At 38.5% G+C, this 144179-nt stretch overlaps 2 protein-coding genes and 1 long non-coding RNA gene across 5 annotated transcripts; 1 reads left to right on the top strand and 2 right to left on the bottom strand.

Annotated features, from left to right (window-relative positions):
- Positions 1-4727: 4727 nt before the first annotated feature.
- On the bottom strand, positions 4728-16096 carry LUM (lumican). The gene is made up of 3 exons (XM_005242658.3): positions 15681-16096; positions 11664-12560; positions 4728-5755 (listed from the first exon to the last, which is right to left on the bottom strand). The coding sequence occupies exons 2-3, from the start codon at positions 12538-12540 to the stop codon at positions 5601-5603; spliced, it is 1032 nt and encodes a 343-aa protein (XP_005242715.1). The 5' UTR covers positions 12541-12560; positions 15681-16096; the 3' UTR covers positions 4728-5600.
- Positions 16097-34110: 18014 nt separating this feature from the next.
- Positions 34111-74300, bottom strand: DCN (decorin). Its single transcript, XM_005242659.3, has 8 exons — positions 74089-74300; positions 69807-70039; positions 53330-53442; positions 43086-43299; positions 42779-42892; positions 41480-41573; positions 36742-36880; positions 34111-35650 (listed from the first exon to the last, which is right to left on the bottom strand). Exons 2-8 carry the CDS (start codon positions 70009-70011, stop codon positions 35456-35458), a joined length of 1074 nt encoding a protein of 357 aa, XP_005242716.1. The 5' UTR covers positions 70012-70039; positions 74089-74300; the 3' UTR covers positions 34111-35455.
- Positions 74301-76844: 2544 nt separating this feature from the next.
- Positions 76845-94640, top strand: LOC129784740 (uncharacterized). Of its 3 annotated transcripts, XR_008747799.1 has the most exons (4): positions 76845-77005; positions 78676-78908; positions 88444-88513; positions 93872-94640. It is a non-coding gene; the product is annotated as an uncharacterized LOC129784740 (long non-coding RNA). The 3 variants fall into 3 exon arrangements; XR_008747798.1 differs by lacking the exon at positions 78676-78908 and having other exon boundaries at positions 84948-88513; XR_008747797.1 differs by lacking the exons at positions 78676-78908; positions 88444-88513.
- The last annotated feature ends 49539 nt before the right edge of the window (positions 94641-144179 follow it).

Here is a 144179-nt window from a genome sequence, read left to right as displayed (position 1 = left end):
AGGTGGGTTTGATTTACCCTCTTTTGCCAGAATAGTATACTTTTTCTAAAGTAAAGCTTTCCTTTTGTTCAGAAATCAGGTGCATTTGACTGAATGTGCTTCCATTGTCTGCATTGTCATCTGGACTATAAATAGCATTTCCCCTTTTGTGTATTTGCCTCATTTCTTCACTGCCTTCTAATCAAGACTTATTTTTCTGCTATTTATTAACAATTTCAGAATAAAAAGATGCTGTACCACAGAGGCACTGTATAAGGGGAGTTATACTTACATAATAATTATTCAGGTAATCAAGACTTGTTATAAATGCTGTGTTTTCTGATCTGCAGATTAAGATTCCAGATTCTAAAAATAAAGATAACTCTCACCCCTAAACATGTAGATGGGGTTATGCACACAAAAGAATCATGGCTTATAACACTGAAGAGCAGCAATATGTATTTTTCCAGATATGATACTGCCCACTGAAATCCTCAGCTCCTGATTGTGTGCCTGCACCTTCATATACATTAACGGAGGGATATAAAGCAAAAAAACCCCAACCACCTAGAAGCTTTAGGGTCTGCAATAGCTATCAAACTGAGGACAACTTCTAAGTATCCAAAATGAATTATTTAGGGCAAGGATTTTATGTGGTTCAGTGAGCACAGACCTGAGCAATTCAGTCTCACCTCTGAACTCATTTGAGTTGGGTACTTCAGGCAGATCACCTCTCGGAGAGCGTTGGTGGGATGCTTCTTGTAATTGCAGCATGTGGATATATCGGCACAATTATATCCTGTCTAGCCCACAACCACAACTTTATCTCAGAAACTGCAGAACACAGTGTGATTAAAAGTATTTTGGCCTGTTCTTTTAAACAGTTTTCTTTGCCTCATGAAGCAATCATTTGCCCAGGCACTTGAACCTGACATTCCTACATTCAAGATGAATGTCCCAAAGTACAGAGTTAGCACTCTGTGCTAACTAATGTTGTACTGTTCATACCACGCAGAAAAGAATTAGGAGGTATTTATCCATTAAAGTTATATAGCCTTCCAATTATTTTCTTACAGAAACAGAGTCTACTTAAAAGACTCTAGAGAGGCTTTTATCCAGTCTCTAAATCTCAAAAAAAAGTTCAGAACCAAAATGTCCTCCTTAAGCACTCTGTTCACTGGGTTGGTAGCTTATAAACTGTTTCCCTTGTTTTGTGCAGACATCTAAGCATACTTGCCAGTGCAGTCCCACATGGGAGAGTTAGGTGAGATAGATCTCTGACTTCACTGCCAGCACTCAGTAGCTCACAAGTGTCAAAATGGGAGCAGATTTGCACAAGCCAGCTGCAGACATCTGGGCATTGAAGGAAAGTTTCCACAGTTTTTGTCTACAGATTCTATATCCAAATTTTAGTCGAGTTATGATTTTTTGAGTATCATGGGAGATGAATTACGGACTGGAACCTGAAACAATAAATGCTCCACATGGATTCAATGCAAAACTCTTCAGCTGTAGAGCTGGTTATTAAAATTTATATTGTCCCCCGTTGGCTACTCATATTCTTAGAACCACAGAATCAAAGAAATTATAAATAAGTTGGAAGGAACATTCGAAGATCAGTTCAACCTCCTTCTAAAAATAAGGCTTATTTCAAAGCCAGATCAGTTCCTGAGGGCACTGCCCATGCAAGTTCTGAAAAACTCCAAGGATGGAGAGTCCACAGCCTCATTGAGCAATCTGTATCAGTGCTTTATATGCTCATTGTGAAGTATTTCTTTGTATGTCCAGCTTGAATTCCTCTTTTTGGAACTTTTCCTTTGTCTTGTCCTTTCATTGTGCACCCCTGAATCTGGGCCCTTTTTCTATAGTGCACTTTTAGGCAGTGGAAGACTGCAATAAATCATGGGACCGAGGCATATGGTATATTCAGAAAGGCTAAGGGAAGTGTCTTGGCATAGCCTGGAAAGGAGAAGGTTGAGGGTGGTTTTTGCAACCTTCCATCTTAGTGGCTCTCCACTGAACTTCATTTTGCTTTATAACCTCCCCGTCTCTACCATCTTCAGTCTATGATTGTTGCACCTTTACATATAACAGTTCAGACTGCTTTTCTTAATGATTTGCTGCCTTGTTGCCAGATTTCACAAGGATTTGGTTTATGTTAAGCAACTCCCTATTTATTCCCTTTCAGTAAAACTGAAGGCTTGTGAGTAGGGATGGGACCCTGCCAAGTTCCTTGCACTAGAAGGAACCAGAAGGAACAACTGCTTGCTCCTTACTTGATCCATTTGACTATTCTGGACTCCATAAAGCAGTGGAAGGCGTGGAGAACTTATGTTTCCAGTATATGTCCAGAAATTCATAAGTTGCTGCCTGTTCCTTCTAAGGAACTTCTGTAATTTAATCCAATATGAAAAATGTTTTTTAAATCAGACAATACTTATTTATTTGAAAGGTGACTCTATCTTTCTGAATGGCTGTGGAGCATACTTGCAGAGCAGTTCCTGAAATTTCATGGGTAAAGGTTTTGTCTATTGACTTTGTATATTGTCATTGCAATACTGCTTTTCATTACATTAGTCACAAATGTTCCTTTTTATGTCTGCTTTCAGTTTCATGTCATTCCAAAAGGATTTGATTTTTGCATATTCTTCCATAAGAAACATAAAAACCATGAAAGTGCCATGACAGATTTGCCCATTTTGACCTGAAAGAAGGAGGGATGCATATTGTAAGTAAATCATATAGCTATACTATAGGCTGCATGTTATGTAGCCCCAAACAGTGTAGTTCAGGCTAATTTACCATCTCGCTGTCTCCATGTTACTGCAGCTTCATGTCTGCCTGCTTTTAAGTAACAAGTTTGCACCTGTACACATAAGTCTTTTATGATATCATCAGGTTAGGTGGGAACAGGGATGTATGCATCATGTCTTCTGGTATCCAGAATGCTGAGGGGTTTATAACCAAGATCCATCACCTTCCCTTCCAGGAAGGGCAGAAATTGCAAGATGCAGCCACTCATTTCCCAAGGCTCTAGCTCTGTTAAGTGTTCCCAAACACCTACATTTCTGCCTAGTGCCTAGAAAACAATTCATGTCACTTTTATAAACTGAGAACTAGGGTACACGTATATTTTTAATTATTAGTTTCTGTAAGATATGTAGAGATCAGGAACTTATACAGTCTTCATAGTGTGATTTAGATGAATTAGTTAATGCAGAAGCAGAAACTTGCTTCTGTGTCTTACAATGTGAAAGCAAAAAGGTACTGTGTTCCATTTCTCCTTTACCAGAATGACCTTCTGCTCCTGTTTTTTCACAGGTACTGTGAAGAACAAGCTGTGTAATGTTATCCCTCCCCAGCTAACTGGGGATTTCTGAACTGCAGGACAAAGGTGTTTAAGATAAAAACTTACTGCCAAATGCCATTTTTTTCTTAGTTGTCCAAGTGCTCTTTGCAAGGTTAAGGTTCTTCGGTTTCTGAGGAAGGTCATTGGTACTGTTTGCAATTTTGAGAGGGATTTCTCCGACTGTACCCCTTGAACAGACTTCAAAATAGCTTGTGGACATCTGTGGATGCTTTATTTGCAACATAAGGGTAGAAAGCACCATAAGCAACATATTTTGATCTATCCTGAGGTGGACTGTTCTCAGTGTCAGTGTGCACACTGTTTCATTTTGCATAAAGGTAACTGGTTTACTGAAACAAACTCAAAAGAAGGATATGTTTCTGTCCTGTTTGCTAGATCAAAGCTATGCGGTGACACATCTCAATATCAGTTTGTTCTCTAAAGGTCTTAGTCTTTAGTATATTTTCCTGTGAAGGGGACAGTTGTGTCAAAATCTCTCTGGAAATGGTTGAATGATGTTTCCTGTATCTTTTTCTATTCTTTGGGCTTTTTTGCATGCACATCTTTCTTCTTCTCCTATGTTATGATGCCTAGGTGCTATTCCATAGTGATTCCCACTTTGATGTGTTCAGAAAGCCCCAGCTTTAGCTTTTATTCTTCTATGAAAATTCTACCTTACTTTTAACAAAGGTTACTTTCAATCCTTCCTGTATGTGGGTAAAAAAAGCAGTAACACTTCTGAGTTCCAAAATGATGAAGATGAGTAGGGAAATATTTCTATTGTGTCTTGCATCTCCCCTTTTATTTTAGTCCCAGATTTCTTTGTGAATTGTGTATTGATTCTTAATATCTGGAATTGACAATGTGCCAACATCTGGAATTGACAATGTGCCAACTAAATGGTTTGGTGTGGGATGTTTTTTTTTCTGTTTTTTGGTTTTTGTTTTTGGGTTTTTTTTCCCCCAAAGCTGACCATTTCTGCTTTTGCTATAGAAACTAGAAGAGTTTCTGTGTGAGTGTTTAGTAGTTTAGTACTTGAAAGGAAAATAGTACCCGTGGGATGATCTGTGTTTGCAAGCAAGTCATTTATGGCTCTCAGTTACTAACACATTTATTTCCATGTGTGTTCCAAGATGCTGACAACATTTGGACTATTCATTCCCAGGTAGAATATCTACTATGTCTCTATCATGAGTAGCTGTGGCTGGATTTTACTCATTGCCCACAGTTTCTAAGAAATTTCATTGTCCTTTTGACAATACTGAGAATTTAATTTGCACTATTTCATAGTACACTGACTCCCATACGGCAGACTCCATAAGACATCGACCTAATGGCCAACACAAGTGCAGTGGCATATGTTAAATTATATGTTTACAAACATATTGAAGCTTGAAAGTAGAGAAAACAGTTTATTTAACCTTACAATAAATTTTAATAATAATGGAACAGCTTTGGTTATCTTGTCTTAACCTGATTATTTTTTTTCAATTTATAAAAGAGTGACAATGCTATGGACACAAAAATACTATTTGCTATGTTTTATTTCTACAATCTGGTTAAAAGTAGCATGCAAGTAATTGAATAAAAATATTTGCATATATGACTTATTTTGAAATAACATCTATACCAGCAATGGATAAAAAATCTTAACCATGAAAGTTTAAATGAAAATATGACCAAAAGAAGAGTAAACAATGTTTTAACCTGAAAAATGTTTGTTTCCCTGTTATCTTTCATATATTGAATTAATTTAATAATGTCATGGGCTCTGAAAACATATTTTCATACACTTTAAATTGTTCTTAGATTTTCAAATATTTTTTTCCTTTGTAATTGATAACAACATGAAAAAGGCATGAATGATGATTGGTTGGAGAGGAGTCTTGTATTTACACAGGCTAGCCTATACTGCTCAGCCCTCTGATGAAACCCACCTGGCTACCATGTATGTCTGGTATCAGCTGGCATGTATTGCATGCATGGCCATAGATTTATGTCAAATTGAACGTTTTTAATCAACATACCAGCCATATGAAGGCAGATTTTGCACCATGTTTGGTCATTCTTTCACTTTCTAAACACAACTGTTTGTAAAAATATGGGAACATTTCCTTAAAGTTGCCAAGTGCATGCTTAATATTAACAAACAGAATGGATAATATGCAGATTGACACTTTTTTTAAAAGGCTTTTCCTAATTTTAAAGAGCTATCATGATGTAATTCCTGTAGTTACTGCCCCTAGAGGGGAACTGGGTGCTCCTAGGTATCTCACTCCAGTGAAACCTCAGCCGCCACCCGAAGGCAGTTGTACATTTCCTGTGGCAGGTCAGCCCGAGTCAGATTGTTTCCATCCAGCCGCAAATGTGTGATCTTGGAATAGGTCATTGGCCCAACAACCTTACAGAAGCTGCTCAACGGGAACTCTGAAACAAAGGGAACATGAAGAAAAGAAAGTGTGAATAATTAGGGCAAATAGGGGAAAAACATTATTTTTCTGCTTTTTATAAATTTTATTTGGAAATTTTGACCTTCATTTATTCTACTATTTTTCAGTATTTTGCATATCCACTGATACAATTTGCCATGAGTTTAAATAAACTAGAGGGGCTTGTGTTAGGAAAGGTTCTTTCCATTAGTTGTGAGAGGTTCAGAATTTCAAGACTGAGTTTTTCAAGCGCTATGTGCTCCCACTTGATTTTTAAGACTTTAGATTTCATATAGAGGTCTAGTCTGGCATTTAGAAAAAAAGGTAAAAAATGAGTCTCCAGTTTTAGTGGGGATGCAGAGGGAAGAATCAATTGTGCTGGGTACATTACGATGGAAGCGTAAAACAGTGCTACATAAGATACTGAGGGAAGTAAAACATTTCTGGAGAAACTGAAACCATGATATGGCCCTACCCTTAAGAACAGGCAGTCCAATAGGTGTCTGTGTCAAATATTATTTTTCATGCGTCATTGTGTTTTACTAGCTTCAAAATGAAGTTTCGGGCTGGGGTTGGGGAGGAGTTTTACATTTAAATTTTATAGTTGAACCTTTCCAGAACAGTGGGATTAGAAGATTAGTAGAAATGTAAAAAAATATTTTAAAAAAATTTTATTGTAATGTATAGATCATGATATATATATTTTCTTTATTCAGTTGAAGTATTATTTGGTTCACATAACACCAAACAGGTCTTGAATGGAAAACTATGTCTTGTCTCTTATGAGTATATTAAACTTAGGCCAGAATTTTCATGAAGCAGAGTTCTGTGCTCAGTATACATAAGCATACACATACGTATGTTATACATCCCTGTCATGCCAAGATCTATCCTCAAGAGAGAATGTATGTGATTAAACCTGATGTTCCCTGCATATCACATTGTGAACTCTGCAAGGATGGTCCTTCACTCTCACCCATGTTTACTTTGAGTCAGACAAAGGATTAGTCCATTGAAAAACTAAATCACTATTAAAGCAGTCTGAAGAGGCTTGTTCTTCAGGCCATTGACATCAATTGAACTCACACAGAAAATACTTTAAAGGGACTCCTTTAAGAAACCCAGTCACTAGCATGCAGACAAATTTGGTATCTTCAGTTGCTTTTATGTTGCAAAGGACTAGCTCCCATAACTTCTGAGAAATCAAGGTAGTTTTATCAAAATCAGATACCATTTTAACTACCAATCATACGTCATTTATGAACTTTTGAAAACACCACCTTAGATATCTTTTCTGCATGATTATTTAAGATACGGTGATGGCCGAAAATATGTTGTAGTGTTAAAGGAAGTGGAGGAAATGTCTTTCATATCTCCACTTTAACTTCAATAGGATTCTTTCAGAACTGGCATTACAATAACCATCTATCATTGATGAAACATGGCTTGTGTTAACCAAGTGCAAATATGCACCCATCTGTGCACACAGCTCTTTAAAGCATGAGAACTTAGGTAATTTTTTGGACACAGAGAAGTGATGTTGGAGAATGGGTAAAGATTTGTGTGTCTTTCACAAAATAAGTTGTTTTGCATAGAGATTGAGGAAATGTACTTCAAACATTAGATGCTGATCACCAATTTGATTAAGAAAATCAAAAAAGTTTCGTAGATTTTGTATATTGTACAGCTTTCTTTTGGAAGGGTAAGAGATAAAATGTGTCCTTAATGGCACATTTATTAGGCAGTCCATATTGCAATACAGTATAATTTTAAGATTGCAGACAAATTGTAATACTCTTCCAATTCAGAATGTACCAGCTAAAGTGAACTGATGATTCCTGTGAAATTTAGAATCATATAATCTGAGAGATGTTTATAGGATTGGATCTGTGTGGAATTTTGCTGAATGAAAACATAAGTTCCTGAGACTTTGAATGTATTTGCTTGGCCTACAGACTATACCATTAACTATTTAGGTCCACTTTTCTGCAGATAGTTTGGGTGTAATTTTTAAAGATTAGGATAAACATGAATTCTAATACAGATATTTTTTATCCATTTTCTTGACATTCAGGAATGACATGGTAAGTATACTTTGTTGAAGCTAGACATTTAAAAACTTTATAAATTTGCTGATTTGTTTTCTTTCCATATTGTTACTTTTGAGCATAAATACTTCTGGTTGCAAAACAAGGTGTTCTTATACTTCAGTAGATGTCTGATTATTCAAAGGATGTAACTTCATGCATGTAAACCACAAAATTTATCTGTGTTACCAAAATACTTATCTGTGCTGACTATTTATGAGACTGAAAACACTTTGGAAGCGGATGCAGATCTAGTCCTCACAGAAGTCAAGGAAGCTCCATCTTGGGCTTCAGTGGGATTTGTCTCCAACATTTGGTGCGCACTACGTTTGTGTATTATTTTTTTATACAGTTAATATAATTGTCAGGTTTTAGAAGCATATTAAAAATGTTGGTTTTCTAATTGTATTCTCCACTAGCAGAAAATAATATAAGTGAGTCTTGTGAAAACACTTGATGTGTTGTTACCTATATGATCTATATGGGAACTCCAATTAGTTAGACTAGAGCAATGTTGCACAAAATGTGTCAGTGGCTTACTTCCTTCCTTATTATGCTTATTAATGTTTCAGGTGTTTAAATGTCTTCTTGAATTTACAGTATTCAGGTTCAAAGGCAGTGTACCTGGAATTTTGCCTCTAGTATGGCATTCATATTTTCCCAACACAGAATTCCTGAATGAGCCAGACATTAAGAATAAGAAGGTTTGGATGAAAGTTTGATTTTCATTTGAATTATTATTTTCTCACTAAAAATGTCTGTTGCCATAAGAAATTCTGATATTCTAACAAAGTACTTGAAAATTTAAAATACCTGGGGTAAAAAAATAAAAAAAAAAATCGGGAACAGGCATCCTCTCTCCTCTCCTATATCTATAGGGCAAAACAGGAGCCTAGAAACACTTATATTTTAGACAGAATTCATTTCTTATTATGTGCTAGGGGTGAGAGCATATGCCTTGTACCTCATGAGTGTAAGCAGCCTTTAGCTAATCTTTAGAGGAAGATTAACTGTGCAAATGTTCCTTATTCAGGTGTGCAATACTGGGGGTAGCCCTAATGGAATCTGAAATCCTATACTCATCCTTGGGGGTCTGTGGTCCCACAGTAATCATGTGTGAGTTGTATCTTCCTAGGCCATTGTAAAAAAATCCTTTTGAGATTGGTGCAGTGAGCCAGGTAACAGACCATAAAGCCCCTGCACAAATAACTTTGTTTAGAATAAGTACAATTATGGTACAGGTACTGATCCAGCTGATAGACTGGAGCAGATTATTTTCACATTCCCCCTTGTTATACTCCATTCACATTGTATGTTCCTGGTGGGGTTTCCTGTGGAAGCAACAACTCTCTCCTTAACCCTTTACAAGCACAAATTAAATATGGAGAAGTCTGCATTTGAACCCTCTTCTTGTGTCACTGAAACTTTTTGATTCCTTTTTCTATCCTGCAGTTTCTTTTTGCCTTGAGGAGTCTACAAAACAAGTATGTGTGTGTGTGTGTATACATATATGTCATCCTAATAGCATCTTAGAGCATGGTAGTGAGCCACTGTTGTTATTAAACAGAAAATTCCACCCTCTAAATTACTACTAATAAAAAATATTAAAAAAAAGAAGTTTCAGTTTAGAAGGTACTGTGTAGGTTTGAGCTTGGAGATCCAACAAGCATCAAGTACAGTAGATAGCGTATACAGTTGATACTTAACTTACATTTAATATAATGGATGTGCTTCATTTAATTAGAGATCAGAGGAGTTACTCTGAATTTGTCTTCACTCCAGATTGCTATCCACTTTGACCACTGCTCCACACACCACAGATGAAAACATAATGAACATAATGAAGCCAATTCTGCTATAATTTTTTTAATATATATGTTAATCAACTCTTGTTCAAAAAGTTTGAAGTCACTCAAATAGGGGTATTTCTCAAACATGTAATTTCTTTAATGAAACTCATGGACAATAACATAAAGAAATAGTTCCTTTCTTTCTGGTATTACCAGAGTTGGAATCAGACTACTCTTTCTTAGACAAATATAAATGTTTATTGCTCACCTAAAGGTACCTGAGAAAAAGGTACACTAACAAATTAAGAACTCTGGAGAAATATATTTAAGTTAAATTTCAGTATAAATGAAAACTTTAGATTATGTAAGCATAAGCTGGAAGATTATACCTTTTGTACATTTAAAGGCAAATCATTACCCCTAAAACAGAAGTCTCTATCTCACACTATTGTACCATGGGCCATAGTATGGAAGGGAAGCTTGCCTTGTTTACAGTCATCCTTACAAAAATCTCTGGCAAATTAAAAAAAACCCCAACATTAAAAAAAGAAACTGGTCCTTTGCTTGAGGCCCAAATGCTCAAAGAACAGTCAATTTTTACAAAGACTAAGCACTCACTGTATGGTCAGGTGTAATGAATAGTGAACTACAAAGGCTTTGGTCACAATGCTTATTCCTAACTAAATTTTGTCTCACATTGTCAGTTAGCATCCTAAGAAACACAATATTATACCTGTGAAATCAGATAGTCAAGAAAAGTTATTATTGAAGTCTGCTAGATTTTATGGTTAAGCAAAAACCAGTAGAGTGAGTTCTCTTGGGTCTGTTCATAGGGTAGCAATGACAGTGCAGCAGTAGCTGGTGCTCATCCACTCCTCACACCATCCCCTCTCATCAAAACAAGGAACTGAGATGTAATGGGGGTGGTGGGGGGTGGTGTGTGAATCATAACATTGAGGAAACTGTGAAGCATAGCAAATACAAAATGTTTCAAAAGGTCTTGTCCTCTGGTAAGTTCTGCACTCAAATATTTGACTTTAGAAGCTACATCTGTATGGACTTAGCTATGTATGGAAGAGTTAACACCTATATCCTAAACCCCTGATGGATACAAGCAGGCAAACAAAAGAGACATGTTTGTGGTTTACTTTATGCCAGCTGGCAACATGATGTCACACCAGGGACCACCACTGACATAGGTACGGCTGGAGAGCTTCTGACATGGTGGTAAGGCCCCTCCAGCTCTCCAACATCTCCTTCCCACCTGAGGATTAGGAGAGCTCTGTAAAAGCCCTGTCTCAGTAGAAACCTACATGATCTCATGCAAGGTGTGACATTTATTGACTTCAGAAGGAACATTTTTTCAAATCATGATTGAATGGAAAAAGCTTGCCACCTGATCATACAATGTGGGAAATGGGAATGAAAATTAAAATAGCTGTAGCTCTTTGGATTTCGAGATGGGTTTGGAGGGACACTGCATAGGAGGAGGGAGGAAAGAGAACAAAGCAGCTACTTTGTTGTATCTTTTTCATTGTGCTTTGTGGCTGATACCTTATGAATTTTTTGTCTTCTCCCTCTCTCCACCCTCTAGCACTTTTATAACCAGCATCCTGAAAGGTTACACATACCACAGTCAGATCCTCAGCTGCCATCTGTCTCATTTTTGCTGACATTTGGATCTTCCACACTGATCAAACTTTTCCCATTGTTTTTTCCTCAGTTGTGTAAGACAACTGCTCTTGCTTCTATGGAGTTACTCTAATTTACACAAGATGAGAATTTGACCAATAATACCCAAGTTAGTATAAAACCAGAGATTTCTCTCTTTAGGTAATTTGAGTAGCTATCAGATAAATATCTCTCTTTTAACATTAATGTGGACAACAGTCAGAGAAATGTCAGTGTGCTAACAGTCCAACCAATACCATTTCTTCAGGCTGGTTGATCTACCCTTTCAGACACTTGCATTGTCCATCAGTGTCTAGCCCATAGTAAATATTAATGAAAATACACAAATTTAACTCACTGTTAATTTTGTTGACTTGGAGGTAGAAGTTTTCGAGGTTCTCACTGACAGTTGGAATGCTCTTCAGCTGATTGAAGGAGAGATCCAACTCAACCAGTGACGTGATATTGAAAACATTGCCTGGTATTCCAGAATCTGTTAATTTATTGTGGGATAAACGTAAATATTGCAAGGCTTTAAAACCCTGGAAGTACTCATTGGGAACATTGGAGATCTGGTTATTATCAAAATACAGCATGAGTAAGGAATGAGGCAGTCCTGTTGGTAGCTTTGTAAGTTGATTGAAACTTAAGTCAAGATACAAAAGTGAATTCAGGCCTTTAAAAGCCCCAGAAATAGAATCTGCTTTCAGCTGGTTGTTCTGGAGGTGAATGACAGTCAGATTCACCAGCCCCTCAAGTGCACCAGGATTGACTTTTGTGATCTTGTTGTGACTTAATTGCAGGTCATCCAGAGTTTTGGGGAGTGGTCCAACTGCTTCCGTCAAATTGTTGTAGTTAATGTGAAGTTTCTTCAGATTCTTTAGTTTAGAGAAGACTCTTCCCTTAATTTTCGAATTTTCCAAATGGTTGTGATCTAGGATCAGCCACTGTAGGTCTGTTACGTTATCAAATGTGTTCTCTTCAATGCCCTCAATCATATTGTTTCGAAGATAAAGGTATTTTATTCCACTTGGCACAATTGGAATGGTTTTCAGTTTAAGATTGTCACAATACATGGCAGTAGGGTAGCTTAAAGGACAATTACATTCTGGGGCACAGACTGCTGAGGATGGCCCAAAAGGATCATAACCATAATCATCTCCAGGACCATAGTCATATTGACAAAAAATGCCACTAATCAATAACAGAAAGACGGGTAGGGAGTTTAAAGTCATCTTTGCAATGTGTCTTGTCCCTGTATGGTGAAAGGGAATAAAAAAGTTATAACTTTAATTTTTAATCTCGTTCAGCAATATTTGAAATTTTACCACATAAAGCTTATAATTAAAAGCTAATTAATTTAGGCTTCCTGTTCAAAGCTACTAAATATATAATTTTGTTAGTATTGCATTGTTACTACTGAAAACCTGTAGTCCCTGTCTTGTTATAATCAGCCTTTGTAATGTAAATTTGCAGGTCATTCTGCGGCTGTAAGTAAAACATTCTTTATATCTTCCTTCATTCATTCATTAAGTCACAAGAAGGATGATACAGCCCAAGTTTTTAAAATTTGACACAGAAGAGTTTTCAAATTCAGTTTTGCTGAAGGCCATGTTCAGAGGCAGTTCTGCCATTTAAACTCTATCAAGCAATCCTAATATACTGAATTGCCTCATATTTAATGTGGCAATTTGACTGAAGTTTGAAAAAGGCAAGGAAGTTACAAACTCAGATTAATGATCTGCTGTAGAGTGTGTTGTTAAGATTCTTGTAGTTTGAAATATCTTCTCCTCAAGGATCATGTCCATTAAAGCAAAAAGTACACTAACTGTCATACTCACCTAAAGAACAAACTAATAGAAATATAAAGCATATTCTCCTGGACATGTCAAGCAACAAAAAATGCATATGTGTGCATGAGTATGCTTTATCTAATATGGATCTACAGCAGATCTGAAACGAATGAAATTCAGATAGTGCAAATGTTCTTGCAAATTCTATATATAACAATTTTTTATTACATTGTATGATCATCTTAAATCAATAGAACAATCAAGTACTTGCTTCACATAGTTGGTCTTCCAGTTCACATACAGCAGAAGGGCGTTCAGTGTCAGTAAACACATCCTTGGGGATCTTTTGCTGTGATTCAGTATGACTGGTCTCACCTTTTTAAGGGCATACCTTGCTTGTCAGATACTCCACAAGATACTTATCTGTGAAGATTAGTGTCTTGCTTTTATTTCTTACTACCTAGATAGATGTGTTGGAAAAGTGAGTCTAGCATCACTGGAGTCAATGAGCTTACTTTGATTTTCACCAGTATGACAAGGCTTGGTGTACCCAACAACTGTTCAGAGATTGAGATGATTAAGAAATTCCTCTGAACCTTCTTTTAAAGTAATTTCAGAAAGCATGTGAAGCCTGTAAAGAGACCACCAGGCATTGGTCTCAGATCTGGGCAACCTTCCAGCAGAGTAAGTCAGTCTTGCTATTGGCATTGCTTAACATAGAGTACAGTTTTTAAAACAGGGCATAGTTAGAAAGTCTTCCCTAATTCTAAATTTTCTTGCTTTTATTGACTTGATAAAAGCCACATCACATTCTAGACAACTAATAATCTCAACTGAAGTACCTCTAGGCAGGGCCTATTGATCTGCTACAGTACAGCATGAATATTTTTTTTAATTATCTCCATTATCTCCATTATGTCTCATTATCTCCAGTCAATTACCCACAAAGTCACTCTGCTAGATATTAAGCTGCTGTCCCCTTAATAAGGACAACCGTATATCGTCTCCATGGCATCAGTCCCATCAGATTTAGCAATTACAAACCATAGGATAGAACAATCATTGAAATATGAGTAATCAGTGTGATTTCCTTTGTCTGTTCTTCATTACTGCATGAGAACACATAAACTCAACCTTCAGTCCCCTGCTGGTATAAATAAGTGCAGCTCCTCTGAAAGCAAAGTCACTAGTGACACAATTCAGCTCAAAATCAGGTCCTATTTAAGCACTAAACATTAAGGATGGGGGACTAAGTGCTTCTGTATTCTAAGTGTAAGACAGAGTGTAATGGAATCCTTGGACTACACTCTTTGGCTTTACAGTGGTATTTTTACACATCTGCATCATTTTATAGTCTTACTGATAAAGAATCATAAACATGCTATTTTAAATTCCAATTATATTGTTCTTCTATTTTCAAATTACATTTGTAATGCTAAATTTTATTCCTGATATCATAGGCTGACAGTTCTTCTAAATAGTATACAAAGTTTAACTATGCAGAACCCTGAAAATAATTTTTAAAATTAGATATCAAATGTTTTTAATTACTTTATCAACAACATTTTAAAATGTAGGTGACAATTCTGTAGTGCCAGAGCATATGAGCATGTTTGTGACAAAAAATAGCACAGTAAAGTACATATGTAGTATAGATAACTTGTTTTATTCATGGATTTTTCATTCACATATCTAAATGTTTCTCTGTCAGAAGTGTAAAAGGTAAATAGATTTTCTACATGTGCTTGTCTGTTGCACTGAACTGTATGAATCCAAAAGATAAAATCAGAATAGATTCCTAGATGCTCATCTTATAACATAAGCAAGCTTGAACTAATTGCCTTTTTGTTCTAACCAGTTACGTTGCAAAACAAGTGTGAAAATATTTGTGAAGTTCCTCAGGCTACTTGCCAAAACATACTAAATGGCATATCCACAAAATAATCATTGGAAAAATGATTACTACAGTAGAGTAGACAAACTATTCAAAGTATTTTGGAGCTAATCTATATTACCTTAATTTTAAAGTTGTGAAACAAGATAAATAGAAACTTATCATTCAATCAGCCTTAAACTAAATATAACTTAATTCTGCAACATAAGCACTTACACAGTTTGCAAAAGATCTAATTTTTTAAAATTTCAATATTATATTTAAAATTAGCAAAAAGAAAATCAAAATACCTACAATTTCCCTCTCATAGTTTACTTGATTAATTATTTAAATATCAAGATAACTTGTCTTTTTGTAAAATGAAGCAAAATTCTTTAAGAAATCGAGTCTGTGGAACTCTTACTAATAGATTATGAATGAATAAGTAAGCAGTGAGTAGTCTTACAAATTTCTTTGTACTGTACATCAACTCTTTGAAGTAGAACAAAAAAGACTAAAAAAGAGCAACACTGATGCACAAAATACGTGAGATTGTTTTAAGGAAACTGAGAAAGCAAATCCACCAAGCAACTGTTGATTTGTGTTCAATTTACAAATTGGCAAACTTATCCTGACATGTTTTCACATTCCCATTACAGCTACACTTAAATAGCTGAACATTACGGTTAAAACATGCAGCAGCACTTACCTTACTGCCTTGAAGCTGCTTTCCTTAATTCCCAGAGCAGATGCAATAAGGGACTGTATCGACCAATATATGCTGTAAACAGTGTCAGGAGGTAAAAGTCTGCCAGATCCTCTGTGTTACAAGAGAGAAAAAAAAAAAAAAAAAAAAAAAGAAAAAGAAAAAAAGCCCTAGTCACGCTGTTCTCTGAAGCTGCTATGTCATCATGGTGATCTTGTGGTGTGGCATGTACAAAAATGCAGCTCTTTAATGAAGTGCAGGTGGATAGCATATTGTGTACAAGGACAACCCATCTGTTATTCCTGTGGGATGAGAGTATGACCAGTGTTTCACAAACCTGAGAAAGTTTAGACCACTAGCCATAGCCTTATACAAGGAATTTTTGTATTTTAGAGGGAAAACATTTTAGGTTGTAAAACAAATTGCAAACAGACTTTTGTTTTCCAACTTATTTTATACTGTTAGACATGAGCTAACAAATAGCATTCAGACCTCAATGCTGCTGTGCTTCTTCAGCCAAGTGACTCATTCATTTTTCTGCCTTTTTCTTTAACTGTCTTATGTCCACAGTAAAATAAATATCCTTAATAAAAGTTTTAGCTTAAGGATAAGAATGAAACATGCAGGATTATCTTTGAATTATAACCTTTTCCACAACATTAAATACCGAGTACAAAGCTTCTTCTGCAAAGCATTGGAATTTATTTGGTCTGGGGATTTTCTTTGGTGACTGAATGTATGTTTGTTTAATAAAAACACATCCCAGGAACATTTTTTCAGCAGTTACTGTAAACTCACTTCATGCATTTGTTCATTTTTGCACTTAAAGCTTTCTCCTGCTTTTCAGAATCTGGAACTACTCAGCTTTACGTTGTCTGTTTCTTATTCCATGGATGTAGTTCAAGAATGCATCTTAAGGCTTGGATGAGATCTTATTTTCACCAGGCAATGCCAAAAAATAATGCACTAAGACAGTAACTGTTTAAAGTGAATCTTAATGTTTCCATAAGAACCTTCCCTTATCTCTAAATGGTGGATGTCTTCCCTTTTTATGGGATGCAACCTCTTTCTTATAAAGTTGGATGAGGACAAAAGTGAAATGTACATATAGAAAGCATGCACAAGCCATTTTAAAGTGTCCTGTGTGTTTAACTGTGTTTGACTGAAAATGTTGTGGGTAGAGATCAAGGGGGCTTTTGTTATCAACTGGCTATGTTTACAAAAAATCATGGTACAGGGACATGGCTGTGCTGGAGAACCCTAGACAGCTTCCTGAAGAAAAGGAGTCTGGATGTGGGCTTCCCCCAAAATCTGATGATGATGCATCTGGGCATCCATGCCAGCGTAAGTTACTGGGAGAAGGGAAAGGCCTGAAGTAATTCAATATCCTTCACCAAGAACAGGAAAGGTGCCAAATTGTTGCAGACCTCAGCTCCAACAGTGACAAGATTAGCAAACAAATTTGCTCAAGACAGCGTGCTAGGTGCCAGTGCAGCCCACAGAGAGTCAACATTACTGTGTTGATACCCTGACATCACGCCTGTCCCCCTGGCCTGGAAAAACGATTTACACATTAGGAAACACGCTGATGACAGACCATAACTACATTACTATTTGAATGATGCAAATAAGTGAATGTGAAGCAGTGGGATTACAACAGCGAGTTAAGCTAAGTAGGTGAAGAAGTGTGTGTGGTATCAGAACTACACATGAAGAAGTAGACAAAGCTGTTGTTGCTCTGCGTGTGGGTAAATGGAGACCAGATGGACTTTCTCATGCATAGTATGATACTTACCTGAAATTTACTTGATTAGTTTTAGCTGACCAAGGAAAACCTAAACTGTAGCCTTGACTGCAAATGGGGTAACAAGCAGAAGCATTCAGCAAAAGATCAATTGGAATATTTTTTTAATACAGAAAGTGATGCTTTTGAAGGCAATACTGAGGTTTGCTCTGTGGAAGAAGGTGCAGCAAGCTGAGCAATGGAGCATAATGTTTGTAAAGAGAATTCTAAAATTCATAGAAAAGACACAGGTTGCGTTTTCTCTGATTAAAGATTTGTTTTGAAGGACAAGCTCAATATTATAAAAAAATTAATACATCTTTTGATCTTTCAGTAATATATGTAGTTTTGCATTTGCTGTACAAATAGAATTTTATATTGGCTTCAAATACAAGGTAGTGCAGGCTTAACAAGTTTTTGGCACAATTATATTTATGCACCAGTTGTTCATTACATTGATTTCTGTAGGTCCAGTATACATCCTTTTTCTCTTTCTACTAACAGAAATAAAAAGCATGCGTATCTTTATAACTTGTAGAACAATCTTATTAAACAAACGTGATGACATTTTACAATTAACATACGGTAAAATTTTGGGTCACATAAAGTTCAGCTGAGGCTTTTTCATTCATATAGTTCCTGTCTTGCTGACTGTTTTTAATTAGCTATACAAATTGCACAGTCAAGATGATGAATCACATGCCTTCCAAGGATAAGATATAATACAATAGAATTTTCCTTTTCTTTAATAAGATTTTTGCCATTTCTCCACTCTGGTATTTAATACTGTCCCTTCAGCATGATTTTATATGCTTTCTTAAGCTTACTGTTCCACCTCAGGAAGCACTCATAAAACCATTTAGGAGAGCAGGTAGGGACTAAAGCCCAGAAAATGGAGGTATGGATTCTTCTGCAACAAGGGATGGGAGCGTGGGTGGGTGATTTCTTCTTTTTGGCCCTATTTTGTAGGGCTTTTTTTGTGCGGGTGGTAGCTGTCAGAAGTCATTTAATGGTATGTGAACATCAGCTAGCTAATTTCCAAGGAATACAGAAAATAATGTGTGAATTCTCCCATGGCATCTAAGTTGCATATGAATATGCTTCATACTTGATAATGTCAGAATGTATTGATATTTCACCTTTACATCAACTGTGCTTCTAATTAAGCCATCTCAGTTTGTTTTCTCCAAAATTAATGTTCTTCTTATTCCTTATTTATTTTTTTTTATTTGATGGGAAATGTGATCAAAACCTATTCTTATCTAGTATTCTTTGGCTAATACATGAGCAGAAATATTCCTTCTATTTGGTTCAAAGCTCCTTTCTTGATAATTCATATTTTCATGGTTGAAGATAGCCAAGAAGTCTGGTAGGTTGTAGTGAAAGAATCTGAAAACAGAGGTCACTGCAAGTATATTACTTTGCAGTGGGTGAGATCTAGCCTTCAAAAATTGTTGGGTTACAGTGACACTATTTTCTTTCTTCATTCACCAGTGATATCCTTTCAGCCTTTTCCCTCCTGTAAAACTACCTTCTTTATAACTGCTACACGGTTCTGCACAAATGGGAATTCCTCTCAATCTGTTTGCTTTTAAATTATTCCCCCCCAAAAAAAACCCACCAACCCTAAAGTTACTAAAACCTAATAGGCATTATCTAAACCAACTGTTTCTTTTTAATCTTAAACCTGTGTACACATCTGGTACACAGATGTGTACCCTAAAATCCAAGAGATGTGGGTGCCCAAAATTAAGAGTAGGGTATCTGGATTGTAGAAGCATATAGCCTCAGAAAAAGTGTTCCTTGAACTTTTCACATTGCCTCATAAAATAAGTAGTGAGTTTTTGCACTGATCACTCATAATTTAAATTAAATATTACTCTAAAGATTAAATGCAGGCTAGTTCATTTTAATTGGCTGCCTGCAGCAGAAGGTAAACAAATCTTCAGTAAGGGAAAAGGCCATTTCATTGGCACCATATAGCAAGCCACTTAATTATAAAGAGGTAGTGTAGTGTTTATGCATGGTGTTTTCCGTATCTCTAAATAGTGAATATATAGCCTGTTGTCCTGTAAATCGTAAATAAACAAAAACTTGACATTAGCTCAAATGTCCAGTAAAAATTAGCTAAATGTTTTTGTGAAGTCCTGCAGCATTTTGGAAATATTGTTAAAGGCTGACTCATGTCAAATGAGTTCCATTAAAAACAATTCTATTTCAGGTTCTGAAAGCTGTAGGTCCTTATTATTTTTTCATCTGAAAACTTCCATTCCTCCAAATTAAAATGTTATTTGTTCAGCCTCTACACTGTTCTTACATGTTAAATGGAAAGTGTTAGGTCACATACTATAAGCATTACAAAATTTGTGGTTATCCAAATCTTTTTTCCCCCTTTCTCCTAAAAAGGAAATAACAGCTTTGGAAATTTACAAAAATGGTAATAGTGGTACAACTTATTAGCAGACTGCAACAGATATTTTAGCTGAGCATAAATCTGTTTTTGTCATTCTGAAAAACTGCAAACTGTTTTGTTTCAAACTTGACAGTGTCTATATTCTAGTAGTTAGCCTCCTCTCCATTGCTTTTCAGGCTGTTTTTGTACTAGACTGCATTTAATTTGATTAAAATTGTCAATGGAAAAATTCCTTTGAGTTGATTCAAAGCTTTTCTGTTAAGAAAAGCACAGATAAAGGCAAGATGCTGTTTTTTAAACAGATTCTTGTATGTATACACTGTACTTTGTGTTACAGCATTTAAAATGTGGTGATCCATGTATCAAAGAAAGTCAGGTAACCCTAGAACATGAACCAATTCAAATGATTCCTAATGTAAAGAATGTAAGGAGACCCCACAATGTTGTTGAATTTATGGGAAAGTTGTAGTTACAGGTAAAAATTATAGCAGCAGCATCTTTGTATTTCCAACAGTACAGATAAAGTACAGGAAAAGAAAGAGGTAGACTTGGAAAACTTGGCTAGCTCACTGCCTATTATTTGTATATACAAATGCTGCATGAATGTAGACCTTTGAAAACCATTGGTTGCTAAACATCTTGCCCTAATCTAAGCATTAGCAGTGTCTATCTGCTTTCAGAGCACTACTGGTTAAGGTCAGAAGGGATATTGCATCATCTACCCTGACCCGCTGTATAACACAAACCATTACACTTCATCCTGTTGCTGTTGTACCGAGTTCAACAAAACACCTTTGCTCACTTATGCTTAGGACAACATATAACCTTGATGTAAGACATGAAAAGTTTGGGAGTTTTCTAATTTGGTGAAAAAATTTGTTGATTTTTGATGAGGCTGGTTTCAGGATCTGGCAGGTTATGGCAGGAGCTCAGCACTTTTCCATCTGTGGGCAGAGGGTTGTACCTTGGGGTAGCAGCTGAAATAATTAGTTTGCCAGTTGAGTGAGACTTAATTATTATGGTTTTCATCCTTGTGTCTGCTAATGTACACTTGCAGACAGCACTCAGAAGTAGAGGGCTGGTTCCCAGGCTGGTGGGCTGGTAGGAAGGAGAGTCTGCTCAGCTAGCACAGACCCAGGACATCCCCACTCAGTACGTTACTCTTCTCTTTCTCCTTGAAGCACAAACACCAGAAAACTTTAGGCTTACAAACAGAACAGGGTTGCCAGCTGGTACAGGAACAGTAGCTTCCACCTCACAGGGTGTATGGTGAGGTCCTGGGGTGCTGGCTGCTTCTGTTTCTGCATGCAGCTGCAGCGGGCAGCAGCTGCTAGGACAGTCTGCTCTCCCTCAGTGGGAGTGGGAACACGGCCTCCTGCAAAGCTGGTTTACTGCATCATGCTTCTCCTCCACAAGACTCTGTCTCACAGTGAATTCTATAAATGCAACCCTTTGCCTAAAGTAATACAGTAATATGGCGTTATATGATTTAGTTTTAGGTAGTCCTCAAGGAGCAGGGAGTTGGACTTTATGGTTCTTATGGGTTCCTTCCAACCTGAGATATTCTGTGTAGGAAATAGCAGCCTGGTGTACAGCCGGCTTTGAACATAATGTCCAGACAACCATCACACAGCATTTGGCCTTCTGGCAGTTGTTGTGACCCTCTACTGGAATATATCCACTTGGTAATAAATTGTGTTTGCTATGAAGATGGGAAAGTTTGGAAGACATTGAATGTGCAGGTTTTTAAAGTACTGCTCATTGTCATTTTTAAAATGAAACACCTTGGAAAAATCTACTGCTACTGCAGAAGACCCTGTTACCCACCAAGTCTGCAACCTCATAAGCAAGTAAAGGCTTGCTAGATAGTATCTATTATATCATTTGTTACCTATTAGTATCTATCCTGACATTAGTGGTCACTTAATTCATTATCAACTGGTTGCTATATCAGATTTTTACATTTCTTTTCCTGGGACTGATGGCAGGTTAACAGCCTTGGTGAGTAGTATCTAACTTTTCGTAGTCCATGAACAGTAACAATGCACTGGTGTTCCGGTATTCCCAGGCACATGAAAATGGGCTGTAAACGAACCAAAGATCTCTTATATGGCTGTTGTGGTTTACCCCAGCCAGCAACAAAGCCCCACGCAGCTGCACACTCAGTCCCCCCACAGTGGGATGGGGAGAGGATCTGAAAAGTTAAAAGGGAGAAACTCATGGGCTGAGATAAAGACAGTTTAAAAGACAGGTAAAGCAAAAGTCACACACACAAGCAAAGGAAAACAAGGAATTCATTCACCACTTCCCACGGGCAGGCAGGTGTTCAGCCATCCCAAGGAAAGCAGGGCTCCATCATGTGTAACAGCTACTTGGGAAGACAAACACCTTAATGCTGGATGTCCCCCCCCCCCGCCCTTCCTTCGTCCCCCAGTTTATATTCCCAGCATGATGCCATATGGTATGGAGCATCCCTTTGGCTAGTTAAGTCAGCTGCCCTGGCTGTGCCCCCTCCCAGTTTCCCGTGCCCCTCCAGCCCTCTCCCTGGCAGGGCTCGAGAAACTGAAAAGTCCTTGACTGAGTGTAAACATCACCCAGCAGCAACCAAACCCATCAGTGTGCCATCAGCACTGTTCTCACACCAAATTCTAAACACAGCACGGCACCAGCTAATAAGAAAAAAATTAACTTTATCCCAGCTGAAACCAGGACAACGGCTTTCTACGAGATTTAAGTACAAAATATTATGACAACCCAATTTAAAAGTATTTGTCATTAACAAATATTATTTCGTTTTTCCCCTTTAGAAACTATGTGATAGTTGTCATATGACAAGAGCATGTCATTCTGATGAAAGTACATCAGTCTACTCCTCTCCAAATGCAGAGAAATGGTGTTTACTGGGGTTTTTTTTACGTATTTAATTTCTACCCATTGTCTTGTGTCTGTTTAGTTGTGAGCCTATAACATTACTAGAATTTATTTGCCTCATCATAAACTTGAGCTTCTTACAAATCTCTTCAGCCACGCTGTGAATGTCACCGATATTTCCACTGCACCTCAGTTTTATTTTTACTTTTTACTAATATGTACAGAGACACTATTACATATATACTCTGTATTTCCTAATTCTTCATGTCTCATACTTCTCATGTTTTCACTTTAATTGCGTTTCACTTTTCTATTAAACGAGCAAGCTTATGGCTAAAACTGACCTTTTTTGGTTGTAAAATCGGGGGGGGGGGGGGGGGAAGGTATTTGAGGACAGTCTCTTAAATTCTTTTTAAGTATAGGTATTCTTGGGTTTGTTTGAATTTTTTCCTCCCAGACAAATTTGCTCATCCTTTTCCTGTTTGGGGACATTGAACTCCTCTGGAATACTGGCTGGAAATATGCTTTTGACCATATTAAATGGCCAGCTTTGGCAACCACCAGATTCCAATCCAGTGATTAACTTGTCTTTGTTTATCATAAGGAGGTCCAGAGTGGTTTTACTCATGTTGTATGCAATACCTTTTGTCTCAGGAATTGTGCAGTTTTGAGAAATTCTACTAATGCTTTATTATGGGCTGCATGGCACTGCCGGCAACATCTGACCAAAATAAAATTTCCCATTAGAAAATCTTTTTTATTTCATAAGTTTCTCCATCTTGTATTTCATTAAGATTCCCTCCACTTCTATGTGAGATGCAGACCACCTTTTTTATAAATGGTCTCAGGATGTTGTATCACACTCTCTGGTCCTGAAAGACAGCAGCCATAGGTGTCTACATGTGTGCTAGGAGTCCAAGCATTCCTCATGGTCAACGGGGCTCTGCTAAGTAGTTATGGAGCCTAGGGCATAATTCAGGTCTCTAACAGAGACCCAGAACAGTATTCAGTTACCTAAATGTAAACATCTAGCATCATGTGAGATGCTGTAAGGTATCCAGCTCATCTGTACCGGTTACAAGACAGGACCTAAAAACCTGTCCGATTTTCAAGTGGCAGCTGATAACAAAGCACATTATCCCACAGTGCCTAATAACAGGGCATCTGCATTTTAGAAATGGCATGCTGTCAAGCGACTTCAGTCAGCTGGTGATGGAAAGGCATCTGTCGCTGTCTGACATGTCCTTAACTGTACAGCACATACAAGTGAGGCTGGCTGCTACAGCTCAGAATCTTGAGGAGACCTGTTCTGTTCTGAAGTAGTGGCAGGAGATCAGGCACATCTAAGCAATCTAGAATGACATTAAACACTTTTGTTTTGTACCTGAATTGTGCCTTTGGAGCTGCAGCTCAGGAGACAGCCAGTCACATCAGTGAGGTAATATCCTCACTTTGTGTAAACTGTCTGCACAGTATTTTCTCCAACAATTTTTTTCTGTAGACTTCTCTTAGCTGAATATTCAGTGCAATGTCTGCAAAGAAATGTCACAGAAATAGAGCCAAGCAAAATGAGATGTACAAGCCTGGAGACAGTCCTGATCTATTCCCCCACAGGTATTTTCCATTTTCTTACTGACTCTAAAAACAATAATAGTAAAAAAGCCAAAATAGGGAATTTTTTTGAAAGGTCAAATAAAACTTTAGAAGGCAATCCTCTGCTTCTATTAGATCATCACCTGAGTCCTCACTGAACAGTTTTGTTTTAGTCAAGCAAAGCTTTTCAACAGATTTCATATATAATTGTGTAAGTTACGCACATTGGAAAGCACAGAAACAATTTAAGAGATTTTGCATTACAAGCTTTCATATGCTTACGTTGAATTGACACAAGAGTACTTAAAGTCTAATTTGCTCTCCATCCAACCCAAGAAGGGACAAACAGTACCAACATTCCCCTCATCCTGTGTTGACTAAGGAAAATACACCACTTTCCAAGTATTCTTGTTCACCTCCCATAGATTTTAGACCTCTGTCTACTTAGCCTGACTCTTTTTTCTTTACCTCTTTGTATTTTTTTGGACTTCAGTAAGTTCTTAGCAATTCTATTTGGATAATTATGTATCTGTATATTTATTTATACACGTCTCTGTCTGTTAAATGGCAAACTGATTTGGACCAAAACCTGGAATTAACGTCTACCCCTTTATCTTCCCAGTAGTCTTTTTCATGATTTCTTGATATTTAAAATTACTTTTGCTTATATAGATACATAATATTACAAAACAGAATAATGTTTTCAATGATGCTGCACCTTTTTGGAATAGCAATATGAAGCTAACCTAGAAGGAAGTTCTTTCCTTCTTTCTTCAAATGCTGGGTTGTAATTTCTTTTGGATCATAGGTATGGCAAGTAAAACATTGCAATCAGATATTTGACTTCTCCAAACTCTCAGACAGATCAGAACTCCATGTTACCAGCTGTTCAAAGATATAAAGACAGAGATAAACTTCATCATGAAGGGTTGAAGAAAGCATTACAACTGACTGAGGAGAAAAAATATGCAAAATATTAATGTCACCACACCACACAAAATTATTTTATATAAGCAAATGGATGACTTATCTCCCCTTTAGGACCTACCTACACTAGTAAATCACATAGTGCCCCTGGCACTGGCAAGTCATTTTTTTATAGTATTAATTTATTAGAAGGTGCTTTTTCATGATTCTAGCTTGAACTGAACAATTCCTAGCCACAGTTTGGGACTTACCACTCTTAACAGAGGGTTCAAGTGAAGCCACCTTGTTTTGTGGAGTAAGATAGCCTTACAATATGGATGAGGCCAAGTCATGCTATTTGGTTCAGAGCCGGAAAATTGCATGATTTTGCTTAATAATACAGATGCAGCTTTAGACTCTGGAACATAACCTAGGACATCAATAAGAAAATAGGCATTCAGGTCATAAAGTCTGCTGACATTAACTAACCCACAATCATCATTTTATCAAATTATGATTTTATTATTTTCACCATTTTCACAAAATTTATTGTGTGTTTGTATGTCCGTGTCTGTCACTCTTGCTTTACACTCAACTTTTGAAGAAAATACATGATTTGTAATTTTCAAAAGAGAAACAAATACCTTCCAGAAATATGATCTGATTCCAAGTTTTAGCAGAGCAATAATTTTTAAGTGGAAAAGCTGGTTTCGCATAGAATTGCTGACACAAACTTAGCTACAGCAGTACCAGTAAGCAACACTATAATTTAGGTTATGTTCCTATCCCATAGGTAACTTTGATACTATGGCTAGCCAGCTGCGGTATAGCCAGATCCACTGCTTCTGTTCCAATCTCATGAAAGCAGAATGAGACTTTCATATTTCCAGCGCTAAGCATCTCACATGAGTAACAATGGAAGGCATTTACACTGTGTTTCAGCAATTAAATCTTTGCATTTATTAGTACTTTTAGCACAACAATTGAATAACTCTTGGAGTACCTGCTATCATAAAATATTAACAGGCCAATCACATCAGAAAGACCCATACTTTCTGTAAAAGAGTTTTGGTGAGGCTTTCCTGCTTTTCTCCTCTCTTACTGAGATTTACTCTTCCCCCTTTCTGGGACTTAGTAAGAGTGTTCTTTGAGGCATGCAAGTGTTGATGAATGAGCAAGGCTGGTTCTGAGCATGTGTGTGAGTCTGCATCCTCATGTCCCCTGCACCCAGACCCATCAGAGATTTGTGTTGTCTCAGACTGGTGACGTCTCTAGCAAACCCGCAAGAGGTTTATTCTTGCAAGCCAATGGGGAATAGATGTGCAGATGATAGGTCATAACACTAGATTCAAAGCACGGTGCAGGGAAGAAGGTGTTTGCCTTACCAATGAGCATAATATCCTTCTGAAAGTCACTAATGACTTGTCACATATTCACATATCAAAACATTTTCAGAAACGTGCCTTCCAAGGTCTTGGAAAACAATGTTTGAGCTCCTAATTCACTCAGGTGATGCTGAACATTTTACTCCATGCCTGTGTGCCTTTCAGTCTAGTAAAGGTCATCTTGTCTATGTCTGAACTGCCTGTTAATCTTGGAGCCGAGAGTGTCCTCAGGGAAGGTGACATTTATTTTCTGCATTTCAAGCTTGTAAACAAGGCCATTAATGTGACTGGAGACTTCTGCAAGCTCTGTATGTGACAACACACCATGTTTCAGACCCTGAGCATACCAGTAGGCTCTGATTGTCCTGACCAGCCTCATCCACATACTCCAGCCATACTGCCTCCACCCATCGGCTCAGCAGTTGTATATAAGCTGAACCCCTAGTCCTAGCTGCGTTGTGGGTATGCTGTGCCTGGGTTTGTACCTGGTGTTATCTTATTGACATGATATCTGAGTTTGACCTTGGACCTGCCTCCACAGTGGACATCACTGGATGGTTGCCCAGTCCTGGTCACTGTCACCAGCTCTGCTCTTCTTCATTAAGTGCTGTGGGACTCTGCGCTTTGCTGCCCTGCCTTGTATGATGGCTGGCTCCCAGCTTGCCTTCCCTCACACAGCTGCCCTCCCTTGCTGAACCCTGGCTATAAATTCAGGGAAAGGACAAGGACCCGAGCTTAAATGTAGCTCCTGGGATAATGCATGGTAGATGTCTAGGTAGGCAGAGGCTCTGGAAGAATATGGTCATGGCAGCAAGAGCCTCCTGGTGTACTCAGGGCGCTGGTACTGCATATGGAATCACAGAATGGAGTTGGAAGGAATCATTAAAAGTCACCTAATCCACCCCCCCTGCCATGAGCAGGGACATCGTTCACCAGATCAGGTTACTCAAAACCACATCCAACTTGGCCTTGAACACTGCCAGGAATAAGGCATCTTCAGCTTCTCTGGGAAACCTGTGCCAGTGTCTCACCACCCTTCATGTAAAGAGTGTCTTCCTTATATCCAACCTAAATCTACCCTCTTTCAGTTTAAAACCATTGCCCCTTGCCCTGGTAAAAAGTCTCTTTCTTGTAAGCCATTTTTATATATTGAAAGGCTGCAATAAGATCTCCCCAGAGACTTCTCCAGGCTGAATAACCCCAAAACTCTCAGATTTTCTTTGTGGAAGAAGTGTCCCAGCAATCTCTGACTGTTCTCATGGTTGTCCTCTGGACCCACTCAAACAGGTCCATGTCTGTCTTGTGCTGGGTACCCCAGAGCTGGATAAAGCACTCCACAGTGGGGTCTCACAGGAGCTGAGTAGAGGGGCAGAATCACCCTTCTTGACCTGCTGACCAGGCTTCTTTTTATGCAGCCCAGGATGTGACTGGCTTTCTGGGTTGCAAGTGTGCATTGCTGGCTCATATCCAATTTTTCATGCACTAGTGTCCCAAAGTCCTTCTCTGCAGGGCTGATATCCATCCATTCATTACCCAGTCTGTATTGCCTTGACCTTCATGAGGCTCACGTATACGTTCTCATACAAACCAGAAGCTGTCCATGAGGTAGCCAAGCAGTTGGAAAGCTTTTATTTCCTCTGTATCATTTGAACTATGAGGGGTGGGATGGAGGGGGATGGGAGGCATCCTCAGCTTCCTCCTCTGTAGTCAGATCTTTGGTAAATGGGACATGTCTTCTCTAATCCTACTCCTGATGTCTTTTTCTATTTCTGCTCTGCAGAATAATCTAAAATCATTGTGCAGTTGTATTTTTCCATAGCATGAGCACATTCTCACTGCCTAAGACGCAGGGAAGACAACAATCCTGTGGGTCAGAATTCTGACCGGGAATTTCAAAGAAAATATTACCATTTCACAGTAATTTAGTTCTTTGACAGCAGTAAGGAGCCTAACTACTTAACTTTTTCGGTTACAATTCCATTATCTGCATCTGTTGAACAGAAATTCACACAATCTCTCTCCCTGTAACATATATATGCAGTGTCTCCTGCTAGGTATCAAAAATGATTGGCATGTCTTTAAAGATCTTGATGCTGAAAATGAGCAGTAAGGGATAGAAAAAAAAATATATCCAAAGGTTAATTTTTTTGTTCAATTTTGGTGATGGCATGATGAAATATTTAATCACCTGAGATTCAGGATCTCTCAATCACTGTCTGTTAGCCAACACTTCAAAGATAGCACTTTGTTTCAAGACTTCATTGAAACATATCTACTCTCTCCTTCCACATTAGAATGATGTGTATGGACAAACTCTGAAGGATTATTCTCAAAAGTGAATAAGGCTTTTGAAGCATTTCAGTTGTCTAGGGTTTCTAACATAGCCACGTAATATTTAGAATGATTCTGTCTGTCATGTCATGTTTATTTTATGCATTTTGGAATTCTTGGGGTTTTTTCCCCCTGCACTCTGGAATTTGGTTTATTCTTTATAATCTTTTGATTCCTGCAGAGATTCAATACCTTGAAATTAAAAGATGAAAGGATTCATCAGCGGAATACTATATGGTTAGCTTAATTGGTTCTGAGTTTTTTTCTGTTGAAAGGGTTTTCTAATATGCATTTAACAGCAGACACATGGTCCCTATTTTCCATGGCTTTTTATCTGGATTTGAGAACTTTCAAAAAGTTACTGTGTGGAGAAGCACTACCCCAATTCATCTCAAAGTCTTCATCTGGAAGCAATGACGTAACTTGTCCAAACCTGAAGTTTGCAAATGTAGTAGCAATATCCTTAAGGTTTTTTTTCATTCAAATATATTATGTAGTTCAATATATTAATTGAAAATAAGTGAAAGGTGTTAGCATGATGTATCACAAGTTATATACTTCAGTGCTGTTCAGTCAATAACATAAAGGTCGGGGAAAAAGCACCTTGGAATTTTGTTCAATTTCATGTTAGGTATGAAAATAGAAAGTTTTGTGAATTGTAACCATTTATGCAGAATAAATGTTCTTCTGTCCATTCTGCCAAATGCGAAGAACAACAAAATTTACCAATTAATATTTGTGTGTATAAGAAAAATGTCATGCCATTTATCACCAGAAATCATTATTTGCAGGTATTCATTTTCTCTCCATCTCGGTGTGAGCCAAAGACAGTACCTGGGGCAATTCCTTGGATGAAACTTTTCTGGGCAGAGGCAGTTTAGACAGCATTTTGTTTTTTAAAAAAAACCTGCCTTTTGTATTTAGGCAGTGGATGGCAACTTTTGTTTAATTTCCCTTCAAGTTTGAGTGCCCATCTGTAGCTTTCCATTCCCCTGACCAAAAACATTGGAACTATTAATGTGGGTAAATGTTTGCAGATGCAAAGCCTACAATGTTTGTTATTTTCCAAAACCTCTTCACTAAGTTGCTTGCTGCAGCCGTACACGTGGGTTCAGAAACATGAGTATAACTGCTTCTCGTCACACTGAAGATTCTCTGATTCTGTTATTAGTTCCTTTTTTTTCTATTTTTTAATATTATGTTATAATCTACAAAGATGTGTTCATATATATAAACATACACACACACACAATATGTATGATTTTTAAAATACTATTTTTCATAGTTTTGTCCCTTCTTTCCCCCACAGATTTACATTCCAGTTTAAGCAGGCAGTAACAAAGCATTAACATTCTTCTGGTCTGCTGGCTTAAGACACCCACACAGAGGCAATCTCCAAAACTTTTAAGAGGCATAATGTACACAATGAGTAAGAGAACTGCCTGACAAAGCAGTTTTGAAGACACCACATCTTTGTATCTTTGGAGTTTAACAGGCAGGGTAAGCAGCCCTCTGCAGTGCTTGCATCCAGGCGGATCCTCAGGCACTTTCGGCACGCCAACAGCCCTGAGCTTCCAGAACAGGAAGCAGGGCAGGAGACCAAGGGCTGTTCTATGTCACTTTGAATGTATCCATTGATGAGTGTAGCTGTTTGAGTGTTTGTGTTGAGTTTAATTCAAACGGTTTTGTGCTTTTTCAGGACTTGCACAGATACTTAGGTCTGTTGCAGCTGGAGCTGCTGGAGCACTTGTTAGAGTAATGTTTTATGCTAAAAATTATCAACTCTTTTTGGTTCCAGTATTTCAGTTTGAAGATTATGCATTTAATATTGAACATCTCACAGACCGCATTTCCTTTTCAGTGCTGTGCAAACTTGTCACTAACATGCTCCTTAATTTCTTTTTCTTTTATTGTATAAACTGCTTCCAGCTAAATTAGCACTGAATAAAGCCATTTGGTGGTTTAAAATTTGGAATGGAAAAACCCCAACCACCTAGCAACAGTTTGGTAATGACCGTGGAAAATAAGGCCACCTCTTCTGAAAAGAAATTTACAGAGATGTAGGCCAGTCCCTGTAGCAAAACTGACTTCAGAGCAACATGTACATTCAGAAAGGATGAGCAAAACCACGCCTGTGTACAAAGCAAGAACATTTGAATGTGGACATACAAAGAGGCTATTGATTTCAAAAATATGCACTCTGAAAAAAAAGAGAGCGAGAAACAGCAGAGTAAGTATGTGAATTTGTGTAGCCTCTGCTCCTAAAGCTTCATAAACACCTTTCCTCTTCACAATTACTGAACAGGAACTTTGTTACTGTCCCTCAGTGACACTAGATGGCACTTCAGAGTAGTGGTGGGATCAGAATATCTTGTAATCTTCTCTGGTTATTTTATATATGATATTATAGATGCATGAAATTAATGCTTGCATCAGACAAATTTCTCAGCTTTCTGCTAATTTGTATGTATGACAGTGAGATAGATAATACTATTGGTTTAAAAAAAAAAACAAACAAACATAAGCAGAAAGAGATTATAACAGAGTGGTTCACTAGTAGGTCAAGAAAGCAGGTTATGGGCCAAGGAGCTGTTGCAAGACATTGTGTTTAGACGATTTGAGAAGTACATTGTGGAGGGAACTGAGAAAAATCTATAGGCCTGGAAATCAAGCAACACATTGATGCCAGGGATTTGAAAGCTGATCCTTTCCTGGAAGTGAAATTGGATTTGATGCCACTTATCCATCAACAATCAAGTAAATGATGACTGTCCATAACCTGGTGCAGTGTAGCACAAACCAGCCAGCTCCCTTCTGACCTTAAAAGACAAGTATAGATGAAGGGGTTAATTGAATTGTAGTCAAGTTTTGAAAAACCACGTTATTTAGCAATGTGGTTTTGTTAACAAAAGATGTGCATGTACTTTTGAAAACCTAAACCTGAGAGACAGCATTAATTAAAAAAAAGAAAAAAAATGGTGGAAAGGATACTAAAAAAGCAAAAGAATAAGTTTACAGTATTGCCATCAAACTGCTGTAAAAAAGAAGCATCGCTTCTTCAAGTCATTATTTTCATATCCAACTTATTTAGTCAATTCTGTCGAAACCAGAAAGGACCACTTTCTTTAGTTAAAAACTTCTTACAGGGGTTTTAATTAACACTTTAGAAAGATTCATGACTAGGGGAAGAATTGTACATTTAGATATAAAAAAATAGCAGAAAATACTGGCCATAATTCTGAAAACTCTTTACATAAGGAAAAGGGAAGTTCAAACATTTACTCAGGCATGTTCCTAAGTAGTGTGATGAATCATAGGCATTATTAATTTAAGATGACTGAAAATATATTGGTGTATCTAATTTTATCATTCTGTCTTCTTCATCACAAAAAGATATAATTTTAAAAATATTATTAGAAAATTGGTTTTAAAAGCAAAGGCAAGCAAGGGCTACTATTTTAGTTTGGATTTTTTTATAATTCTATATTGAGTGAAGAAATAAGAAGCCTCTGCTTGTCCGTTAAATTCTTCCATTATTCTTGCAGCTGAGGATCTGTCACTATATCTTTTTATTCTCATATCTCTCGTTTCCACCAGCTTGACTTTCCCTATTATGAGGATATGTTTTGTTGCAGGCTCCCTAGGAGGGCCAGTTCTCACACCTGAGAGGTGGTCACACCCTTGCCTGCAGGGAGCCCTCTGTCCCCCAGGGATGCAGGAAGGGATAAGAGGCCTCAGGCTGCAGCAGGAAACAAGGGATTCATTTCTTAATGTGTTTTGAGTCCTACAGTTGTGACTGTTTAGCATCTTCATACTTTATGGATGGATCGCAGATACACTGTTAGGTCTAAATGCTTTCTACTTTAGCTCTTTTATTTCTTTCATCTCAACTGTTTATAGTTTGTTTGGATTTGTCTTATTTTTTCTTTTTTTCTTGTTTTTCAGTGTTTTTTGTTGTTGTTCTTGTGTTGTTTTTTTTTTTTTAATGGAAGAGCCATCTGTTCTGTATTTATATGAAAGCAGTTTTAAAAGTACTGGGCTTCCCACTGCTTTGAAGTCTTTGCAGATGCTTTATGTGTCTAGAGTCCCATCAGTCAGACATTGTAGGTATGGCTGCACAATTTATGGAAAACCAACAGTGTGTTTACCTTCTGAATTTGTCATGAGGTCTCATGTTATAGGATTTGCTTATTCTGTTTTATTGCACAGGACTAGGAATCAGGAAATTCCTGTTATGTTTGCAGCCCTTGCTTGTTAGCAGGGAATGTGTTTAATGAGGAATACCTTGTGCTTGAGCACAGAGGGCAGCAAGCCTGGTATGGGACATACCATGGGTATCACAGAAGAGGACGAGACTCAGATACTTTCTTCTGAACTTAAAGCTGCTTCTGGTTTGAAGGAAAAGCCTTAGTTTGAAGAGATTTTAAAGGCATGAAGGGAGAAATGGGAAACTTGTGAATATGTTTATATGAAGTATTATGTAATAAGTATTGCTATTATTTGTTGTAAAAATCTCTTCCTATAAATTGCATCTGTATCTGCTAATTTGAACTGTGTACATAGAAACCCTGTGGAGTTGTTCAGGCTAAGACAATGCCTTTGTTCTCTATTGAAATGCCAGTGCTTAGCTTTCTGCATGAAGTCTCTCTCTGAAAAATCGCAGATATCCAACCAAGAACCAAAAGGAAAAAAAAATGTAACTGTTGATGTTCTAGAGGGTTTTCTCTTCAGTGACACAAGGGTATCATGTACTGTCAGTTTTATTTAAAAATAAAACTCAGAAGATGTGAAACCCAGAAGAAATAATAGATGCAAATGAGGGAGATAATTGGCTACTATATGAAGGAGATAGCTAACAAAAGTGCAAACATGCTTTTTCTGTGTGATGTCTTTAGTGATTCATAATCATTTCCAATTATTTACTACTTGAATAAATGACAGCTATAAAAAGAATATATTATTTTTCTAGAAAAATTACCTGAGTGTTAGGCATGAAAAACTGTCTTGAGGCAAGAGAATTTCTGACAAATTGCTCTTACATTAGCTATCATCATACTAAAAACATTCAATTTTCAAGACTTAATCATAATTAAAGTTCTAACACACTAGGTTATGCTATCAAAACAGAAAATAAAGACAAACACTTTGGAGTTTGCCTGTATTACATTATTCTTTAATATAAATGACATACAAGTTTTACAAATTAGAGAGATTGACCTTGGAGTATTAGAGGCTGCAGAAAATTCTTTTAAGGTGACATTTTTATTGAGTATATGTTTAGCTTTGTAGATTGACAGTAGAAATGTGCAGCCTACCTTTGATGTGCTTGCTACCCACTGGTATGGGTTGAAGAATCCCAATTTGCAGAGGGCTTCAAATCACTCTAAGAAGATACAAATTATGTCCCAGCAATGTCCAGCTAGGCCTTGCAGTTATTTCACTTCATATTTTGCTATACTTATGATTTTTCTTATAATCTAAATTCCTCAAATGCATCAGATGGGAAGCCTGCATATCTCTACTTGACAATTAAAAACATTGTTTAGAAAACAAATACAGTAAAGGATGCTGACATGTACAATGCAGAACAGTGAACTGATATTATTTTTGGTTTAGATATATACATGGATTGATACCAATGACTAAATCCTAATACCATACCCTGCAAGGCAGTCTCACTGAAGTCATTAAAACCGCTTCTGTGACCAAGGTGAGAAGTATTTGCCCTAGAGAAATTTAGTCATTGAACTCCAGATATAGGTTACAGGTTTTGCACTGCAGACTACTCATTATTTTGTTCGATAGGATTATGTTAGGCTAATCCTGAATAGCATTGCTCTAGAAGAATGGCAAACTTTAAAGAACTATGTGTACAATATGAATTTATTTAATTATATGAATTTATTTAATTTTTCCCAAAATAATGACATTAGCAACAACTTTATTTGCCTCTGCTAAATAGATACATTCAGAATTAGCTTAGTGTTATAGTGGATATTTTTAAACCTCCAGGGCTTGAAATAAATTTAAAGGAGGTAACTCTCACCTTCTCAAGTCTCAAGATGATTTGAGAGTCTTTCTTCCCTCTTTTTTTTTTTTTTTTTTTTTTTTGTGTGTGTGTGTGTGGCTATAAAAATAACCTCAATCACTATCTTTTTTTTCTTTTTTAATATAGCTTGACAAATATTTACTCCGAATCTCATATACAGTGGAATGTGAAAACTTGTAGCATTCAGCAAACTGAAAAATGCCACAGAAAGCATGCTGGAAAAGAAGGCTGAAATAAGTCAGTTTAAAGCACAGTTTGCAATTCTTTTTGATGGTATGCTTGATCTTGCACATCTGTAATGATTCATTTATTCTACATCAATGGATCATCTCCACTTTGAAGTGAAGTTTCTGGTATTTGGCATTATTGTTAGCAATAATTTTTGGAACAGGCCTATTACAACAGGTACTTTTAGCTGAAACACAACCGAACCCCATCTTTAGACATCTATTTGTAATTTCCAATCTGTACTGCAGAGCGTTCATGGATACACCGGAAAGCAGAGGGCTGGATTTCCCAGTACTGCACAGGATTGCTGAAGAGACTCACACCAGAATAGCTAGCCTTTTTGGTGTTGTAACCAAGAGGGCAAAAATCGTTGATACCAATTGAAGCTATTTTGTTGTTATGAAGGTAGACCACCTGAAAAGCACAGAAGTACAGAAGTGAGAAATAGAGCTACTATGGCAAATAAGATAAATGATTCAATGTCAAATACTCAGTATGTATTGTGCAATGTTATACAGAGTAGCAATATATCCTTTTTTTCCTAATGAATGCTTGATTCTGTTTACCTTTTGAAATACCTAGAGTATACCAAATTAGAAATAATTTCCATACAAAAAGCAGAAACTGTGCAAGACAATCTAATAATATTACTATTATCTGATCATACTGTAACCAAAACAGGACTCAAACTTGTGGAGTTATTAATACAGTGCTGTGGTTCAGAAGCATGTGCTGTATATAAAGAATATATTTGGTACTAATTGGTTTCTCTCTAGCTCTAATGCTTTCACTCTCATGAGTGCAACTGTGCAGGACTCAGAGCCAAAGTAATCACTAACAAAGATTTAAAATAGCTGATGAATATGACTTTGCTCCAGAGTCACCATTTCAGATTAATTTTCCCAAGCTACATGCAAGTAGTGATTTTCATTTGGGAATCTTCATTCTTTGGGAGCTTTCTTTCCCATAAAAACCTAGTCCAGGTGAAGACAGATTTCAGTTGGTTCCAAGAGGCCATATTTCTAGCTATCCAACCACACAGGCCTCAAAAATACCGCTAATGTGAAACGTGTATTGAGTGTCTTTGCCCTCCTGAAGGCACAGCATTTTGAGATACCAAAGGGAATGTTCTTGTGAAAGGTTTCAAAATGTCACTGGGTAGAATTGAAAAAATCTCAGCAGATGAAATTTTCTTTGAAAGCACTTTTGAGTAAAGAGGAATTTAGAGTACATAATTCATCCCATATTTGTTGCTTCCCCTCAGACACAGAGATAACGAATGCACACCTCCAGATCTATACACCTACATAGCCACATTCACACAAAAATCAGAACAAGAATCTTCCTGTTGTATGTAAATTTTGCATGCCTATTCAGCACGAAACTTGCATCAAGTTACCTTTGCACAAATACTGTGTGCATTTCTGTTCAAGACTGAATAACCGCACAAATACTAGTAGGAATCTTTCAACTATTGCTCTCTGAGGCAGTACAATAAACTTTACCTGGATATACTTGTGTTCACCCAGCCCACCAGGTACTCTGACAAGTTCATTGTTGTTCAAGTGGAGCTCTCTCAGATGAGGCACATTGTTAAGAGACCCGTTTTCAACTGAGGAAATACTGTTGAAGCTGAGACCCAATCTGGGGGAAGAAAAAAAAAAAAAGAAAAAAAAGAAAAAAAATCCAAACAAAAAAATATGTTAAACTTGCCCACATAACCATCTTTCCTGGGTTGATTACTTCTCTACTCTACTGTTGTAGAACAGACCAGTCTAATTTTCAGAATTATGCATGAGGTAGAGAGGTACCTCAGAGAACTAGTTTAGCTAAACATGTTTAAATAAGTTTGACATCTAACAATGGTAATGAGCTAATTATCATTCTATCATTCAACCTGTGCCCATGGTACTGTATACTTTCATGAGATATATGACTAATCCCACTGTAAATGCATATGACATACCTTCATAGGCACCAGTCTTTTTTAAAAAGCTGAATAAGAGTTTCTTGCATGACTTTAGGAACACTGGCTGTACCTTTCTTTGTCAAAGTACATAACCCAGGGTGACCAGAACTGTTAAGTTTAGATTTTCACCACATCCTTCGAAGATACTTATGTAGTTAGAGCCATGTTACAGACTGGAGCCATGAGCTCAGTCATACGTGATGGTCTGTTCAGCAGGACACAGAAGTGGGATGCACACATTTCTCCCAGGTTCCAGTCTAGAGCTTTCATCATAAAAATCATCCTTTCTGCTTTATACATCCACATTCTGGGTTTACTAGCACAATTTATGCCCAGTTTGGAAAATCTGGTCCTATCCATGTACTTCTGTGTTAATATTATTTTGGGTTGCAATTACCAAATTACAGAATACTTTTCCAGAGTTACAACGCTTTGTGTTGCAGTAAGGAATTCAGTGGTAATTCTGCAGGAGTTATCATCAGGAGTATTGTCCTTTGAGAAAATTATTTCTACAAAGGCTAAACCTACTTCATCTAGTTTGCTTTATCTTTTTTCTTTAGGCAATCTTTTTTAATGTTGAGGGGAAATGCTCTAAGATTTATTAATAACTGAATCAATTAAAGAATTTAATATTGGTAATCAGAATCCTTGTGATAAAATAATTTGCTATGGATTAGTACTTTTAAATAAAGTCTTATTCATGGTAATCTACTACCTATAATTCTTTGTGGCTTGTGCCAGCTTCAAAAGTCAGAATCTGGACCTAATATAAAATCACAGAACTAATATTTCTTGTTCGATCTTTATGGCAGAGATGTTTCCAGAAATAATGTCCAAGAATGGAAGTGCATTTTATAATTTTTCTTTTAAAAATAAAAAGTTAAAGAAATATCCTATTAACTGGCAACATGTAATACAAATAGTCATATCATACTTATTTAAACATTCCAGTGCTGTCAAATGATTGATGACAAAGGAGAGCTTAATGAGACCTCCTAAGACATCAACAGGGATTTATTTCACTCAGAAATCAGTTCACAGTGTCCCTTATCTTTGCTAGAATTTGTTCAGGAAGAATTTTCATCTCAAAATTATTAGAACAAAATTCCTTTTGAGTAGAGTACATCAGGATTTAGGAAAGTTTGGGAGATTTGATCCTACAGAGCAATAAGATCTTTTGAATGTCTACAAAGGAATTCAGTGATGGGTGCTCATGGTGAATGTCTTTAAAAGGATGACAAAGAAAACAAATAAAACCAAACAGTTTGGCAGAAGGCTATAAATTCTTGCTTGACACATGTCTAAATATATGTTACATATGCAGGTCTCCAAGCAGATGTGTCACACCTGGGGAGACCAGCATGAAAAAAAAGCAGGTCTAACTTTCATATTAGTCTGTTGAAGCAAAAATAACCCTTTTACAGATGATAGGGATGGACAAGATCCAACTCTGCATTGTCTCATGCAGGGAAAGTCTTTTAGGGAAAGAGTGAAATGGGAGGAGTCTGTAGAAAAGTGGATCTAACTTCCACAAGCAGTGCAGTTATATGTAATTACATCTCATCTAGATGTGTTACGATCTCTCAGTCACTCGGGGCTATGGTTACAAATGAAGTCAATCTTAGTGTGTAAAATACACGGTGATTAAGAGTGTTAGGAAAGACTATGATCTTCATCTCTCTTCTTTTTCCCATGGGTAAAAAAATGGAAGAATTCAAAAAATCACTCTTGCTTAATATACTTGACATATTACTTCCTTTTATATTAGTGAATAGGTAACATTTCTCCAGTGTTTCTGCTGATTAGTCCCAGCGTTTTAAATTTTTGAAGACCATAATTAAAAGCATACCTAAAAATTGAATAAATTCTCAAGTATTTTTCCACCTTCTTTTGTCTCCAACAACCCTGCTTTTTCTCACTTTTTTAAACAAACTTCATGCTGCTCAACAATATCATTATTCTGGGCTTGATGCAACTTCTACTCTATGGAGCTAGAAATTTTCCGTAAACTTTAATAGGATATAGACATTAGTAACAACAGTGGCATAATGTATATGGAGCTCATTCCCCCATGCGATCAGCAGTCTTTATTCAGTTTACATTCATGAGATATATTTTTTTTTTCTATTGCAGCACTATATGAAGACTTTTGGAAGACTTAGTAATTTTACAAGGAAAACAAAGAAACAAAAAGCAAATATTTATGTGCTGTTAGAACTCAAGAACTCAAAAGAGAATGAGCAGTAGATCTATACCAAGCTCTTGTGTGAAACATTTTACAGTTCAAAACACCTTAACACAGTCAGAAGAATGACCTGTTTCTCAAAGTCTAACTGTGCTTTAGGGCAGGTATTAGACTGTTGAGCATCAGCTGTCATGACATGATCCAGGAGGAGAGCAGTCTGACCCCGTACTGCTGCTCCTAAAGATATAGATGTGTCAATAAAAGCTGGGTTTTGGTAGCTTGTTTCCGTGGCATAAGGGGCAGCATGCCCCTTAAATTTATCCCATATGCCATCCTTGCCTCTCGCATAGCTGCCTCCTTTCTTCATCTGTCTGCTCCGTTATGTCCAGTGTGCACTTTTTCACCAACCTGTATTCTGCCTTACTTTTCAGCATTATGAAAGAGGATTTCTGACTATGTTCAGGTTGCATCCTTAAGCACAGGTCAGAGGGCAGTTTAAAAGCTGGTGTCTGCTCTGAGCAGCTCCACATTTCCACACAACAATCAACAGAGCATCTTGTTTCTCTGTACTGTACAGTCACAACAGAAGCAGACCAAGGTTCGATATTTTTAATAGTCCATCAGCATTTGCAGCATAAAACTTTATGCCTTAAGACAGATTTCCCACAATATAGCCTGTAGTGTTTTCCAAGTGTGAATGTGAAAAAGCAGAAACCCCCTGTCATCTGCAGGACAGCTGACATACCCCACACCTCCCTCCTCCAATAAAGTAAATTATGCTCTACCTGAGTAGTTATTATCTTGTTTTGGTTTTGGAAGTTTTCTTTACCATTTATCTGGGGAATGTTACATTTTATACTAAGCTTCTTTCATAAAAAAATAACTGCTTCATAGTACCCTAACGATAATCATGGGATTCTTATTTTTTCATTAAAAACCAGGTGCAGTCATTTTTTGAACAGGGATGAATCTGTCATCAAATATGAACATCAAAAATTAGTTGAAACGTCTTATTTTAAAAGCTCTAGAAACCTGTTCTAAACTTTACCACTTGGAATTGCCAGATTCAAAATAAGTGTTAAGTTACTCTATACTTCATTGCACTAAAGCACTGTGCAATCTACTATAATCAACGGCAAACTTAACTCCTGTTGCTCAGTAATCTTTCTTTGATTTCTGTTTTCTGCTTTCATTATGACATGCAGAATGATTAAGATGAAGATCCAGGAATTAGATCCAGTAACCTGATTACAGACTTTTAGATCAATTGCACATCTATTTCCATTTAAAAAAACATTAAGTATCATAATATTAAAATACCTTGTAGTAAAGGCCTGCTTTACTATTTTAGCATGTTATCTAATGTGAACTAATTCACAAATAACTCTGTATGTCTAGAACTACTGTTTTGGAATTCTCCTTACCTTTTCCTACAGTTAGAGAAACTTATTCAACAACATATTCATCAATTAGCAAGGTAAAGTCACCATGAAAAAAATGACACTTTTTCATTTATATTGTATGGTTTGGTTTGGTGTTTTTTGGGGGGGTATTTTTTGGTCATGTTCTGGGACTCATTGAAGACTTGCCTTTCTTGGGAAACAAAGGAAACACTGTTGCAAGCAGTTTTGGTTCCCATGTGCTTTTTTCCTCAGTTTCCAGGGCAAATTGCATGAGAAATGCAATGTCCCAAGAAAACTGCGTGAACCAAAGATGGAAATACAATGAAAGAAGATGACATAATTAAAAATTCCAGTTTCTCTCTTTATCTTTCTTTTTTATTTTCCTTTGGGGGTTTTGGTTTGGTTGGTTTTTTTTTTTCTTTTCTTTTTAATTGAATCAAAGAAACAGTTGTCCTGGGCATACATCACTCATAATTGAAAACAGCTGGAAAGTGTTGTTAGAAGGAAAAAAAAAAAGTGTTTTGTTCACATAAGTCAGTACACAACTCCTTAGAAGCTTTTCCTCCTAAGTTATGGAATGCCTCGATGGTAACATTCATGAAGCCCAGAATGATGTTTCTAATTATGTGTGTGGTGGTTACAATTTCAACCAATCTTTTACACAAAAAGAAGAAAAGAATTCTTACTTTGCCAAGTTGGTGAGTCCAGACAGGCCATCAGCATCAATTTTGCTGATTTTGTTGCCATCAAGGTGAAGTTCAGTAAGGGACGGGGGAAGGCCTGAAAGAGAGAACACCATCAAATCACTTTTGGTAAAGGATTGGTATCTTATTCTAAAAAGGCTTGTGTTAGACTGAGAATCTTTTACAGTAACAAAAAATTTTTTTACTTGACATAGCTCAGCACAATTCACTGAAGGAAACAAGGAACTTTCACAATCAGGGAAACTAAAAACAACTAGTAACAATTTATTTAGCATGAAATAAAATCAAGCTCCCAAGGTCATCATAAAAGTTAATTCTTAAAAACCAGATAAATTATATTCTTCTCAGATATGAATTCTGGCCTTCATGATTATGTAAATGGGTCAAGGTAAGAGAAAGAGCCTTCACTTTAGCCAGCCTATCCACATACATAAATCTACAAACATTGATTTTTAACAAATAACAGCAGCTGAAAATGAGATTATACAGCTGAGGTAAAATAATTATTTTTTTTATTTTAGGTAGGGCACACAGTATTTTGCAAATTCTGTTTATCAGGAAAAAAAAATTGGAACCAAGTATTTTAACTATCTGAGGTCCCTCAAAGGAATATCCAAAACAGGAAATGTGGGAAGAAAGAAATAACAACTAGTATTACCTTTGAAAAAGTTTTCAGCTCTTTTGAAACAATCTGCTGACTGTAGTATGAATAAATTGAATATAATTTCCTTTGGAATGGAACCATTCTGGTTTGTTTTATTTTGTTATGTTTTTTAATAAGTTATTTTGAAGTTCTTATTTTGTAGCAATTTGCCATGAAGTACTCTTAAAAATAGCAAATGTTTCTGTTTTGTATAAGAATAGTATTTGTGGCTTCAAACTCCACAGACTTGTGGAGCACTGATTTTATGCTTGTAGAACTTCAGTTGATTCTACTTGAGTTTACATCTGTTTAATGGTGATCAGGCTCACCAATCAGGGTTGGAGGGTGAAAATATTCTTCTACTTTATATTTCAGTTATGAGACAAGAAAAGCAGAATATCATAAAATGGCTTACTTTTAACAATGCACCTCTTGTAGAGCTTCTCATAATAGAAAACCAAAATTTGCCAAGCCAATAAAAGTCAACTGACCAAAAAATGAAGTAGTCAAGTAATGGGTACTCTAAGGACTGACTCAGAACTCAGGATTCTTCCATAATAATATTTTTTTTTCTGGCTGACTAGAAGTCACTATATTATACTTGTGCAAATCTTTGTAATATTGATTGTATTTCTTACCTTTTGGGATGCTAGTAATGTTGGTGTCTGCGATACGGATGTAGGAGAGCCTCTTCATCCCCTGAAAAGCTCCATTTTCAATGCCTGAACTCTTGATTGGATTGGTGCCTAGTTCTGCCAACAAAACACGGTCATGAGCTTTGCTGCAGTGTAGGTACCTACATCCTTCAGGTCAAAGCTAAAACTCACTTTGGAGGTACAATTTATTGGAGCATTTCTTGACTTTCTACATAAAATCACTGACTGAACTAAAACATCATCTTGAAAAAACAGAGTTGATTTTTTTTATAATTTCTTATGCTCATACCTAAGACAATCACTTGATTCAGTCCATTAAAGACAGCTTTCCTCAACTTGGAGATCTCATTCTCATGAGCCCGTATCTCCTGGAGAGACTTCGGCATGTTTTCTGGGAGTTCCTTCAGGTTGTTCTTGGACAAGTAAAGCCTTTCCAGCTTCTTCAGAGGAGCAAAAGCTAATGGGCTGATTTTGCTGATTTTGTTGTTAACAAGGATCAATGCCTGTGGAGTAATAATGAAGGAGATCTCAGATGATCACTAGGGAAATTATTTTAGGAATTAAACATTTTAAAATGATGATTCTTTTATAATATTTTTGATGCCTTTTGACAGTCAATCTAGTGAGCTGAAGAAAATACAATGCAGTACTAAAACAAATAGATAAAGAACTTCTGAAATGGTGAAAGATAAACAAGGCCTACATAATAAATGCAAGTGAGCACTTCATCACTGAGGTATATGCAGCTTCTCTTAACATCCATAATCGATACCCCAGAATAAGTGCCACCCTTCCATTTGAAAGTTGTAAAGAACAAGACATGCACATAAAATTAACATTTTCAGGTTTATTTGAGGTTTTTTTTCCATTTTTTTTTTATTCTGAGGATACTTTTATACCTTACCCATCATCACACAACCATCCTAACCAGTTTTTTTCTGAACAGAATATTCTATGATTCTATACAGTGAAGGCACAGTCCAGCTTAGTAAAAGTATTCTTATCATTACCTCTTTCCTGTTAGTTGTAGAGACTGCACTGATTAGATTTCTGTCTGATAATAGCCTCCTTTTTGTAAAGATATAAGCTTTTTTTTTTTTTTTTTGGTAAGTGTACCTTGGTACAGGAGGGGAGCAATTTGAAGCATCATACTGTAAGATCTGCAGTTAGGTATCATGGACCATATTCATAATGGCTATTATGTAGGTGCTTAATCTAATTCTCACAACTGTGATATCTAGACTCAGGGTAACTAAGCAGATTAGCTCTCCATACAGTCAGGGGAGAAATGCTTCTATGAAAACTCTGTTACATGTCATAAGTGGTCCCAGTATGCCTCTGGAATTTCACATTAATGCTAAGTCTCTGATTTACCAAACAGGACATAAAAAGGGAAAAGAAAGTCCCATCACTGTTAGAACATTAATGCAGCTACTGGAAAGGATTTCAGATACGATACACATCAGAATGAATTGTATAATTCCATTTGTTTTCTATCTACTTATCAGACTTACAGTGCTGCATGTTTGTGCAGTGAATTAGGTAGAATGGGCTGTATAAATATAGATATAGTATCTGCTTAGATTCATTACTAGAAAATAGCTAAAGACCATCTTTGTTCACTAACTCCATGATGCTGTTTTTAGAAACAGAAGGCAACAGTTACTGCTAAACCACAAATTTTTTTATATTGCATACACTATAGTTAAAATTCAGTGCATTTTAATACACAATATTTTCAGAATTACACTTTAGTCTCTTTCCTAGAGGAAAACTGAGCATTCAACTCTTTCCACAGTCAGTTAAGTATTAAAACGGTGCCAAGAGGTGTATCAGCATCTGTGACAGCACCTCTCCACCATGGAAACAGAAAGAGAGGTGAGAAGATAGCTTAAAATAGTATTTTATTTGTGGGGTTTTTCCCTAATGCATTCCTTTTGCAGATCACTCTAAGCAAAGAAAGCAGTATGTTCTGTACATTGTTTAACTGAATACACGTAAAGCTGAGCATATCTGGTTTTAATTTTGTATGCTAGCTAGCATTTGCAAGAGGAGGGAGAAAAGGTCACTCACAGTTCAGCAGAGTATTTCCCTAATGATGAGTCTCTCCCAAAATAAATATATTGGTCAGTGGAAGCCATGACCCCAACAGTCTTTTATTTGAGCCTGAGCTATAAGAACTGCCATGAAAACACATGGGGTACACATGGGGTGTGGTTTCCTGAGTCATCATTGCCAGAATTGTGATACAGATGTAGGTTCTGCCTATGGTGTAGTACAGCTACCTGCACAATATTTGGACATAGGAAATAATTCAGTTATAAGGGATACAGTCTGAATTATGCAGATGAGTCTCTTTCCTTGTTTATATCGTAATAAGTGAATAACTGAATGTGCAACTGCTACATTCTTCTTTTTTTTTTCTTTCTTAATTTTCCCATGGATTTCTTTTCCATATAAATCAACATTCAAGGAATTGAGACTTGAAATTTTTATCCTGCATCCTGTTTTGTTCTGCTTGGTCATTTATTTCAGCTAAAAGCCTCCCTTACCTTTATTCCTTCTTTATTTGATTTATTTTAACTTTGTTGCCTTTCAGATAAAACATTTGGGCTATGATTATCACAGCTGATGATCTGATGTGAAATATTTCTTGCTGGAAATAGGTAGGCATACATTCAGCTAGGCACTGCAATGTAAATATTCTCTGAGCTGTTGATGTTAGGAGGTTTGTTACAGGTCTTCAGAGCAGAACTGATAGTCCTGACCAAAACCAGAAATTATCTAAGTATTTAGGATTTATCTGTTCAATTTGCCAATGCTTTTTCCTGAATATGATCATGTTATCTTGAGGAAACACACAGAAATGTTGTTTTATTCAAACATTCAGAAAGTCTCACACTTAGAAATGATGGTATCTATCAAAGGTGTGTTTAAAAATACTGATTTCACAGTGGAATAGTGTGTATGGTGGCATAAGGTGGAAGGTATCACAAGCCTGTAGTTTTCAACTTTTTTTGTACCAGAATATCATTTCCCACTTACACCCCACTCTGCAAGCTCCTGCTCCTGGTATTATAAGCCTGCATTATTTTTCCACACTGTTGTACAGCTGTAAAAAAGAAAAAAATAAACCCACACATCAGAATTCACAGGAGAAGTTTTACTGTCTCCCAGAGCAACAGAAAATGATGAGGATAACACACCAGCACAACACCTGGCAAGCCATACCCCTGGGTTCCTTTCCCACTTCACAATAACTCTATTATATGTAAGACTTGAAGACCAAGCTATTAGCCTTGGAGCAATACTGTTTGCTTTCCTCAGAATGTGCACCGTATGGTCTGCATGTAACAAAAGTTAAAACAAAACAAAACGAAATAAAACAAAAAACTCAGGGGAATTTAGAGGTCAGTGAAAACAGGAACTAAAGGAGCAAAACCTAGGGAAAACATCTGCAGCAGTGCTATTGAGGAAGGGATGTTAGGCAAAAATACACACATGGACTAGCTATCCTGAATAAAGCCCAGATGGCATGGTGGGGCATTATATACATCTCGTTAAAGGACATACAAAAATTTTTTACAGAGCAAGAAGTACTTGGAGAGAAAAATAAAGGTCAGCCTGGAAGTGCTGGAAGTGCTGGAGCCCTTGGCCACAGATAGCACTTGTGGTGGTATATGAAATGATTTGGCAGAAATCTAAGAGCCTAGAACAGAGCCACAGGAATTGATACTTGTATTCAAAATCTATCTTCTTCAACATTTCCATTTTAGTGAATGGAAAAAGATATTTCTGTTAAAATGCACACACACACACACCAGGAAAAAAAAAAAAAAAAAAAAAGAAAGAAAAAAAAGAGTTGAAGAATATCACCAATCCACAATACAAAAGGCTGAGCACAGGAATGTACACCTTTCAGATTGATTTCGTATGGGTGTTAAGATATTTAGCCATAGGTAAGAAAAGAGGCAGGAAAGAAGGAGAAAATAAAGAGATGTAAATACATCAAGTACTAAAGACATCACTTAGGCTAGGAGGGTTCATGGCAATTTCCTATGGATAAGAGAAAAATTAGCTTCCATCCCCATTCCCCTGAGATAAAGCCTTTTCCCCTTGTCATTTATAGCATGTAAATGTTGCATGGTAAACATTGAGTCTGTTATAATATTGCACTGTGATAATACCTATGAACCACCTTATCATGACCAGCAGTTTAAGTAGTGCTCACAGAGGAAAAAAAATCCAAGCTTTGCTCCAAAGATGGCTTACTTTTTACTGAAACACCTCTGGTATTAGCATAGTCAGGGAAAAAAAAAAAAAAAACGAACTAAAATTCCTGTATGACAGGAATAGATGCTGGCTCCATTGAAGTCAGTGGGAGTCTGGCCATTTCGCTCCCTCTGGCCTGGTTTCTACCTCAAATATTTATTCCCAAAACAAATAGGAGGATTCATAATTCAGGAAAATTTGGGAACATTTGTTGGCAGGCTTGTGTCAAAATACACCCTGACAAACTGCAGAGGGAGTGTGTGGCAATCCTGTAGGAACTAGTTAGCATATGGCTGCTCTTCTGGGATTACCAAAATTTACAATTTTTGCCCTGCCTGGGGTGGGGAGCAGTGGATTGTATTTTGGGGTGTAATCTCATTATGTGAGAATCTCAGGGGATTGATCTGTGAGATTTTCATCCCTACTTCTATTCTTCCTAGTTTAGGATACCTTGAAGAGACAGCCTTGCCAAAATCAGAAGTGACCTGTGAAATGATCAGCAAATTATTATGAGCCATAGTACATGGTGATACATCTGTTTTGCCAGCTGGGGATGGTACTCTTACCTAACATCAAGTCTTTAATGATGCATGCATCCTTCAGGGTTTAAACTGAAAAGTCAATCTGCTGACCCGATGGAATTTCTTTAATTTCCTGGGTTATGTATTACATTATTACCTGGTTTTTATTACAGTTCTGCTAGGAACAGTAATGGCTTAGGAACAGTAAGCTCAGGAGTCAGGCAACCAAGTAAAAAAAATAATAATTTTCATTCTTTTTGTTTGCCTTGTGTTTTTAGCTAAGTGATAACCTGGATATATAGACAAGCTTTTCTGTCAAATTATTAGAAGTGGATAGTGACTTAGGAAAAAAATTAATGAAGAACACAAAAAATAAAAACCAGAACTTGACTTTCTCCTCTAATTGTGTTATACCAGGAGACAGAATTCTACAAAATAAGTCTTCATTTTGAAATTAATTTAAAAAATCATTAACATTGGTAAACTTGAAGGAACCAAGAGCCTCTGGATCCAAGGAGGTCTCTGAACAGGATTCCAGATTTTATGTCTCCTGAAGGGCCTATGATCTACAACTAAGGCAGGAAAAGCATAAAGGTATAAAAAACCCATGATGGTGCAATTATTCTTTATTTGTTGTTACTTAAATTCTTTGGTAGGGTTTAGTAGTAACCCTACCAAACCCAGGGTCAAGGGAACATAGCTGAGAAAGGCAAGGAAAAAGGGATGACAGAGGAACAATAGGGAAGAGATGAATGAACTGTGAGGGAAGGAGATGGCAAGGCACTGAAACAACAGCCTGTCAGCATGAATGACAGACTGGGGAAAGCAGTTTGGTCACATCCACAGAACCCTGCTGGATAATCTCACAAAACCAAGGAGCCTGCCGCAGATCTAGTTTGTGTGGTGTTCGAGCTCTCACTGATAAGTCTTGTGTAATGTGACTTGCACAGATGACCAGGGGACAGATAGTTCTACACTTTCCTGCTCCAAGAAAGCATAATTCTAATGCTCTGGAGTTCTAGAGAATCTTTCAACACTGTCCTTATCTACTGAATCAAGCATTTTGGTTATTTATTTTATCACAATTTGCTTGTTTATTTTATTGCTGTATTCCATAAAATTTTCTTTTTTCTTTAGCTGTTTAGTTTAGCTGATTTTTTCCAGAATTTTAAGGACCTCAAAGTATTTTTTTTTCTGTTGTTCTCCTCACACAAAAAGATCTTAACCCTCTGCTCATTAAAAATATTTTGCATGTATGTTTCAGTGGAAAATCTCATTGTGTGTTAAACATAATGCAAAGGAGAGCCTGAGGCAACAACAGCTCCCTAAGGGAGTCCTGCCTTTCAGATTAACCTTTCTTGTTTTCAGAATATTTGTTAGAAACTTACAGCTGCATCATGTTGAAAATAAAATGTAAAAAGGTATTCTTCAGTCCCATGAAGAATGTTTGCCATTGATGATAGTGGAAATTGAGTTCAGAGGTAGAAACTGGACATAGATGTCTGTCTGGTTTTTACAGTATGCTGATGGTTACTGATTCTTCATTCTGTGATTTGCAGAGCATTATGTTTATTTAACTTTTCTTTTAATTATCCCTTGGTAAAGGGAACTGAAGCTGTAATGAGCCTTCAGAAGACTGTGTTCTTTCATTAATATTTTTTGATCTGTTAGGGACTTTATGGATCCCTGGAAGATGTTCTTAGACTTCTCTTCAGTTAATCTGGGCTCTTGCCTTCCATAGGGAGCCTTCTTTTGATAAAAAAAAAAAAGGGGGGGGGGGAAAGGAAAAAAAAAAAAAAGACTGCTTGAAACTTCTAATGCAATACATGATTTTTTTCCTCTTGATATTACTACAAGGAGTGTTTCAGTTTATTTGCCCATACATCTAATGCTGATAATGCCTTAATGTCGATATGGTCATAACCTTAAGTCCCAGGTTTAAATATCTTATCTCTTTTGTGCAGGTCTTTTCCTTCAGTATAAATACAACTGGGTTTAGCGCTGTTGTATGCACAGCCATGGCTTTGGATAGTCCTGCCAGCTTAAATTAAGTAACATTCCATTTGATTTCAAGCCAATAATGCATTTGTCTTCTTTTGCTGTACTAACACTGTGCCATTGAAAAATTCCTGTTGGAAAAGCATGCAGTCACTATTCTGTTGTTTGTGCTGTTCTTATAGTGATCTAATACACAGTAGTTTCTTTTACCTCTTTTTCCAAGTGCCAGGTGTTATACTGGTTTGCTTTGGCTTTGCCACACAGCATGCAACTCCATGTGCTGTTTTTGTAGACTCCTCCTTCACTCTGCATGAGGCCTTACTCATGTAGTATTTTGGATTCTTTATTGTGTCCATGGGGTCAAAGTACTGTGCTCTATCCAGAAGTGTCAGTCTGCCTGGAAAATTCTGACAGTTTCATAGAAGTATTTTTGGTTTGGTTTTTTTTTTTTCCCCCTTGGCTTTTCCATAGCACCTCTCTGATTGCTTTGCCACAGGTCTAAATCATAAGCAAGTTTTCACATAATATCAGACAGTTTTCTGAAACCACAAAACTCAATCCTCGGCCCTAAAAAAAGAACGTCTTCAATTTTTTCCCTATTCTTCCAAGTCCTCTGCTAATAAAATGTACCTTATCTTTCATTTTTAAATAGCGTAAAGTCTCACTGAGTGTTTATAATATAACATTAATAGTTTGGCCACTTTTACCTGAATAAATCTAAAAATATAAAAACAAGAAGTGCTCCAAAACTGTTGACTCTGGTGTTTTCTGGTAAGCATCTATTATTTGCAGATAAATATTCTCTTAATTGTATCCTTTCTTACTTGCCATATTTTCAAAGTTGCAGATATTAACCACTATTTTACCTACTCTGGAAAATTTTCTGATATAAAGAATATTTTTGTAGGTACTAATTTATCTTTCATTTCTTTTTCTGTGTATTGTGCACTCAAAACAAGCATTTGCATTTATGCTGAAAGAGAAGCTATGGGCAAGTTATAGGTAGATCCTTTCTTCTCTTCTTAATTCATGTGGGTTTTAGTACAAATTGAACTTTAGATTTGCCCCAAGTTGTTCATGAAAATCTCTTCTAGATCTATTACACCTGTGGTTGGTGGTGTCTATAGGAATTAGGAAGGAATTTTAAATGAATATTCAAAAGGAATAAACTGAATATACTGTTCATTTTTTCAAGATCTATGAAAATTAGGATTAAAGAAATTGTTCCCTTAGCTGATCACTTCATGCAAGAGGTTAATTGAAGTTGCTGATAATTTTAGATTTTGGAACAATAATACAGGTAATTTATGTAAATCTTCCTGTTTTAGTAGAGTATAAGAAGGTTTAGTAAAGTCTAAGAAGTCTAGAGATGAACATCATACTGTAAAGTGTAACACTATCACAAGTCATATTCATCAGGGAATTTAAAAAAAGGGATTAAAAAGCATATACATGATATATATATGCATATATGTATATCTCACATACACACATATATCTCCTTAAAACAGAAGTGAGAATAGAGCTCTATCAACAACAAAGATTTTGAGTTATATTTATCTAAAAACAATATCCCTTTTTCTCTATGGCTCTGAAGAATATTTAGTTGCAATGTGGGGAATGGGAATCATTCCCAGATATTACGTAAGAAGAAGAATGATGCCTGCTGAGAGTAAAGATGGTGCCTAGTCACATAAATGTACCACATGACTAAATTATTATTTGGGGGAGGAGATGAGAGGATCGTTTTTTGTTCTTGAGTAAATCCAGGAAAACTGCATTGTTCAGAAGGTTATTTGTTAAAACTTATCTTACTATTTTCATTCTTCTGTATGTTTCCCACTGGTCCCTAAGCATGCACTTATTTTGGAACTTACCCTTGGGAGTAAGACAAACAAATAATCTCTTCCCTGAAGAGTTATCTATTTAATTCGCTATTAAATTATACCTGCTGTAAGAAAATAAAGAAAAGCAGCCCACAGAGTTAACCTCAGTGAGATTACATAGTTCACAATAGCTTAACTCACAGCAGGATGTATAACAGAGACCTGAGCTGAGTGCCAAGTAGGCAGAAGTCACTGGGGGAAGTGCTTTTTTCATCTGCAGTACCATGCTCTAACTCATTCCATGCAGCGTCATGAAGAAGGATTGTGAAAAGATTTATTTCACTGATGAGACATTTCTCTTTTTTAGCACTTTACAGGTGACCTTTACTGTAAACACAAGATTTCTTTCCAAGGTGGAAGAAAACCAAAACAAGTGGACAGGAATTAGGGTTGCAAATCTGTTCAGTAGCCAAGCAGAGGAATTGAAAAAAAAAAATTTCTCAGCTCATTCTAAAACCAAGTCAGATGAAACGTCATGTAGAAGCACCTACTTCTCTTTTTTAACTGTAGAGGTTATCTATGTAACTAGTTCAAGTATAGATACCTATGTTAAAATTAGATGACATGAACCTCAGCGTGGCTTACTGATACAGTTCATTATGGACAGACTGGCATTGTGCCTATTCCTAGAAAATTTTGTAAACTTTTCCTCTTGATGTTGCATTAAAACAAACATTTAAGAGGGAATTTGGAAGCAATAAAGGAGATAAATGTTTACAGGATTTATTTTTTTCCTCTCAAGTATAAGTGGCTGAATGCAGATTCTTTTTAAAACAGTGCTTGTCTGGGTGATAACATTGGCATCACGAACAGATAAATAGTGGGAGCTGGTTTCTTGGTTGTGAATGAAAACAGCATAGAAAGAGGCTGTGAAGAGCCAGGAAAACAAAGCTGGGTAGTTCACATTGGTTACAATCAAAAAGGATCAAATGGAATAATACACAGGATAAATTGATTTGGTGAAAGGCTAGAAAAAGAGTATTTTCAGAAATATGACTGAGTTGGGGTATTACTTTCAAAGGCAGAGGAGTAATATCCTTTTTCTGATCGTGAAAGAAAGAGATTATTTCAACCGAATTGAGGGAAGACTATGAGGTATGAATTTTAAGGTGTTGATTAAAAGTATAGAAATAAAGGAGAAGGACAGAGAAACAAAAATTTGGAAACAGAGGAAGGTAGTTGTCTGATGGAAACTTGGAAAAGAACAGGGGAACCAGAAAAAAAGGCAGTCACAGAAACCAGGGCAGGAAAATATTTCAGCAAAGAGAAAACCAGACAGCAGTTTTTTGAAGAGACTGGCAGGTAAAGGAGGATGAGGATGGAGTTTGCTGGGAGGAGGTTATTGCAACAACACAATTCCATTGCAGTTCAGGTTGCAGAAGGTTGATTTGAAAAGATTCTTGAACTAAAATTAGTACAGAGAAACTGCTGACAAACATGGCATATTCAAATCTCTGTGGGCTCAGAGGTGAGGGGAAGGAATACAGTAATGAGTGAGTGAGGTTGCAGGGTCGAGATGGATCCGCTTTTTAAATAGAAATAGCCAAGCCACTGTGCCAAAGGGACTGAAAACATAAATGACTAGGTGAGAGAAGTTATGATGGAGACCAGGAGACTGAATGGACAGGAGGCAGGTATGAAGAGATGAAAAGAGATGAGAAATTTCTGTGGTGTGAGAAGAGTTTGCAGGAGAGGAATGGGAAAGGAAACACACAGGCTGGGCTGGTGAAGGAAGATCACAGAGTATTTCATCAGTTTTCCTTAAAAACCTGAGTACCAGGCCAAAACCACATTTCATCCCCCCTCCCCCTGCCTTCTTTTTTTTTTTGCAAATATTAGTTAGTTTATACACTTACATGAAGATTCTTCAAGTTCTTGAAATCTCCCTCTTTAATTTCAGTGATTTTGTTGTTCTGTAAGTCCAGAAGAGTTGTGTCAGGAGGAAGATCTTTTGGCACTTTTTCCAGACCTAGGGACAGTGAAAAGAAAGAATTGACTTTGAAGGAAACTTTAAATAGGGATCATTACTCTTCTTAGCAGCATTTACCCTTCACTAAACACCATTTCTAGAACTCATTTCCTGAAAAAGCTTATGAAGACTTATCTGAAAGTATTTCTGTCCCCAGCCAGTCAAAGGGAGTTTTATTTTGCTATGTCAAAACAAAATTTATTTATTCACATTTCCATTATGCTGTTTCCTGAAACTATATCTGAGTTATAGCTTGAAGCAACATATTGATTTAGGAAAATTATTTCTAACACATTTAATTCCACTGAATTGTGTGAATAAATATCGCTTTCAGAAGGAGGTATGGTATTTATTAATTTCACTGTGTGTTAGTTTTTGTGGACAGAGAACATTTCCTGCTATTTTGCTATTTAAAAGGTAGTAAGCCTTTCTGAAAGAAGTACGTTAGTTAATTATAATCATTTCCAGAAAAAATACTGTTTGACAGTAACTGTCCACCTTAAAAAAAAAAAAAACAAAACAAAAAAAAACCACAACCAAAAAAAACCCAAAAAAAACCCCAACAATCCACGTCCCCCCTTTTCTTTTATCTGAAGCTATGTCCAAGTTTTCTGGAGAACAAATCTCTTGGTCTCACTACAACAGCCAAAAGAACATCAGACAGTTTAAATTAAAGACTCTCTTTGGGACTATTTTCTGAATAGCTGATATGTAAGTACGATGAAGTCATGGAAATGAAATTATTTAGTGTTAAATAACACTTGCTTTACCCAGTTTTCCTTTCATACTGTGACTTGGAATAGAGCAAATCTTTTACAGTCATTCTGATTTACCACAAAATTAAAATGTTCTTTCCTAAATAGTTTTTTTTTGGGGGGGTTGTGTTTTTTTTAATAGAATGTGAAATGCTAAACAAATGGTAGACACTAATAAAGTCTCTGCACGGGCATCTAATAGAAGTGGACTTCTCTGCCTAGCAGTCTTTTTATCAGTAAATATTTTAACAAATATTTCTTGAACTGTATTTGAATTGCCCTGAGAAAGATCTCTTTGTAAGTATCACCAGTGTCTCCCCAGTATGATGATGGACTGCGTGATACTGTTCTCAGATGAAAGATATGTGTCTCCATATATTGTTTCTTTAAACCTATCTATTTTAATCTGAAACATGGCATTGCAAACACAGTGAAATATGCTTGCCCAGAGGTAAGATGTGCTTTGCCCACAAAGGTTGTGGAGTCTCCATCCTGGGAGATATTCAGAAGTTGACAGGACTCAACCCTAAGCAACCTGATGTATCTGACCTTACTTTAGCAGGAGACAGACAAGATAATCTCAAAAGGTGACCTCCAGACTCAACAATTCTGTGATTCTGTGATATTTAAGGTTCACCACAAATGTGTTTTCCCACCTGGAACATAGCTTTCTCTGTCAAAATCCAATGTTAAGCAAACCCGCTTCTCTTTCAATCTTTTTAGCATACATATATACATCTGTAAAGTAATTAAAAAAAAAAAAAAAAAAAAAAGATTGGGTCTTATTTGGAAGGATTATGGTAAACCGTGAAAAAAAGCACATTTGGTACTATATTCTATAGTTACTACCATAAAATTTTACCATAAACCCTAGAGATGCCACAGTGCTGTGTATTGCAGCTTTTTACTACAATTAGTGATGTTCTAAGAATTCATTATAGATTTGGCCATATTCTTAAAAACATCTGCATGCAAATGAGGTCTCCAATTCATCTTTGGGTGCCTGGTGTGAATCTTCCAAATTATTGAGCATCTCACAGATCCCACTGATGTCTGTTACTGCTTTTCAGTGCTTAGCAAATTCTGGAAATAAGATTGCTTTTTTAGGTATCTATATATGTATGCAAGAGACCCAAACTTTTGAAAAGGGTTTGCTTCTTTTAATCTTACTTTTGAATTGATCATATTAGCCTGTATTGAACATACTCTGTTGTCCTATCATTACAAAAGTTTGGTTTCTGAATTTAAAAAACATCCTAGCCACTCTTTCAAATTTATTTTCCCATCCACAAATTATCTAACATTAGCTAAAAAATATGAAAATATTTAAATGTGATATTTATTAAAACTGAGTATCATATGCATTAGCCTGGCTGATCACATCACTATATTTTAATCACACCACTATACAAAAATTGTAAAAAGCACAATCATCCAGCCTGGAATGAATTAGTAAAAGTTTCTACTGTTCATGAAATGACAAGATCCAAAACTCACTTGTCATCCTGTTTACCTTACCGATACTCAGTGCATGAATATATGATAGAGATTAAGATCCTTCATATTACTAAAATTAACCATCCTCATTCAGGCACGGACTTCATTTTTACTGAAGGCAGTTGCAAAACCCTCATTCCTTTTAAAAGTGTAGGACTAGAGTTCCAAATATATAAAAATGTGATACCATATAATTTGTACGTTGGTTGTCTTTGGACAGTTTTTGTCCTTAGTGGAGAGGAATGATGTCAGCAACTAAAAATTCTTTCCCAAAAAGCACTCCTTTTTCAAGACCATAATTTTGTTATAAGTTCTTACAGTCTAGCAACTTCTATAGCATTTTTCACATATAAATACAAAAAAAAAAGGTTTAATTACTTGCACTCAAAGTGACATTACTAAGTTATGGTTCTCAGTATATTTATATAAGTAGACTGGTATCTGTAAATAAGTGCTTATGGCAGAAACTAGGGCACATGAGAGCTATACAGCCGTCCTTTATGCCATTCCCTTGGAACATACTTTGTAAGAACCCTTGGATTGCCACTGAGGGGATAATTTGCCAGAGACTAAACTTCAAACTAAATTTCCAACCATACATTTCAAGCTTCTGTCAGCATCTAACAGCTCATTATCCCTGAATAGGGTAGAACTGATAACTTCTGAGAGCAATGAAGTTAAACTTTAGATGTTTCAAATTATAACAATAAGGCGAATTTCATGATCAGCTATCCATTTGTGAAAAGCGATTAATAAAGGCTTCCTACCTTGTATGAAAAACTGGGAAGATGTACAATACAGTAATTAGCTTTGCATGCAAAGAATGTAATTCCCATCCCTTAAAGTGTTAAACTTGTTTTATTACCTGTCTCATGTATATTCTGTTACACATTTCCTGAAGCTGTTTTTTAAAATGTTTCAGAAAAAAACTATAGAAATGACTTTTTTGTTGTTGTTGACTTGTCTGAGTTTTGAAGACCAAAGCGTAGAGGAGTACACGATGCACCCCAGGTGCTGGAGGGACATTGCATTATCATTAAGCGGTTTAGTACATCCTCCAGCTGAAAGATACACCAACTGGAGCTTTCCAGTGGAGGAAGGGTTTATAAAAGGATGGATCTGGAGACTACCTCGTAAATTCAGGGCTAAACTGTGTTTCAGGTGTGGACTGGATTCAAGTGTTCCACCACTTGTCACATCTACGATGGCTTCAAGAGCTCTGCTTCAGCTGGCAGGTCCAGGTCTCTGTGCAGATAGATGGTTCTCCAGACAGATACATGTAGGACGAGCATTGGTGTAGTCCAGACTAGTGCCTGTGCTGGAGATTCCCTACCTGGAGAGCAAACCTTCAAACCTTTCTGGCCAGGACAGGTAAATAGATATCCAGTTCAGATGAACAGGGGAGCCTGAACTGAAATGACAGCATGACAGAATTTGAACCGAAACAAGAAAATTGTAATCCCACTGGAAGTTGAAATAGATTTTGGGTTCTGGATTAGAATAACTATTTCCCTGGAGGTTTTTTTGATTCCTCTGTCTGGGAGACTGAGAAGTTTAGACAGGAACTGTGGGCTGTCCTTACTACCAATTTCTGAGAAACTCCAGTGACACCCATACACTTCTGAAGCCATGCTGTACAGCATGACTGCATGTCTGCTTACAAATGCCTTCCAGTGAAATTTATGTAATACTAACTGAAAAGGGAACCGGTGTTGGAAAATGTCAATTGAGTCACCTCTCAATCATTTTAAGAACAGTTTACACAAGTATTCCAACTCTTGGCTGTGATTTTTTAATACATTAAAGTTTTCTTCTTAAAAAGCCATATGAAAATCTCTCATAGTAGTCTGACTTCTTATGTGAATAATCAGTGCTACGCAGTTTGGTATTCAGTTCCCTGGAAATATTTCAGGCTTCTAGTACCTAAGATTAACTTGTAACTGAGTAAAGTTTTAGATTCTTCTGCCTTTCCCACTGTATGTTAAATCAAAAATATCTGTCTTTATTTTGGTTGAATAAAACTAAGTCATTGATTACTTAAGTTTGTAAATATTTTTTTTTAATTCTACTTATTCACAAGTAAGTATAAAAGGTATAGCTCCACCATTCCAAAAATCTTGTTTACACTGAATTTAAGAGCCTAAATATTACGGAAATATAAAGGATTTAATAAATCAGTTCATGTACCCTCAGTCATAAAGACCATTTTGATTTGCACTAAAATATTTCTTTGGGAGAAACCATGACTTCCTTATAGAAGATGAGCAGCCATCGGTTCCTGCAGCACAGATCAGATCTGTATTATTCTCTGCAGATTTTTATAATGGAAATGTTCTTCTGTTCTGCATTATCAACCTGTAGCACTCAATGATTCCCACCAGTGTACACGTATGTGTGTAAAAATACATGCGCATGAAAACACATACAGAACAGAATACAGCACAGAACTAGAAAATGGGGTGGTGGGGGGGAACTGTGCAAGTTGCTCAAAATACTTCCTGTTAGTCAGGATCAGCTGAAATTTATTATTCTGGATAGTTTTCTTAACTTTTTCTTACACTTATCACTACACCACAGATTTTTGGAACAGACACAATCAAAATGTATTCATCACAATCCAGCAGAGATGGATAATCAAGGGCCCACACTCACTTTTGGAAGCACTGGAAGGCTCATCTACTCTCTACCTAGAAGACATTTGGTGGGGAGAGGTTAACAGGACCAGGAATTCCTCGTATAGTGGGAGGATGGAGAAGGAGGTAACTTTGCATAAAACAGGCTTGTCTCTGTGGGATCCTATCTACGTGGGGTGTAGTTTTTTCCTCATAATTTCTTAAGGAAATTACAGTGTCTGGCTGTTTAACTGTGATTGCCTCACCTCCTGGAGAGGACAGAAGACTGATGGATCTGGAAATTTTATGAGACCAGAAATTAGGCAGAGAAGAGCCAAGGCTGGCATAATTGAGCCCTTCTCCAGTCCCTGAGAGAGCAGCAATCTGTGGCTAGCCATCTCCTGTGTAGTACTGCACCAGCCCAGTGAGCTTACGCTGCCATTCAGCCAGCCAAACAGGTGTAGGAGTTGTAGCAAGGATTTGGGAATAGTGTGAGGACTAAGGCAGGTTAGGGGTTTTGGTATACAAGACAGGCTTTGCAGTTGAGGGAGTAACCTGCACAGCTACAGGAGCTGTGATCAAGCAGCCATGGAACTGTTTAACCCACAAAAGGAGAAGGGTGGCTTCTGAACCCTCCTTGCTATGAAGGGGTTTCAGTCCACTGCTCCAGTTTCTCAGAAGTGAGAGCCACAAGTTAGTCTGCAACTTGGCATGGAGCCACATTTCTGCTGAAGCCATAAGACTATGCAGAAAAGGAATGTGGGATTTATGGGGCCAGCAAGGGAGACTAAGCAAATAGGAGTCTGTCTGTAGCCCAGAGATGAGGACACTTCCATGAGAATTGCATCCTTGCAGCACTGAGACCACATAGTCAAAATAACAAATATGTGAACAGTGCCAATTATAAACAGCTTTAACAACGCAACAGAGCTTGTGGTTTGAATTTTTTGTTTGGAGTATTTGTTGGGGGTTTTTTCCCCTCCACCTATCCATTTTAAAACAAGCAGGAATGGGGCTTTTTTGTTCTGAATAAACTTTCCCTTCCCCAGCTGGAGAGAAGGGGCCAAAAGCAGAGACACATCTGAATGCCGTAGCTCAGATACATGTATTATTACATTGCAGCACTCACGAATATTATCACAGGGGCCATAAAATGGGGCTCTTTTCAAGACTCCTTCAGTTTCCACAAACAGCTGCTGCCAGCTGAGGAATTTGGGCTGAGCTACATGTAATTCCCAGCCGTGATCATCAGCGGCTGTTTTCCCGATGGAGGCAGCCTCTCCAGCAGTTGCCTGTGCTGCCTGGGCAGGCTGCTGTCTGCTCTCCCCTGCTCCAAGCCCAGCTCTGCTGCATCCCACTGACGGGGATGCTCTTATAATGCCCTGAATGGACCCTGGGGCGAATGAGGTGAATGGCAAGCTTACAGGGTCAGGATACTTAGTCACAGAAAAAAAAGTGGCTCAAGAACTGCTTTCTGGAAGGATGGCAAGGAGCTTAACACAGCTTTGAATGCTTTGACTTAGAAAAGTTCACTGATGCTTTCCCAGGCTATTTGCTTCAGTATTTACTGGAAATTTGCTCGCTATTGTGTGGGATTTGCAAATAGGAATGATTTCATTATTTGCATCCTGCCACCCATAAAATAATAAACAATTGTCCTTCTCTACTGAGAGGTATCCACAGTCCCTTCCTCTCCTGCTTTCAAAGTAAATATTTGTTCTCTACTTTCCCCTCCCTTGCTATGAAATCAGCATTAATATTTTTTATTCTAAGAGATATAAAAAAGCCATGTCTATTCAAATGCATGAGACTTAAAATACATCTTTTTAAACGTGATTCAAAACCATTTTTCAGATTTTTTTCCTCCTCTTCAGTTGGTGAGACTCATCTTCCATTAAGATCCATTTTGGACTTATTTTTCTCACAGATTATTAATTTTGTATACCTCTGACCCTTTCCATAGGAAAGAACAAGAAAATTAACTCCATTCCCTGCTGAGATGGCCTCTCAGAAAGGTAGACCTGCTGATATGTTACCACACTGGGTTTTTTTCCCCAAAACATTTACAACATTCCTTCCCAGAGCAGAGTGAGAAACACAGAAAAATAGAAACAAATTCATGCATTAAGATCAAATGCATAATTCTCCATTATGATAGTACTAATAATTATAAAGGCCCTACCTAGTGAAGGTTTAAAAATGAATGCATTGCTTTAACTACTCCTTTCCATTTCCACCCACTCTGTGCAGCAAACAAAGTAAAACGGATATTGCAAGCTACAGATGTTACGAATTATTTTTCAGCGCTAGTCACATTTTTGGTACAGATAGATTCAGCCTCCTGGCTCCAAAAGCTAATACCTAAGAGTAATGATATATTCTTGAAACTAAAAGTCCAGCAACTTCTATTTCTGTGTTCTTTCTAACTGACTTTTAATTTCAAAGGTCCAGAAGGTATATGCCTTCGCAAGAAGCACTGAAGTATTTTAGAAAGGCAGAAAAATATTCTGAAATAATCATGAGACTTCAAGGATGAAGACATTAAGTAAAAAATATCAAATATTATGAGTTTGCTGAATTCCTAGAACTGCCAGCTTTACATTTCCCACTGTCATGGTTAACAGACATAAAACATCCCATCAGAGAACAGCAATTGTCCTGTGTGATTCATGCGATCTGCCAGCACCATGTGCATAATGGCTTTAGTGGAAGTAGATGCAACGCAGATGTAATATCTATGAGTATTCATTCATTAAGGTGAAACACTTATTTCTTACAAGTATTTTAGAGTAGTCAGAAGAAAGCATTTCAGTGACTCAGAAAAGTGAGCATTATCTAACAAATTACATTCTGAAAGATCCTTTGGAGCAATATAATTTGATGGTTGCCTGGTTCACAGTTTAAGCAGCAGGCAGCAGATGACAATTTAAAGATAGCTCCCTCAGTCTTTACTTTGGGATTTACCAGAATTACCACTAACATATTCTATTAGCCGTAAAGAGTAACTTTGGCAGGGGGTGGGGGGTGGGGAGTTGGTGGTGTGGGGGTGGATCTTCTCTGGTTTCAAGCACACTTACCCCTTCCTGTTCTGACCACATGGCCATTGCACAGCCTTAGTTTTATTATGACCTGAGGGCAAAGTTATGTTCCCAGTTATTTCAGGTACTTCTAAACATAACATGGCCATTTTTCATAAACGTTGTAGGATTGTTTTCAACCTACTTTCATGCAAGCTAACAGTGGAAGGAGCTGCTGTGACTGTGCCTGGACATAGTAAATAACATTTCAGTAAATGTTGGGAGATAATTTCCTAACTGAAACAGGGAGTCTACAGGCCTGTTAGTTCCCATTTTTTTACTAAATGATGTTTTATATATGCTTATAACTCTTAGATGCTTTTGCTTTGTCACTTATTTATTTTGTTAGTCCATTAGTAACAGATCTTCCTCAGGTCAGGTATCACTGTAACAGCCATCTCTAGCCCAGAGAATGTAAACTCCCTGTCACAGAATGAAAGAATAAAGGACAGAAAATAAATTTTCCCCACTAACCCTGAAAACAGTTTAATTAATTTCTTCTCATAATTTCCTTCTTCCTTTTTCCTTACCTGGATTTGAAACTGTCTATATGTCTCCTTTTTTAATAATTACTGATATAGCTTCCCTTGAAAAAGAGAAAAGATTTTTCCCTTTCTTGCTCATACTATCCCTTCGTTTCTTTTTTCTTTTTCTTTCCTGGGCTGCTGCTACTATACAAACTTTATTAGCACTGTTCACTTTTACTTTCCCATTCTTAGTTCCCAGTGGTAAAGCATCAGTACAATCTTCCCAATCTGAAGGTGTGGAAATCAAAGCTGGAGACCTCATTGAATTTATGGAAAGAAATGGCATCAGAGATGAATGATAACATAGCATTTTAGTCCTGTTTGGCTAACTCACTTATGCCTTTGATCCTATACCTCTTAGGCAGAGATAATCAATGAAGAGTTTGGTTATTGCACCACTACAAACACTTTTCTTCCATGCATCTCTAAAATAGAATTCATCTAGAGGCCCACACTGGAGCAGTAGAAGGGAAAACATGCACTCCAGCATAGAAACTGAGGTCACCCTAAGCTTTCACATTTTAGGTGGTACAGGAGGTGCAGGCAGAAACTGGTTCTGTGATGACCTACTGCACATTTCTATTGTGCTAATGATGTATTACAGAACCAGACTGTAGTCCCATTTGCATTTGCACATGCTTTAAATACTGTAGAATTTTATAAATATTCTGTGCATTTGCTTTTTCCCATTAAATCCCTAACGTTGTGATGGTATTAGGTGGGCAGAGAAGTTTTCTTGGTTTTGCTGCTTTTTAAAATATGAGTATTTATTGCATTCCTTTTCTTATTGAAAGTAAAAGTGCAAGCATGCTCTCCTTAACAGATTTTGTAGCAACTCAAAGCACTCTAAGAGATCCCAGGAAATAAACACAAAGCTGATATGGGATACTCTCCTGGGTGCCCTCTCACTTAAGAGTATGCATGAAGAGAGCACACAAATTCTTTAAATACTACTTTCACCTTTTTTATTCCCTATTGACTACCTAAGAAGTTTGCAGTAGAGTTGCCTATATAGCAAATGTAACCATGCTAACAACAAGGTCGTTTGTACAGAGCTGTTCGAGTCCCATAATTGGTCCTATAAGTTGAAAATTACAACTCGACCCCCCTACCCCTCAAAAAAACCCTGTGCAGGCATGGTCCTTGGTCATAATGTCCCTTTGTATCTGTGTTAATTATTTCCATCTCTTTCCTTGCAGAGAAGCCAATGAGTGAGTTCTACTCCCTATCTACTTTGCTTTCATAATATAAAGGACAATAATACCCTGTGTGAATGAGTCCTTAAACATAATACAACTGAATGGACCTAGCATTCCAGCATTTGTCAATACTGTTTGCCAGGGCAGGCATGTAAAGCAGAAGGGATAAATTAAAAAAAATAAAAATACACAATGTATTTTGAAGGATATATTATTAGACTTTCACTTTAGGAAAAGTAAATACGTTCAGAAAAATACTCTTGTTTGTTTGTTTGTTTGTTTTTTTTAATGTAACCTGATTATTTTCTTTTAACGCATTTCCTTTTAATCACTTGGCATATCCAGGACATGAGTAAAGCAAAATACAGACCAGTGAGTCCAAAGCTGATAAGGAGGGGATACTCTCAAATCTGGGTTAGAGACAGATGTTTTGAAAATCTGCTTGAAACTTGAAACTAGAATCTTTTTAAATACCATGGTAACTAGGCTCTGCAAGCAGAGTTTTCCTAAGCAGTGGAGGCTAGTATTAGCAGTTCCTTGCTGTTATCATTGGTGGCTACACATAGGACCCAAATTCCCAGGTCTCCCTATTGGCAGTGGATTCTCAGTGAGCATTGGGAAGAAGCCTTTGGACTCTTTAGCTCTTCCTAAGACTCAGCTGGTAACCTTTCAGAGTCGAATAGCACAGGCTTTATGTAGCGAAAACATGGACAGTTTTTAAATAGTTCCATGTCTTACCAAATAATACACCCTATAAAGGTGTTAACATAATACATGTACTATAGATGTCCATAACACTAGTAGGTGTCAGCAGTGATTATTTAGTATGTTTTAAAGCACTGTAATGACCTGCTATGACTTATAATAATTAAGTCACATTTTACTAGCTTTCTATTAGTTATTTGTTTGCATATTGGGAAATCTTAGAAATGAACCGCTGTCACAGTGCAAACCAGAAAACAGTCACTTCTTGTATCACTTGGACTTGGCAGTCAGCATTTCCCTTCCTGCCACTAGGCTTTCTAAATGGCATTTCCTAGTCTTATGCAACCAAACAAATCTTTTTTTTTTTTTTTTTTTTTTTTTTAAAAAAAAGGAGGAGGGGGGAAGAAAGAAAATACAAAGTTGGTAACTGTTACCTAGGACTAAGCAGCTAATAAAGAAGGGATGTGTTTAGACTGGATTAATTTTCAACTAGAATCATGTTTATCAACTGGAACTGGAACATCAGCAATTCAGGTTGCAATGCAACAAGGCCTGTCTTTTAGTATTGCATTGGCAAAAGCTAACGACTTTTTGTTAATATGAAGCAGTCTACATCCAGGCTGATTTTTTTTTTCTTGACAATTTTTCATGAGTGTTTTCTAATTATTGGGTTCTTGACTTGATAATTTTTCAGGATGTACTGACTACAGGGCTTTAATTCATGTTTTCTTCATGTTTTCCAAGGCATCCTACAAAAATATATCTAAGCAGAGTATATATAAACTTTTTAATAACCCATGGCAAATTTATTACAAACTAATGCTGGTAACTCAAGTTTATTTTTTTTCCAAAAGCAGGACACCATGTTTTAATTTTAACTTCATTAATTTGAAAGTAAGTTGCATAGGCTTAGGTGGTCATTGAGGCCTTGTGTTGTTAGTTTAATTCTCCAGGAACAAAGTAGCCGTTCTGTCACTGACATCCACCTTTGACAGGAGGAACTGCCCCCCTGAGGGCAGCTACCTAACTCTCCCCATGGCTATGAAAGGGGCCCAGATAACCCTTAACTAACACCACCTGAGATTACTCCTATATTACAGATAGTACCAGTCTTCCAGTCTGATGTCCAGCATGTTAGGGCATTACAATTCAACCAGTTAGCATGTGGAAAGCCCAGTGACTTGTCTTTGATGACAGCATAAGTTATGTTTGGCTAAAGAATGTTGTCAGAAAAGGTATTTAGTCTACAGTTTTAAGGCCACGGTACTGTGATGCAGAGGCTACTCTCAGTATAAGTGACAATATACTTTCCCAGATTTCATGGTTCCATTTTTACTGATAATATTTTTGTTAAATGATCCGGTTCCATGAAGTCAGGGGATTTCATGAGAATCTCAACTTCTATTAAACGTGAAAGGAATACGTCTCTAGTCCTTACTGTTAGCAGAAAAAAATGCATAAAACATGGAATAAGTTGTCCTAAAAGCTCAGAAATTACAATGTAAATTAACAAAACAAAAAAAAATAATTAAAACTATACTTTGTTAATGTCTAACTCTTTAAGGATCCATGCTGTCTTTTATTACATCTTTAGAAACTTGTAAGAATTTGAGTTAAACATTTAGCTTTAAAAGTTATGTTTTTGAAAGTAAACATCCAAATACTGGCAGGGATTTTAAAGCTAAGTACACAATAGTAAGTAATCCTGTCTGTTTTCTTGAACTCAGAAATGACTGAGATTGATCACCAGTGAGGTACATACTATTTTGCTTTAAAAAGATTTTATGTTGATATCTGATGTTCAAATCAAGGTATATCCCAAAGGAGATAATTTCCTTTATGATGAGAGATGAAGTTTCCACATGGAGTCATGATAAGATAAGGGGTGTTCAGATGTTTCTGGAAGATTTTATACAATGAGACATATCATCTTTTGTCAACAAATAAATTAGCTGTTGTCACATTACTATGGTTCAGGTGTTGAAGAGCCATCAGTTAATACAGTTTAGACACTGTATGTGTTCAAACTGCCTCATGTTACTGGATCCCTGGAATAATGCTTTACACATATATGTGAGTTTTTCACCCACTGATCTCAAAGTGCTTTTCAAACACACAGTCTAACACCCATGTTGAGCTTTAATATACCCTTCTTTACAGCTGGAGAAGCCCTGCATTTCTGAGCTCTGTGTAAGATTCCAGTTTAAGCTGTAATACTGCTTGAACTTTGATTACTGCAATCCATCTCTCGCACAACATTTGGAGTCCACAAATCCTCCATGCATGCTCATGGCAAGAAGGCTGGAGGGACCCCCCTATGTCCTGTGAAGTCTCTAAGGAAGGCGACCTCATTGCACCCTGCAGAACACAGACACTGCTCACTTCATAAGGGGCTGCCAGACTTATCTGAAGGTGAAATAAAGCTCTGGTCATGACCTACAAATGCTCTTATGGAGCACTCTGCATCCGCTGCAGGGCTGAGTAATCACACGTACATCCTCCTGCCTACCAGGGCACTCTGAGAGGAACCTTTTCTTGAGACACCCTTTGGGGGGATGAGACTTTAAATGGAACATTTACTCCTTATGAGGACTTTTACGAGATGTTTGCCTGGTCAACTGACTGCACATCTTCTCTGTATTTATTATTTTAAAACACAAAGAGCTGCCTCTGACCAGCTACATCAGGTACTCCCCGCCTGTAGTGTGTGCTAATAAGAAAGATTGTGATTTCTACAGAAAGTATGGCTATAGCATAGTAATGTCTTATTCTGCTGCATGTTTAAAAGGTAAACCTGTGGCTCCCTTTCAGCAACAAGAGGCATATTCAGAAAAGGCAGTGCTTTTATAAAGATACCATGGTGGCTTTCCTTGATGAGATCCTTGCACAAAGTTAAGACATCTCATATAAAGTAGGCACATGGGGCTCTGCTCTCGATCTGTCAGTAACCACAGCTCAGACAGAATTCTTCTTCAGGGTGTGAGAAGACGGAATTCTCCTTCCTGCTAACTCAGCTCTTGGCTTGGAGGCAAAATAAATTAATTTGGAAGGTATGTGCTTAGGAAGATGTGACTGAAGCTTAAAAATACAGGAATGCAAAAATTCAGCTGACAGGAGTGTAATTGGACCACCAGGCATTTTTTTCACTGTTTTTATTGAATTTGGATTTTTATTATTTTATTATTATTATTACTATCCCCATCCAGTGCTCATGAGACAACAGGCAACCCTGATTTCTGGACCCTGGATGTGGTAGTTCTGTGGTTTACTCATAAAACTGTGTCAGATAGTTGGTTTTCTCCTTACAAAGCAAAACAAAAACAAATAGCAAATGCCCCTTTGGGCACAAAAAGAAGCATGCTGAGGAAGAGGAGACCTCTCCATAAGTAGCCCATGTTAGGGTTCTCCAGCTGCCTTTCTCTGATGTGCCCAGGGGCTTGTGACTGCAAAGAGCCCTCCTTCCATGCCAAAGGGTGAGTGGAAGAAAGAATCCTACTCCAGAATTCAGCTTTCCTCTGTGAGTCTTAATATAGTAAGCTCTTAATATATCCCTGGGAGGAGTCTTGTTACTGCCTGCAGTTTTTCTTCAATTAGTGCCAATGGGACTAGATGACTACATTTAATAATTTTGAGGGAGGGTGGTAGCTAATTTGTTTGGGTCAGAAATGCCCAGAGTTGAAGGAAGAGGCGAGCAGGAGCAGTGGTTAGCAGGGAGGTGGAACTGTTATTGCTGTTTCATGGCTCTGGTCTGCACATCTTCCTGATCACTGTGTCCCAAGCACCCTTCATCCCATAGCCCAGCAGAATGTTACGGCATCCTGGAAAGACCTCCACAGCTTGCAACAGAATTTTGCACTTTTGGGAACAGTTTTCCTCAAGCCAGTAGGTAAATCTGACCTCGTCTGAGTCTGAGTTGCACAGAAACAGATTGAAGGCCAGAAGAGAGAAGAGCAAAGAGCCAATTTGCCTGCGAGCAGGCAGCACACACAGCTGTCCTGTCCCTGCTCACAGGAGTGGCCATCAGACCTGTGCTCTGGTGAGCATCCCACCTGGGCCACAACCCACCAGGGGCTGTTGTAGCCACATGTGACAAGGATGGATAAAACTTCATGCCAAGGCTGGGGAACTCTGAATGATTATTACTTCCTTGAGACTTTTCATTTCTCTATTTATTTTCCAGGGCTGCGTATTTTAAGCCCAGGGAGATCTCTCTTCCTTCATGCCCAGAGGCTGGATGTTATCAGCCCAGCCACTTCAAAAGCACAACTTTTTCACTGCGGTATCTGCAGAATGTGAATTTAAACCAAGCTCAAAATATATCTCTTTCTTATCACTCCTCTCAAAATTATCTGAGAAACACAGACCTGGGACCTTAATTGCTGTCTGAGTGTCCTTGTCAGTACGGGACTCTATTAAGCCAGAATTATGCGCAGGCAGTGGACTGCAGTGCAACCCTTTGGAAACCATGTGTGTATGAAGGAGAACTGAATTAACATGGGAGCAAGTACAGCAACAAAAGATCCCTCTGTGAGTATCTCTACTTTTTTACCAAATGAAAGCTCCTTACATTCTGCAGAATTGAAGCAGACTGGAGACAAGTTTCCAAAATAACTTAAATTCCATCAGCATTAGCCAATGTAACAACAATAAAACCTAAGACCTTCATGGCATGTGAGGCAACCTCCTCCCCACTCCCCACCCCATGTTTGCTGTTATCTCACATGTAACTGGTAAAAAAAGACTCTTTTTCAATGGGGACAGTACTGTGAAAACTTTATGAATGCATGGCGAGTTAGTCCATGCTCATTACTGCAACTTGGTTTGCATTGTTCACTGGGTCTTTGCCAAACATATCTGTTGCATAATTATGTGGCTTGCTTTAATAAATTCACTGAAGTTTCTAGGGATGTAACTAATATTTCCCCTTCCTTTTCTGTAATTGTACAACACCCACCACAATGAGACCCAGGTCCTAATTGATGGATTTGTGCCATGATTTACACTAATTATCAAAGCCAATGTTATAACACAGGAAAATAAAAACATCCAGCTATACATTTAAACAGCTGAGAAAAAAAAAACTTAAAGAAAAAAAAGCTATAAAATCATAAGAAAAGTTATTTGGCTGTTCACTGAATAAATTGCCTAACTTCCTTGTGAGCAAAACCAATTTTAATTGATTTTCTGTGCTACACACTGATTTAGACTGAATAATACTGGCTTAAACCAAGAGCAGCCTCACTGAAGTCAACTTCATTACTTGAGATTTCTGCATGGGAAAGTCAAATACAGTGATGGCAGGCGTGGCTTCACATCCTGATAGTTTGACTGTGCAGACAAGCCCTTGTATGTGAGGGAGTAAGGGGAGTTTGTGAAAAAGGTTCTCATGGTTTCAGTTGAACAGTGTCTAAGAGAGATATTTAATAAGGAACTCCAAAATATGTTCATTGTTTGGAGTGTTTCCAAGCTCTTTCCTCCAAAAAGCTGTTCCCAGCATATATGATTCAGGGTTGGTTATTCCATGCTCATGTATTCCAATGGAAATGGGATGATTTCTATGTTGAAGTACTAGACAGTATGATTAAAGAGTGCTGGAGCTTGGACAATGCAATTTAGAACCTTTAAAAATGTTTCCATCCCCACATCTGACCTCACTGAATGTATTTAATATGCATTTGAAGGAATAGCTTTGAAAAGTTATTTTCTCTGCAACAGAAAACTGGTCTTTCAAAGAACAAATGAAATGTACATACACAAAATATACACTGAAAAATCAAACGTTCTTTAGGGTCACAACAAATTCATCTTGTCAGGGCTCTATGGCCTACTTCATATAGCACATTCTAGTTAACATTACTGTAGCATATTTCTTTATATTTCTTTGGCAAAAACTCAGTTTCAGAGTGGCAGTGCACAGAAGCTTCATCCTCTCAGCTGCAAACCTGTGGCTGGAATGTAAGGATATACTCTATAAAGATACTCTTGGGCTTACCTAGGTCAGAGCACTGCACCACGCGAAGATGGCACTGGCAGCGGAAGGGGCACACTGGTCCAAATCCAGATATGACTGGATCATCCGTTGGAGGCATATCAGCCGACCCTTCATCCTCCAGCATAAAGTCAAAGAGGCCCTGCTGGTGGAACGGCTTGGCCAAGCATGCTGGCAACAGTAGGACAAAGAGAAGAGCCAGCCTCATGGCTTAGTTCATCGACTCCGGGCACAACCTAGGGATCAAAGCAGGAGATTTATAACAAAAGTAGCAGTTTCCCATAGCTGCACAGTTCCTGCCGAAGGAGGTCCAGCATATCCACCAATTGCATAACTGTTCCTTTCAATAAATGAAAACTGAATTGTGAAAATAGGACAGTTATGTGATAGAAGTCTGGTAACTGCTTGTCAGTAGGCTTTTTTCTTACAGAGCAGTTTAAAGACAACTGTAAACACATCTGTTTGCATATTTAGAGTAATATTTATTAGGAACAGGCAGCGCTGTCAACTTTGTTATGCAAAACAGTCAAAACAATAAGCCACATTTTCCATGTGTCTGTTTTCTGCCAACGTAACAGTCTATTTGATTTCATTAGCATTTGTTTCATAGGAATGAGTTCGTCCCCTGGGGACGAACCTGAGGTTCCCAAACTTGTGGCTTGAGAAATATTTTTTTAAAGTTCCAGCTTGCTGTGTGTTTTAAATTATAGCCTAGTAAAACTGACTGAGAAAGAGTAGGACTTAGTGGTGGGGTGGAGAGGGGAAAATCTTTAGTTGTTTAAATGAGCTATACTCCTTTCCCAGTTTAAACAGCACAATAAAATGGAATACGATGTTATATTGGATATTCTTAACTTTCTTTCCAAATTTTTTGTTTAGGGGATTTTATGACATAAACAATATACTCTGAAAATCCCCTGTTTTACACTGCATGAGCATTCAAATTGATGCCTGTTGTACTGTCAGCACACTTTGTAATGGGACTTCAGGGCCTCATTCTACAGACTTTCATGCTCAGGAACAACTTTACCCAAGCATGTATTGCCATAGATATTAACAAGGAAAACTGTTTAAATACATTTTCTCAGGACCTAGGCCTAAATGCATTTCAACACACTGTACAATGTACTACCTGTGTTGTGCACTAAGGAGAAATTACAAAACAGTTGTTTGCAAGTTTTGCATCAAGGCTGTATAGATCAGTTAGTTTTCTGGAAATTAATTTATTTTTCTTTTTATTTTACATAAGAAAGTTTATCTTTTACAAACCTTTATGGGTCTAAAAACAACTCACAAAAAAATATGAAGAAACCTGTCTTCAAGTGGCCAAGTGTCAGAAAGGCAAACTTCTCATCGATTTAGGAGCCTTTTCTTAAAATGAATGGCATAGTCCTGAGTACAGATGTTGCTCTTTGTAATGAAAGCAAAAAAGTCCACTTGCTTATTCAGGTCAATAACTTCCAAAATGCCTTGTCTGGGTGTTAGCTGGGCTTAATTTTTTTCTAGTAGAAGTTATCTAAAAGTTATGGGTGTGGTGTAGCATTTCTCAGCTCTACATTGACTAATGGAAACATACAAAACCTGGGGGAAGCAGAGGAGGAGGACTGTCTCCCTCTCCGCGTCAACATATGGAACCTACCAGGCAGATGGATGACATGGGCAGCTGATGTTAGGTGCGACTGGTATACTGAGGCCTCTCTTTCTAGAATACCACACCCAAGCACTCTCACAGGAGTAAAAACAAAATAAAACACACAGGCCTGGAATTAGATACAATCTATATTGTGCCTGTGTTCAATTTTCTTTATGAAATTCTACCTGCAGATGCCAACATTGCAATCCTCCAGAAAGCTTTAGGGCTCAGTCTTGAGGGGATGATGAGGTAACCTTATAAAATTTGCTAGTGTTTTAAAATCATCGCTTACGTTTCTGTCACCTGCCTAACAGGAAGACAGGTACCTAACATCTTCCAGTGTCCCAAAGACTTCAAAGTGACTTCACACATGGAGCAAAACATTGTTTCTGTTGTCTAAGAACCATTTGCTTCTGTAATTTTAGGACTTGATATGAACTGAAAGCATTTTCCCTTCCTGCAGCAGACATACTACCTACTGTGTGCATTGAGAGGTTTCATAGACCCCAGTGTCAACTAGAGGCTCAGACCGTTTCAGCATGTCCTGTCAGCCCAGCTCAGTGCTGTGCAAACCTGTGCCATGCAGCAGGGCTGGCTGTGTCCCCATGTGGGCCACCCTCCTGCACACCCTGCCCTGGCCCTCCACCGACATCGGGGCTGCCCGCTCCCCAGCAGCACCCCCAGGACACATGCAGGGTCCACATGGACAAGTAAGGCTGGCACAGTAATGTGGTGTCAATGCATGGTGGGGAATTCTTACCACAGTTTAATCAAAACCATTTTTTTTAAAAAAATAATCATTATTATGTATGAACTATTGAAAAATAACAATGCAATTTATTAATAATCTGAAATTGAAAGACAAATCTGTTAAATCATCACCATTCATCCTAATAAGCTGCTGTGTGAAAATGATCAATAAAACAGTACTCCAGTACAAATTACTTTTCAGGATATACATTAACATCAATAAGTATTGGTAATGCTACACACTAACTCCAGCATGGCACTGGCTGTCAGTATAAAAGATTCCCCAGCTCTTTTTTAGATATTTGTATATTTTTAAAATACTTTTAAATTTTTAAAACTGCTTGTATTCCCCCCCCCCCCCCCCCAAGGTGACTGCTGAAGCACCATCCTTCCCAAGAATGCACAATCAGAATCTTATCCTGGAATTAAATTACTACCCCTCAAAAAAAAACCCAAAACAATGCAAAGGCACTTTGGAAGTGTCTTCACACTTTACTTCTTGTTCATATTAATATTGATGACTTCACTTATATCAGTTAAACCCTGTAGTAGGCCTTTTCCTTAGGTCCCTGTTTTGTCAAAACCATAATAAAAACAGTGAGAACTGAGTATAAAGGAAGACTGTAGGACAACAAAGGATATCAAGGATCCAATCTGAGGACACAGCAGAGAAAATAGCAGACATAAGCTACATATTAATCAGGAAACAGGAGTAGATATGTGTCTGCATATCTTCATTCGTATACACATTCATACTGCAGGCACATGTATCTGTTCCTATTGTTTGCATGTGTAAATGAACATAACCAGAGAAAAAGACATTTACAAAACTGTACTAGTAAGAAATATTCACATTTCACTTACAAAAAAATAGAGGGGAAAAAAATTCTGAATTCTTAAACATCTGTGACACAATATTTACATCTGCAGGACATAACTGTTTAAATTTGCTTTAATTATGTGTTTATAATGAGGAAGACTGTTCCACAAACTGAGGAAACTATACCATAGACTTGGCCACATTTCAGTTTAAAATACCACTGGAAATATGCTTCATCAGTTCACGTCACCACTGTATTGGTGGTCTTCTTGTCAGTTTACCTTAATATTACATTTTAAATATTAGTTCACCTATTGTCAGAAATCTCTCAAAATGCCACAAAAGACAAGTTAAACAATATGGGCAGTTTCAAAATTAAATCCCCTAAATTATACTTTTTACCCATTTTGTGTAATAAAGTCTAGATGTGCAAACATAGGAGTTGGAAGTTTTAAAGAGATTAAAACCCTGTTAACGGGAATTTCAACTCCAGGAGTTTTCTTTTCTACTATTTCATTCATAGGAACCTTCTTTAAATGAGTCCCTTGTTTGTACACTGTAACATAGCACTTTCTAACGTTACAAAGTCATACCCTGAGCCTGTTTAACTATCTACTTCATATTTTTTCCTCTGAAATTGAAATGATATTCATTAATTTTGGAATATATAGGAAGAAATCCAAATGAAAAAGAACTCACAGAGTACAGTTTAAAACAGAAATGTAAGAACTCACGCACTGTTTTACACTCACTACATCACCAATTCTAAACACTGGATTGCAAACAGAGAATATACTGCTGCAAAAGTTTACAGTAAGGAAAAAGAAAGGACTATAGCAGTGCTTATACAAATCAAAACAAGAGACAGAACAGTCAAATAAACAGTAGGAAATCCGCACAGTCCCTGAGAATGCATTCTCATGTTCCCAAGAAACAAAAGTGCTGGATACAGAACTTAACATTGCTAAACGTTTAGTAGGATTTTTTCCTTACTTCTCCTAAAATTCAACTAGTTCTTGCCGTAGACTTGCCCGAAGTTTTATTAGTGCAGCATAATTCAGGAGAATTACTGAAAACCGTACCTTTTAATCCAGGGATTTGCAACAGGAGCTCTCAAAGCTGAGATGTAATTAAACTAAATATTCAACCCAAGCAAAAGGCTTTGCAGGTGTGGAAAGGAGGAGGGGGTAAGTTCAGCTCAGTGACTGTCACTTGGTGGAAAACCCTCCTGCTTCTATTCCATAGCACAGTTAAAAAATAAGGTTTCTCTCAATGAACACAATCCAGGCTGACACCCACATTAGATCATATGGTAATGATATGTCTCCTGTATTGTAGCCAGAAACTTTATCAGCTCTTTTGCTTTCTTTTCCTCCTTTTTCTTTTTCATTTGCTTTATTTCTTTTTTCATCTGTTTAGAATCCCAAACTACTTGTACACTATAAGACAGATGCTTAGATGTAATTCATCTTACTTATTTATATCCCTATAACATATATTTAGGAAAGTTTTCTTGGTTTTAACTATGGGGGTTTTTTCTGACTCATTACTGAGAAAAATGTTTGGCTGTTCCTCCTGTTTACAGTATCTGTAATTCAAGGAAATGATATAAATTAATCTTGTAGTTAGTCAAAGTGGAGATTAATATCAGAAAAAAGGGGTAGCTTTAGGTAAAACTATTTAAACAGATATCAACCTGCCTTTGCTTATGCTATAATGATTGTCAAACCAAGTAATACACAGTGTAATACACTATTATCCTGTCTAATAATAGAGTTTTTCTGTATTTCTTCAAACTACAGCATGTTTTTGATATGTATGAAAAACATGTTTTCATTAGTAGAACGATTCTAACATTTGTGGTTAGAACTGCTTTATATAAAACTGCTGTTTTTACTACTTTCTCTCCAGGATAGCAAGACAGAGGGGAAATTAGCTTTAACTGTTTTTTTTGGGGGTGGGTTTTTTTTTGGGGGGGTGGTTTTTTTTAAGACAGTGGAGATTTTTTAAAGCATGAAAGGAAAAATATATCTGACTCTGTTCAGATTTGTATTTTATTTTAGTAATTTCTGTTCTGATGCAAAAATCAACAGAATATAAAATACAGTTTTTCTATTCCTGAAAATGTTTAAAAGTCTAGCAAACTGAAAGGAGAGCAAATACAATAATTACTATTTATTTAGTAATCCAAACACATTGTGAACATGTGTAGCTTCACTCTTCTGTTAGCTGTCCTATCCATATACTGGAGGCTTGTGCCTCTGTGTTTTGACTTGTATCCTTTTATTCCTGCCCCCAGGCTAAGACCAGGTGCAAATCTGAAACTAAAGGCTGTAATATGTGAAATGATGTTTAAAAGAACACCAAATTTTTAGAAACACAATAAACTCTGGAAAGTTTAGCTGTTCTCTTTTTTTAATTTTAAGAAGAGCCATTAAAACAGCTCTTATAATTGTTCTCCTTTGATGGAAGAAAACATGGTAGAATAATTGACTGCTAGTCTTGGTCAGTGTAGCACAAAGGTGTAATCAGACACCTTACATTACAGCTTCTTTACATAGTTCACTCTAAAAGTTAAGGATCATTTGTTCCCCGCCCCCCACCCCCACTCCCAATCCTTGAGCTAACTTCTTTCCCCTGCCTCTCCACTGGATGCAAGACTGCTAATGATTTTTGTTGTCACATTTTTCTACATATGGTTAGTGCTGTTCCAAGCTTTCATGCTTAAAACAAAGCCTTATCTTTGTCTAGAAGTGTCGCCATGAGGCTTGCTGAAATCTTGGCTGCATCTTAGTAATGTCAGTTATTTGAACCTTCGTTACCAGCTGCATCTGGTGTTTAAAAACATTTCAAAGCAAGATTTTGATGAGGAACAGGTCAGGGTAAACTTGTTGTCAGTTTGCTTCACAGAACCCATTCATATACTTTCCCAGTAAAATCGTAATACATTTGTTCTGATATCTGTTATGGGGTTGAAAGGTGTTATAATTTAATAGCTTAGTCATCTCTTTGGAGGCACATAAGGAGATGGACAGCCATCTCTGCTTTTTTGTGTTAGGCATTAGGGAGAATCAAAGAAAGACATCAAGATCAAGGTGGGAGCAGGTGGACCTGAGCTGGGGGCTCCCAGTCTGCCTGCAGAGGAACTGTTGCCTGTAGAGGAAGGATTTTCCTATGTTTTCTGTAATAAAGCCCATCCCAAGAAACTCAGAGGGAAGGTGTTACTACCTTTAGAGATTATGGAAACGCACTACCTGTCAATGCCCAGAGGCAGTAGAGGTACGTGTTATGGATCCCAGCCCTCCTGAAATGCAAAGTGGAGTATGTGGAGGACAGAGCATCTCAATGAATGGGAGAGGACTTTCAAGTCTGAACATTGGTGCAGTAGCCCGTTTTCGTGTGCTTTTATGGGTATGTAGGTCTGATACAAGTACTCCTTTAACCTCACTCTTTGCCCCCTGCTATGACACTCAGAAGATAAACAAGGTTGTTTTTTTTAAAAAAACAACTAAACTACAACATTTAAGTCATTCTGTAATTTTAAGGCCCATGGCCATGCACAGGGCCCAGCATCGATAAGCTCTCCTTCCCAGTCTGACCTACTTTGACTGCAGCTTAGTCAATATAAAAAAAATCATGATTAGAACAATCTTGGTTTCTGTATGATTTTATTACTCCAATTTAACAAACTTACAGGGCTACATGCTGCTCCAAATACTGATTCCCAGAAAGTTACAGGCAACTGCATGCTAATGTTATTTATATAACAGTCTTTTTATTAAATTTTGATGGATAGCATCTGCTTCATTTGCTCACAGCTTATTTTGTGGACCTTTCAAAGAGCAGGGGTGGGAGAGGAGACAGGAAGCCTGCCTGCTGCTGACTGCTTCGCCTGGGTCCAGGGAAGCCGATGCAGGAAGGGGTGAGTGGCTGCCCTGCGAGGAGCAAACGCACCCTGAGGGAAAAGCTCCTGGAGCGCCCGGCTGGGCTGGGAGAGAGGTATGTCCAGCAGGCGCCCAGTGCTGCAGCTCAGGTTGCAGGCTCCTCAGAAGGATGGGGAGCTGACATAATCTGCCCCTGGGGGTGGGAAGAAAGGCTTTATTTTAGGGAGCCTGGGGAAAAAAATAAAGGGGAGCATTTACTTCAATCAAGAATGTTATGGAAGAAAAGCAAAGCAGGAGGACAGGATCTGTCCTGCAGGAACATGGTGGCCCAGAGGTTCAGGCTCTTCCTCATTCTAAGTTTCCACTACAGAAAAAGGCATTTTTCTTGGGCTGCCTTCTAATAGATCCCAGCTTTGATGATCAGAGACTGGTTAGTGTTGTTGTGGTCGTTGTGGTAAGGAAGAGGGGCAGGCAAATCTGCCTCAAAGTGCTCATGCACCAGCTAGGTAAGTGACAATCCCATTAGGAATGGATGAAACCAGATCCCCTGTTTGGCTGCTTCTCAGGGGCCGTCTTCACCTTCTCTATCTTCAGACCTCACGCCTGGGCTTTCCTAGCTCTCTAGCATGGTATCCTCTGTGTTCTCAAATACACTACTGCCTGTCTCTCATCTCCTTTCTATACTATGCGTAATAATTTCTTCCAGTCACCTGTAGTAATCTCTTCTTTACCACAGCAATGGAGTTCCTCTACTAAAAATGCGAGTAAATATTGACCCATGCTTAGTAAACATTGATCCAGGTAAATATTGACCCAGGCACAGGCTGACAAGTAGCTAAAGAGACAGAAATGTAATTTCTGGATATTCTGAGAATCAAAGTTTCCTTCAGTGTTCTGTGACCTCAGAAATTACAGTCCTGAACTTTTTGACATTTCTACAGATCAAAAGGACCAGTGTCTCAGATTCTGGACATGTGTTACCAGTAGCATTATTTTTCTGTGGCTGTGAAAGCACTTCTTATAAAACTGAACAAAATGCAACCAATCTGCAAAAAAGAGAGCCCTCTCTTTAGTGGAGTAGTCTCTTCCATCACTGTCTGTCTTCCCTTCTCTCCCTTTCCCACTCCACAAGAGCATGTACTGTGTATCCCTCACAGTCATCTCCCTGCTGTCTTCTGAAGGGAGTCTGTGGGATCTAAGGGTCACTCGAGGAAAGAGATTCAAATTGTCCTCAGCTGCAGTATCTGACATGATCATGTCCTTTGCTTTGTTCTCTTCTCTTTGGAAAGGCCAATCTGTTTCTGTACTTGACACTGGCTTACCTTTCTGCTGGCATTTCTATTCTCTCCTGAATCAAATTTTTTGTCCAGATGTATCCAGAAGCTGCAGGAGCTAAACACATATCAATGTAGCCTTACTACTTACCATTTCACACACTCCAAACTTAACTTCCATCTTGAGGAGGAAGCCTGTTCCTAACTATTCCTCACATTTTTGTAGTGTAGATGGACATTTTGGGATCACTGTTACCTCTTTCCCTCAAAAATGCAGTAAATTGGTAAAACTAGACTTTGTATGAGTCCTCCCAGCTACTAGCCATGCTAGAAACAAAGAGTGAGAGAAAAGAAAAAGCAATAATGGACCAAAGACACCTGAACCTCACTTTGACTTTACCTTTTCAGTTTTAATTAATGATGAAGAAACCATATGCAGAAAACATTTGCTATCATACACACTGATATACCTCTGTATTAGCACTCAGGTGCTCCATATGCTGTGTTTCAGTGACAGACAGCATTATATTTTGTTCCTGCCTGGCTTCTGTGCAAACGTCAGCAGTCTCCAGCCCTCTTGAAAATCTCTTACACGAAGGAAAGAGTGTGCTGGCAGATGTCCCTCACCAAAGCTACCAGGAGGCTACAGCTCCCTGTGGAAGAGATCTTCCCAGGAAAGACTGTCACTGGGAATGTGGATCATGAAAGATGGAGTAATGACTGGAGAGGAGAGGATTCATTTAGGTAAGAGGATATAAAATTTCAAGTAAGCAGCTGTTTCATCAGATTTTGGCCTTTCTTTGTATTTTGCAGTATCTTGAATTGGAGTCCAACCATTTTCAAGGTTCAGATGGAAATCCAAACCTTTAATTCCCATTTTGATGGCCCTGAGATCATGCTTTGGACAAGCCTTGTCATCCCAGCTGGATTACACAATGCCCTAGAAAAGGATGACAGTAATTCATGCAACTGTTGGAACTATACTCCTTGTATGTCCTCTGTTAGTCAGGGGTTATGAACCAGCATTCAAAATGAGACACATCCTGTGCAGCTCTGAACAGCCTATTCCCAGATTATGAAAAACATGTGAATAGCCAAGTCATCCTTGATTTCCAATTTAGTCATCACAGAGGGTAAACTTTTTCAGAGGGAGCTATTGACTGTATTACTGAGGGAAGTCCTAAAAACAGGATTGGAATAGAAAAAAAGGACCTTTACAGTAGGGTTTGTGTCTGTGTGTCTGTATTAAAATGCTCATTTTTGTATGTTGGCAATCTGTTGAGGAAATAATTTCTAACTTCAGCTAAACATACGAAATCATTACTTTGAAGATATAAGCAATGACATCACAAAACTTAACAGTTTTGTTCAGATTATGTGACATCACTATAAAGAGGAAATATAAAGAGAATCTTAAGGTAGATGGTGATGAGTTTCATCAGAACCAACCCTGTCTAAACAGGGCGTGCCCTGTGGGGTTCAAATGAAAACTATGTGCTTTTTGTAACTCTTGGACCTTTGAAGTAGCTCACTGCATTTGATTCAATTTAAAAACATAATAAAGAAAAATAGTGATGTGGGAGTAGAGGTCAAATAGCACAGATGATCTCTAGCATACAGGATGAGGTGATCATAAGAACACTATACACTGTACTCAAATTTTACCTGATTCGAAGACATGGAAAAGTAGAATACAAGCATCTTGAAGAAGGGCAAAATGAAATTTTACAAAAAAGGGCAGTAGAAACCTTTTAAACTCATTTTCCCACTATCATGACTCAGAATTAAAAAAGTCTTGAATATGTTTCAAATATTTTTCTATCAATATAGAATCAGATATCTTCCACTTCCAACATTGCTGGGGATTAGGGGCATTGGCCATTAAATACTTCTAGGTTAGAGTGATGTTCAGAGAACACTTCAAAATACCCATTGCTTTTCATTAAGCATTTGAAGAGTCATTCACTTTAACTTGCCATTAACCAGATACGGGCTTTCTTTCTACTATTGAAAGCAAATTGTACTTTTATTATTGTAAATAAGCTCTTCAAAGGGTTGCTTTAACCAATTAATTGCACTGATGTTCATCAACAGTAATTTTCCGTAGTCAACCTAGATAAAATGGTGAGCTAAACAAAACAGCTTTTAATTCTACATGTAAAAACTTTTAATGTGATTGCAATTCCTTCAGCTAATCAGTTACAGTGGAATGTTTACTCTATTGGTGATGAGAAAAAATGAAGGCAATCCTTTTTCTACATTATTCATTGTTTTATTTCCTTCTTTACAACTTGTTTTACAGTTACTTCTTTGTTCCATACCATTTGGAACAAAAGTTTGTTCCAAAAAGACCAGCTACATTTTAATTTAAAGGATAACACACAGGTTAAACTATGCTTTGATTATGAATATTCTTGGTTTGCACTTATTTGTCTCACTTCTGGTTTTTTGGTTGGGTTTTTTTTGTTGGTTTTCTTTTTTAGATCTCTGTACTTAATAGATGAATTTATGAGCATGCTGGGACACACCCCCAGGAGACATAAATCATACCATCTTATTGAAATTTCTGCATCCTGTGATTTATGGTATTTCAAAATTTAGCCATTGGATTTCTTGACTCATCTTCATCTATCATAATATACCAGGAACCCAAACCCTTAGAGATCTAAGTCAAGATTTGGAAAAGTGACTAACAGTTTTTTCAAAATACCTCTAATAGATTTGATTTTCAAAGAGCATTTTTTGAAAATCAGGTATTGCATAACACACTGGAGGATGGCCACAGAAAACAGCCAGGCATCCACACCAGCTAATAATTTTTAAAACATCAGTATATTGAACTAGTTTGAATCTACCAACTAAATTTAAGGATGGAATTATTTTGCCTTGCATGTAAAAATTAAAAAGGATATTTCAAAATTAATGTATCAGCTTTTTGTAACAAGATGGAAAGCTTGCCTCTGAAGAATCCACACATATGCTTCCAAGCAAAAATATATTCAGAGACTGTTCCTCATTTATAAAACCAAAACTGCTGCAAATTGGATCTTGAGACTTGGACAGGTTGGAACAGTCATTTGTCATGTTGTTAAAGGTCTTCCACTGTATTCCTGAACCCTGTGTCTCCTGAAAATTGTTTGAATCAGCTCTGCAAGAGGATTTACCTATCTTTCAGTCACAATTAGAAAATTCAGCTTTCTGAGTGGGAGTTCACACTCTATGTAACCCCTTCACAGCCTGCAACGCCATTTTTAAGGAGAAACATTTGGCAAAAGAAGCAATAGAATTAAGTCACAGAGATAAAAAAAAAAATTAGGCAAATTATAGGATAGAAGAGAGTAAAACAGGTTTTAAAAATACAACCAATAAATTCTGATGATTTAGAGGTCTTTGTAGAATCTTTCAGGCCTCTTGCAAGCCTTACTTTTGTGGCTTTAATGTGGTGTTTTTTTCCCCCTTATCCAACTATGACTATAATTTAGGTTATCTTTTAGCCTAAAGGACACCTGCTATTTGGTTTGCAGTGCCTATCTAATAATCATAATCTACTTGTTAAGTGTACATCCAGGACAGAAACCTGTGCAGTTTACAGAGTCCATTTTGCAATCTCACTTCTCCTGGCTACCACAGACATTGCATTCCCCTGCCTCCAACAGAATAAACCTCTGGATTATGGATTACAGCAGGTTTACAGGGGCAAATTAGGGTTGCTTAGGTTAAGATTAATACATTTCTATTTTGTTCCATGGCCTTGAACTTCTAAACTTGAGGTCACCTGAAGCCACTGGGATCTCTTATACTGTTTGTTGTAAGTGTTACCAGGACATGCAGGCGATGGCATTGCTGGGACAAGAGGCCCAATAGCCTGATCAGTCTGATGAGCTCAAGTATTCTGCTATAACAACAGCAAAATGTGTTGTTCTGGGGGCAGATCGCTATTTCACCCCTTGCCACCACTTTACATAACTTCATTTCTCAGTATGTTCTAAATCCTCTCCAAAACGGTTACTGGCCAGCCATTTTATATGAATTTCATACAGAGTTATGGAGCTCCTACCATCTACTGAAATTCCCTCTTCTTTCCTGCAAGTCTCCCCATTATTCCTCAGATTCTCTGTTCATTGAGACAATTTGGTGCTATTTTCCACAGCAAGCAGCTTCTTCATATAGTTTCTTTTTCAAATAGTGAATTGATAATTTATTATTGTATGTTTAGATTAAAGGAGAACAAAATTGGTGGCACTAAAAAAGTTAAAAATGTATGAAATGTAACTGTTGGAGACAGCAAAATGTTTTTTGTAGCTTTAAAAAGTATTCTTTGAATCTTGAAAGAAGGTTGAGCCTGTCTGAGTTTGGTGGTTTTTTTTTTTTTACGGCTTCACCTATAAGATTATACCTCAGGATATTTTTTTTTTTCTTTTGTAAATGAAACCATAATATGACCTTCTGTTTAAAATAAAAGATCAGTGGCTCTAGAAAATGAAAATTCACATTCTTGTATTTCAGGTCCAAGACTTTTAAAAATAATGTCATATATCTTTCATCAAGGAAAAAGAGAGTCAAATTACTGCTTTATTATGAAAGTTTGTACACTATTTATTGTAGATTCAATTTATTTTCCTTGCCAGTCTAAGAATTGCTCAGAGTGTTCTGAAAAAAAATGTGAATTTTGCCTTTTACTTATTCCCATTTTTCACCAAAACAAATGTTTAAGTGTTTATTTTAATCTTTTCCATTTAAAAAGTGATGTTCATGTAGGGATTTGCCATTTTATACTCTAAAGGAGAAGGAATTGCTGTTTGATACTGAGAAGAGATAAACCTTATGCTGGGTGCTAAGTGTGACTGTAAAAAATATTGTGGTGACCTTACGATTCTGGTGACTATAAACTCTTGAATCAGGGCAACTGGCAATCATGAAGCAAATTAGTACAAAATGGAACTTAATTAAATATGACATTTCTAGACATTCAGAGTATTTACCCTCTTTTTTTCCTAGTTTCGTTTTGTTTGTAGAAAGCTGATGAACAGATGCGACTGATGTGACATATGCAACAGTTTTACCACTCTCTGATCTACAGTGTGCCCTTTGCCCAGACTTCCCTAGGCTTATCTTAAGTGTAAAAGCTTGATTTCAGTTTAGATCTACTGCTAACTGAATTTTGGATTTCTGTGTTAGCTTTCCCAAACTTCAAGAGGTAGACCAAGACCCATCAACTACAGAAGGCACAGAAAACTGTGCATCAGATTCTTAATTCTTCCAGTCTCTGCTTTTGGAGAAGTGTACTCAATATAGGCAGTAACTGGACACAAGGATATTCTCTATCACCATGAGCAATGGCTTAATATACACATGTATTTTTATTTAGAAGCTTAAGAATTAAATTGTTTTATCAGAATATCCTTTTGCTTGTCTTTATAAACATCCAGCTCTGAAGAGAACAAGATAAAAAATCATTACATAGGAAATCTGATTGTCTGAATTGTGTGTATGAAAAAGGTATTTAATATAAAGAAAAATGATTTTGTATAGTATTTTTAAATCAGCTAACAATGAAATGGAAAATTAACAGAAAATTAAATTCTTACTGTAGAGCTCTGTTCTATGTTGACTTTCATGTAAAAATTCTGTTGAAAGAATCTCATTCATTATTTGGTTCTCTTGGGTTTTGAGTCATTTCTATAAAAGCACATTTATTTTATTCCTATTTAATTCAGTAAAAGTGACTGCAAATTGGAGTCCCACATCCCTTGTATTTAAAGGTACATTAGTCATAAACCAGCTATATATTACATAGTAAATGTGACATACTGTTTACAGGGTTGCCAAGTGTAATGGAGTGGTTTCTTTCAGTGTTCATTAATTTCCAGAGAAAAAGTATATTCTATGTAAAGTAAGATAACACAATTAATTTCACATAAGTTCCATGGGCTGCAAGTCTGTAAAATCTGTAGACACAAATGCAACAAGCACTCTTGATGCTGATAGGCTTTTGAGCTGATAAAACAGCAGCGCCTCATAGTATATAAACCGCATGCTATGCCTGTGAAGCAGAAGCTCCAACACACGTTCTCTCAGTAGTGGTATTGCACTGCAAGCTTGTGACAAAGTGCAGCAGGAATAATCACACTAGTCATAGCAATGTAGAAGAGACAACAAAGAAGATTTAGTCCATCCTCCTGCTGTGATGCAGCATCAAGTTAAATACCTCTCAGACATCCTGGTTCTCCCTGTGGCCGTTTCTGATGTTCCCTGTGCCCAGGCATATCCAGAAGGCCTCCGCTCCCCAGCTCTGGACCGTTAGTCAGTCTTACTTGTAGCTGTTAAGGCTTTCCCAATATCAAACACAAGTCTCTGTTGCAAATTAAACCACTTACTCTTTGTTCTACTTCTTGTGGGACAACTCATTGCAGTTTTCTTGATGCAACCTTTTGCGTACTTGAAGAATGTCATCATTTCCTCCCTAAGATTTCTCTGAACAACTGCTGATCCTCTAACCCTTTCTCTTGTTACACTTTTTTTCCCAATCCTCTGATGATTCATTTATTCTCCAACAGATTCTCTTAATTTAATCTTAAAATGGGGTACCTAATACTTTATGCGAGTTTCATCAGAGCCTAGAAGAGTGACGCAATCATCCTCTGTGCCTTGTCTGCTATACTAGAAAGTCTTCTTTTATCTTTGTGGAGATATTTTTTGACATTAAAGAATTTTCAAAAGGATTGACTCTTGGTTTAGTTACCTTTTCCTTGAAAGCAATTAAAACTTTTTTCTTATTTCTAGCCTTTACGAATTGAAAGGAAAACCTGGGTTTGGACGAACAGCCTTTTTTTTTTTAACAAATCCTTGTCACTGTTTTATTGTCTTACATGTCTTCAAAAGATATGAAAAATGGCAAACCTCCACCTTCATATTCAATACAGAGGCACCATACTACCTACCATGAGAGAATTAGAAATTATCTCAGATTATCACATTTTGTAGCTTCGTTTCCCCTTTTGTGGAAGAATGATGACACTGACTTTCTATGAGAAGTATTGAGCTTGCCAAGGATTTCTACGTCTTGATGGCATTATAATTACATTGTAAAGAATTGCAAGGTGGATTATTTGAATGCCTGGCTTTCCCTCACAGTATTCAACTACCTGACTTAGAGTAATGAAACAAGATTCATATCAAGTGGATAATGCTCCTACTTCAGAATCCAACAAAATAGTTCACAAAACAAAACAAACAGCTTCTCTAAAAACAAAGGTGACTACGTATTCCGAAACAAGAAGGAAGAGTTGACGCATCTGGTTAAAACAGTGTAAAAAGTGAACATCTTGAATTCCCGGCTTTTCCGTAGACTTCAGGATTGGCTGAACCAATAAATGTGAGTTCAGCCATTGAAAGACTAATGTATAAATACCCTTTTCAGGGCTGACAGTGAATATCAGTACCAAAGCTCTGAAATCTATCCTAAAACTAGGGTTAGAAATATTTTATTTCAGTCGCTTTTGTCTGTTTGTCTGTACTGTTTGTGTGGGCACATCAATTAGTGCTAGTAGAACCCAGCAAAAGCAGCTCTGATCTGTTTGAAGCCAAACTCCATTGCATCTTGGAGGCAGAGTAAGAGATCAGCAACAAAAATATACTTATAATCTGGATGTCATTTCTTAACACTGTTCTGCATTTAACAGAGCATGGATGAAACTGGACATCTACTTCAAATGTTTGGAGTAGCAGATCTTTCTGAGAGTGTGCAAGAAGAAGTTGTGCACAAAAATTACTATTTTCCTTCAGGGACTGCAGACCTGGTTTTCTTCAGTTTGGTGTCAATATTATAGATTAAAATTTAATATAAGGCTATGTTCAACCTACTATAACCAGGTTTACAGCAGGCATTTAAATTGGACTGATTTACTTCTTTTTACTCTTGCAGAAATAATTTGTAAACATTTCATGGGAAGTACATATTATTTCAGAGAAATCTTGCACTTTGTTTAATTTGGTCCAAACAAAAGATTCCTATCTTTTAATGTGTCTGTAGCAAAAAATATGGAGTAAATTTGCAATGCCTGGGTTTTCCTCTTCACTGGTACAATAAAAATGTGGATGTAAATTTTATAGCAATCCATTTCACGTGAACCAGTTACTGAGGGAACATATTAACACTGGGACACACAATGATGTGATTTGTAGACATGAAAGAATAGCCAGGCAACTCTAAAATTGCAGCTCAATGGGACTGTAGAGTCGTATAGACAGCAGGGTTTTTTCTGGCACTGAAGAGACTGTTTGCAATCCAGATATTTTCTTGTGAAAGCTGTTCTTGGAGGCTGCATATGTAAAGGCAAAGTGGTTATATTCGTTATATTTTGTATTAAATGCCACTAAATGCAAGACATTCCACAATGCAAAAATGTGCATCCCTTGAATATCTGAAAAGTTTGTCTAGCACATAGTGCTCTAAATAATGAGTGGTATCAGGGAATTACTATCTCTTGTGAAAAAGAAATGTCAATTGTATAAGACTGAATGTGAATAAATAAAAGTATTAAATAAATTAAAGAGGAAAATAAAAAACATAAGACTGAAAAAAGGGGAAAGGAAAATGCTAGATGGAGAAAGATTGAAATTCAAGCTATGCCTATTGCTCACCAGACTGAATCACTTAAAGTTTTCCTCCCCTAGCACATACATTTTTCTGACATCTTTTCCCATTATTCACCAGTGAGACTTAAGAAATATGTACACTTGAACACTCCCACAGAGTAATACTTCTTTCTACTTTCATGCTGAGAAATTTCTTCAGTCACTTCTAGAAAAAGGAACTGGTATTGTTACAAGGCAAATACTATGTTCAAAGTTTGTTAGTTTAAAAAGTGGGCTTTAAAAAAACTTCTCAATGAAAGGTATAGTGGATTGAACACTGAAATAATATCATTAAGCACTAAACTCCTTTCAAGCTTCTATGTTGCACAGAGGCCCCTGAAAACAACCTGGCTGCTCACAGACAGCTGCCCAACAGGGCTTTACCTGACCATTTCATCTGGGCTGCCCGGGTGTAGTTCTAGGGTTATGCAGGGTATGACAAGAGCGGAAGAGTAAAGGCTATCACAGGCATGTGTAGCTTGTGTAGCTTATCTAGGATGGGCCCAGAGGGAAGCACAAGGCTCATGGGAATTCATAAATTAGCAGGCAAAAAATTGTTTACTAGATATGCACTGTTTGGGGGTTTTTCATAAGGTTTGTTACTCAAGTATTTATTCACTTTATTTAACAAAATTTTATTTGCTGTACTTAACAAATAATACTGCTCTTTGGAGCAAGTTATTCAGTAAGCAAGGGATTTATTTTTCCTCCAAATTCATTCAGCTTTGCACATAATTTAAAAGAAAGCTTTTTTTTTTTTTTCCAAAAGAAGCAGGAAGTTCTAAATGCTTATTTAAGAGGGCAATGAACGCTTCTCAGTATGAAGTAAAGTAAAATAAATACCATTCTCAGTCACATATTGTCCAGACAGACACAGTATAAATAGATTATATGAGAGGCCGTGAGAAAGCTGCCTGCATTAATAGGCTGAGATATGAAAATTGCTTGAATATTATAGTGTGTTTACTCAAGGGTATTTTCATTATGTAGATACACCTCTTTTGCCTTATGATAGAACACTGAAGAATAAGATATTATTTTTTTCTCCCAAATCAGTTGGAAGGAAACTTTTCTGTAGTATTAAAAAAAAAAAATGTTGTCATGTGTAGGTATTTTCGCACTGTTCTTTATCAACAAATATTATGGTAGAAAAGACTTAGAAATACATTTTCCAAAATAAGTGTCAATGATCAGAAATAAATGTTTTCCTGCAAACCCAAAATTTTCTACCAAATTTTTCTTTTTGCATTTTGAAGGTTCTATTGACAAGCTTTTGTATGAGTAGATGCCTAAAATTAAAGGACTCTAGCAAACTCTTTCATCTTTCTGCACACAAGGGAATTGGGTATTTTCCTTAATTTCAGAGGGTGTCGGATAAGACCATAAATAAATAGGTCAATTTTGTGCATCGACCCAGTTGTGTTTGCTCAGTGGGAGATGTGGGAATTCAGCACTTCTAAAATGAGACCACATATCTGGATACAAGCAAGCACTTTGGGAACTCTATTAGAAAATTTAAGCTACTGTGAAATCATGTATGAATATAACATTACAGGAAAAGTAACTAGATATTTTATGTACTGAAAAAGAAAAGATTTAGCTCACATACATTTTAATAAAGATTTGTAATTTACTTCTGCAGAACACGTTTAAAAGGACCGCTAATTTCAATAACATGGACTTTGTCCATACTGCATTTTTCTCCACCAATGGTAAGAAACCATTTACTATTTCCCAGCTCCAGTATCTAACACTTTATCTTTCCTTGGCATGGGATTCGTCTGACATTCTTCATGTAGGGAATATTTGGGAAGTAGCATGTAATATACTGCTGTGTGTTAGTTGCTGCTGAGTCTCATTTTATTGCCATACATGAAGAGTATCAGAGTAGGCAGAGTACCAGGCACTGATAGTGAATTAACGTCCAATGTATTAGCCAGATAGAATTCACAGGCTGCTTGGCAGGTAGCATCCCTTTTATGCTAATAATATTGCTTTTTAACGTACTAGGAGTAATTCAAATAACAGGTTTGTATGCCAGAAAAAATATTTCTGCCATCTGAAAAGTCAAAACAATAGAAAGTTTGAGATTGTAAAGCTTTTGATTCTTTGACTAGAGTGTTTCTTATCTGGTATATATCTAGTAACAAGAAAATAAGGCTTACCTGTCATTTCAGGTCTCTAGGACCTATGGTATAAATCTTAATATTAAAATTATATGTATGTAAGTTGCATTTGAAAGACTGCTTTTTATGTTCAATCCATGTGATCTTCTCAAAATATGCCATTAGTCTGAACTTAGCAGCACTCATGGAAGTACAGGGATGTTGATGAAAGCAGCAACTAGAAAACAACAAAAATCACTGAACTCAAGTAATATTCTTGGCAAATAATTTGTCTTTTAGAAGTGGATCATTTCTGCTTTTGAATAGTTCAGACAGTGATTTTAAAATATACCAACATTTGTTGTAATTTCTGCTGAGCAAAGGGCTGAGAAATTATCGGAGGTAACATTTAGGTATTCATTTGAACCAAACTCCACATCTACGTAAGTTCAGTAAAAACAAATACACAAACCAAAAGAAAAACAATTTTCAATTTGTTTGAATACTTGAAAATATTTTGCCCTTACTCACACCCAAACATAGTGATAACTCAGAACTCAATCCAGTTTAAATAATTTTTACTTATAGTAGGTGTGTAAAATTTCCAACTCACATGTTTTCCTACAGAGATTTCTATAGACAGGTGCTGACTCTTTTCTTAGGAATAACTTTACATTTTCTAAACGTGCTTACAGCTGTTTGAGATTTGGATATGATTAATGGAGACAAGCAATCTCTAGGATCCTACAGATAAATTATTGCTTGCATTATTCTGGGTTAAAATTATACCTTATATGATGGTCATAAATATTAGCCAACCCACTAACTGTAAATATTAGGTAACATACTGGTTTTGACATGCACATTCATATTTCTTGATCCACCTTGTTGATACATCCAAGAAGTGTGGATGTAACATGGAATTGAAATTGGTAGCAGGGAATACTTTTCTTCTCCAATAAAAGACATATCTAAAATGTAAGCCATTTATTATTAGATATATTGTCTGAACTCTTAACTCGGTACGGTTTTGCACATTACTTAAGAAACCCGCCGGACTAAACTCTTGAAGTCTGGTTCTTGAGTGCAACAGCCAATGGTGAATCATGAGAAGGGGCCAAGAAGTTACAGGGCCTATAACAACCTCATAAAACCTTTCTGTTCCAGGCACCAAAACCTATCCCAGAACTCTGAATTATGAAAAATATAGGAAAATCTTCTTTATAATTGAGTCTTTGATGTTATTTCCTAAACAAGCAAGCATCATCACTTGCTAACCACGCACGTCTTTTGTGCAATGATATCTAGCTTATGGTTAAGAACTGCAGTTTCTCTTCTATGAAGAAACCTGCAGGTGGAAGGGATGCAAAGACACCCATTCCCACCTGGAGCTGAAGGACAGGGTAAGCTGTAGCTGTGCCCCTCCTGAGGCACCCTTGCCAAGCCCAGGGTACTTTGGGCCATCAGTGACAGAGGCCTTACAGCTCCAGAGGCAGCTGCTTCCAGCAGCAGTGTGGTGACCTTTCCCAGCAGTTGGAAAGGTTTGTTTCCCACAGCCTGAAGCTTTCTTGCTACAGCAAAGCCTTTCACTTCTTCTGCCACCACTGAAAAGGAGACGAGATAGTCCATTTTCTAATCTTGGTAGTTTGTAGACCTCTTTCTGTGCAGCTCTTTCTTTTCTAGCCTCATTTTTGTCAGTGTTTCCTCACAGACTATGATTTCTTGTTCACTGGTCTTTCAGAGTTACCTTCTGGCTTTTTCCTCGGGTCTACATCTTTAGTAAAGTGCAGTACCCAAAACAGGACTCCAGCTGATGCCCTCTGAATGCTGACTATAGTTGTAGGTTATAAAAATTATTTTGCATATCTCACAAGCAATATTCATGTACACATGCCACATGACTTTTTTTTCCATTTTTTCCCTTTACTCCTATAGCACAACATAGCTGACTCATGTCAAGATTCTTTTCTGCAGAATTAGTACCAAGACATTTTCTCTTTCTCTTGTCTGGGCTGTTGTTAGCCCTGTGTAAGTCTGAACTGTTTCACACAATGGAAACCTTATCAAATTTCATAATTAGGGCATTTTCTGGTGTTTACTGATGATTTCCTAGCAGGTGACTACACCACTGAATGGGTGGTTTCTCTTTATTTTGCTTAAGAGCTGCCAAATCATTCTTCAGACTACTGTGGGCATGTTGGTGTTGGTTTTAAAAAGGTGCTCTGAGTGAAGACCTGAATTTACATCCAGATCTTTAACAGATAAATGCTCTGGCTGTGTACTGCTGGTACAGATATGAACTGTCAAGGTGCATCTTACTACTAGAGGTATTTTATTTTTGATAAAATTTGGCCAGTCACAAATTCCATCCCCTGTTTCTTTCAAAATCTTGGTAGGATGATGAAAGTTGAAAAGGTAAGAGCTTTTGAGGCTGCTCGAGGCTGCCCAGGCTGAGGCTGCACCTGCAGAAGGTGCATGAAGCGAAGCTGCTGCAGCCACAGCTGGGATGGTGGGCAGCCGCTTGTGGCACAGGGCACAGCCAGGGGTCCCAGCCACCATCCACCACTCTCTGGGGTCCCTTCACATGTGCAGTAAAGTACAAGTGAAGTACCCAAAGGATTAGAGCCTAATTCACACTTTCTGGGCAATTAGGAACAGGCAATTTGGAAGGTTTGGTATTCATTTTTATTAGGTGCCAACTGCTCTTTTACAGCTATTTTAGAACGATAGCCTACTTCCACAGGCCATCGAAAAAATCAAATCCGAAGAATGTGGAAAGCCAAACAGAAGGCTGCAAACCATTTGTGATTTCATGAAATACATTATATGCCTGCACAAATGCTGCTGATAAATCTTAAGGACAGTAAGATGCCCAGCTTAACACCTTTAGCACTACAAATATGCTATCTTTATAAACTTGCTTTGAAAATGCTTTGCTGCTAATCTTACTGAAACTGCATGAACATCATTTGTAAATAGACACATAAGCATTCTGTGTGCTCCCTTAAAACTAATCAGAGAACAGATGGGTGAAAAGCTAAAAGTAAAGCTAAAAAATTGGGAACTATCAACAGAAAGCAAATGAAAGGCAGTTTTATTCCTCTCTACTATAAAGAGGCATAAAATACAACATGTACTATGACAGTTGCCTAAATATTTGGCAGAATAATGCAATTTATACCTGAGAGAGTATAAAATCAATTATCATGGGAGTCAGGAAATTGTACAAGGAAAAAAAAAAAAAGGGATTTAAATTGAAGCCAGAAGGATGGAGATATTCCACTGCCCTCTTTTCCAGTGGGTGGTTGTTTTGCATATGCATATATCAGCAAGGGACCTTGGCCTCTCCATGGGTGTAGGGGGTCTGCCCCATTTTGTCATTTTTTAGGCCTGGTGCCATAGGAAGTGAACTATTTCATCATTTCTACCAAACACTTTTGATACTGATTAGTGATTCAGAATTCTCTGTCACTAAACACAAAATTTTATTATTTCACCTTCTCCAGCGTATACACAGACAGCTTTCCATTGTTTTGTGTTGCTAGGGGAAATGGTATAGTTTCATTTTCCAGCTACAGGAGAAGAGAAACCAGAAAATTAAAAATTGTAAGGCTATTAAAAATGGAAGGGGACTGAAACTTACTTTCTTTGACTTCTTGAAGTTGAGTGGACTTCAAATGGGTATTGCCTTTTTAAGGCCAATTTTTTTTCTTGTTTCAGGTAAGGAGAAGCATTAATATTAGTTACTGTAGTGAAACAGTTCTTGGTTTTATGTTCCAAGTGAATATAATTATCAGGGAATCAATTTCTTCCTTACCAAGAAAGGAGTCGAGATAACAGCACTGCTACCCAAATCTGGGAAACTGAATTTGCTGCTCAAAAGGAGATTGAAGTTGCATTCCTGTGGCAATTTAAAAAAAAAAGTTATTAAAAAAACTTGTCATAGCAAAATTGCTCCTTTCAGAGTAAAGGCCAAGGGTGTTTTTGAGTCTGTGGGAGGAGGGGAACGCCAGCAGCAATGACAGCCACTGCATAAACCCCCTAACTTGCCATTCCAGAAGAGTCAGCTTCAGTTTCCTTTGCAGCTATCTCAGGCTTCATATCTAATTGCACAAACTTCTCTTTTTCTTTTCAGAAAAATAAACGCAGCATTTTGTTTAAAAATTACATGAACTGAGGACAAATTGGCAGCCTTAATTATGAATGTTCTGCTTGTCTGTTTATTGGTTTAAAATATTTCCTGAAGAAATATAAAGACATTTTGTGCCTCAACAGCATGAGTATAATATTCATTGTTTTGAATGACTTAGATGTCAGAGGATTGTCTGAGCATCTGTAATTTGAAAAGCATATGAGAAAACGCTCTCTAAGGAGTAACATGATATCTTTAGACAAAAAGGTTGCTTCAAATTAAACTTTCAGCTGATTCCTGCATATTAGCAGTCAGATCTCAAGTCAGTCAGTAGACATGGAGGCAGAAAGTCCTATAAAGACAGTACATAGGCAGAAGTTCTTTATCAACCCGGTATTATCCAAAGCCAAAGGAAAAATGTAGTGTTCTCACTTCTTACACAGCATTTCAACTCTTAAAAAAGCTAAACAGTACTGTGGTTCAGATGCTGTACTATCGTCAGACAGCTGGGTTTGCAGAGGTTTTTATACTGAAGACAAAGAGGGAGGTGTCTGTTGCTGCTTTTAGGAACTCCCTCTCATCTACTCTTTGCTTATATACAGTTGCTAAACTGCAAGTTCTTCAAAGGAAGAGGTTTTTGATGGAAAACTATTGAAAAATAAAGGTAAGGCTAACATATCAAAAAAGAATAAGAAAAAAACCACAAACACCACCTTGCTATAAAGGCAGAAACTGATAACGGAGGAATTCCTGTTTACTTGGTCTCAAACCAGCAAAATTTATTCTTCTCAAGACTTAATCTGGACTCACTATATTAAAATCTTTGGTCTAAGTATTAAAGGATATTAGTGGCAGAAGGAAGAAAATCATTGACACAGAAACAGATTGTGGACCCTCAAGCCAATCCGGGAACCTGTTACTGTGACATGAAGAGGAGGAGGAGGAGGAAGAGGAGGAGGGGGAAGATCAACTGCTTGCCATGTGGCAGAGCGCCACTCTCCACAGTTGTGAAGAAACGAAGCAAGCTGTTAGTGGAGAATTGTGTCCTCTAAAGGCACCAGAAGTCCTCTGTTGCATTATGCTAAGCCTCATAGCCTCATACTCAAAAATTATATTAAATGTGGATGGTTGTTAGATATTCAAAGACAAGAATTTCTGAAGTGCTAAGCTCTTATTGCTACCCACTGACTTCACAAGACTTGTGGATATTACATGCTTAAGTGAGGACTATCAAATTAAGCAAAAGCATCTATAAACAATAAAGCAGAAATAATTCCCTCTGAAAATGCAGCCTTTACCTCTCTTGTCTCATCCAGGAGCATAAGAGGAATCATATCTACTGCCCTCTTTCACACATAAACAGCATGAAAACAATTACCAGAAGTAAGCTTGAAAAATATTTGTCACACGAAGACTGCTGCATTTCAGTGTCAGAGATCTTTAATCTGTCTTTAAAACCCCCTTAAAATGTTTCCAAAAAACGGTGCTGAGGAGTGTACAGGAACTGGGAAAAACAGACGAAAGAAAATGAGGACAATCACATGTCCATTATTAATTTACTTCTTGTATTTTTAATAAATTTGCAACTTATTATACCACCAAGTACTGTTTCCTGTTCTGTCAGCTAGAAATGCCATTCTTGCTAAAAAAACTGGAGTGGGGTGTTCATTTGCTCAACAGTATTCCATCTTCGATTTACTAACCTCTTTGATTACTTTCTTAACATAGTCTACCAAAAACAGTTCTCTAAAATCACTATTTAGGCTTCATTGTTTCAAAATGCCAATGTCTGAAAAAATGTCCAAGCTAGTTGTAGTGCCTTTCTATCAGAAGAGTAATTGAGGAATTTATTTCCAAGTATCCAAAAATGAGCTTTTCTATAAGGATTAAGTGAAACAAATATGAGGACACAATTCTTACTGTAATTTAAAAAAATACTAGATTTTTTCTTTTCTTTTTTTAGTGCCTCTTGTCACAGAATTTTGCTAGTTATAAAGATAGTAACCACACATATGTGCACAGATTACGGCAAAGCTGCCTGCTGGCAGATAGCATACTAGTTTATCTATAAATTGCATAATTTCTGCAATATTCTTCCATCCTAAACTGATTATTGCAATCTGTGTTATTTCTGAGTAACATAGTTACCATGGTTTCTTTTTTCCCCCTTGTATAGCTGTGTGACTATATAGCCACAAGTATCCAGGCACACTGCTTACACTATTGAATGACATTTAAATAATTACATTTTAAAATGTACTTCAATCTATCTTAGCAAGCAGTAGCTAGAGAAAAAAAATGCCAAGCCAAAATGCAAATGAAGCTAAAGCCTTCTCAAGTCTTTCAAAACTACATAGAAAAGTAAAATTTTTGTGAAAAATAGCTGACACAGGAATTCCAACAAATAAATTCGCCAAAGAATCCCTCTTATAAGACTGAAATATTTAATCTGCTTAGTTCAGAAGAAAAAAATAATAGACACAGATAATTCTAATTATTTTATCACTGCAAATTATTGTATGCATCTTAAATAACAGTGGATTGATACTCGTTCCTGGGATTACCAGATTCCCTAAGTCAGCCTAACACATTTACTTACAGCAGTAGTAATGTTGCCCCTACGCAGTCTTTGGGGGAGGCAGTGAGGATACTAACCGAGGTATTGAGCAGATACCGGTTTCTGTTTAGCATCCAGGAGCTGACTGTAGGCTTTGCACATAGAGATGCAGAAGAGGGATCACATCTGCCCGAGAAGGTGAGTGATTTGCTCAGTGGTACTTGCATTCACTGAGATCTCAGACCACCCCATAGCTTCCCAAACCCAGTAAAAATGGTTTACTGAAAAGCAAGAGTAATTCCAACTCAGTCTTTCTGGTTGGGCAAAGCTTTAAGAAATGTCCTGGAAATCAGGGTAGGTAATCTTGAACCCATCAAACTGAAAAGCATAAATCTAAGTCTTCCAAAGTTGCCAAACCCACTCCCCCCTACCCACGCCCACCCTGCCCACCCAGATAAAAAGACTTTACTTCAAACATCCTGTTGGACTCAACAACATCCCTTGAGTTCTCTCAGAGCATACTTATGAGTCTGGGTTTTCCAAAGACACTGGAAAACCTTTTTCTAAATGATAGCTGATTTTTGGTATGAGCTAAATTTTGAGAAGTCATTTTGTCCAAGGATGTCTCTGCACAGACAAACATTCTGAGGTATCTTAGGAACTTCTGTATGTTGCTTGGTGGACTTTTTATATGTATGGTCAGATAGGGCACTGGCCATGACAGGAAAACCAGTGTGAATGTCCCCTGCATTCAATTCTTTGCACCCCCAAGACCACTGATGTAATTGGAGTGAAGAATAGAAACACCTTCTTTTTTGAAAAGCTGTTTGTGGTAGGTTCAGGGAGCTGTTCGACAGTTTAACACTATGACCAGTTGTAACTCTACAATTAAGGAAATAGCACAGGAGAGAAATTAATAACCAAAGGCATTACATGGGGTGGGAACTTCCCATGCTGGTTTTGCAGCTGTAGCCACCATTTTATGAATCCATGGTCTTGTTCCCTTAGTAAACTCTGCCCTTAATGCTAGCCATTTATGTTCAGCCTTTTCAGAGCGCAGACCCCATGTGCCCTGTGAAGATTTTTGGCATAGAACAAATCTCTTCAGAGCTCTCTGCATGCTGCCACTGCTAATTAAAAAGAGAATGTAACCCTTTTTTCTCAAAGCAAAACCAAAAATTTATCTTACAGCTGCTGATATTCCAGTTTAATCAAAAAAGCATACACACCATTCAATTTAGCCCATGTTCTTTGCACTAATGCACAAACCATCTGTCATTCAAATCTCAGATGTTGTTTTTAGAAATCTCTGGAATCTGCATCTGCCATGTCCACATGTATGAAAACCAAACTTCTCACCACAGCTGCAGGATGATTTTCAGCAGTTTTCTCATTAGTTTTTAGGTATTAGAAACAATTTGCACCCAGAAAGTAGACATATTTCTACAGGGAAAGTTATTTTAAGCAAGAATATATGAGATTTGAGAGATACTGTGTTTATTTCCCAGGTGATGGTTGGGGTATGGAACTAGAAGCAAGTATATGAATTACGTTACCTTGATGGAAGCAGAAGAATTTGGCCACAAATGCTGTATAAGGACAATCTGGTCACAGCTTGGCTTTTGGAAGTAACATGTTAAAGTTGATTGCTGTAGTTTGGGATTTTAAGAAGTTGTAAGACTAAAACAAAAAGATATGTGGGAAAATTAAGCAACTCAGATTCCATTATTTCATAATTCTTTAATTTGAAGAGATAGTGGTAAGTGAATAAACCAATGTGGCACTACAGTTCTTGTGCTCTTGTCCCTTCCTTTCTTCCCTCCTTCCCTCCTTCGCTCCTTCCCTATTTCCTTCCTTCCTTCCTTCCTTCCTTTCTTCCTTCCTTCCTTCCTCTTTGTCTTACTTTCTTGTGTTGTCTCTTTTCTAACACTTTTACGTTACCTGGAGTAGGAATCATATTGGAATATTTGCACAGGGCCTAATTAATGTTTCAAGATCTGTGATCATGTCACCAGTTACAATTCTCGTACAATTTTACCACAATAAAAATAAGCAATACAATAATATCCTTAAGTAGTGACATGGTAATTTCATAATTCTAAGGACAAGATTATATATAACTAAGGATAAGAATAAAAGAGCTGTAAGAGAGACACTGACAGAACAGGACAATGGAAACAAGGGAGTACTTCTGAAGGATAGCAGCTGGGGCAGCAGATTAATAGGACGGAGAAGATAGACAAGCAAAGGGAACAATAAAAGGGGAGAGTCTGGTTCAGAGGGATTAAGAAAGCAGGAATGACAAGCATGATGTGATTGAGCAAAGGTCCACTAAGAGAAAGATGACAGAGATTTTGTTGAGGAAAGTTTTATTAGAGGGGGAAAAGGGAAGAAAGGATCCCAGAATGAATGCACATCACCTCCAGCTCCTCTTGCTACAGGGCAATGGTTTTTTGGTTGACTTTGGCTAATTTTGTTTTTACAAAAATGTTTTGGAGTAATTACTATTTAGTGTCCTCATTGATGACAACTGCATATTAATCAGAGTTTTGCCATAATTAGATACAATTTTAGTGCATCTACTGTTTCTACTGTATGCTTACCAGCTTTTGTGAAATGCCCACAGAAGCACAGAATACATGGTACTTGCAGTTGCATTGTCAAAGCCACATTAAGCACCCAGCTTATAAGCATCTCATAGTCCAGAAGTGAAATACCTATACCATGTTCTGCATCTTTGCCCAGGTCTCGATAGAGCCTGAAAGATGTTAGAGGTCTCTAAAAGTCCCTGCTTCTCAGAAAACTGCATGTTTGAACCTAGGGCAAGGCAGTACTGCAAGCATCCACAACAGAGCAGGCTAGAGGTTTCGCTGGTTCCTAAGATGCATAGAACCACCTCTCTTCCAAACATTCTCCACCTATGCTGAGTTGGGGGTCTAGCCTCTATCTGGAAAACAAAAATGTGCTATTTGTTGTGGTCTGGTAGAATGCCCAAAGCTGCTCATTTTCTCCATTTCAATTCCTAGTTCTAACCTCAAATATACTAATGTATTAAATCAAAGTGATAGCATCAAATATACCAGGTACTATAAGTGTATGCTATTTTAGCAGTGTAGCACTATACTGTTTTTTTCATGTAACTTGGCGACAGAGGCACTGTGTGAGAGAAGTCTCAGCTGGTGAGCCCTATAAATTGCAATAGCACTGCCTGGATCTTTTGGTTAATATATACCTCCCTGGAAAACTGAGATCACTGGACTGTTCTGCGGGAGTAAAGTCATCGCTGAACCAAGGTTTCAATGGTTAAAAAATAATTAACGTTCATTTGCATATATTCAAATGTACTACTTCTACCCAACCAGTAACAGATTCTGAACTAAATGACAACTTCTAGTACTAACCCGCAAAACCTGCAACAACAAATTTCTTAAGAGAAGGGAAATGGTAGAAAGTGAACTTTTATGTTAAGAAATATGCCTGGAAAATTATCTTTTCTATTATTTCATTACACCTAGCTGCACTAGCCATACAATAAGATACCCAAGGGAACCCTGGAATGGAAAAAGTTTGATTCCTGGTTTATTTATGTGTTAGCAATGGAGAATGACTATACATTAACATCAACCTAGAAGGCAGCTGGGAAGAATCACAGCTGCAGCTTGCTGCAAAAACCATGTACTCTAAACAGGCAGGATAGATAAGACTCCTGAATGGGTTTGACACCACAAACATGACTCCTCGAGTAGCAGCAGACCTCAGGCTGGTGACAGTGTCAGGGACAGCAGAGGTACTTTGGAGGAAAACACTACATAGTAGGAAAGGTAAGGATAAAGGGTACATTGAAAATGACAGGTGATAATAAAACAGAGTAAGGGGAGAAGGCAGTAGGAGAGACAGCTGTGGCTTAGGTGGAGGTTAGTCCACGATAATTACAGGTCCAAATCTCCCCTAAGTTCTCCAAACATTCAAAGAACCCTCCTTAGGTTACTTTTGGCTACTACCCTTGCAGCTGAAGTTTCTGACTGGATCTTCCCTCTGAATTTCACCCTGGAGGATGGATAGGAAAAGAGGAAGATGACCTGAGTTTTCGTTTTCCCAAAACTCTCTCTTGCATGGTTCTGGGATCAGGGTGATACTTGGAAGATCAAGAGTTACAGCTGAGCCCCATCATATCCCTCCAGGGTTATTCTCCTCCAGGACAGCTGCCCATGCCATCTGGTAGAAATATGGTTTCTACCTCACACAGTGTCTCTCTCTCACCACACAGTTACTACAAGGCCTGTTTATTCCACTGTTGTAGCATATTCCCTCCACTGCATTTTTCTGCTCCCACCCATCATTTATTCATAACAGATGACATCGTTGCTAGACAAATACATAGTGAAGGTGTATTCAGCCTGTGCAAAATCTTTAAAGCATATGCATAAAGTCCATTGACAGACTCTTCATATTTATTAGCCTAGGTTTGTAAAAAGCTCTCTACCTCTGCCTTTTATTGTTTCCCTTTGCTTCCCTTCCAAATGACACTCTACATAGACATAACCCAAATATTTAGGACCTCAAGCTCTCAAATGCAATCCATGCCTGTTCATTTTCTTTATGGAAAGTAAGGCTGTGATTAGACAGGAAATAACTGTAGCTAATAAATCTGCTCCCAAGGACTGAGTAATCTCATTACAAGTGGGAAATGACGGTTTATTCATCGACATATGGAGTGCTTCAGAAGTGCTGGAATAACCAAACTAATTTGGAGGGGCAGGGAAAGTCAGCTTGAAGAAAGGAAGGAACCTCTGGTAGTATTTTACGTATGTAGCCATTTATGTGGGGAAGAAGAATAATATATTTTATGTCTACCCTGCAAAATAGTTTGGGCTAATTGCAAAAGTAAAGATCTTTCGGGTGCAAGACCTGCATAAATGTTTCCCATTAATATAATAGGTTAATCTGAATGTTCTTAATAGAGATGAGAACATATGCTATATGTGATTGAAAGGAGGTATAAGTGTGATTTGGAAGTACATTTTCTTTCAGCCTGGAAAAGTCAATAGACCTCTTTTCTGGCACTGCAGACCTCGTGGTGAGGTGTCAGTCTGGTGTTATGTGAAATACAAGATTTACTTCCAAAAAATGGGATTCAATTTGAGGTAATTGTATTTTTGCTAGTTAAATTCAGTTTGGAAGAAAAGGAAAGCTCTGCAATTTTCCAGAGAGAGAATCAATCTTTCTTCAGAGTTAATTTCTTTCTTTCATGATTCAATATAATGCCTCTAACAACAGCTGTTTCCACAGGGATGGAAGCTGCAATATCAGTCCAAAAGAACTTGTAAATGTTGAGATCTAGCATGGTTTTAAGAACCTTGATTGCCAAACTATGTTTAATTATCACCTTTATTTTTCTTTTCATATGTGAAATATGTGTGCAATTTTTTAATTCATACAACAAAATCTGAACAGAAACCAGGCCCTAGATGTCTCTTGTGTTGTTTTTTTGTTTTTAATTTAATTTTAATTTTAATTTTTTTTTTAATGACTGGTTGGGGGGGTGGGTGTGTTTGCTTCTGGGAGTCAGAGGTGGTATTCATTCATCAGCTGCGCATGAATTGAAATGTTTAACTTTTCCATTGGAAAATAAAGCACTATCAACATCTCTCTTGGAGCTAAATGAAATGTCAGGTTCATACCTGTCAGCCTAAACATCTTTCACTAATCACAAAGGTGTTCTGGAGACCTGCCAGCAAATATGTTTATAAGTTGTGTATATGTGAATTGTTCTTCATTCTGGCCAAATGGAAAAAGCTGTTGAGCTCCCACCCAGAATAAGATGACTGGCACCATCAAAACCAGAGCTCCAGATATGGACAATGTCTCAGCAGAGGTTGAGTAACATGGGTGACGGTGCCTCCCCAAACTGATGAGAGTACAGATCTGGGCACTTTTTTGTTGAAACTGGCTGCTTTGTCAGAAGCAGATAGAAATTAAAGTCTGGAAACAGTAAGAGAAAGAAGTGTGGCTCGGAGAAGGCGCTAAAAGAGAAAGACTGAAGACTTGGAAAATTTGAGCAAGGAAATAGTCTCCATCTACCTTTTCTTTTCCAAGCAAATGGGACTTGGTATTCATTGTAAATAGACTAGATTGTGTTAAAGACATTTCTGTCTCATGAAATCATTTCCTCTTTATTGGGGGAAAAAAACCAACCCAAACTATGCAAAGCACTGAATATTGGCTAACTGCTCGGGTTTTGTGGGACAGAAAATGTTTTTACAGAAAGTAGTAATGAAATGATGTTGTCTAAATTTGTACATGCATAACATTTCTTACACAGCTAAATTAAAAGACAAATAGAATATCAAAGGCCAAATGAAATTTAGAAAACAACTATCACAGAAGTTCCAATGAACATCGAACTGAATTCTAGGAGAGGGAAGGAACAAGAAGTCTTGTCAGGAGAGAAAGGAAATTTTGTCCATATTTTCACAGAATCACAGAGTGGCTGAGGTTGATAGGGACCTCTGGAGAACATCTAGTCCACCTCCATGAAGAGCAGGCTGTTCAGGGCTGTGTCCAGTCAGGTTTTTAATAACTCCAAGGATGGAGATACCACAAACTCACTGAGAACATTTACAGGCAACCTTTGTGTTTTAGCAATACAGACAGACTGAATGAAGCAGACAGGTGTCAAAGTGAATATTAAAGAGGACCTGTGACACAGGACTAGGAAAGCCAATTAAAGATGTAGGAAAAAGATGTACCTATACAAGGAGCTCGAAAGAAAGAAAAATTCAGAAAAAAACCCATTTGATGTCCTTAAAATATAATTAAGGCCATAGGGAATAGGTTCTACTTTTTGCAAAATCTGTCTAATTTTATGAAGTTTCAAGGTAAATACAAAACTTTGTTTTCTCTGTATCAGATGGCAAAAATCTCAGTTACAGCATTGAAAGATAGCACCCCGATATTTAAGAAAAACGTACATAAAAAGGTAAAAATAATGTTGCAGTGGTAAGGAAAGTACCAAATAAAAGAAATCACCAGAAAAAGGAATTAATGCATTTTCAAAATTTCAGCCATTTGAGATAATGGTCCAAGGCAAGATTTTAATAGCTTCCCATTAAGCAAAGAATCAGGGACACTTTAAAGTAAGAAAGTAAATAAGACGATGTCACCACCACAACAGTTCTGAAACTTGACAGTAAGAAGTTCCAGAGGAAGCAGAAAAAAAATAATAATAATAACTCCAGGGACAGAAGGAAACCCTCTAATTTGCATCTCAAGATTTACACTAGCTGCTTGAGTCAATACTTCAGTGAGGTTGCTTGCAACACCATGATGAGCTTGTTTTGTCCATGAAACTAGGAAAGAGAAGAATTCAAGCACAGAGGAAAGAGCCATGGGGAACAGTGGCAAAATAGCTTGTGTTAAGCCACAGTAAGATGGGTTTGAAAGAGCAAAAGCTAGACTGTACCACTGCGTAACTTCTTATCAGATCCAGCCTCTGAGAGACTTGAATACCTGACAGTGTGTTGCCTACCAAGTTCTTATAAGAGATGGTCATTGTAGTATGACAGGTTAAGACACCAAAATACTCCCGGGAGGGTTCAGCTGTGCCTAGTTGACCTAAAGGTGAACTGTAGCATATTCCAGGTTGTACTCTACCCTCCTTCAATACTCAGTCCCTACTATTCTTATTCCTCAGTGTTAAGAATTATTGTCAAACGTATTTCATGACCAGCAAATCCTCCTTTTGTCCCTGGTGTTTGTTTTTTTTTTTATTGCCAGGGAAGTGAACATTGACCTGAGTGGCTGAGCCATTTAATGCCATGAGAGCACAGTTAGTTATAACATAAATCCAGGAGTCCATGAAAAACACTGGATGGAACCAAGCATCTGGACTACCTGAAAGGCCTTGATAATAAATGTGTTGCTGCTGAGACATCAACCCTATTTCTAAACATGAAATTGCCAGTGAACAGGTGGATACCAAGAGTGATCGGAAATTCAAAGATAGATCTACATTTAAGTGCTTAAAGTCTCACAATTTAGCACATGAGCACCAAACAAGCACCCATATTGCCTGTGAGTACAATAGATGGTTAAATGTTCAAGCTTAAATGAGAGACTGCTGTTTATTCATGAAAAATATGAAGCTGAGCTGGAAAGACCACCCAAAAAGCAAACATGTCCATAAATGCCTTGTAGAAACTGCACATTTCATTGTGCTGTACTACTGATAAAATTTAAATTTCTTGTTAATTTTTAAAGAAAAAAATATCATTCCCCTTCTTAAGGATGTGACTGTAAAATGGCTGGTACCACACAAGAGCAAGGAAATTGCAGTGGAAATTCAGGGTTCACAGCCATAATTTTTAAAAAGAAATACTAGCTTAAACTCCTTTTTGCATTCATGTCATCCTTTCACTCTTTCTCGCTGACCGCAGTCATTTCAAGTTCTGCTATAAGATATCTTGATCACAAATTCAGCAGGGGGAAATATTTTATATAATTTATTTTTATTTCCTTTTTGGGAATGTATCAGTAATCCTAAACAGTCTTTGGCAAACTAAAGAAACTATAAAACCTTTTACTCCTCCTTAAATCTGAAGTACTAGGTGCTTTTATACATCTACAGAAGTTTCACAGGTTTGAGGTTGGCCAAAGGCAGTTTTTGGCAAAAGAATATTTCTGAGACCAAGACTTAAGCCCACTGAACACAAGAACAATAAAAATTAAAAAAAATTAAAAATACATAAAAAATATAATAATCCACATACTATATGAATTTTTTTCATTGGTGAAAAAATACCCAAAAGAAGGACAGAGCCTCTTCCACAAACAATACCTTAAAGCTTTTCATTTTCACCAGGGTAGAAAGCAAAACTAGTTCAGAAATTTGGAAGGTGTTTTATTTAGCAATTTGTTAAAAGAATACTGAACCAGCACAGAATCCAAAAGGATATGCTGGCAACCACAAGTACAAACTCTCTTGTTTATGAAATAGAAAAAGTCATATAAATAGATGTCTGGGAAGTCCTGGTGCTTACTGCTTAAATGCTTGAGCCAGTCTAGGCAGTAAATAAATAAATATTGCTACTCTTTGCCAAGCTGACGGGTAAAATGCTCGCACAATGTTTCCAGTACTTTATGTCTATGGCTTGGTCATAGACCACAAGTAAAACTTTTCCATGAGCATTTTGGAATTTCCACTTCTGTACAAGACTGGGAAATGCAGAGCCACCATCAACACAGGAAAAAAGGAGTTTCAAGAAACTTCTACCAAACTTCTGCACCACAAAATTGTTTGAGTCTTTGAGTCATTTTGTCTGCATACAGTGTGTGTCACCTAGAGCACTCCATATTTCAACATTGTGACAACACAGCCACAGCACTATCCATAGCAGGGCAATCCTGAGAACTTATACCCAGATAGGATCTGGAGTGTTCATGAAAAGAAAATGTCTGGGGTTGTTCCACAGAGGCCCCACAGCATCTCAGAAAGTAAAAAAATGGTGGAATGATCGAAGTGGATTCTGTGTGGGGAGCAGAGGGTGGCACACGGGAAGGACGGTGGCACAGCAGGAGCAGGGAAGGGTTTTGTTTCCTCTGGTATCAGAGCTACTGGTGGCAGCTTTGGTTAGACTTCATGGATGGCCAAGACAGGGAGACACTGATCTTTCTCCTGAAAAGCTTGCTTTTCATCATTTTACTGGCTATGCCGAGCTCCCACAGTGTGTGAGGGTGACAGGGGAAGCCATGGTCCATGTGGGCTCCACGGGACTGCAGGACAACATCACTCTACTGTTTGGCACACCTACAGTAAGCTTCACCAACACCATGTACCATGTGCAGCTGGGCTGCTGTGCTACTGGAGCTTCCTCTGATGACCATCTTGACTGGTTATCATGGTCTCCAAACCCTCCACCCTTTCAATGCTCAATCTCTGCTTAATATCAGGTAGAGCAACACCTTTCAAAACATCTTTCTTGCAACACTGGCAGGTTTCAGGGGCTGTCCCAGTAATGTTTTCTTAGGGCAACATCACAGAAGCAAGCGGATGAAAGGTGCCTCAAGTGGTCAGATCTTCAGCCCGTCCCCATGTTCAGGGGCAGCTTCATGTGTCTCTGTGCCATACAGACATCTATACATTTGAAAGAACATACACTAGATGATCAAAGGGATTCTGCAATTTCTCTAACTGTACCAGTGCTCTGTTAACATCTGATTTAAAGTTGTCTTGCTGCAAAATAAGGCAGTTTCTGTATGTCCTATTCCCCATGATCCAGGAATCCAATCAGTCACTGTCTTCTGTGTAGCTGTCTTGGCATACCTGTTATCATTTGCCTTTTCAACTCCTCATTTCCAGACTAAACAAAACCAGTTCCCTCAACTTTTCCACATAAGTCTTATTTTCCAAATGTCTGTTTAGTAGGAAACCACAGATCAGCTTACAGACTTAACTTTGAAATCCAGAACTAAGCTTCTATTATCTGTATACTACAAATAATAAGGTAATATCAAATATTGCAAGATAACTGACAGGAAATGTCAGAAGGGGATTTCATAGCTTGATAGCACCTAAAAAGCTCTTATGTGTAAAAAGTTTTAGTGCTCTGGGTAGTCTCAGCCTGGTAGACTGTGAACATACAAGGGAACTTTGGAAATACCATGTTTATTATGTTGAAAAATAATATCTCCTTCCAAATTCCTGTCTCTCTCTACAGCTTTCCAGACAATTTCAGTTGCACAAAGTAAAGGAAATGTACAGCTGAAAGCAGAAAACTGAAAAGCTGGAGGATCTCATAGGTACCTCCTCAGTCTGCCCTGATGCTTTGCATGCTACAGCAAGTATCTTGCTCAGCATTTCAAAGGGTCACTTCACGTATCATGGCACCATTGCATTTTTTGCTTCACACAGAGTGGTGTTTATCATTGATGCTGCAATTAATGTCAGCAATTAGCTGTACTGACAGCAAAGAACTTTTTTACTGTCTCATAGCCCTAATCGGGCTATCATTTGTCCCATCTGAGGTCTCCTTTCACTGATTTTTTGATCTTGCTCTTGTCCAGAAACCATGTGTAGCAAAAGGCATGTGTGCCCATACTGGCAAGAGCAAGCAGAAGCCCTCACATAGAGCTGTCAGCATACCACTGTTTGCCTGTTGGCCCCAGATCAGCCCTGGGGAAGGGAGAAAAAGGATCCCCCTAGTGTGATGGAAAGGGATGTTATAAACCCCTGGCAGGCTGTGAATAGCAGGGTAGTGAGGGGTTCTTTACTGCCATATTTCACCTACATACAGTCATGCTAAGTCCTGGAGGGAAGTGCCTAGGATAACATGCTAAGTGTTGTAAGAAACCTGCAAGGGAAAGAGATGTCAGATCCAGAAAAATTCATGATCCTTCTTAACAAAGCTTCCACCTTGTGCCTCATTAAAAAGAAAGGACGGAGTTCCATGGTATGGCGGGGTGAGCACTCTCCCCACCCCGGAGTGCTCAGTGAGCTGAAGGAGAAATCCCTGTTCTCACTGGAAGAAAATGACATGTTTTTTCCAAGGTGTAAAAGCCTTCCGTCATACCTTGTTTCTTCCAGGGTCAGGCTGCTAATCTAATGTTTCTCTTTCTAAGCCACACGGTTGCTATTGGGAGTGCTATTTACTGCTGCACCTTCCAATTCACCTTTTACTGTGGCAAGGGGGCAAGATAATAGAGAAATGCCTACCTTTTGTGGTTTCTAACAAGGTTACCGAGATAAATCACGAACATGTATAGTGTATAGTAGCTATAGCAAATTAAAATGCTCGGAAGAGAACTGTTGTGCAGGGCTACCACACTTCTCTCCAGGATTTCATGTACTGGAGGCCATGTGTCTGTGCTGTGTGGTGCACCCAAGATGTGTTTCATATACTTGCTACACACATTTTACACTATTAATCTATGCACAGTAAATTTAATGATTTCAGGACATAGTTGCTTATCTATGAAGAAGATATCAAGTAGGTCCAGAGCTTCTCAGATCCATGTAGGTATATTGCACCATACAGTTGCTCAGGAACGTACCTGAGACTTTTGGATATATGGCAGCCTGGCTGGAGTTTCTGACCAAGAGCAACCACATCTCATGTGCCAGCACTATCAGATCACTGCTCGCCTGATGGAAAATATGCAAGATCTGTATAAACATAGCCAGAAAATGTTCATTTTCCATTAAAAATAGACATGGTAAGGAGAATATAAATATACGGTCTCTCTCCTTCTTTGTCTTCCCTCTCAACAAGGTACCTGCAATTTGCCTATTTTTTTTCCAGTTCTTTCTTTTCCTCCATTTCCTCCTCTCACTCCCTTGCTTCCTCCCTCCTTTTTGAGCAATTGACTCTGCAGAAGTTAGCATATAACAGGGGCTTGTTCTTTTTGCATCCTCTGTTGTGGAAGAGACTAGAAAAACCAGCAGTTTCAAGGTTTTCCTGGGTTATGGCGTTATCATTCAAGCAGGTCATGCCTAGGATATCACTGAAATAAAATCCCGCACATTTTCCAGACAGTTTTCTTCTCTGTTTGTTCCATCTGATCCATGCACCTCCAAGGCCTTTCCCCACTCGTGATACGCCAGCCAGGCCACCAGCATACTTGAGGTTGTCTATGCCTTACATTTAAATTACTTCCTTTCTAAAGATTAAATCCATATGATCTTTGTCTCTTCACTTCTTCCCTAGCCCCAGTTTCTCACTAAACTGGAGACAGGATGAGGGCCCTGTTAACCCATGACCAGGCTCTGTAACCCAGAACACATCTGGGAAGGAAGAGCAAAGCAATCTCTGGTCCCAGCCCCGTCTGATATCCCCCTACCTTCCTCACCCATTTCCTTCCTCCTTCTGCTGCCCTGGCCTCCCAGCCCCGCTTTGTCCTTTAACTGTTCCCTGAATTCTTATTCCCTGTATTCTTGTCTATCTCTCTGCATGGTGCCTCCCTCCTTCCTAAAGCTGCTGCTTGATACTCCTCCATCACTTCCCACCCAGCATGCATATGTTGCACTTTCTTTTCCCCACCAGCTTCAGGTTAGCCAGTAGACTCTGATTATATTTCTTCTGTACACATACACACACCCTGCTTTAGCAGAGCTGTATTTTAGTGAAACGCCTGCAGAGGCTTCTCAGTTTTCAGCCAAGAGCAAGGTTCAGATTTACACTGCTTGGGTGTGACATGGAATCAGCAACCAAAGTATGTTCCCTTGAGCAATTAAGTTCATATAGCCCCTGGCTCATGGGCAGATACTTGCTAGGATATTCTGTCTGCCAGTGCTCACTCTAATTCATCTGGTGCCTGACAGCTAGGCGTACCTCTCTGCAAAGACTAATCTCTTTCCTTTTTTCCTTCTTTTTTTTTTCTTTTTTTTTTTTTCCCCTCTAAATTTAAATCCTCACATCTTTCTTAGTCATCTCCCAGGGAAGCAGCAGGTTTGCAGCGAACACCTGAGTGAACCTGGGGTAGGAGTGAAGCCAGGTTTTGTGACTGTCCATAGGGAGTTACATAGTAGTCCACATGTACACACAGCCGCAGATTTCATCTATGAAATGGTGTTTTATTCAGAAATTGTATCTTAAAACCTCTTGTTCATTGAACCCAAGGTCTGAAACACAAAACCAATCCTGCACCATGAGCAGGCATGTGCAGTTGTAAGCGAGACCAGCAAAAGTTTATGGTCTTACATGAAAAAAAGCTTGCAGACACAAGGAGTCCTCCGTCTTGGCTACAGCAAAACTGGCAACGTACTATAATAAAGCAATTGAGGATTCTGGCAGTCGCAAAGCAGAAACATAAATGCAATCCTGCTTTTCTAACATAAGCACATTAAAAACAGTTCTACTGCAATGGTAAAAGACCTGTTAGAAGAGAGTGTCTTTAACAAAGAGATCTTAGACCACATCATACTACCCTATTGTCTTATAACAACTACCTCCAGAAAACTCACAACGTGGCCTGCTTATGCCAAGCGCGATGGCCAAGACGGCCAGCCACTGCCACTGCCTTCCCTTTGCTGCCTGGGACTGGGAAGACGGGCCTCAGCAGAGGCCTCTCTCTTCTTAATGACTCACAGATGACTTTGCTGGCATTTCTTGCAGTTCCTCCCAGAACAAGTTTACAAAGTGTTCAGAGTTCAATTATTGCTGAATCAGTGCATCTTCATTCAACAGGAAAACAGAAATGTGCTTCCATTATCGTCTTGCACTGAGGTTAATTAAAAGCAGCTCTTCAGCTGGTTGTGGCCTGTTTGCCAGTTGTATTTTGGTACATATTGCCAGTGATAGCTGAAAGCAGTGGTTCTGCTTGTTCATCAAAGCACGCAAATGTATCTGGTAAAGGCAGTTCTGCACAGAAGTGTTTAAAATAAATGTGCTTATCCATGTGTGTGTGTGTGTGTGTGTGTTTGTACACATATACATATTCTGGGCCCTCATTTGCTCATGTCCTGTAATTCGCCCAATCATTCATACCAAGGACAATGTATCTAGCCATCTTTCCACAGTGCATATGATCTCATTTCTGGAAGAAATCATGAAAACCTTGCTGCGAAGGAGCAGGCCCTGATATTCTGATTTCACAGCTGTGGCACCTCAGTTACTTTCCAAAAACTACCTTGCTTTCAAATGAGACTGGTTTAGAATACTCTTGAAAACTCACTGTTAAATGGCAAACCCATGTGTGTGTGGGAGAAGTAAAAAACAAAAAAACAACAACCAAAAAAACACATTCACCGTGTACCTTTTGCAGGGCTACACTCAGGCATTATCAGTAACATCAAGCTGCCACAGTGCTGTGGTAGCTTTTCTCAGATGTCCTGCATGGGAACCAAAACCTCTGCTTGTACAGTTCCCCCACTGCATTCTATCTGGTTTTCCATTTTCCTTGATCGCAGTCAGATTTTTGAAAATGCCTACTGAAACTCTAATTACAACTGCTGTAAACATGAAAGACTTCTGCAGTTAAATTGCTCACATAACACTGCTTTTGGTTTGGTTTTGTTTTTAATACAAAAACAACAAACATTACATAGCCAATTATATCTACCTTAAATAAAGTTCAGAGTAGAGAAAGACTCTGATCACTGGTGCTATTTAACTCCCTTCATGCAGCCAACTCACAGAACTACAGATGCACATAAAGAAAGGCTACAGATATTCCACAAAATTTTGAAAACAAATGGTTGGTTAGCCCACTGGTCTAGCTTCAGTAATTCATATCACAGAGTTAAAGGCTGCTGTTCATTGTTTCTCCAGAGTGCTGGCTTTACAAAGCAAAAAGCGATGAAGTTTATTTAGCATGCAGACCCTCCCTTCAAAGATATCACTACTGCTTTTGGCCCCAAGAGGGGTTGATCAGCCCCTGTCTGAAAGTGGGGAAAGTCTACTACCATCCAAGCACATGATGGAAGGTATGCAGAGCATCAAGGGAGTGGTTTCAAGAATGAAACAAAAAGATCAAAAGGACAGTATTTGGATTTGTCTTTAGAGGTGAGGCTGAACTTGGAGATTGCTAACAAAGAACCTCTTTGATCTAGAATCTTTTATTACTGCAGAGAATAAATGCAAGGAACAAAATATTCACCTTAATTATTTTTCTCTCTTCCTCTCCCCTGCCCCAGGAAAGTGAACAATTCAGAGCCTGATGTAGATTTTGGAAATGCAACTATGCACTGTGTTTCAAAGTTCCTTTTTACCCACATTTCTAGCAACCAGCCACAAAAGCTAGATTGTTAAAAAAAACCCTGGGTTTGGGCTCATGCTAAAATGAAAGACTAATTCTCTAGAAAGCTCTGAGGCAAAGTAAACTGTGCCAAGTATAATTTAAAAACCTTGCTGATTGTCCTCTTTCTCCGATGCAGTCATTCATTTGCTCCATCACATGTCCCATATTATAAAAACCTTTATCAGAAAGTTTCTAGTCCATGTCTGTCAGTGAATACATGGGTTACTCTGGAAGCTTCCAGACCTTTTTTCTTCTCTATTGCCAAAGATTTATCACCTATTTCTATTTTTAAAGAGGAACTGAGGTGTTATTCCTGTAATTGCAGACATGATTACTGCCTCATTCCTACCTCCTTTTTCACCAGAGCAAATGAAAATTGGATTAGTCAGATAAGGTTCATCTGATCATTTAGTGAAAAGATAGTTTATGCAGATCTACCAGGAATCTATCTTTTTCTACCTGCCTTCTATCTGGTTTTACACCTTTGCCAAGGGTTGTTATAACTGACTAGTAAATCTAAACAGGAGCCACCTGATTTTCCAGGGGCTTAAGCAACATGAACTTACATTAGAGGCTTTGACTGGAATAGGGCTGAGGCAGATGCTCTACTCCACCCACTTCATAAGTTAGTATGATTTCTTAGTGATTTTTTCCAGTATAGCTTCAACTGCAGATCAGAATTATCTTTTCCTAGTTTTAGAAAATTCAATAAATTGTATCTGGACCCTTTAGCCTCTGTGAGACAGAAGACAGCTTGCTCTGAAAACAGCATAACAGCAGATGCATGATGCTTCCAACAGGACCATGAAGTCATTGTACTTCACATTGCATAAGCTGGGGGGGAAAGCTTTTAAAGTAATGCTAGACAGGCTTTCTTCCAGTATTAGGAATGAGCTGGATAAAAATTCAGAGATGGACTTGATTTTTCCTTTTGAATATTTCAAGCAAGCTCCAATTTTTCTCCAAAATCATGACCTTTTGCAATCTGTGTACAAACTTTACTCCTTATTTACTCCTCTACTGACTTTTTTTCATGCAAAGTATCCAGGTGCCAGCCTTCAGTAAAGTCTGACATTTTCAGGACAAAAAACTGCTGTCTTGAAGACTCTTTTGAGAGATGACACATGGTATCATGTAATCTCATATTCAGATACATAAATGAAGTAGTGAATAGGGAAAGGAACCAGAACAGTACATGTAGTTTTACTATGTGTGCTTTAGTGTTTAAATAGGCTGCTGCCACTGTACGAGCACAACTGGCAGAGCAGCTCCATCCCAAAGCAGATAACAAGATGACAGAGCACACTGGGGAACAGCCAGCCAGGAACTTCCATTTTTTGCAGCCATGACTGAAAGGGGGAAGTCTTGATAAAGATTTAGTTCCAATACACTCCATTTTGGTCCAGATACTGGCCAACTGTAGTAGTCAAGGCCAATTTTTTTTCTAATTTTGGTTCTGACAGCCACAGACTCACTCTGTAAATGCCAAACAGTAACTGTGATATAACTAATAAAGTCCGAGTCTTCATTCTTTCTGTGCTGTTTATAGAGTGGCCTTTTGAATAAATTCAATTTAAAAGAAAGACCCGTGGACTGATCTTGGCAGATAATCACAGCCTGTGAGCAAGAAGAGAGCTTCTACTTCACATTTCTTTAGATTAGTTTCTGAATCCTGTTTCCTAACAACTGTTTATCTACTGCTGTCAGTGTTATGAAGCAGATCTCTGAAGAAAATTGCTCTGTACAAATTTAGGGGAAAAACTTGCTTCTCTCTTTCACCATGTTTTTTAGAGACTCACTGTACATAAAAAAATCGCCAAACCCTAAAGTCTCTCCAAAGTAGTTGTAAAGAAAATATATTTTCTTCCACCTGCAATATAATATACGAAGATATTAACACATGGGATACTTTCTGGAAGCTGTTTCCATGAAGGCCTCTGAATAAAGAAGAAGGAAACATAAGGAATTTGGAGCAAGTTTTCCTCAGTCAGATTTGAGTTTAGGCTTGCAGATTTTTGTGCTTTTCCAAATAGAGTTTCATGGCATCACTAATATGTAGCATAACGGGAGACAGAGACCAGCTGTGCTTTGAGAGTTAATCTCATAAACTGCTTCCAGAGAAGGTCACATTCAGAACCCTGAGGGCTTCCAATCTGTTCAGACTTGAAAGGTATGTCGAGGAGGAATTGATTTTAAACCATCCAATTTTAACATGCAGTTGGGCCCCAGCACAGCGAATTCCCCACGCACACAGCAAAACACCAGTACACAGAGCATGTTTAGAAGCAGGGTCCCGCTCTTTCAAATTTTGCTTCTCCAGGAGAACACATGTAATAACCAGAAATCCACAAAACTTGGTGATTTATTTGACACACTACCTCCTATGACCTTTAAGATAAAAAGGTACATTTTTTCTCACAAAAGTCATATTGCTTGCAGTGCAAGTACTGTGTTCAGCATGTAGTACTCTGCTCTGATTTGTTAACTCCCATGCTCCACTGTTGTTCTCAAGTAAAAAAACCCTAAAACTGCCAGGCAAAAATTCATTCAGTCTCCAAATACTTGTCAGAAAAAAAGGGACAGAAAGGAAGGGATGGAAAGGCAAGGGCAAGACAAGGCAGGAAAATTAAAATTTCATTAGACCTTGGACACTATGTTATAAAACACCACCTGTCAGTCTTAGATTTACATTCACTTTATTGAATACAGACATGTGTAGAAATCCAAGGAAGTGCCACCCAGCCCCCATTTTTGCTCACTTTTAGACCCCTTAGAATTTTAATAATGGTCAATTAGTCATGGAGATAAAATACCCAGAAAGGTTCAGTAAGGTTCATTCTTTCTAAGGCTGTGAGGTACTTTTTATTAACAGACAGTCCATCTCATTTGAGCCATAAGAAAGCTACTAGTAACAAGATTTTTCTCTATGAGTCAACAGGAGACACTTTTTCATAAGGACTGAGAAAAATCTGAGCTCCATCACAGAATATAGAACATGATCAGGGAACTGTCCCAGCAGAAATGTTCACTGCTGTCAATGAGATTTCATATCTTGTATTCCTAGGAATAGGTCTGTATGTCAGACTCTGGCGTTTTGGTGTTGAGTGGTATTCAAATGCCTGCAGTGGATATTTCCACTACCACTTTTCAAGGAGACAGTAGATGTTCGTTTTGCAGACTAAGACTGCTAGAAGTGCAGATGAGCGGAATTCTCATTCAAAGGACGTTCAGTTGGCATCTTGGTTCAGGTGTTGCAGCAATTTAGAAAGAGAGTAAATTTTCTTCTACTCTTGAGTATCATTGCAGATGCTTAAGATTGAATAACACCTACATGTTATATGTAGAAGTCTGGGTTACTAGAAACTAAAAATGGTAACATTGAACTACCTAAGATTTATTGACCCTGCAGATAATCTATGTGGATTTTTCTTATTTGAAGGTCATAGTGTGGTACAATCAGTAAGTGCAAATTCACACTGTGCAAAGAACTTACAAAAAGTTATTCTGGTTTAAGTTAAACTTTTATTGTAGGTCAATTTTTAAATTACAATTCCCAGATGACATCACTCTGAGTTTATAGCCACAAAGATCTTAATGTTTCCACAATACATCCAGGAGTGTTCACTTCCACCCACTTAAAGAACTTGTCTCCATATGTCAAAGCTACACTAGAAAGATGAAACAGCAGATTTCTTTGTCTATAAGGAATAGGATAAAAAATTTGAAGAATCACAATGAACTAAGATTGATTCCTCTTTCCCACCTGTGTCGTCCCCAGAAGAGATCAAGAAACTGCGTATGGGGAGTTCAAAAGTTTAGTCTTATGTATCATTGCTTTTCACAGAAACCGAGATACCTTGCTCAGAAGTTACACAACAGGAACTAGATGGTTATTTACAGCGCTAAGGGGAGAGGACTTTCATTTCATCTAACTTCCATTATCTGTAAGATAAACACCCAATGTAATCAGTTATGTGTGCAACCTCTCTAGTGTATGGAGAGGGATTGGCAGTTATAGGAAGTGATTCTGCCTGTTAATCATACAGACCTATATTAAAATGCATCCATTACCACATGGCTATGCAGTCTCTTTCCACAGACCACAGAAGAAGCCTAAATGGTTAACTGAGGTTGGATACCTAAGATCCATAAATCACATCCCTAAAGTACTGGAAACCCTTTTAAATCTGACGTTTGCACCATCTTGCCATCCAAACCAGCACTGCAGTGTTAAGCTATGAGGAATATTTGCTGTTTCAGTATCAGTACTTTGCAGCCAAGTCCCTCTCCCATCCACATACAGTTTCTTCCACATGCTGTCCACACTCAGTGACAAGAACCATGCCTTCACTGATTTATAAAAGGAAGGCAGTAATTATACAACTCACCTGTCCAGGATTTCCATTCTTTAGAGGATAGCTAGGGTAAGAATAGTATCTGAATGAGTGATTCTGCTTAGGGTAGTGTGAGGTTGCTACTTCAGAAACATTTTTCTGTGAGGTCAGTTTACACTTGGCTGTTTTAAAGAAGTGAAAGTCCATGGCACATCTCTTCTTGGGTCAGTTTTCCAGAATACGAGTATACTGTGTTTAAGCCCTATTTCAAAGTTATGCTTTATGGGAGTCTCCATAATGAGACAGATTCATTCCAGAATCCAGAGACCTGCTCAAGTATTGAGCTTGCCAGATGGTGTTCTGCTCTGCCTTCAGACATTTCAAAAATATCCAAAACCATCTTCAACTTTATAGATAATGTAATCTTTGATTGTTGTCCTTACTGTCAATGCACGGGATGTTGACTTTTCTTCTGTTTCCATAAAAAATGGCACATTGAAAATGTTACCAGTTTAGTTGATCAATTTGGGTTTTGTATTTTGAAATTTACAAGCTCAAAAATACAACTGAATGGAACTGGGTTTCCTAAGATTTCATAGTGGTGCTAAGACCATAAACTTTCTTCTTACGCCAAAGAACAATAGGAAAAATCACTAAACTGTCTCTTTCGGGAGACCTGAGGCGGTCACCTCTCATTTGATAAACCCAATATGAAGTATCACTTGGGACTAGCACGAAGCATTTCCATTGCAATATGTGCTCTAACCACCAGGCAACTGGGTGTGTAGACGCTCTCTCTGCTTCTCTCTTTCACACTTGATCAGCAATTCTATCCTGAACCTAAAAAAGATTTTCTTAATAAATTTTGTTTAAATAGCACGTTCCTGTGGAAAGACTCGGTGTCAGCAAACAGATATTTTCTGACCAAGAAAACACAGAAACGACTGGTTTGTCAAAGAGGTTTTCTGACAGCTCTATTAGGGCAAGGCAACCTAATGTCACTTTTCTGATTATCTGGATATGCTAATGGTAGTTTTCACTTGATCTATCAGCTCTCACTCCAATGGATCCACTCATACCCTCCTTACAAATTTCTTTTTGGGATCCCTAAAGTTTGATTTGAAATGTAAATCATGGTTTTCAAGAATTGCCGGCTTTCATGATATTAATCTAAACATACAATACTTGATGGTCTCTGGGAAGCTCAGACTTGTGAGTTTAATATATATGTTCTTTGAGGTATCATCTAAGAATTTCATCCGATTTCTCAGGTTAATCTTTGGACATGTTGCTGAAGAAAAAAAATCCCATCAATTATCACTCAGGGTCACTCTGACAGCACAGAAACCAGAAGGTAAGCATGAATTTTACACCTATATCTTCCAGGTTTTTTTCTTCTTATTGCAATCTGTTATGGTTTTTGACCACAAAAACTGCAATTCCGAGGTTTTTTTTAAAGCAGATTTTAAACAAAAGCCTTTCGGGTACATTTTGTTCATAGTAGAGACCACAGAGCATTTCACAATGTTTATGAAATCTAGACGAGAAAGTTTGAGGCAGATGCCATTCAGTCCTCTGGGCTGCTTTTCTTATTCAATCAGAAGTCTCTTCACCCTTTCACTTCTTCTTGTGTATTTGTGTATTTAATCCTATCTTTATCTAATCCACCAGTGGATGGGACTAAGGAGGAGCAGCTATACATACATACCTGTCTATATCTAGCCAGATTCAGAGATGTCTGATAGTGTATTACCAACTTTCCCATCCTAGCTCCTATAAGCTTGTCTGAGACACTATGAGAGTTTCTGCTTAGGAATACATGGAAATACCTCTGCAACATAATTCTGTCTATTTTTGCAATGGAAATTCCAACAGCATTGCTGTCATTGCTCTATACTGAGTCTGCCCATAGAGTGCTGCCTTGACTTTCCTGTGAGAAGACCAGATTCCTAAATCTTAAACCCAGGAAGTTATTTTTTCCACCTTTTGATCTTCTTTCTTGTCCATAGTACATATCTACCGTTTTCTTTTCCTGGGCACTTGTCTAACATTGTGATAAGCACAAAGCAGCATTTAAGTAATTAAGAAATTAAATAATAAATACTTTCTTATTGTCTTGGTGTTAGAAACGTCAAAATAGTGTGAGAAGGTTGCACTGGGCAGATGAGAGAGTTTAGTGAAACACCATACATTGTAATTGTCTGTTGCTTTATGCAGTGCCAGAAGATACTTATTATAAAGTATGTGGTCAGTGGGCTTGGGACAGGAACGTGTGATATCTCACCAGAATTTCCTGGATGCTTTAGCTCTTTTTTTCTACAATCTGCTTTTTTTCTACAGAGCTGCTTTAGAAGCCAGAGCTATACTGTGCAGTCAGAGAGTTCATAGTTTATAATGCACTACTCGGTTTCTTAGGATCAAAAGGTAGAGAAATGTACCATGAGAAAATAAGAAGATAACTAACTTTAAATAAGCAGTTAGGGAAAACAAGGGAAAACAACACTTCACTGTCACTGCATGAAGCAGTTCAGTGTTTGTCCAGATGCTTTGTGCTGGCTGTTCCTTACTGACAACTGTCAAACTGTTCTCAAAGCACGTTTCTGCTATGGCTTTCCCTTCCTTCCACCCTACCCCCCCGAGCTAAAATAGGCATGTAGTGTCCATGCTCTGTTGAGCTGAACTGAGATCAGATGGACCAAGATCAGCTGCCAGGCACTAAATGCAGTAGCAGTGAAGCAGCCAGGAGAAAGGTGCTGTCCACTTTTAGCTTTAAAAATGTGTATTTGGAGCTAATGTCTTTGGCACCAGGATCTTTTGTTTGAGCCTCCTAGAAGGCTCCCAAAGGCCAGAATGATCAAACTCCATGTAGAAACAGAAGCAAGTTACAGAAGATTGAAGTAGCACTGCCCTTGCATATGTCTTGAACCATGCTAGTCCCCTTCATCAGGTTTTCAAAGTAGAAGGACAGAAAAAAATTAAATAAATTTGTACTATTTATTATTATTTATAAAATTTTCCCAAGCTTTTAATATTGCTTTATTAAAAAGTCTTTCATATCTATTCCGTCTTCATCCCATCTGCCAGGAGTCCTTGCCAACTGCTTTACATACTCCACAGGAAGATTCAGGGAAAAAGCATCTGTGGTCAGGGGGTCCCACTTCATCAGTTTTGGGGCTTGCACCATATCTTGCTAAGATTCTGGCTGTTGTATTTCATTAATGAAAACTTAAAGTATTGAATTAGGGACAAAATTCTGACATTCCTGCTCTCCCAAAGATCACAGTGAAGTCAACAGGAAGAAGAAAATTATAGCTGTGGACCAAAAAAAACCCCAACTCCAAACAGGCTGCTTCTACCATCCCAAGAGCAGCTGATGGAAAAAAGAGTAAAGGCTGCCTTAGCAAGGCTGGTGGAGGGGAAAAGGTGGGGTCCGAGTGCAGTGAGCTGGGCTAGATATTGTTGAATAAGGAGGTTACAACATGGCATTTCACAAGGCAAGCACCATGTAAAGGAAAAACGTGAAACAGATAAGGAGGACAAGGCAGGGAATACGCTCCTGCAGTCCCACAAAAGGCAATAGCCAAGCATTAGTCAGAGGATCCCCTGCAATGTGCTACTATGGGCACAGGCAGCTTTGTGAGACACCCTGCACCTCACCCCATCCCCTCACCCCACAGCCTGTTCATAATGCAGCTGAGATGTCCTGCAAACTGGCTTGCAAAAAGCACTGGACTGCTCAGGGCGTGGGCTGGGAGGTGACGGCACACAAACACGCAGAGCTCAGCTTTGTGGCTTTGGACAGCGCAGCTAGCCACCACCACAGAGCATGCTGCAAGCACTGGAGTTGGCCACTGAAATCCCTGTTGCTGAAGAGACAGAACTGAGAAACTCAGTAATCCCATCACTTTTGAACTCATTGGCAGGGTTTACATAACGATGAGCCACCAGCTCTTTCACTTCAAGTACTGCCTCAATGTACGTGGCATAGTAGCAATCTGGCTTTGATGGAGAAAAATGTGAAGGAATGTGTTCCCTAGGGAGTAATGCAATACACAATGTGAGTAAGAAGAAGGCTGTGCTGTTAAATGATACGCATTTCCATCCAGAACATTTTTATTACTCTTAGAACTAAATTAAAGTTTCCACTCTCATTTGCTGAAGGTTAATACAGATTTCTATGAGATGCACACAGATACAGATATAATTTCTTTAATGAACTGCTCTGCCCATTCATTTTTTCAGCTTTTCTGTTTTCCCCTGCACTGACGATACTACAGGCATATGGAAAAGAATGAAAAAGAAAAGCACGTGGAATCAAAAAAACCTCAGATTAACAGATAAAAGTCCTAGGGCTGTCAGTTACAAATGCAACAGAGGACTGGCTAATGTTTACACACTAAGCATGAAATGCAAATGATAATTAAAAATTATATGACTGTCTTAGAGAAATATTTTAAATATTTATTTTTTCAGTCCTTTTTCAATCTCATAATTCAGAGACATCTGTTGTCTTTTAAAATATTCTCTTTTAATACTTTTAATACTTAAAAAAATGTAAATATTTGCTACAATCCAATTTCCTGGTGTAGCAGCTGATATTATGCTTCTTGTATTGTTTTTATTTTGTCTGAAGCTCAGAAAATCCACTGTTCAGTCCTTTCAAAATTTCTAGGTGTATTCTGAGTATGTTTTTTCGATCATTCTTTTGCGCCTCATTGATCTCATGCTTATTCCCTTAAAACAGTATGTCTCAGGCAACATTTCAAATGGATTATCACCGGTAAAAACAGATGTTTAAAGCCACCTATCAACTCCATAGACTTGTTCCCTTCCTTAAATATTTATTAAGATTCCTGAGCCTCCAGTACAACCAACTATTCCCTCTCAGACTTCCTGATTCTGAGACTGAAATATTTTGGTTCAGTGTATTCAATAACTTTCTTAAACCCTCTTTATTTCCATCAGACATTTTATGTCTCATGACATACATTCCATATCATTGACTTCATCTGATGGGATTTCCAATTTCTGGAACATTATTACTTTGCCTCACTGAACATTTTTGATGTTCCCATTATCTGTTCTGGATTTTGTGTGCTTCTGTTGTGTTATATCTACCAGCAGCACTTATTTTCCCCCATCAAACAGAGCTCAGAACTAAACCAACAAGGTCACTCCGGATTTTAGCACCTCTGCTGGTAAATGTACATCAGCACAAGAGAAAGAGGGATAATATTTCAAAAGAAGTCTGACTGACTCTAAAAACATCAGATTCTGGACCTCTGACAAGTCATCTTATCTGCATGCTATTTGCACAAACTATCACAAGCCATCTGACAAAAACACAACTTGTGCATTTTAAGCTTACTGCCCCAAAGGCAGAAAATAAGTAGCATATGAAATGCACTATGGATATTATGGTTCCTACAGCAACACTGGATCCCTGCTTATGGTGAGCTTTTTCATCCCACAAGATCCTGTTAAATCTGTTGATATTAAAGATGTAACTGAGGCTTCAGTTTACTGAAGCACAGGGCTGGTCAGACAACACTGAACATCTGTGGCTGATTCTTTCCCATGAAAGTCAATGGTATCTTTGTCATTAACTGCAGGAGACAGAGAATCAGGTCCTGATAGCAGAGAAAGGTATTTTACCTATTTGAAGTTTAAGTTCCATGTTCGAGGTGCCCTACATTTTCACAGGGCCCAATATTTTTATTAAGGGCAAGGTGGGTATGCCATTCAAATGCAGCTGTAGAAAAATTGGACATCTAGTCTAAGTTAGTCCTCTAGGTTCTTCCTGTAAACCAGTGCAGAGAGACAGAGATTCATCCGACCTGTCTTAGATAATTATCCTATAATACAAAAATCTGGACCTGGTCTCTCCATTGACCTTGAAGAAAGCCCACATACTTATCTTTTAGGCAGCTGAAAGAAATGATCCCACCTAACCAAAAGTGCCTGACTTGAGGACTGCTACTGTAAATCTCGGTGTAAAAAAGCAGTTCAGACTTGGCTTCAGTGGAGAAAAAGAGTCCCACTGCCTCAGCTCAACATCTATATTAATTGGCTTATATGTAGACTCAAAATTTCAGCTGGTACAGGTGATGCTGATGGTTACACTGATTTCTGCCAGCTACAAACTGGGTCTGGAGCATGAGCAGGGAAGACCATGTGGGCTTCATTCCTCACCACACTCTCATGATCACTGCTGCAGTTAAACAGATAAGCCTCTTGATGCTGTTAAAAGGCCCCTTTGCTCTTTCCAGTTCATTTTCTCCCCCTATATTTTCCCTTTTCTCCCCACTCCTGTATTGCTAGCTTCCACAGGAGGTGACACAAGACTGCTAATGAACTACAGTGACACTCTTCTGCATCACAAATATCCTCCCAAAATCCCTACTGCTCTCCATTCCTTCTCCGCATATTTTGCATCTCAACTTGTAGTTTCAGCTACTACTGAAAAAATTCCCAGTCAGCACTGGATTTAGAGGCTGCATTTGATAAAATGGGCCATAGCCTGCTCTAGGGGCCTACAGTCAACTGTCATGGCAGCTGTAAAATATGTTGTAGTCATCTGTACTGCTAAGGCCATGCAGCTAAAGCCGGCCCGGCCCCACTGTCCCAAGGCCATAGATTCATGAAGACTGTTTACAAAGAACAGGATTTGGCCCATGTTGTCCCACAGGCTCTCGCGTTGTTGGAGAGGTGCTGGTGAGCTTAGGTCAAAAGGGTGCCCTAGGGGCTGCCAAAAAAGCAGCAGGAATGAGCACCTCCTGCAGAGGTTTAGCTGGAAGCCTGGCCTGTGTAATTTACTAGTACAGATACAACCTGGGCACCTAGTAACGCCAGTAATGTACCCACCCAGTTCTGCTGCCAGATACACCCCTGACTCCACTGCCTAAACCTATAGGCATCATGTCGCTGACGTCTCTAACACTTTAAACCCAATGTTTAACACTCATACTGAAGGATAGCCCTAAACTTCTATTCCAAATTTTCACTAAGATAAAGTCCCATAAGTTCCTTGCCTTCATACATGTGGGGTTTTTTCCTTCCATGTGCCATTTTATACACTTGGATAATGAAAACACTTTATCCATAATTTTAACATTAGAGGTACCTAATGTGTAGGTGGATCAGTTCTTTAAACAAAATACAGAAAATCAGAGAGAAGGATCCTTTACTCCACAGGAAGAGAAAACTTCTCTGGGATTCTTGCATTGCAGGAAAATTGTGGATAAACTCTGTTTATTGTGAAACTTTCCGTCAATTTGAAATAAAAGTCAGGTTGTATTATGACCAACAATTTCTGTTCCTATTATATCACAATTTCCCTGTCCTAACTCGACAAACCATGTTTAAAAAGCCAACCTATTTGCCAACATTACCAGTTTTGCCTTATCTGTTCTCCTTTTCTCATTTGGATTTCTTCTCTTTCTGGAACCTGATCAACCTCTGACTTAGAAGTTTTCCCAGATTTTCAAATAATTGACCTTAGGGTTTAATCAGGAGTGAAAGCAGAAACAGGCGGGAAGAATCTTTGTAACTTTGTTTACAAGCACATATTTCCAGAAAACTCGCCTGAACTCAGTGGAAATGTAGCTTTAATTTTCCTCCTGTAAAGGATGAGTTCAGTGAGGTTGCAGGAAAATGCTCCACTTCAACTATTTGACTGCATGCTCTTGCAGCCTGTTAGAAGTCTGTTAAGGTTATGACAACAACATGACTTTTTGTTACAGTTTTTCAATTTGAACTTACATCATGAACATAAGGAGCTGGAGTCAAAGTGGGGTCATCCTCAATCCGTGCTTCGCACCATATTATGGTATCAGGGCCTGGAGAAGGTCACCCCACTTGCCATCAGAAGTCTCATAACCACAAAAGCAAGAATGGCTGATATGGAAACAACAGTAACTCAGATAGTAGTGCCCCATTCAAAACTCAGCAGATGCAGAGCTTTTTCATAGGCTTTGGATAAAATCAGGAAACAAAATTATGTAAGAGTTTGTATCGCTTTAAAATGAACACTACTATAGTCCTAGCTATGTATTTTGCCTTTACTGTTTCCACCATAAACACATGGTAAAGAATGATTCTCATTGACTTCAACAGGGTAAGCAAGTTTTCTAAGTTTAAAGTAACATATGATTAGAACTAACTGGAAAGGTCACTGTGGCTGAATCAGAACAAAAAAAGTGCATTGTACTTGGAATATACAAAGGACCTACCAAAAGAGTCAAGGATAAGCTCTGGGTAGTCAGGAGGCTTTTAGTTGCTTGCAAGACTAGGCTTTTGAAGTTAACCAGCTGTTCTTTGTGTATCTACTTAAAACACAAAAATACACAAGATATAAGAAAATAAAGAAAAATTCATGTTCATTCACCGCAATATCCCCATGAATGATTATTTAGAATAGTCTAAAGTAGTTTCTTGTATTGGTATATGTTGCTATGTTATGTCTTCTCTACAAAGTCATTCTTCTAGGGCTATTTACAGAATATCAGATTAAAATGTCATAAAAATAACTGAAATATGTTCCAAACAGTAGTAGAGATACCAAAGCAGCACAATATTCTTCCAGCACTCCTCAATTATGATTACTTATATATGACTGACTAGTCGTTAGTGTTTTGAGTCATTCCTGTGTAGGTTCATGGGATTATTTGTCGAAGAAGGCATCATAAAGTACCCAAAGGGTGTTTTGAGCTAACAACAAAAATTAACTGTGAATGTCAGTAGTCTCAAATTAGAGAAAATGGGGGGAAAAAACCCACCTGCCTTTTATAGTTTGCACATCTCTTTTATTCCTTTATAGATTTTTTCCTTTCTTATAGGCTTTATAGGTGTTTTCCATTTGCCCAAAGAACTGCCAGAGGAATAGGTAATGAAGACCTAATTTATCATTTCATTAGACCAACCGGGATCAAGGATTCCTTTTGTGGTTTTCTGAGACATGAAAAGAAAGTAACTATGAAAACTAACTCCCAGATTTTCATTATTTTTACAGTTGCTTTTTCTTGTTTTCATTTCTCAAATATGCACAACTAGGCAGGTGATGAAAATAAAATAAATTTGGTACTTTCATATTAAAAAAAAAATCAGTATTTTCCTGTTTTCAAAGTAATTGAAAAGGTAGAGAAATATGCTTACCATGAGCCTTTCATATTTTTGGTTTTGTTGCTGTTGTTACTGTCAGTGTTACTGATTGGTAGCCAGTCGGTGAGGTGGATCTATGTAATTTCCTTGAAATAAGACCTCAGGACTACGAGAACGCTTTTTAAGTTCAGAAGATAGATTTTTATTTTGGAAGATAAAAAAGAACTTTTCCTGAAAAATCTCAGAAAAGAGAGAACAGAAATAGGAGAACATAAATATGTTCTCTTTCTCTATACACTGTCCTTGCAGGCCAAGTCTTTTCTTCCAGACCTCAGCATAGCAACTCAGGGACCACCAGGGTTAAAATAAACTCTAAAAAAAGTCCCTTTGAGTCCTTAGTAAAAGTCTAAGGAAAAGCTTAAAGATCTTCTTATCCCTTTTCCTGTGCCTGCTTCCAAAACTCTTGTACTTTAATAAATTTAGTCTGATTTTTTTCTGTCCTTATATTCAGTTTCTTACTAGTTTTTTCTGTGTCCTTTTTCTGCTTTGTCCTATAACTTTAATTCAAGTCATGAAATACCTAAGAAACACTGAAATAACTGCACAACAGCCTACAGTCCCTTTTTTTCTGGACACCACAAACAACTAATAGTCCAGTCCCCTCTGCAAGGGAACCGCGTACTAAGATGACTATCCAGGTGTAGCCTATGTGGCAGGACAAAGTAGATGGAAGGGCAGAGGTGACAAAGGAAAAGTTAACATAATGCTTCCCAGTTCATAAGTGCTAAATGTTATATGTAGGCAAAACAAGTCTAGAGAAGCCTACATCTCTTGTCAGAAACGCTGAATGCTGGGAACATCACACTTGCTGCAGAAGACCTGAAATTTAGCTTGTTGCTTGTTTTTCCCCTGCACTGGGCGGGAGAGTACTGAGCACCAAAGAAGAGCTGGGACAGGCTGTGCAGCAGTGCCTCTGCACCTCAGCAGGAAAAATGAGCACAACTGCTCAAATAATGTCTTCTGAAAGGCTCCTCCCTCTCTTTCACTGGTTGCATCCTCCCCCCTGAAGCACTAAGGAATGACAATGAATGGAAGACATTTATGAATATATCAGCTTATCTTGGAAAGAGATAAGGTAAGGTGACTTCTATTGGAAATACAAATTGCAAGCATGCAAGACTGCTGTGTACACATATGCTGATCTATCTGCTGTGACAGGGAGAAGGTCATGGAATAATGCACATTCTCTTTGGGTGAAGGACTTGCCCAGGACCCTGTCTGAAGCTCATGAAAGTGCTGAAATGCTCTATTGTGAAAATTACCTTTAAAAATTACTTTCTATAATGAACGAAAATTAATTCAGTGCATCTTGAACAGTGGAAGCACAACTACTGTGTCCTTAACTCATTGGAAAATGCTGACAAAGAGCTTTACATAAACACTTTGTTATTTTATCTTGTCTACACTTAGACCTACTCTAAAGTCAGCAAGGTACTTTCTCTTCATGTTGCCTATTGAGATTACTGATTTATACTCACAGTTTCACAGTATAAATTATCCTAAAGTTTCTCATCATTTGCCTGTTTTTTTAACCTCACACCAGCTTCCTCACCACTAATGCATGCACCATCTCTTACTACCTCAAAATCAAAAGAGTTTTTTCATCGGTACAAATACAAATTCACAGGACATGAGTGGTTCTCCTGCTCTGCTGTTGGATACATTCACTTTCCATGTACATTTTGGCTTGGAAAGTTGAACTCTTAATGGGATATTAGTTATGGTATTGGACTTCTAGTTTTCTATCTTTTTGGAGTAGATTTACCTTATATCAGCAATTAAATGTTAATTGCATTAGACAGCTAGAGACCAAGTCTCGGTGGTGTGATTGTGTGTAATTGGGTGTATAAAGGCATAGTTCAAGACCTTACTCTGCTTGATTGGGCAAGCCCGTTTTACCACATACCTGCAGAATACTATAATGACCTCCACCCCACAACTACAGGCAATTTTAGAATAAATCTCTCTCTCCTCTCTCTCTCTGCTTCATCTTGCTTCTATTAGAAATGCCATGCAGTTGAAATGCATGGCACAATAATCTTTTTTTCAGACACAAATGCACTTCCCAGGAGACCTTTTAAGCGACTTCATCAATGAAAACAAAAAACAAACCAAAAAACAATAACAATAACAACAACAACGTCATAAAGTAAAGAAACAAAAAAACAAAAAAAACCAACCACAGTTAAGACAGTTTAGGAGATTTTCAGTTGCCTTTAATGGTAAGAAAGTGAAGGGTTATTTTTAACTGAAGCTTTTACTGAAGCAGCAATTCTTTTTATTTTCAACAAGATGGGAGTGTCCAGAATGTTACTTATTATTTTTAAAATAAGTCATCATTTTCACCATCAGCACTCAGATAGGAGTCACAGTGATCACAATACTAGTGGTTGAAAGGTCTGAGCATTTTTGTGGGACATTGAATAAATATCAGTAGTTCAATTTTAGTGTTCTCAAATTTGTGGAATGTGATATTTGGAAGAGTATAAGAATTGAAAGTCATTCTACTCCAAGAATCAAATGCTTTCAGTCTTATAACACTGGCTAGAAGAAAGACTTTTTGGTTTGCTTTACTTTTTCCCATAGAGGAACAAGAATAAATAAAGTCTCTGCAACACTTAACAGTAATTGATAAAAATGTACTCACTCATTAAAAGATTTTGTTTCTTTTAGATATGCTGATCATACTTAGCTCATCAATACTCTGTATTCCTATGCAAGAGTAGTATTCAGTCCTGATATTGTAAAATGTTTTCTATTTTCAAGTGATACAAGCTGAAAAAGCTCCTATTTTTTATTTTTTTTTATTTTTTTTTCAGGAAGGGGACACAGTTGTTTCCGGCCTCACAGTTTTGATTATCTGTTTCTACTCAATGTCTTCAGTTCATACTGCAAAAAATCCAGCCCCAGAAACTACACGAATACTACAGCATTTATTTTCTGTGTGAAGTCTCTGAAGACAAAGGAAAGGTCTTTTCAAAATGGGAAAAAAAAAAAAAAAAAAAAAAAAGAAAGAAAGAAAGGAAAAAAAAGTCCACAGCTGGCCAGAATTGTCCTTACAGTTTATTACAGTTTATGCTGTGCAGCATTCTGCATTTTGTGTTACTCAGCTGGCATCACAAGAACCTCACCTCTGCTACTGTACCTACTGCCAAATGGGACACATTCATGAGGAAGCCACATTTGAAGAAAACAACATCTGGGAACACTACATACAGTAACTGTGCCGGTCAGAGGCAGAGTTTCTTCCCTTGGATGAGAATTGTCATATAAGTGCCAAGAACGCCTGTAGCTGGAAAACTGTCATATTGCCACAAAACAGGGTGACTAACATTCTCTTTGGTACTGTTTAAAGTATCCAGGGCCCTTGAGACCCTATAAACACTGAAAAATACTATTTCTAAAATACTGTCCATAGCATTTGACTCTTTAATTGCATGCCACTGTTAGAAGTGTTGCTTATGAGCTTTTAGTTTGGCCTAAATTGCCTAAAACTGATGGTCCAAAGGAAAATGACAGAAGACTGGAAGGATCTGCTATAGTCATTGTATTTGCGCCTTGGTACCACTGGTTACTCGCCATGCAGCCAGCTCCAGAAGTGTCTCTAGCATCATTTAAAGACTGATGAGGCTTTACAGCCACTCCTACACCTCCAGAGTGTTCATGCTTGTAACTATTCACACAGGCTATTTTCATGCCCGGTTTTTGCAACTTTTTTCTGGTGCCAAGAAAAAAAGCGCTGAAGCAAGGGGAGATGCAGAAGAGAGTTAACAAAGGAGACAGACTCACACATGTACACACAAAAGCAAATAGAAGAAAGAAACAGGGAAAGGAGAGGGAGAAAGAAAAAAAAAGAAAAAAAAAACCACCACAAACCACAGTAAGGAGATAACAGGGAGACCACACTTTCTCACTGAATGAGACCAAGAGCTACAGGAAAGAATTTATTAAATTCTTTAGTTATTAGCAGTTAAATACTCAGTGGGGTTTGCAGAACTGACATCTGTTCTCCTGCACAATGTCCAGATCCCTTTGGAGCCTAGGGATGGCTTGAGAGATCCAGGTGGATGACACCTACCCTCTCACCCACTGGGACTCACTGACATGGCATTGGGCACCCTCACCTGACCAGTGAGATGATCTGGGTTACAAAGTCAGTCAGGACACTAGACCCACCAGTACCTGGTGGTACCAGGAGTCAGTCATCTGTTCAGCCACAGACAGGCAGCTGACACTGTCCTTCCCCTCCCTGTCCCCATGGGAAGATCAAGGGTGAAACAACTGCTAAGACAGGATTAGAGAGCTTTGAAATTGCATCTACCACCATTTCTTTCATCTCTAGCTACAACTTTGCCATGTAAATATCATGCTGTGAAAATTTAAACAGACCAAAGTGTTGGCCTGACTTTATTTTTTTTTTTCTTCCCAGAAGATGAGAATTCCTTGCAAGAGGAGGGGTCCCCTACCCAGCAATCCAGGTCAATGGCTTTCTATTTCAGTTCAGGAACTAACAATAAAATAAGTAGTTGCCTGTATCCGTTCCAGCTAGGGGCTCCTGGCAAATAAGCAAGTTAAAGGAAAACAAACTCATAAAGCAGCAAGGATAGTTGTTTGGGTTTTTTTTAAAAAAAAAAACAAAAATTAAAAAAAATGAAAATTCAGCTGGTGTGTTGATTTTCATACATAAATAATGCAAAACAAAATGAAACAAAAGCCTGTCTTTGTGTGTGGTAGAGCTAAAAGACGTGTGGCAGGACTTGTCTGCAGGAAAGAAAAAGAAGTAACCTACCTAGCTGCCTGGATTGCTGTAATTATGACCTTAAGCAGAATTTATATGCAAAAGCTCCCTCCCAGGTTTTTAAAGGAAAAATATTAATCTGGCAGAAGGTAAATCTGGCAGTTGGTCAATCAGTAAGCGCGAGATGTGTGAGGAGAGACAATTACAGGTGGAGAAAGACAAGATGGGAGAAGTCATGGCTAGGGAGAGGCTTTGTAGGTTTTGATTGCTAAATGAACAGGATTCCAGAATGAGGGGATGACTGTATGGATGGACGCTGTCTGGAACTGATTTACTGATTACTGGGGCAAACACAGTAAAAAAGGCATATCTTTTTAAATTCATCTCAAAATAATTTCTGGAACTACTATATGATTCATTTTAATTAGTCTCTTCCTTCTCAGTTTTGTAATTGGTTCTTCTTCCTCATCTTTCATAACAGACAACGAGAACCAGGATAAGCAAGTGTGACCAAGGGGAAAACTTGACCTAAGAGTGGGCCTGGTATGTACCTAAACACAGTTATGTGATTACTGAATTAATCCTGTGGAAAAGATTAGATTACAGGGGCATGGGGAGGGAGAAAGGGAGGAGCATACATTCATACATTGAAATCGTGGTAGAGGGGATACTCCTGCTTTTAAATACAGTCTTAAAAGTTAGCACACACATTCAAATTACAGCTGTTAGCATCCTCATTCATAAACAGAACAGATGTCAATGTCCTCCTAGCCCCCTCAGTTCCCCAGAGAAAAAATAAGATTTGCAGAATTTCACAGATATGACACAGGTTCAGGATCCTCCCAAACCCCTCAAGCCTCCCAACAAACAAACAAAATGCACCAAATTTCACACACAGGTTACATAAAATTACAAGTTCCCCTTTCCTCCAAAAGCTGCTTTATTTGCATGAGGCAGCTGCACTGGGCACAAGGTCTGTGTGCGGCACCGCAGTGAAGTATCAGCCTGGCTTTTGAGTTGTTTTGCACAGCTATGAAACCAATGCAAGGGAGAGCAACAGCTCCTGGGAGGAAGCCTGCGCCTCCCTCTGTGGCTGGTTTCACAGCGGCACCCCGGTAGAAAATAATGTGCTAGAGGCAGCCGCTGCTATTAGTACTGTAGTAGAAACAGTAAGCATGATGTGGTTTACTTTCATTCCATTTAAGTTTCAAGAATCAGAACTACGTGGCTCTGACAAATAAATATATCTGTGGCTATCGTAGCCTTTACACAGGGGCTTCCTTTTCTGCTTTTATTTTCACAGAAATCCTCTGCAAGTGATACTCCTCTGGCAGCCCAGTTATGCGTGTGTGTACGTGTGAGAGTGTGCATGGAACAAAAGGGTGGAGAGGAGCTCTGGGCTGTAGTTACTACTTGGAGTATATCTGCTTTGTACTTACTAACCTGCTGCTGCTTCCAAGAACAGCTCAGTAAATCATGCCTCTTCCACTGAAACTGCATACACACCACCGTACATTCTCAGCAGGGATCCAGATGTGAGCAATTAGGCCACGCTGTGCTATTACGCTGCTTCCCATATATGAGACACAGCTAAATAAGAATAAACCAGCTCCCTCTTAAAAATGTGCACAGTGCTTCCCAGACAGGCAGTGGTTAGCCCGCAGTGGCAGATCCAGCGAGCATTTTCCAAACTCATGGTCTAAATACATGCCTAGATGATGTCCTGACTGTGTGGTGGGACGAAGTCCTACCACTCACCAGCCCTCGCTTCCCTCTTGCTCCACCAACATGAAGAGCTCTGGCTCCAAGGCTGGTGGGCAGCTATGTTGTGCAGCTCCCCCCTCCTCACACCCCACAGCCACCCTGTTCAGTAAAAAGGAGCACTCTGAAGGCCAAAGACAGCTATTTGGACTGAACCCACCATGAAACATGTGCAGGATGGCTCTCAGTCCCTCTTGGACATGAAGTTTGCCAGGCACATTGGAGGAAGCCGTCATTTCCACTTGCTGTCACTTCTGTGACGAAATCCCAGCAAAAAAAAGCACAGCTAGGGAAAGCCAGTCTGCTGGAGAGAAAAAGTTTAGGTCTTCAGTAATGTCTAAACAAATGGCAACAAGCCACTCAGGTTGAGTTTTGTTTCCTCGAGAGATTCCAGACTGCTCTGAATCCAGTAAACAAAAGCTGCCACTGGGGAAGGCAGACATATTATTTTTTTGTAGAAATTGTAGATGCTATTCTATGTTATGTGGTGGACAAAGATGTTATTCTATGTTCTGTGGTGGAGAAAAAGTTTCTTGAAGTAACTGAAAGGTGCTCATCAATCAGATGCTGAGAGCAAGGCTTGAAGAAAGCCATCCACTTCCTCTTTGAAAAGACACTTGAGTTGGATAGGCATTAAAGAGAGACATTACAGACAGACTTTGAGACATTAAAAATATCATTCCAGCCCACTTCCAAAACTGTAACACTGGATTGGCTACCAGTTGCTCACTATGATATCTGAAATGTTGTTCTAGCATTGAAGTATTTATTTGACAAGTCCACTGGACCAGGCTAGGTTGATCCTTGCAGATGACTATGGTGAAAGTAATCAAGTCATCCTACCTTTCTGTCCCTAGATTTATCTCTGCAGCATATAGACACACTACGACAGGGGCAAAGTTGGCTATGATAATAGTGGTAGAGGGAGCGAGAGACAACTATTTACAAGGAAGTCTGACACTCTCTAACTCTGTTCAAGCTGTGAAAAAAACCCTTGCAAACCACCGAGAAGAAGGGAGCAATCACAGGCTGGGTGGTGTAGCTTATGACTAGTGAGTATTTGGGGGGTGAGGGGAGAACAGCAGTAATTTAAATGGATGTAATGGCTTTAGCATGTTGGAAAAGCTATATTTATTTACTAAAAATAGCATATACATAAAGGGTATATATTGCTTATCCAAAAAAAATTAAAAAAAAGTTGGTCTTTTACTTCCCAATGTGTTTACGTCACTTCTGTACAGAGCCTGACACATACTAGCATTTTAAACATTTCTGGAGATCATGTATTTGACACCATAATCATACTTTGTTTGCTAGATCTTCAAACAGTTGGCTGCAGGAATGCATCTCGCTGTCTGACTTGCGAATGTTTTGGGCACCCTTGACAGCTACAGAGCAGAGGTTTGGCTCTGCCTGCTGGCTAACCCGCCACCTGTCAGAAAGCCCTTCCCTTTTGGTGCAGATTCCTGGTCGACCAGCCAAGCAGCAACGTTGAGTGTAGCAGGGAGAACTCTCTCCACTTTGGTTTCCCCACAGGAATGTCTGGGGCTGCTCCTCAGGAAACATCCTGCTCTAACCCTGCAGGCAGCTGAGGAAGCAGGGAATGTGCTCCTGATGGCCAGCACACCCTCAAGAAATGTTCGTCTGCAGGTCTGGGTGTATTTGTTTACTACCTTGATCAGTCTGTTACAACAGCCGAGCCTCCTCAGTGATGATGGATCTCTTTTACAGCACTCTTTCTCTCTAGTCTCCTCTCAGCCTGTCTCAGTATGCCACCCCACCAAGCCACTTAACACCTCCAGCAAAATCATTTTTGTGTGCACTTTCTCATGTTTTCTTCTTTTTGTCTTGTGTCTTCTGTTCCAGATATAGATGAGACTACTTACCAGGGGAGGCATATGCAAATAGCATCTACTTCATTCCCCTTTCTTGAGAAAGAAAGGTTACTAATGCTGGGCTTAGAAGGAAAGAAGTATAGGCGGCCTCTCACTGGCTACCATGAACAAACGGTGTTTGCATGTCTGTAGACAGCAGTAAAAGGTGACTTTTCAAACCTCCCCACGCTCAGACCATGGCCAAAGGCAGTAGGAGGATATATTTTCTCCAGCAATTTCAGTGGACTTTGAATTAGACAGATGGACCACATGACCATGTTCATGGACACAGAGAACCTACAGCATACAACAGCTATGTCTAGCCCTACCTGTTCTGCTGTTTGAACTTTCTCAACATTCGTTGGGTGACCAGTCAAGAGATCTCCCCTTCCAACTGCTGCAAAACACACTTTTCCAAAAGTCCTGATCTTCGGCAGCTACTTCCTGGGCTGGTTCTTTTGTCATTGAGTCTCTAGTTTCAGCTAACTTCCCAGCTGCTCAGAATTTCACCTTGCGGTGGTCCCTGTGACAGCTTCACCAGTTTTTCATTACATTCACTCATTTCCACGCAGCCAATCCTTCCCCCAACCAGATACTCTTTTTGAGACAGAGGAATATTTGAATCCAAACTTTAGGAGCATTCCTTGCCAAAAATTCTTCTTAAGATAAACATGACCGCCCCTCAGCTTCTGCTAACATGTTACATGAGAACAGAGTTCCTCATGCAGGGTGAGAGGACAAGCTTGCGTTTCAATTCTTCTGGCAGTATGATGAGAATAGGGGTTTGATATGTTGTGCAGGATTTGTAAAACAATGTTTAATTACGGAGCCTTTTTTCTTTTTTTTTCTTTCTTTTTTTAATTTTTATTTCAGTTGAAAACTAATGAATAGAGTGGTATTTTACAAGCTCTCCAAAGCTGAATGCATGGAACATTTCAAAGAAAGAGTATATAAAAAGGCATTATATTTATCTCATGAAGTTAGAACATGGTCAGCAATTTATCAGGAACCTTCCTCTGTCATTTCATGCACAATTCTTTCCAGTCCCTCCTACGTGGTATATTAACGATCTCTTTCTATCCAAAGCAGTGGTAAGACATGCTTCAAAACAGTGCACTTTTGTAAGACTTTGTGTGACCTTTCCATTCTGTAGGTCTTCCCAGAATAGGATGATGAATACAGTCTAGTTTGTTTAATGTTGCAAGTGGTCAACAATGTTCCTGTGGCGTGCGGTGACTACAAAGCCTACTATAAAATGCATGGAAGCTCGTTGGTATGAGAAGTTACAGTGCTGGTAGAACTGGATGGCTGTAGCCCTAAAGAAGACTTCCACAAAGCCACAGCAGGAGAAAAAATATACATCAAATCCAGTTAAAGGTTTTCTGAGGCTGGCTTGAGAGCCCTACCTGCAAAAGTAAGCGTATAGCTTAGATACCACCACTTTTAATTTTCAACCTGACTCCTAGACTGCCAGCCTGAACACCAGGCAGCTGGAGAGGATGCCGGGATGTGGCAACAGGGTGGACCACCGCAGGGTTCTGCCCAGTGCCCCACAGAACCAGCACGTGGTGACTGCTTCCCGGTGCTCCTGGCCCAGCAGCCTCCGCGCTAGAGACTGGCTACTCCTGGCCACCTGCCCCCCAGCCACCTGTGCTCCTACACATTCAATGAAATGCTGCAACAGGCTGGGAAACCTTGGCATGCCTTGGGGCAACATCGTTGTGCGGCTTCTTTCTTTCCAGGGAGGTCATGGAATCACCATTCCTTTAGATGTGTAAAAAATGTGTAGATGTGGTGCTTGGGGACATAGTTTAGTGATGGACTTGGCAGTCCTGGATTAATGGTTGGACTTGATCTTAAAGGTCTATTCCAACCTAAATGAGCCTATGATTCTCTCCTCTTTTGTTCAACATCTGTGTTCTTTCTTCCCTCTCTGCATTTAATTTCTAGATCTGTTTTTGTTTAACGCTGAAATGCAGAGGGAATAATCTACATTTTTAAAAAAGCAGCAAAGGACCCCCTGCCCACTCCATCTTCAGACACTTCTGCAGCAGCAAACCTCAGCGCGTTTTTTTCTGTTCAAAGCCACAAACTGGCCTGAGTTTGCTAAAACCTGGGCTAGCACACGTGAAACATTCAGCGTGCCTCTATAGTGTCCTGCGGCTCGAGAAATTCAGAGCGGGTCTGCCCCTTTTTCCCCAGGAGTCCCCCAGATTTGCTGCCAGAAGGCGCCGGTGCCTTTGCGAGCCCCAACACCGCCCCTGCGTGGCTGGAGCTGGCCGGCACCTGGCTGGGCCGGCAGCAACGCGCGGCTGCCTCCCACACCAACGCACTGGAAAGCGCTGGTGTGTTTATGGAAAGGGGTGGGCTCCCCCTGCCATCCCATCCTCGCTCCCTAAATTCCAGTCCGAGCAGGAGATCGGACAGAACGGGCCGTGTGTCCTCCTCCAAAACAGACTTTGCCTTCTCCACCCTGCACCCATGCCTTAGTCCTGAGCGGGCAGGAGCTCCAGCTGGTCACACAAGTCTTTTACAATATTTTATCAGCTTTCATGTTGTTCTCTGAAAACCAAGGGTCCCCTCATGTGTGCGACTACTTTCTCTTCCAGGCAATATGGTACAGCAGACTCAGTGCACATGTCTGCGGGGCAGGGGAAGAGGCGCAATGGAACAGGGCAAAAGTCCCTGTAGCACACCTTTGCATCTCCTCACATTCCTGGCAAGCCACATTATAAATTAGAGCACTTGCACAGTTGCTCTATTTTGCTTTTTGCAGCAGCCAAGAATACTCAGTGCACAGCCCTGTCCCTGCCTGAGTGTGACCGTCACCCAGTCCCTACAGGAAGGCTGCTAAAGATGTGGACAAGAGCCATTTTCCTCATGCATCCCTGCCTAGGATTCCTCTCTGCTTTCATCAACCCAAGCACAAATCACCAAGGGCCACCAACAGCCGTGCAGTCCCCTCACTCTGCTGGGGTGGTAGAAAGGCTGAGTGCTCGCTCCTTTGGGATTTCCTTTCTCCATTGTAACTTGAAACACTTTGGCATGAACAGTGTAACCAGATGTGGCTGGGGTCTGACATCCGCAGATATCCCAGCACATCCCTTTTTAGTATAATGACAGGATTTATACCTGAGCAAAGATGTAAGGCACTGGTCTCGCTTGCCTAGGTGGGAACATGGCCTGCTCCTTGGTGCCGAAGTGAGGATGTATTTTGTGGCTTCTCTGCTCTCTGCAGCAGGCTTTTTGTTACCACATTTACTCTGTTGCAAGCCTTTTACCTTTTTTTTCCCCTGAGAAGCTGATGGCCCCTTTATCAGAACCAGTCAGCGCTAACTGCTGTATGACACAAGCCAGACGGCCTGCATCTGCTGCAGGCTGGGACAAAAGATGGAAGAGAAAGATAATAATGAAGCACAGCTGGCCGATAAGCATGTTTAAATTTTACAGAGATTAGCTGTGAGAACAGGAAGGAGCTCTTTCTCTCCCTTCTGTTTCTTTAGCTTTCTTTAATTGTTTATTTTTAGGATGAAAAAAATGCCCATTCAGACTTATCAAGCAAGTTGAAGCAAGGCACGGGGAGAGACTTGCCTCGTTAGACACATGAAAGCCCCATCGCAGCCAAAAGCAAACAGGGCTTTCCACTGCCGGGAGCCACGCAAGCTGCCGCGGGCGGCCGGGCTCCTGGCCCTGCTGGCTGGCGCTGCCCGGGGTCCGCCGGGGTCCGCCGGGGTCCGCCGGGGTCCGCCTGGCTCCCCTGGCTCCGCGACAGGCAGCGGGCGGGCGCGGGGCCGCGCCGGCGCCCCCTGCCGCACGGACGCGGTACAGCAGCGCCGCGGGCCACTCGCCCCGCCGGGGCCGCCGCAGCGCGCACTGCGGGCCCCCCGCGAGGTGCCGGTGAGCGGCTGCGACCGGGCCCCACGGACGGGCAAGCACGCTCTGGGAAAGAAGCGTCGCCGTGAGGGCAACGAGCAAACGCACATCTGAAGGAGCTACAGCCGGAGGGCCTGACGCTGCCGCCGCCGGGTGACGTGGAAGTTTTCCCTGTGTGCCTCCCTGTGTGCCGCAAGGAGGGCGGCCTCCAGCAGCTGAGCCGCCATTGCAAAACGGGGTGTTTCGTTGCCCCCCTTCTCTCGCCTGCCTTGTGCGGAGGGCCCGTCCCTGAACCTGCACCGGCCTGTGATCAGTCCCCACAGCTGCCGCCCTGCAGTCCCCGCCGCGGGTCCTCGCTGGTGTGAGGTCACAGCCGTAGTACAGGGGCTCCCCTCTCCTCCCCGCTGACCACTGGTGCACGTGGGGGTCCTGCAGAACATGCTCCTGCAAAGATTAATGCAGAAACTCCATCCGAGCTCGCTGTTCACACCCGGTCGTGGTTCTGATGGAGAAAGAGGCAGCGGGGCCAGCGGCACGCCGAGTGCCCGCTGCCACCCCCAAGAACAAAGCTGCGCTGGAGCTGGGCTGCCTGTGGCCACTGACCGTCATCACCCCTCGCCGGCACAGCTAGAGCTCGGGCATTCGTAGCGCCATGTTAAAAGACGCTGGTTCAGGCCTTTAGGACTAATCCTTCACTGGTCATGGGGGGCTGAGACAGCACCAGACTAGGAGGGTAATTCCTTGATGCTCCCCTCCTACCTTACCTTTAAAAGAGTGCCAGCATGAAATGGAGAATGAGACAGAGCCACTGAGGTCAGATATGCTCTCTCCATGGTCATCTTCAGTGGAGAGGGGAGAAAAATTTTGTTCTGTTTTTCAGAATATATTAAGAGGCTATTACACTTATATGTGGACAAAGAAAGTACAACTGATAGAAACTGTGCTTTTTGGGTTTTAAACGATGTGGTTTGTTCACATGAGCCATCCTTTTGGGTCACACGAGCCAGCTACACAAACTGGTTTGCAAGTGCAAATGTACAGAAACCAGCTGTACTCATAAAGCTTGTTAGTTATGTCGAAGCCTGACAATCCCCATGACTCAGCTGAACATTGACCTGCGGCTTACCCTATTGTCCCCCCTGTTGTTGCCACTGCAAGGGTTTTTGTTTCATGTACATTTATGAAAAAAAACACCCACACTTTTTTTTTTCTTTAACTAAAAAAAACTCTAGGAGTTGAACAGTATCTCTGAAAAGCCTGTAGTTGGCTCCAGAAGCCCTTTCAGCACAATAATGTGAACTCCGTTAAACCTAGTAGTGCTGCAGCCTCTGGAGGGCTGTGCTGCTGGGGCTCCCCCATCCACGTTGCTGGGTAGCAAGGCATGGGGTGGCCAGGGGCCGGGAGGAGGGGGTGACCAGGTAATGCCAGCACACCCCCAAGAGATGCACACAACTGCCTGGACACTGCAAGCACTGCAGAAATATAGCACATTGTTTCTCTGACTTAGATTGCAGGAGGGTGATGAGAATGATGATTTATTTCAATAGGTATAGCAGCTGGCGGCACCTGTTAAGACTGAAGCCTCCTAGGTAATTACAATCACCAGTAAAACAGTGTTTGCCCTGAAAAGCTTCCTATCTAATTATACATATTACTCCAAAATTATTACAAAGAATTTTTTCCTGTCTGGGTTCATTTATATAAATGACAAGTATTTTTATAAGTACCTTAAGTACATATCAAAGATTCAAGATGACAGAAGGAATTGCAGATGCTTTGTAGATGTGTATCTTCTGTAAGATCATGTTGTTTTGATAGCTCACGTAAGACAGAAATATGAATATACCATATAGGTAATTTGAAGGCGTCCATATTCCCAGGGCGCGTTTTCCCATTTCTACCTTTAAAAGTGTAAAACAAGGTGGATCGAATTCACACAGTAGTGGTACTTGTGTGCTTTGCTGCACTGCTGTCTCAGAACCCAGAATATATCAATTCACTTGTATGAAGCAATGTTTTTCTTTCCTAATAGTGGAGACGGGATGGAAGAGAGCAGATTTGAGATGCCAAAAGGTGAAGGATAGGCACTGACGCAGGAAAACAAAGCTTCAACCAAGAAAAGTACCAGTGGGTCCATGCAGCTGCTGTGAGACCTGGTTTATTACCTTTGTACGATGTGTGCTTCCACATAGGAGAAACACCAATAGAAGCACTGATACTAGCATGTTATAAATAATCAATTGGATTGGCAAGATAATGAGGTAAAATACTTAAAACCTGTGTTTTTTTCACTGGTTTAAATAGGTCACTTCTTTCCTCTCTGACTCTGAATCGAATTTTCCTCTGCACTGAGGGCCAAGCATGTGACTCTTTGTAGCTGTAAAAAAGAAAGCAGCAGCAGACCCTTGGGGTATAGAGATATTACAGCAGCCACGCAACACATTTCTGCATTCAGAAAAGCTTTAGTGTTGGGTCAGGCAACAGCTACTAAGCAGGGACATATGATTTTTTTTTTTTCATGTTGTCAGAAGAAAATGTGGAACTGATAAGAAACACCTGTGGAAATGGAAAACCATCTCAGAAACCAGGGTTTGTTTAGATGATGAAGAGATAAAATCTGAAGGCATGTGTTGCAAGGCAAGATAATCTTGAACAGAATGTCTGTTTAAAAAAAACAAAGGAAGAAGAAACAGTAGTATGTTTCAGGTAATCAGCTTTCTGTGCAAAGAAAGGTCCTAGAGGATCATAAGGCAACATTGGTGCAGTATGTAAAACTGCATGAGCTGCATGGATGTTGTTTATTCATTTTCCTTCATGGAAACATGATTCCATTTACATTTTATTTGCATCTTGTAAATATTTTCTTAGAACTCCAGCAGGACGCTGGAAAGCATAAAAGCACACATTACCAGCTGAACACATGTAACCAAAGTCTGCCCTTTGCTTGCAGCTCAGCCGATTTTGTCTGCTCTTGTTTAAAGCACTGTAATACACTTACCACATAGGAATTCTGTTTAGCTACGTTTAACTTTTTTGAGGGAAGATTTGTCAGATCATTTGTTTTACTTAATACACACATATTTTCATGCCTTTGTCCTGCTTGATGTGAAATAAGCATTTTTTAAAGGAAGTCCACCTCAACATTTATTTTCACAGTCTGGAAAGGATGCAGTAGTTAAATACTGGGAAATCTGCAGTGTGGTGTGTATTTAATGGAAACATTGCCATGATTCTATGCCTCGGTGTTGTGGCATTAAATCAGTGAGAAGACAGAGGCAGACTGCTGGTGTGTGCAATGCCCAGAGGAGGAGGCAGTTCCAGTAATAATTTTAGAGACTGTAAAGTGACTCTAAAATGGAAACCTCAGCAGTAGTTCTAAGAGGGCCCAGCTGAACAAAATACACAAGCGCATGCCCAGTTTTAAACATATAAGTAGTCTCAAAATCAATGAGACCACCCACTGGCTTACAACCCCTTGAAGAATTGAGCCTTTAATTGCTCAGTAACTGCTGCAAAAAGACATCGAGTTTCCTTTGTGCTACTTAATATTTAAAAGGGCTTTGCCAACATAAAACACTGGAGAAGCCCAACCCAACCCAAGTGGATAAAGTCAGGAACTAAGACAGTCTTGCAGAAGGGCTGCCTTTTGCTAAAATACTCCTGTTTCAGCCCACGTTGAGTTGTTCCTCCTGTTGAGGTCCATGCTCAGCAGCACTCATTTTAGGCAGGCTCACCAAATTACAGTTGCTTCCCTCTTTGAATGGTGAACAAAGGACAAGTTCTGGAGGTGGGAGGATTATTTTTTTTTGGCCACAAAGTCCTAATGAACCCCTTGTCAGCAAAAAAGTTATATCTGCAGCAAATCTTTTTAAGAACTACTTGGGATGCCAAGCTTCTTTGCAAGGGCATTTCTGCAGCTTCTCAAACTGTGTTACATGAGTGGCAAATGAATTTTAATGAGCTGATCCTTTTGCAGTGTATGAGGCAGGTAAGTGTTAATATCTCTGTTTTACAGATAGACAACTGATCTGCAAAGGGTCAGAAACCTCAGCTGCAGAAAATCCGGAAAGCTGAGCTGACTTTATTGGAGCTGCACTGATTTATACCAGCTGAACATATGGCCCCAGAAGATAAGTAGTCTGTGTGAGAAATCTGTGGCACATCTGGGACACTCCAGGGCCTGAGTCACAAGATCATCCTTTCTGCCCATAACGCTTGCAAACATGCCTCTACTATGCAGGAGCCTCTGCTAGCTTTTTCTCTAACCTCTTGGCAAAGCAATAATGAAATGGTTTGAATGACTGAGCCCACGGAAAGTTGAGGTTAGCTTATGCTGTTGACAAAGTTGCTTTCTCTGGTTACTGTGTGCATGACATTATTTTGTACAGGTAAGCAAAAACTACGTAAAATATTGGGGTATTGTATTTGCAGTCATATTCTAAACAGAGACGCAGCGGAAGGAATTTGCAGTCCAATATGGGGAAAGATCCTGTCAAAATCTTACAAAACTGGATCTGTGTTTCCTGTTTGCCTCATCATGTGCCATACTGTATATGAGTATATGTATATGAGGGCCAATATGCCACTACAGAGGTGTTACCCCACATACTCTTTTTTTTATCACCAAGGGTTTTACATAAGTCCAACAGTGGCACATGCTATCCTAGCTATCTTTTGCCCAGGCAAGAGGGAATTTTTGGAAATACAAAAGGTCTGAATAAAGTCACATACATACTTTAATAGGCTATTAAAGAACGATCATTTTGTCACTGGGACAGCTGTTGTAACCACAGAAATTTATTTAACTATTGCTCCAGGATAAAAAAAAAACCCCAAAAAAAACCCCAAACAAAAAACCCCAACAAACCAACCAATCAACCAAAACCAAACACACCTCCACCCCCCTAAATGTTAAATCACAAACCCAGTCTAATTGTGATTCAGAGATTAAAAAAAAAATAAATATATGTTAAGGTGAAGCCTGCACAGTTTGTGGGGAAAAAAAAACAGCAAAGCTCTTCAAGTGCAGGCTTCTGTTGATGTGTGGAATACTGTAATATTCCAAGCACAGCTTCAAAATTGTATGATATTAACTTGTTACAACATTCATGTTGCAATGATAATTTCAGATAATGGTACTGATGAAAAAAGTAATGGAACCAATCAGTCAGAAGTAACAGAAAACTTGTATTACTGCATTATATTTAATTAGAAAAAGATTTGATATTGAAGGGATCAGTATTACAAACAATATGAAACAGTCACTGACAAATAAGCAACACTGTACAGCATTTCTAATTCCTAAGGGGGAAAGGAAAGTAGAACTGAACTGTACTTTAAAAAAAAAAAAGAAAAAAAAAAAAAAAAGAGAGAGAGAGAGAAAAGGCAGGAAAGAAAAAGAACAGTCTTCTTGAATAAAGAAGAACAAACACATACCCCACATTAGTCTGGAAAATGAATGAAATAAGTAATCAAACTGTTCCAGAAGAAACATAAAACTTCTTTATCAGTTTTCAAAAATATATGACAGACAACTTGCAAGGTTTTTTGAGGATTAATGGCATCTTATGGTGTGAGCTATATTTATCCTCAAATCCAGAGTATTTATTTTAGCAGGATATATTTTTAAAACACATTTTCAAACATTTGTTAAACTAAGTACTTAAAAGGGGTAAACATTAGGTGACCCTCCAACAGGGAGGGGAAAAAAAAAAGGAGAAAAGTTTGCTTAGCATCCATTTCCAGCCTGTTATTCAACAAGGAGGCAACATCTGTGAGCAGTTTCTCAAGTACTCTGCATAACCCAGCACCACCACCTGCTGTTTGGGAAGCAAAATTCAATTTCCCTTGTCTCGCACATTAAATCTCCAGTACCATGCATGCAAAGAAAAATCACCCATTTCAAACATGCAAAGAGGAGGAGGACAAACAGACAAACACAGGGAGAAAAAGGAAAAAAAAAAAAAAAAAGGAAAATAAAGCAGAATTTCCCAACCCCAGTAATATACAGGAGAGGCCCATTTTCACCACGGGATGATCCTTCCTCAGGTATGGGGTGAAGAAGCTGAGCTGGTCACGCCAGCCATAACAGCATGCTGCTTCTGCTCCCTCGGCTCAGGATTCCCATGAAATCTTTATAGACTTTGGCAGTGCATATGTCTTGCCTCCAGTGTGCTACCTGTCTTCCCCCAAATCCTGCAGCTTGCTAGAAAATAGCTTACGTTGGCTGTATTTCGGCTCTTCTGCCTATGGGGGCTGTTGAAATTTCCTTGCATGATGCTTTCATTGGGAAGGTCACATGAATATGGTAAGGTCCAAAGCTTTTCCTTCATAAAACCTGGTGAGGAAGCCCTTCATCCCTTCCCATGGATGGGATGGAAAGCAGAACCTGTACCATTCCTTTTCAATCAGTAATGGACCGAAAAGAAAGAGAATTGTACCACAGTAGGCCCTGAGAAAGCCAAGGGGAGATATTAGATACCATTTCTCCTACCCCTGTTCAAAGATGCAGCTAAAAGCTGTGTTGGCTACACCGGGGAATATGACCTTACTTCGGACTGCAAGATAAAATGATTTACAACTGATGGGAACAACTGTGAGGGAGCCAAGCTCCATAGGGGCCGTTAAATCACAGCTCAAAAGCTGCATCTTTTTTCCATCAGCTTTCCCTTTAGACAGGTAAATCTCCAGCTAGCCGTTTAGGTCTATCTGCGTAACTAATTCTTTCCAGGACCGATGCTCTGTCCTATATCTTGTGCAGACATGCACAGAGCATGTTTAAAAGGGCATGTCACTGATTAATGGTAAATGGTGCAATTCTTAACAGACAGTAAAACATCCCCCTGCTGCTAATCAGTACTGTCAATGAACTGCGATGTTCAGCATGTGCATTTCTGTGTCAAGAGTTTGATGAAACGCCATGGTTTGGCTGTGGTGTCTGTGATTCTGATTCACCTTAAAGAGGAAAGGGTTTGGGGCAGGTGAGAGGGGTTGTTGTTTTCTGTTGGGGTTTTTGCTGTTGTTGCTTCCTCCAAAAAAGAAGTCGTCTTTCATGCTTTAAGGCTGCCGTTCTTACATTGTCTGTTTCCATTCAGCTCCCAAGTCAGGGTGGTT

Source organism: Falco peregrinus, chromosome 6 (assembly GCF_023634155.1).
Source record: "Falco peregrinus isolate bFalPer1 chromosome 6, bFalPer1.pri, whole genome shotgun sequence".
Classification (NCBI taxonomy): Eukaryota; Metazoa; Chordata; class Aves; order Falconiformes; family Falconidae; genus Falco; species Falco peregrinus.
The sequence above is the reverse complement of the archived record's forward strand: the minus strand, read 5'-3'. Positions and strand labels throughout refer to the sequence as shown.

Bases quoted from the DNA above. Each gene is read 5' to 3' on its own strand.
- DCN (XM_005242659.3), bottom strand. From the start codon at position 70,011: ATGAGGCTGGCTCTTCTCTTTGTCCTACTGTTGCCAGCATGCTTGGCC. The intron at 43,300-53,329 runs GTAAGTGTATAA...ATTACTCCACAG, and splicing joins AGAACTTGAAGAATCTTCAT to GCATTGATCCTTGTTAACAA. The intron at 42,893-43,085 runs GTATGAGCATAA...TTTTGTTGGCAG, and splicing joins GAATCAAGTGATTGTCTTAG to AACTAGGCACCAATCCAATC.
- LUM (XM_005242658.3), bottom strand. From the start codon at position 12,540: ATGACTTTAAACTCCCTACCCGTCTTTCTGTTATTGATTAGTGGCATT. The intron at 5,756-11,663 runs GTGAGTTAAATT...CCTTTGTTTCAG, and splicing joins CCAAGTCAACAAAATTAACA to AGTTCCCGTTGAGCAGCTTC.